Source organism: Staurois parvus, unplaced genomic scaffold, assembly GCF_062004578.1.
Source record: "Staurois parvus isolate SC_StPar_1 unplaced genomic scaffold, SC_StPar_1.0 ptg000194l, whole genome shotgun sequence".
NCBI classification, from domain to species: Eukaryota; Metazoa; Chordata; class Amphibia; order Anura; family Ranidae; genus Staurois; species Staurois parvus.
The window spans coordinates 59914-204092 of record NW_028317990.1 but is presented as its reverse complement, the minus strand read 5'-3'; the positions used below and the strand labels follow the sequence as shown (position 1 = coordinate 204092).

Below are 144179 nucleotides of genomic sequence, written 5' to 3'. Positions count from 1 at the left end.
CATATACACTGATTGACCCCCCAACAGACTGCCCCCATATACACTGATCCCCGCCCCCCACAGACTGCCCCCATATACACTGATCCCCCACAGACTGCCCCCATATACGCTGATTCCCCCCACAGACTGCCCCCATATACACTGATCCCTCCACAGACTGCCCTCATATACACCAATCCCTCTTCATAGACTGCCCCCCTATACACTGATCCCTGCCCCCCACAGACTGACCCCATATACACTGATTCCCCCACAGACTGACCCCATATACACTGATCCCCCCACAGACTGACCCCATATACACTGATCTCCCCACAGACTGCCCCCATAAACACTAATCCCTCCTCACAGACTGACCCCATAAACAATGCCCCCCCCAACAGACTGCCCCCATATACACTGATCCCTCATAGACTGCCCCCATATACACTGATCCCCCACAGACTGACCCCATATATTTTATTTATTTTAGGTACTTACGTATATAGCGCTGTCAATTTACGCAGTGCTTTACACATATATATATTGAACATTCACATCAGTCCCTAACCCTCAAGGGGTGTACAATGTAAGGTCCCTAACTTACATTCATACATACACATATTAGGGCCAATTTAGACAGGATCCAATTAGCCTACCAGCATGTCTTTGGAGTGTGGGAGGAAACCGGAGCACCCGGAGGAAACCCACGCAAGCACAGGGAGAACATGCAAACTCCAGGCAGGAGGCGCCATGATTGGGAATCGAACCCATGACCCATTTACTGCAAGGCAGATGTGCTAACCACTAAGCCATTGATTCCCCCCACAGACTGCCCCCATATACACTGATCCCCCCACAGACTGCCCTCATATACACCAATCCCTCCTCACAGACTGACCCCATATACACTGACCCCCCCAACAGACTGCCCCCATATACACGGATCCCTGCCCCCCACAGACTTCCCCCATATACACTGATTCCCCCCACAGACTTCCCCCATATACACTGATTCCCCCCACAGATTGCCCCCATATTCACTGATTCCCCCCACAGGCTGCCCCCATATACACTGATTCCCCCCACAGACTACCCCCATATACACTGATCCCCCACAGACTGACCTCATATACACTGATCCCCCACAGACTGACCCCATATACACTGATTCCCCCCACAGACTGCCCCCATATACACTGATCCCCCCACAGACTGCCCCCATATATACTGATCCCCCACAGACTGACCCCATATACACTTATTCCCCCCACAGACCTCCCCCATATACACTAATCCCTCCTCACAGACTGACCCCATATACACTGACCCCCCCCAACACAGACTGCCCCCATATACACTAATCCCCGCCCCCCACAGACTGCCTCCATATACACTGATCCCCCACAGACTGACCCCATATACACTGATTCCCCCCACAGACTGCCCCCATATACACTGATCCCCCACAGACTGACCCCATATACACTGATCCCCCACAGACTGACCCCATATACACTTATTCCCCCCACAGACTGCCCCCATATACACTGACCCCTCCCAACACAGACTGCCCCCATATACACTGATCCCTGCCCCCCACAGACTGCCTCCATATACACTGATCCCCCACAGACTGCCTCCATATACACTGATCCCCCACAGACTGCCCCATATACACTGATCCCTGCCCCCACACAGACTGCTCCCATATACACTGATCCCCCACAGACTGCCCCCATATACACTGATCCCCCACAGACTGCCCCCATATACATTGATTCCCCCCCACAGACTGCTCCCATATACACTGATCCCCCCACAGACTGCCCCCATATACACTAATCCCTCCTCACAGACTGACCCCATATACACTGACCCCCCCCAACAGGCTGCCCACATATACACTGATTCCCCACCAAACACAGACTACCCCCATATACACTGATTCCCCCCTCCCCTTGTCCCCATATACACCAACATACAATGACACACACACAAACACCCTGATTGTTCCTGGCACCTCTAAATTCCGGCTGATAGGAACACCAACAAGACAGAGTATGACAGTGATCATCGTACATTTCCATCCTTGTCTGTGTTTAGTTTCTCCGAATTCCTCACCTCCTGACCTACCACCACTCCAGCAACCGCAGGACTGTACGCTGGATTTCCTTCTTCCTCCTTCTTTTCCTGGGCAGCAGCTGGGACACTGGGGAAGCTCACCGCACCTGACATCTCCCCATCCTCACCTCACCTGCCGACTTCCCATTGCTCCAGCAGCCGCGCCATGTCCGTAGGACTATATCCTGGATGCCCTTCTTCCTCCTTCTTCTCCTCAGCGGCGGCAGCCGGTACACTGGGAAGGCTCAGCGCACTGACACACTGAGCCCAACATGTCCGCATCTTCACGTGTGTCCCTTCTTCCAGGGGGCGGCGCCGCCCCTGAAAAAATGCCGCCCTAGGCAAACACCTTGTTTGCCTTGCGGTAAATACGTGCCTGGCTGTTTCTCTTCTAAAAAGGTACAGGCCGGCTTTGACGCATTAAGGGGCCAATGGATGAGGCCATGTATTGTAAAATGAGAACCTTCTTCCTTCAGCCAGAACACTGAAGAGTTGTGGATGGGTCTTCCAGCATGACAAAGACCCAAAACATACCACCAAGGCAACAAAGGAGTGGCTCAAGAAGAAGCACATTAAAGGTCATGGAGTGGCCTAGCCAGTCTCCAGACCTTAATCCTATAGAAAATGTATGGAGGGAGCTGAAACTTCGAGTTTCCAAACGAGAGACAAGAAACCTTAAGGATTTAGAGAAGATCTGTAAAGAGGAGTGGACCAAAATCCATCCTGAGATGTGTGCAAACCTGGTAACCAGCTACAAGAAAAGTCTTACCTTTGTGCTTTCCAACAAGGGTTTCTCCACCAAGTACTAAGTCATTCTATTGTAAAGCGCTGAGCAAACTGTTGGCGCTATATACTGTAAATCCTGTATAATAATAATGTTTTGCTTGGGGATCAAATACTTATTTTTACTTACTTGAACTGCAACTCAATTTATAACATTTGTATCCTGTGTTTTTTTTCTGGAGTTTTGGTTGATATTCTGTCCCTATCATGTAAGATACAACTATGATAGAACATTCATTTCTTTGTAAGTGGACAAACTTACAAAATCTGCAGGGGTTCAAATAATTATTTCCACCACCCCCCCCCCCCCGTATACCCTAAACCCATTATTTCTGTAGCCTACTCTTTTGAACAAGTCCAATATAGAGGTGTTACTAAGAACTGTGTCTCTTGCATTTATAGCACTACCCCATCAGGGGCTGCTGAGCAATTTTCAGTTTCCCTCTGGCCAGAAGAATCCTTTGGCTGAAGCCATAAAATAGAATCACACACAGTTTAGAGTGAACTGATATGGTTGTATTGAGATCAAATGTAAGCACAGTAAAGCAGCAGGAAAATATGTACAGAAAATAATGGCTATCACTCTTACTAACTCAAGTATGGGTCACAACACAGCACAATCTCAATTAGTTCTAGATGTCCTGCTATTCAGAATTTAAACAGTAGCCCCAGTCCTGAGAGGTTTCTTCCCCAGTGGTATTCTTTTTTACTCAAACAGAGGGGCTAACTCACTTTGGGCTTTCAGTGGCTTGTTGCTGGGTTTGATTCTAAAGAAAGAATAGCTCTTCAATTAAATAGGCCAATGTCCCTTTAACTGCAGTAACTGATCTTCTGCGCACTCGCTGGGGCCCTAGTTGATTCTCATAAGGATCCAAATCTTCCTTGAGGCAAAGGTAGAAGTTTCTTAATAGCAGGGTGACACAAAGGAAGGGAGCTGCCCCTTTAAATGATATTGCATTTGAATGGTACCCCTTTAACACACACACACACACGGTAAGATGTAACATTAGGCAGATATTAAAAAATGGCCAAACATTTCTGTAGGGATTAGCTCTTCTTTGGACCACAGTAGCAAAGTGCAGCTATGAAGGCCCTTCTTGGCAAATGGAGCAGACTGTAATGGAAGCAATAATACCGTTTGACCTGCAGAGGGCAGATTTTGCAGTAGACTCTTGTGATTGAAAATGCTTAACGTCTAATAACTACTAGGCCGACTAGTAGGCTGAACAACCTGGGCCTTATCAAGTGTAACTTGAGAAACAATGCCAGCCAAACTGGGTAGAAAGTAACTGAATTTGGTAATGTCTTTTGTAACCCAGATGGCCTGAGTATGGAACTCTCACCCAATCTGTGGCCTTGGTCCGGTAGCGGATGGTATCTCTGTAGACAGGGGTCTCCCGATTCTCATGGTTTCTGCTCCAGAGATCACTGCAGAGAACAGCCTTCTCCTCACACGTGTTCTTCGACTCTCTCTGTCCATTTCCTGTCTTTGGGTTCCAAGGCTTCTGTATTTATTTTCCTCTGCCAGCTCTTCTGGGAAATGTAGTTTGGCAGCTCACTCTCAGACAATGACGTCCTGTAATCAACCTATAAATCCCACACAGCTTTTCAACAGAGTCTGTATAACTGGGCTGTAGGTCACGGTCATGCTGTGTCCATTTAACATCCTTTAACCAGTATTATGGCAGGGTGTTACACATTATTATTCTATACTATTGAAATATGTCTGAACCCAGAATGTCAGAGGTGTCGGGAGACTTGCAAGGTCAGGGCAACCACTGGGGACAAGAATTATCAAGTGGGGGGGGAACGCTACATATGCAAAGCTAAGTATCTGGTCTCGTGACATTGGTCATTCCATACAGCAATGTCCACCTAGAGGTGAGTAATAGCAGATGTATGGTTATTGGTCACTAGATTCTATACATCTAATAAATATATGGTATATCCAGAGGGATTTTCTCCTTCTAGGTTGATATACCTTGTAGTTGACATCATTGATTTTTTCTCTTATCTTATACATGCACCCTCTAAAGAAGGCACCAAAAACAAGACTTCTGATTTTAGCAGACTGTTATAAACTCTGGCCTTTATCTCTTGGACTTTCTGCATATGTTCCCAAACTATTGACATGACTGCAGATATCCAATCCTGTACCTGTGCCATGGGTTTACTTACACTTTTGCAGGGAGTGGTCTTTTGATCCCGTGTTTCCTGGGCTATATCCAGAAGTTCGTAGGGATGTCAATCACACAAAAGTTAAAATGGGGAAAACCTGTGGAGAATTGCAGTACTCCCCTTATTTCAAACACTGAGCATGGCAAAGTCCCAGTCTTTTCAATCCACACCAACCATGCCTTTCAAGGCTCTATTGAACCTTGGCCTGAATTGACAGTGTCTTTGAAGTATTTACAGAGAATAGGAGAATGCAACTTTTTAAAAAAGAAAAACAATGCATTTTGCAGAACAACCTCCATTTAATCAGTGGATTGAAACACCAGTCTCTGATACAGTAAATAAAGGGGAATCTCTCCAACAAGTAGGGTACATGAGTGTTGGAAAAAAAAACCTGGCAGATGTGTGACCTGCTGTTTTACTTTAAATAAATTAACAAATCTATTTTGAGATTTTGCTCACATCTAGCAATTGAATACATTTTCTTTTGAACCACAAGCATACTTACCCACATGTAGATGGGCAGCACTGTGAATAAGATTTTGGCTTTTAGCATCAGCCTATTTGTTAGGTCTATACAAAGCAATTGGATGGTAATTTTGTCTGAGATTACATTTTTTCATGAAAGAAGTTCAACTGGACTTTTTTTTTTAATATTGGATAGTCCAAAATGCAGTAACCTATGACAGTGGTTAGTTTACCTATTACAGTAACCAGCAGATTGCTTGGCATTGGTTACTGTATTTTACTCATAATCATTCCATTTTGTACTTCCGAGTAAGCTTGTCTGTATATGTTTGACACCATAATTAGCTGGAAAAAGAGAGAGCGGGGTTAAGGCATCCAAGTGTTTCTATTAAGAACAAAGAAGTAAACCCATGTCACCATTAATGTAAAACAGGACAGTATGACTAGGTCTCACCCTTGCACAATGTTTTGGATTAAAAAGTCCAGTAACCTTATGTTTTAAACTACAGATTTTTTCTATGGGTCTCATAAACCTATGTCCTATCTTGCTAAGATTATAACTTGATATTGTAAGACAAGGATGACAGTTATTTATTTAATTTTTTGCCTATGCTTTGCCAGGTATATGAACTGTACAGTAAGATCCAGGGACAATTAGAATTTCTGCCTCATTATCGTGGTAATCGTATCAGCGGGATAATGAGGTATTAATGGAGATTTAATGTGCATCTCAAAGCAGAATCCCTTGGAGAAAACACATGAGAAAATTGCTGTAAATTCAGTTAATGATGGAAAGGTCCCGAAATGAGATATTTCCACTGAATGAAAAATGCACCATGTAAATGAGATAGAATCAAGGTCATAGGCTCAGCAGGGACCATGCAGAGACAAGGATTTAAGGAAAAGGGTATAAGACATAACAGCCAATAGGACACGCTAATCTGCTGGTTCTAGTCACCGAGCCATAATTTCAATGAACCTGTATGCATATCTATAATGTTTGTTTTTATAATCTGTTGAAAGCTAAAATGGTTGCCTTCTAAACTTACTAAAACTTCAGTGACATATACTACAGTTTACTTGCGAAGATGAGATTAATCCAATTAAAAACACCAAATGGATAGGCTGAATGGTAACCCACAACTTCACGGTAGTGTTTTTTTAAACTGCATTCCATGAAAATTATGTGGGTTCTCATTTGCCATCTGCCTACAATCTGATGTAATTGGTGGCAGTGGGCAGCACTGAGCTGGTGGGTGCTATGGTACCTCCATCCACAAACCCTTCCAGGACAAAAAGTATTATGCAGCTATCAAGTTACATGAAGTCACCATGTTTGTGGTCCACAGTACTTAAGCTAGCCATACATGGATCAAAATTCCACCGGTTCAGTAGGGACCCTACTGAACTGGCCAAATTTTGATCCATGTATGGGCAGGCGGATTGTACCCAAGTCAATCCAATCAATCAACTTGGGTACAACCAGCCTGTTGGAATTTTCAGTCAGCAGAGATATCCAATAGCAGTAATCACTGTATCCTGCCAACTGGGCATGCTACCCGTGCCTTCCCCCTATTGACAGAATACAATAGCGCTGCAGGAAGCATTCCCCCCATCAACGCTGACTGTGTTTATGGGGTAATCAAGTGATTTTCTTTCCTTCCACCCATGGTGGAAGGAAAGAAAATTGAACAATCTCTGACTTGCATTAGATCCAATGCACTAGGGAGACTGACATATTATACATTCAAAATCTGTGTTTAGCTATAGCCTTTTTTGGAAGACATATGGTTAAACCAAAGGGTGTGGAGTAAATTCCAAAAAGATGTTAGCTTTTATTGGTATACATTAAGGGAATTCCTAGACCACAGTAATTAAAAAGGCATGAACTGATGTGCTCAGGGTTTAGCAAGACCAAACTGAGATGAAGGTCCTGCCAGATGGCGCAATCTCTGGCTCTTCAGTGCCTGCATAGTTCTTAACAGAGCAAGTGGTGGAAGACTAGAAGAATTTAGTCTCTAACAGGGCCGGATCTAACCCTTCTGATCCGGGGGTGCAGTGAAAACAAGTAAAGAGAATTGCTTTCTGAACTAAAAAATTATACTTAACCACCTTCCCCCGCCCTATAGTACAATGATGGGCGCAAGGTGGTTCTCTCGTTCTGATAGGACGTCCTACCATTCTCACTGCGCATGCGCGGTTCAGGGAGCGTGCAGCGATCACCGGTGCGCTGTGTCCCTCAGACACAGCGGATCAAGGAAAGAGCTGAAGATGTTGGCTCGGTCATGTGATCAGCTGTGTCCAATCACAGCTGATCACATGTAAACACGGAAATGCCGGTTATCGGCATTTCTCTCCTCTCGAGCTGTCACGCTGACAGCTTGAGAGGAGAGGAGAGCCGGTAATCGGCTTTCTGCGGAGGGGTCATGTACACTGATCATCAGGGCACTGATCATCAGTGTGCCCTGATGATCAGTGTGGCCCCAGAAGTGCCACCTGTCAGTGCTCATCAGTGCCATGTGTCAGTGCCCATCAGTGCCACATATCAGTGCATACCAGTGCACATCAATGCCACATATCAGTGCCCATCTGAGCTGCATTTCAATGTCACCCATCAGTGCCAGTCAGTGCCAACTATCAATGCCAATCAGTGCCACCTATCAGTGCTGCCAATCAGTGCCACCTATCAGTGCCAGTCAGTGTTGCCTATCAGTGTGCATCAGTGCCAGTCAGTGCCGCCTATCAGTGCCAGTCAGTGCTGCCTATCAGTGCCATATATCAGTGCTGCCTTTCAGTGCCCATCAGTGATGCCTGTCAATGCCCATCAGTGCAACCTACCAGTGCCTCCTCATCAGTGCCCATCAGTGCCACCTATCAGTGCCCATCACTGCAGCCTCATTAGCGCACATCAGTGAAGGAGAAAAATCACTTATTTACAAAATTGTATAACAAAAACTAAGAAAAAACGTTTTTTTTTCAAAATTTTCAGTGGTTTTTGATTTGTTTAAGAAAAAATAAAAATCCCATAGGTGATTAAATACCACATTAGTCCTTACTCCTATAATATATGCTTTAATGTATATGCCCCTGGGAGTTTCACAGACACATTTAAACCTCAGCACAATCATTTTTAAAAACTAAAATTCTTCCATTGTATATGCTTTTCTGCACACAGAACATAGACAGAGAACTAGTACCTTGTCTAAGCCTACCTTTAAGAACTTCACTAAAATAGTTGGAGACTGTTTAGCAACCAGCAACTGTTGAGACAATGTACACTTTGGTCAGCAATATGTACAGTAATTACAATATAGCATATAAAGTTTAGGGGTCAGGGGTATATAATGTACAGAATGCAGATGTCAGGGGTATGTAATGTGCAGACAAGAGTACATTGTGCAACAGCCATGAGTATACAAATACAGCAATAAAATGTATGTATGTACTACAAAACCCAGCATACAAAATTTGGTCAAGAGCATGTAATGTGTGCTGTACATTACATAATTCCACTACAATCTGTATGCTGTTTGTACATTGCATTCTTCTAATGACTATCCTGTATGCAGGGCCGGTGCTTCCACTAGGCAAATTAGGCAGCCGCCTAGGGCGCACTGCCATCTAGAAGTGCCTGGACACAGCACAGGCCGGCACTCTTTCTGCGAAATGGCGCAATGTCATGAATGATCCTTCAGCTGAGGGAAGGTCAGCAGAGGGGAGGAAGAAAGGACAGAGGAAGATGCTGGGTGTCTGGGGCCAGTGTAGTAGCTGAGCTGCCGCTCCTTCCAGAATTCCTCTCAGACTCAGTCCTTTACTGCAAGCCGGCTGGCGGATGCTGATCACTGTGGAGTTCCAGCCCTTCTCTTCCCATTCATCAGTGGAGGCAGAGCTGTGCCTGCAGAGGAAGGTAATGTCTGACTCTGATGTCTCGTGTCTGTGTGAGTGTGATCCAGCCAGCCATCCATCACATGTGCAATGTGTCAATGAGTGACATCATCACGATCCCACAGCCTGCTGATCTGTGTCCTTGTCGGTGGTGGTGTGTTGTGTCAGATCTGTCACTGTGTGGGATCGCTCAGTTCAGGTGTTCTCAGTTCAGAAATTCCAGCCTCGGATCTGTCAGTGTGGATCCATCATCCTCCACTCACTGCAACTGTCACCCTGCCACTGCCAGCCACAGATACTGTCCATCTGTGACACTGCTTTTATCTTTAATATTGATGCTGGTGGCATCTTATGGCACCTAATTATCAAAATTAAAAGAAATGTAGCAGTTTCATGCTTTGTTGATTTAATATTTTTCTACTGGTTTTTAATTTAATTTTTTTTTTCTTTGGGGGGCCCAAGTCTTGCCTATGGCGCAAAATAATCTAGCACCAGCCCTGCCTGTATGCTGCGTTATACGTTGCACCTCTGCATCTATGTTCACAATTCACCTCTGCTTTCCCAACCACAGCCCACAGTTCACCTCTACACCTCCCATCCACAGTTCACCTTTGCACCCCCTGTCCAAAAGTCCTCTCTGCAGTTATTCCACATACTCCTAACCATTGCACTCTGTGAACTGTGCTATACATTACATACTTCTCACTGCAGAGCTCTGTATACCAAAGTGCACTTTATGCACACAATGTTACACTTCAAGCATACAGAGCGGTGAGGATTATGTAACAGATTATATACAATGCAGAAAATGCTGGTGCAATTTTACAGATGCCAGATTTGTTTGCATGATGGATTTATATACATGATACTTTTTAGAACATTATTCTTTATGTTATTGTGCCTCCTCTGCAACTCACTATCTTACCCAGGGTTTATCCTCTGGGATGCACTTGTGAATTTTTATTTACTTACCATCCTCTTCGGGTGAAATCCATCCTTGTGCACTTTTCTAGGTACAGTGAAGGAAAAAAAGTATTTGATCTCCTGCTGATTTTGAATGTTTGCCCACTCACAAATAAATGATCAGTCTAAAAATCGAATGGTAGGTGTATTGTAACACCGAGAGACAGAATAGCAACAAAAAATTTAAATGAAATGTATGTCTAACAAATGATGCACTGATTTGCATGTTCAAGAGGGAAAGTATTTGATCCCCTTCACAAAACATGACTTAGTACTTGGTGGAAAATCCCTTGTTGTCAATCACAGAGGTCAGGCTATTCCTGTAGTTGGCCACCAGGTTTGCACACATCTCAGGAGGGATTATGGCCCACTGCTCTTGGCAGATCCTCTCCAAGTCATTAAGGTTTGGTGGCTGATGTTTAGCAACTCGAACTTTCAGCCACCTCCACAGATTTTCAATCGGATTAAGGCCTGAAGACTGGCTAGGCCACTCCAGGACCTTAATGTGCTTCTTCTTGAGCCACTCCTTTGTTGCCTTGGCCATGTGTTTTGGGTCATTGTCATCCTGGAACACCCATCCACCCATTTTCAATGTCCTGGCTTAGGGAAGAAGGTTCTCACCCAAGATTTGACGGTACATTGCCCCGTCCATCGTCCCTTTGATGCGCTGCAGTTGTCCTGTCCCCTTAGCAGAAAAACACCCCCAAAGCAGAATGTTTCCACCACCATGTTTGACAGTTGGGATGGTGTTCTTGGGGTCATAGGCAGTATTCCTCCACCTCCAAACACAGCGAGTTGAGTTGATGCCAAAGAGCTCGATTTTGGTCTCATCTGACCACAACACTTTCAACCAGTCCTCCTCTGCATCATTCAGATGTTCAGTGGCAAATGTCAGACGGGCCTGGACATGTGCTTTCTTGAGCAGAGGGACCTAGCGGGCACTGCAGGATTTCAATCCTTGTCGGTGTAGTGTGTTACTAATTGTTTTCTTGGTGATTGTGGTCCCAGCTGCCTGGAGATAATTGACAAAATCCTCACGTGTAGTTCTGGGATAATTCCTCACCGTTCTCATGATCATTGACACTCCACGAGGTGAGATCTTTCATGGTGCACCAGACATAGGGAGACTGACAGTTGTTTTGTGTTTCTTCCATTTGCGAATGATTTCATCAATTGTTGTCACCTTCTCACCAAGCTGCTTGATGATAGTTTGGTAGCCCAGCCTTGTGTAGGTCTACAATCTTGTCCCTGACATCCTTGGACAGCTCTCTGCTCTTTGCCATGGTGGAGAGTTTGGAATCTGATTGTTTGATTGCTCCTGTAGACAGGTGTCTTTTATACAGGTAACAAAATGAGATTAGCAGTACTCCCTTTAAGAGACTCAGCTTGTTACCTGTATGAAAGACACCTGGTAGCCAGAAATCCTGCTGAATGATAGGGGATCAAATACTTATTTCCCTCATGAACATGCAAATCAGTGCATAATATGTTAGACATGCATTTCTTTTGCATTTTTTGTTGCTATTCTGTCTCTCAGTGTTACAATAGACCTACCATTCGATTTTTAGACTGATCGTTTCTTTGTGAGTGGGCAAATATTCAAAATCAGCAGGGGATCAAATACTTATTTCTTTCACTGTAGGAGTGGCTACTCATTTATGGTGAGAATGTACCTGCAGTCTAGTCTCAAGAAATGGAGTATATAAGTGTGCTTCTGAGTCTTATTTATTTTTCTTTAATATAATAAAATTTCCTGATGAAGCCAAACCAGGTAAAACATGTAGAAAAGAATACCTGAGGTGATGTAGCTCAAGTGATTGATCCTTTAATTTACCTTATGTATTACATTTTTTCAGCTGAAATATGCTTTTTATGTACAATCACCGGCCACTTTATTAGGTAGACCTGTTCAATTTCTTTTTCCCATCCCCTACATCTCTTCCAACATTCTGCTAAATCTTTGTTTCAATACTGCTTAGACCTGAAGAAGGGGACATTCCCTAAAAGCTTGTCCTCAAAATTGTATGTTAGTGCAAATAAAAAAAGTATCACGGACAGTACTTAATTGTTCCTGTTTGGTAACACAAAATGCTAAACAGCCAATCACATAGCAGCAACGCAATGCATTTAAGCATGTAGATGTGGTGAAGATGACTTGCTGAAGTTCAAACCAAGCATCAGAATGGGGAAGAGAGGGGATTTAAGCGACTTTGAACGTGACATGGTGGTTGGTGCCAGTCTGAGTATTTCCAAAACTGCTGATCTGCTGGGATTTTCATGCACAACCATCTCTAGGCTTTACAGAGAAAGGTCTGAAAAAGAGAAAATATCCAGAGAGCGGCAGTTTTGTGGACGAAAATACCTTGTTAAGGTCAGAGGAGAATGGGCAGACTGGTTGCTGCAACATTCAGATGATAATGACAGAATTTGGTGTAAACAACATCGATCCATCCTGCCTTGTATCAACAGTTCAGGCTGGTGATGGTGGTGTAATGGTGTGGGGGATATATTCTTGGCACTAGCAAGGTGTACCTAATAAAGCGGCGGGTGAGTGTGTGATGTTTTTACTGTAAATCACAATAAAATGCTGTAATTGTAACAGTTATATACATTTGGTTTATTGCTGGCACCATTACAGTCCCTTAAACAGTACTTGTCCCTAGGAGTCCTGTGAAAATGTTGGGAGGTGGATGGCCTCAGCCGTCACTCTGGCCACACCCAGGGGGCTTGACGTTTGTGACCAAGCCCCCTATGGGTGTGGTGAAACATCAGAGGGCATGGCCAGTGCGACGGCTGAGGCCATCCACATCACAGCATCTTCACAGGACTTCTTGGGACTGGTATGAATGGCGTCCATCCTCTCTTCCTGCACACTGCTTAGTTTCTGGTAAAACTTGGGACACTGCTCCCCTCTTCCTTCCTGGCGGGGAGATTGTGTCTTGTCCAGCTTTGAGTGATGCCATATGCTTGCTACATGGTTCTTTTATTGTTTACAAACGATTTTATTTTTCAAAGAGTAGACTGAAAAATAACAGTACAGCTTCAAACAATGTGTACAGTATTAACAAGGCACAATTGAATTGTACAATTCAGAAAGGCACAATCATGTAGAAAGGGTAAAAAAGAAAAGAAAGGAAAAGAGAATAGATCTTAAGTACATGAGGAATATAAATGAAAAAGTAGGCTGAATGATATATCTGTCAACAGGACACATCAATCAACCTTCAAATGGAATGCCACTATTCATGTAGTAAATGTCTATGAACCTTCCATGATTCCCATTTTCTATCAAACAAGTGCACCTTGTCCAGTAAGGTATAATGAATTCGCTCCATGAGCATCACAGCATCAACTCTATGTAAAACAGAGGCCAATGGTATAGTGATAGATTTCCAATGTAGGGCGATAGCCCACAAAGTAGAAATACAAATAGTATGTATCAATCTCATAACATTATCAGGAACCCCCGGGATACGAGCTCCCAATAGGCAAGAATGTTGACGGTCAGGTGTACCGGAACACCCACCAGTGAAGTCACCAACTCAGATATCCTGCCCCACACCAAGGATAAAGTTGGGCAAGCCCAAAACGTATGTACCAAAGTACCGGTGAGGCCTGCAGCCCTGGAAACATAGGGGGGACGTTTGCGGGTACAAAACGTGTAGCCTTGACAGAGTATAATACCATCTGGTTAATACCTTGAGGGCAGTTTCACGGACAGAAAGAGATCGAGAGCTCTTACATATGTTATCCAACATGGAATCCCAATCCTCATCCGAAAAAGTAATACCACTATCCGCTTCCCATTTTTGTCTATATAAAGGAGGTGTGGGAGAGAGACTGACCAGGAATTGGTGACACAGATCAGAGATAAGACCTTTGCCCCTGGGAGAGTCAAGGCTAATACGTTCAAAGAACGAAATCGGAGATGAAGGTATAAGACCAAAATGTGAGTTAAAAAAATGTCTAATCTGTCGATAACGATGAAATTCACGAAGTGGAACATCAAAAAGTACACGTATCATATCAAAGGTAATATAAGATCCTCTTCTTTGAAAGTCAGACAACCTAATAAAGGATCTATCGTACCACCAACGAAACACCTGAGGAGAAGAACATGCTGTACTAAAGTTAGGGTCACCAAAAAACGATACACCTGGGGAAACAGAAGAGACCAGATTTAATTTAAGTTTATATCAAGACCAAAGTGTCAATGAATGGGCCACAATAGAGTTATAAAAAGTCAACGATCGAGGGGGGATTTTGGACCATAAAATACCAGGTAAATAAAATGGGCGTATAGATTGAGATTCAAATCTAACCCACGGGATCTGGGAATTAACAGTCGCCCATTGTGATAATTGTGCAAAACGCTCTGAGAGGTAATAGAGCCAAAAATTGGGAAGACCCAGGCCCCCCGTCCGTGGTACAAAACCGATGAGGTAAAACGTGGACGTTTATTACGCCAAATAAAATTATTAATCAGCCGCTGAAAGCGATCCAGATACATTTTCAAGACCGGGACTGGGAGTGCTCTAAATAGATAAAGTAGTTTAGGCAAAATATTCATTTTGACTGCCGTGACTCTGCCCAGGAGCTACATGGTTCTTAACCATTACAGTCCTGTTTCATTTGGTGTTATGAGTGTTTAGTAAATAAGATGTAGTGCCCTCTGATCTTCCTGCTACTCAGCTTTTCTATGTCCTAACATTATGCCGCATATTTACCATCCACGGCTCACCTCTGCATCCCTCTTCCACAACTCACCTCTATGCCCCCTGCCCACACCTCATCTCCCCACTGCAAATAATCTGTGCACCATCTGTACACAGTTCATCTCTGCATCGCCATCCACATCTGTCCTCTGCATCTGTATCCGCAGCTCACCTTCACACCCCCGTCCACATCTCATCTCTGCACCCCTGTCCACAGCTTTCCTCTGAATCCCCTATCCACATCTCATCTCTGGACCCCCTATCCACAACTCACCTATGGGCCCCCTATCCACAACGCAACTCTGCATCCCCCCTCTACATCTCATCTCTGCCCCCACCACATCTCACTTCAGCACCCCTGTTCACAGATCTCACCTTTGCACCCCACTCCATCCACAGGTCTGACCTCAACAATCAGCATCCAACCATCCACAGCTCTCACTTCGCAGCCCCCCCCCCCCATGCACAGCTTTCACCTCTGCATCTAGTCCCCCCTTCAACCACAGCTTTCACCTCTTCACCTAGGCACCTAGTCCCCACCTTCCCATTTCATCTACAGATCTCTCCTCTGCACCTATCCACAGGTCTCACCTCTGCACTCAGTGGCTCTTTGCTTGCACTTGTCTGGCCGTCTAGGCACTTTTCCCTCACTGACACCAACAATATGACACTTTTCCTTCCACTGACACCAACAATGGAGAACTATTCTTCCGGTGACTCAAACAATGGGGAATATTTTCTCCCACTGATATAAATGAGGGAGTACTATTCCTCTCACTGACATCAGAGATTGGGGCGCTATTTCTCCCACTGACACCAACAATTGGGCACTATTCCTCTCACTGACATCAGAGATTGGGGCGCTATTTCTTCCACTGACATCAACAATTGGGCACTATTTCTCCCACTAATACCAACAATGGGGTACTATTCCTATCACTAATACCAATGACTGACTCCTACTGCTGATGTAATTTTATAATGCCATTTTGTTGATGCAATTTTTTTTACTCCCACTGTCCACCAAGTCTGAGGCATTTTCTACTCCCACTGGCCTCAGTCCAGCCACAATATAGGACAGTAGGATAGTAAACAGGTCCTTGTTTAGAAAGTTTGGAGACCCCTGACTTCATGTAGACTAAGACAACATAGTTTTTTGTATATATTCTGCAAATAAGCATATGTTATTAAAGAGTTTTATTTTTTACAACTGTAATGCCTATGAAATGGGCTGGCCTTGGACCTTTTGTTTCTTTGGGGATTTTTATAATAAAGCATCATTGCCCATATGCCAGAAGCACAGGGAATGACACTGATGTCATTCCTTATTCCTTAAGGCTAAAGGAAAAAAAATTACAGTCACAAGACATTAGACTGCTTAAAGTAGATAATACTTGTTTGTGAGTGGAACTTGTTTGCGCATTTAGAAATCTTTGAGTTAAGAAAAGATAATAAGTTGTTTGTGTAGTTAGAAATCTTTACTGGTTTGTGACATTAGGATTGGGGGTATAAGATAAGAAGTTGTTTGTCCAGTAAAGTGACTGGGTGCGACTCTTTCCTCATAGGACCTTTTGGTGTTTTCGAGTAAGCGCTTCCTGGAGTGTGCCAGGCGCCTGCCCATTTTAGGATTGTTGCCAGATTACACTGAACCAGGGAATTTAAGAGAGGCCTGGACACGATGAGATTAGGAAGCCCTCCCATGCGAAAGGGGACACTCTAACAATGAGACTTTTTTGCCAAAGCTGCATGGACTCGGCTGCCGATCATGCTCCGGGCTTCTCCACAGTCTCCTGTACACTATGGTTTCGATGAGGTCTTTTCCTTCCCATAGCTTTGGTAATGTATTAATTCTATGCTGTGACGTTGTCAGAAGATGTGTTTATTTCATGCTGTAAAACTTGCATTACTATTGATATGTGTCATTATGCAGATTGTGATGACTACAAGATAAATCCTGTGTTGTGTGATAATAAAAGTGGAGATTAGGACAGTGCAAGAACACTGCAGTTGGATTCTGTTATTCCTTGGGGTGCTGAGTGAATGCTGCTTGATGTGCCAGGACAGCTTTACACTTGGTAGTGTTTCATATGCTTAGAAACAAGGTAATGTAAGTGCTGATCGTACTTGTGTGGTGTATGTGACTTACTTTTGGTTTTGTGTCCAACCTTGCATTACAACAACTTGCCATTTTCCTGAGGTTTATGCATGTCTGAGAGGCCCCTGCTTGTGGCATAGTAATTAAGGCTTATATTTTGGGTACCATGTCTGAGGCATTGGTGTGCATTGTATACCCCTCAGGGTAGGCTCAGGTTCTACGAGCATGCCTTTTTAAGCCACACCCACTGCAATGCAATGCAGCCAAATGCTTAATTCAAGGGCACCCAAGGGTGCCCCAGCTCTTTCATACTTGCAGTGTATTCATACAATATTAATAAAGTTGTATGACCTTTTCAAATATGGATCAGGCACAAATGTTTTAAATGAAATGGGTCAATAGCTTGAGCACCATCCAGCGTTTGTGACCATTTCAATTTGCCAGTGGAAATTCTATTGAGACGCAGAGGTAAAGTGCTTGGTTCACAATCATCAAAAGAAAGAAAGGGAAAATATTTGCTGTGGTGCATGACACCAGTTTGTTCAGCCTCTGGAAGCATCATATGATCAGGAGAATAGAAAGGAAGTACAATAAAATAGTCATATGATAACAAAATATGTAAATATGTGAGAATTAGAAAAAAAATTAAAAGATGTGTGTTTAAGTTTAATTTTCCAAAAGATGAGATTTTACTGTATTTTCTTTTTTCTTTTTTTTTTTTTTATTGAGGAGCTTTACATTGAAGTAGCTCTTTAGCTTGTAATACCAATTAATGAACCAAGACCTCAGCTTGTGAGTTACCTACATCAATCAAGTGTTTATTTAATGGACTAGTTCTGGGGATTTGTTCCATGGCTCATTGGCTTCATGTCAAGGTTTCAGCACTTTTTATACAGTTTTCCTTCAGGAAACACAAACTGTAGACCTATGATCCCTTTGCAATTTTCCCTTCAGCCCCATAAGCTTACCTCTGTAAACTTAAAACTTCAATGCTGCAAAATAAAGGAGATTTTTGTAAGCCAACAAAGTTGAAGATTTTTTTCATATCTAAGCTCGTTACTGTCATACATGCACTAGGGCAAAATTTGCCCTTTGTAGGTCATCAACATTTTCACCTAGAACTTATACACAACGGCATAAGAAGGGAACATTTGGCACTTGTTGTAGAGGTGCTTAAGCATCGTTCATTCTTCCGTTTGAGGGCATCTGCAAATGCTAACAGCTTGGCCATATTTAGCAGTGTTTGAAATAGGGAACATTGTGATAAACCATAATAATCTATTTCTTTATTCTCTATCCAATCATGTTGTTTGGATAGAGAATAAATCAATGCTGTTTTTTTTTTTTGGGGGGGGGGCGTTTCTTGCATGACTGGCATTTTTTGCAAAGTGAAATTTTACCACATTCACCAAGTGTTAGGCACCATTTTCCTGCAAAGTGCAATTTCCCTTTCAAAGTGAACAGCCTAGTTGCCTTAAGTAAATCAACCCCAGTGTATCTCCCTGTAATGCAGAAACTTTCTTCTTAGGCATGCACCCTTGTTGTCTTCCTGCTCAAATAGAAAAAGTACAGTCTAGGCACATTTTAGCATTTCTATGACAGTGTCAGCGCCCAATCAAATGGTTCCAGTGAAATGGTCTTTGTAAGCTTTGGTACAAAGCCTGATTGTTACCCAGGTATAAAACTTAGCCAGGCTCTTGTTCTTTTTTATGCATCTGCAGTACCCCAACTCCCCTTGTCTAGCTTGTAGGGCCCCTTAGGAGAAGATTCCATCCCAGTTATCACTCAGCATTCCTGGATTGGGCATATAAGGAAGACAAGTATAGAAAGAAAGGGCACCAGCCTAAGACATTACTGTGAGACTCTTTAACCAATAAAACAAATGTCAATCTACTCCCAAATAATCACAGTCAATTACCTGTAACATTTACCAAAAAGCCACCGGAATCATGTACATCTACCATGGCACAGCTTACGTGTTTCAAGAAGAGGGAATCGCCCTTGAAACATGTAAGTTGTGCCCTCGTGGATGGACGTGCTTCCGGTGGCTTGTTGGGAAATGTTACATGCAATTGACTATGATTATTTGGGAGTAGATTGACATTTATTTCATCCATTAAATCCATACCACAATCAGAGTGTGAAACAGTCCTCCCACCCATGTTCCATGGGAATGCAGTACTCAGACTACTCCATGGTGACCTTTAAACTAGTAGAAAAGCATGCCTGACTATGTGGCACATGGTCATATTGACCCTCAGGGGTTTATTTACTAAAGCTGGAGAGCCCAAAATCAGACTCCCTTCTGCATAGAAACCAATCAGCTTCTAACCTCAGCTTGTTCAATGAAGCTTTGGCAATGAAACCTGGAAGCTGATTGGTTTCTATGCAGAAGGGAGTCTGATTTTGCACTCTCCAGCTTTAGTAAATAAACCCCTCTGTGTCATCATGATACAGATATCCTTGTTTTGATTCCTGATGATGTGGTGCACCCATAGGACCACATGCATCATCAGCAATAAAAGAAAGACTCACCTATTGTACAATTACTTAGGGACTTAAAAGGGAGTGAGGCCTAAAGAACCTCTTTACCAATGGACTATATGCTGCTAATCAGCCACTTGAATTCCAAAGCTGATCACTAGTTTTGCTTTGCCAGATTTACAGTAAAGCAAATTTAAATAGTACTCAGTCATCATTACCATCACTCTTCATTTTTTCAGAAATTTTCTGTAGTTTGAATCATATATCTATAGGTTTAAAATGTAAACCACTCCCAGGCAGGAGGCCTGGCAGTGTGACAGACCATACCATAAATATGAGAAAGCCTGGCCAACAAAGGGGTTGGGTGGCAAATAGAGTGCTGAGAGGTGCTGCTGTGTAGCCGGGAAGGGGTCCCTGGAGAAGGCGGGTCTTGCTTCCAGGCTAGAGGAGGAAAGTTGAAAGAGGGAGCTCCACTGCCCTGCAGGACAGCCTGTAAAGCTTGCGAACCAGCCCAGTTACAAAGGCTTAAATGCAGTTCTATCCACAGCTGCAGGAGAAGAGACGAGAGGAAGGAAGGAAGAGAGAAGTCTGCTGGATGCAAGTTCTGACAAGTCTTCAGGGGACAGTTCATCGCTTACCCAATCCCTTTTCCTGGGATCAGATACCATAGCCAGGTGAGCTGGTATTTTGTACACTTAATGGATTTAGAGCTCCTACAAGTTGGGACTTTGCTAAAATTCCAGTCAAGGGGACTCAGTCTCTTTAGCAAAGCACTGTGACTTGCAGGAGCTCTGCAGGGTTTCCAGCTGGACCACAGTCATTCATCTGACATTTTTGTAGCATTTTATAGAAAAGGAAGTTGTCCTCAGATTGGTATTGTACAAACAAGTTGAGCACCCCATAACCCCTATTCCCTATCCAAGTTGAAATCCATAATAAAACAAAAAAACAAAAAAAAACAAGCCCATGGTTTCATGTGTGTCTGGATACAAGTAGAAAATGCATGTTGCCTGGTTGTACAGGGGGATCAAAAACCAACAGCTCTCAAGAGGGTAGTGCTCGTTTATTATATACTGTAGGTGTTTTTCTGCAAAAGGAGGCATGGTTTACTAAAAGTGGGAAAAGCTTAATAGGGCTTTACTAATCAGCAGTAATCCGTGGTTCACATATATGCAGCCGTGCGGGCCGCATTTTGTGCGGGCACGAGAGCCCATTCATTTGAATGGACTCCCGTGCCACTCAGGGAAGAAGTCCCTGCACTGCTTCTGAAAATGCAGCCCGCACGGGAACCTCAGTTCCCAGTACGGTTGTATTTTCCAATGCAAGCAGCGTGCCATTAGAACTAATGGCACCCGCCAGCGGGTCCACATTCCTCTGTTCTGTGATGCGGCTGCATGAATTTTCGTGTGAAATCGCAGCCGCACCACCCGCACATATGTGAACCAATCCTAAATGATTCCCCACAATCAGAGGTATACCGCTCCCAGCAGAATATGTATGCCTATCCCATAAGTGAAACACCATTTATCTTTTTGTGGTTAGGTCCTTCAGATCCGCTCCAGCTGTGGAGCTTCATTACATAGGCAGGGAAGATAAGTGGCAGAAAGTTATTTTAACACCCAATTGTGCCACTGGAAAAGTAAAAATATGTGTTATATGGACAGGCATGTAGCCCAAAGATTTTTTTAAACATACATTTTGCTCTATAGTTCATGTTGCAATGTGTGATGTGATTTTTGAATATGTATCTTAGTGTATATCAGAAAACATAGCATGTCAGACTTAGATTTTTGTGCAACTGTTGGAGTTACCGAGTGAAAAATGTGCTAGTACATTACTGTAGCTAAGAGATCTAAACAGCAGATCCAATGGTCATCCCGGTGCTACCACATGGACCCACCAAATGAAAACTAGCTCCATAAAAGGATAAGTTCACCTTTCATAACATGTTATGCCAATATTAATGGTGTAGCATGTAACATGGTGTGAAAGCACAGGCCGCCGATCTCCCGCTTTGACAGCTAACGGAGATCCTCTCCCCCCTACCTCCCCATTACCTGTCAAATTTTTAAAATGTGGCTATGTGGGGCTCCGTTCACATCACTCCTCTGGGAATGAGAAAGTACAAGTTCCAACAGCCTTAGCAGCTGTCGGCCTGTAGTTCTCAATGAACTACCATGGCGCTGTGGAGCGCCCTGGTAGTTTTGAATCTGAATGTCAGTATATCTGCTTGCTCGTATATCCTGTAGTGTACAGGCAAGCAGATATACTGACAGATCTGCAGGAGACCTGCATGGCACCAGCGATCTGCCGATCGCTGGTGCCATAGTTTCCAAGCTCCTTTTTTTAAAATGTGCATTTAATATTTTTTTTTAGCAAAAAGGTACACTTATCTTTTAAGGTCCCATTCTCATCTATAACATTTCACCCAGGAAAAGTCATTTAAACTACTTCCCATATTAAGGAATGCAGCTGCTCTTACTTTAGCTTTGTTGAGTGGTTTGTTTGGTGGAGGTATGCTTCATGCAGTAATCTGGGTGTGTTCCGCATACAATGTAGCCATAGGTGTCTTCCATGGGTCTTGTAATTTTCAAGCACAAAAGTGCAAACGAGCCTTAGATGGAGAGAACCTATTCTCTAACCCAGCCTCGCTCAACCTTTTCAACACAGAGAAATCCTGGAAATAACTTTCTGGTCTCAAGGAACCACTGCTAAAAATGATTCTATCTACAACTCATGATACATTAGAGAGATGGTGAGTGGGAAGAATGCGCCTTACAATTGTGGTCATTGGGAAGAATTACCCCCTTACAGAGAACTAAAAAGCAATGGTGTCAGAAGAAACTAGAGAGAGGCATACATTGGTCATTGCTCAAGGAACGCCTAGCAACTTCTGAGGGAACCCTGGCTGAGAAACCCTGCTCTAACCTGTCAACTTCTAACCTGAGGTTGGTGTCCCCTCTTCCCTTCTTCTCTGACTATACAGAAATGTAGCAGCATGTATTGTAGCAGAAAGCTTCTTGACTCACCATCCTCAGATGCAGATGTTTAACTCTCTCACAATTCATTTGGTTCCTACAATCTCTTGGGCTTCTGCAAGGAATGTAAGGGACGTGTCCAAGGCATAAAAGGTTACCCGTTTCCCATTCACTGCTGCTCAGAATGATCACACTTGATGAGACAGAGGTGGCTGGGCATGTGATCTATACATTTATAGTGATCTGCCACAAGGTGTTTGGTCCTCCATAATTAGTCCTGGTATGTGGGCAGCCAGGCAGGAGCCCAATAGCTTAGAGCTACCATGGGGGATCCAACCACTGCAAAAAAGGATGGCGCTAATTGTTACCAGAGTACTTTGCTTAAATTGGTTGGCTCTGCATCTCCAGCTGTCCGCCTGTGACACCAGCCCTGGAAATCCTTCAGCCGTTTGTCTGTGGTACCAATTCAGAGATCCCTAAAGCTGTTCTCCTGAGTACCCAAACCTACCCTGAACTTCAGTGTGAGAGACACAGTAGCAGAAACTAATCATAAGTAGCTGTTTGTGTACTCTAATGTTTAATGAGGTATGTGTCGTTTTCTAGTATCTGTGGCTACAGAGTCTTATAAAGACTGTTCTGTACTGCAACCTGTGTCCTTACGGAGTCACAGAAAAGTTGTTCTTATTACACCCATTTTGCATTGTTTTTCTTATTCTGCACATGTTTATTAAAGTTCAAGTTAAAGCTACCCTCTTTCTTACAATTTGACCAACTCCTCTCACGTGTTATAGTACTGACTATGACCTAGTCTTCTGCAGCCTGGCTGGAAGAATTTGCATTCCAGCATAGGAGTTTGGCAATTCCAGGTAGCTGTAGGCTGAGGTAGTTGCTTTAGTGGATCATACCCTACCAGTTACATCTTCTCTGCGTTATTACACAAACCCCTGAATGATACTGGACCTCACCGTTAAGTCTCGTGCTCACTGGATTCATGTGGCAGTGAGAGCATTGTTTCTTCATGTAAGAGCCTAGAGCAGAAACTCCTGTCTTAAAGCAGACCTTCGCCCTCCCATTTATGTTGTGCCCCCCTCCGCTCACAAAAATTAGATTTTTTTTTCTTGGGGGGGAGAAATACCTTCCCCAGGAACCTTCCTATCTCTTCCTGGTTTCTTGCCTAGGAGAGAATTAAATTTACAATACCAGCAGCCTCCTTCGGTATCTAAATTACAGATCTCAGGAGGCCTTGAGGTATTCTACAGCATGTGCCACTTCATCAGGGGGGTTGTCAGCTATCTCCTTTCAGTTTTTGCAGCCCTTCCCCCAATGATGCAGTGTGCCACATATAAGTCATCATGGGGCCATTGCACAACCCAGAAGAGGCACCTGCCCCACCCCACCACCCATTGATGTCAGAAAAACATGGTGCTGTAGGACTGGGTATGCTGCACTGCATTCCTAGAGGATACTGCTGGATTACCAGGTGTGCGAGAATTCCAGGTGTGTGGGGAGGGTGAAAAATTATCGAAGGGGAGGGGGAGTGGTAAAATTCCACTTTAAAAAATGTTCATAAACCAGATATCTAACTATCTATATATATCCTATATCTATATACACACACACGTACATACACACACAAGCACTGAAAGTTGACTTTCAGTTGTCAGGTATCATTACAACTTACCATGAACACTATTTCAAAGACAGATGAATAAAGTGCAGCGCTAAAGCATATCAAAAAAGTTCGTTCTTAGAAGTTCGTTGTCAAAAAGTTCATAAGATATCTTGATCAATACTATGGTGTACACAGCTAGAAGGATCCAGTGGAAATGACAGAAATGCGCACTCACCGACCGCGCATAGGAAATGCGCATTTGTGTGTTAAAAACACAAGTGTCGAACTCCCTCAGGACAAGGTATCATCAGGCGGTGATCTGCTAGGCTCACAGGACCTCCTTAAGATCAGGATTAAAGACGGCCAGGTGAGGGCTCCCTCCTCCAGATATAGCTGTGTCTGCCAGTCTGATAACCCCTCAATAAGGGGTAAAAAACGGGAGAATGCCCATAGTGTAGTATATCAAAAGTTTATTAAGTAACATATATAACAGGACAGGTCAGTATTCAAACTGGCAAACAGCCAGAAAGTGTATAGTAAAAATACTGGTACTGACCTAGAGTAAAATGGCCGCCAGACCTCCTCGTGGTCTGGGCGGCGATGAGGCGTCACAAGCTGTCAGTTCCTCCTGAGGCCTTTCGTGCTAGAGCACATCTTCAGAGGAGAGGCTGACAGCTTTGTGACGGACGCCAGATTCTAAAATACCAAGGCGCGGGAGTCGCGCATGCGCACTAACTCACCGCCATTTTCGAGTGGACCGGGCAACTGCGCATGCGCGCGCGTCTAGACGCCATTTTGCCGTGGATACAAGAACTGTCAGCAGAGATGCAATGCATACAGCTGTCAGGGCACACTGAAAGGTGCTTTTGAGCCGAGAGTGATGGCTCATGATCCCAGGGGGTAAGCAAAAATGATCAGTCCGATATTACAGCGGAAAGATATAGCGCCAGAACCCCTTGGCAAGTAATTATATCACCTAGAATGGTGATTCATAGGGAAGATAATGCAAACTTATCCACGGCATATGGAGGTGCTCCGGATACATCAATCCACATTTAAACATATATACATAATGTGAAATATAGAATGAAATGTGGTCAAAGGTTAATAATGGTGTGTTCTAAAAAATAGAGGAAAATCCTTATATATAATTGCATCAATGACCGATCTGGAGTTGGAAGTCTAATTAATTAATAATAATAATTCTAACCACCAATATTTTTGGCAAATATGGTGTTTTGAAATATAAAGATTTTTTGGACTATCTGGTCTCTCAGATTATGGCAGTGGTTTCACACATATATGTGACTTCCAACTCCAGATCGGTCATTGATGCAATTATATATAAGGATTTTCCTCTATTTTTTAGAACACACCATTATTAACCTTTGACCACATTTCATTCTATATTTCACATTATGTATATATGTTTAAATGTGGATTGATGTATCCGGAGCACCTCCATATGCCGTGGATAAGTTTGCATTATCTTCCCTATGAATCACCATTCTAGGTGATATAATTACTTGCCAAGGGGTTCTGGCGCTATATCTTTCCGCTGTAATATCGGACTGATCATTTTTGCTTACCCCCTGGGATCATGAGCCATCACTCTCGGCTCAAAAGCACCTTTCAGTGTGCCCTGACAGCTGTATGCATTGCATCTCTGCTGACAGTTCTTGTATCCACGGCAAAATGGCGTCTAGACGCGCGCGCATGCGCAGTTGCCCGGTCCACTCGAAAATGGCGGTGAGTTAGTGCGCATGCGCGACTCCCGCGCCTTGGTATTTTAGAATCTGGCGTCCGTCACAAAGCTGTCAGCCTCTCCTCTGAAGATGTGCTCTAGCACAAAAGGCCTCAGGAGGAACTGACAGCTTGTGACGCCTCATCGCCGCCCAGACCACGAGGAGGTCTGGCGGCCATTTTACTCTAGGTCAGTACCAGTATTTTTACTATACACTTTCTGGCTGTTTGCCAGTTTGAATACTGACCTGTCCTGTTATATATGTTACTTAATAAACTTTTGATATACTACACTATGGGCATTCTCCCGTTTTTTACCCCTTATTGAGGGGTTATCAGACTGGCAGACACAGCTATATCTGGAGGAGGGAGCCCTCACCTGGCCGTCTTTAATCCTGATCTTAAGGAGGTCCTGTGAGCCTAGCAGATCACCGCCTGATGATACCTTGTCCTGAGGGAGTTCGACACTTGTGTTTTTAACACACAAATGCGCATTTCCTATGTGCGGTCGGTGAGTGCGCATTTCTGTCATTTCCACTGGATCCTTCTAGCTGTGTACACCATAGTATTGATCAAGATATCTTATGAACTTTTTGACAACGAACTTCTAAGAACGAACTTTTTTGATATGCTTTAGCGCTGCACTTTATTCATCTATTTATACAATCAGAGGAGGTTGTGATCCCCTCTTGTGCCATTAGCTGCTTACTTTTTCATTGATATTTTATTTAATGAACGCTCAATTCATTTTATATTTTATGACTATTTCAAAGACAGGCAGCATATATAATGACTCCTATCAATTCAGCTTCTTCAAGGTTTACTTAGCAGATAGAGCCTCATTAGTGAGTGATAAGACAGACATAGCGGGTTTAATTATGGGTTGTTAGGTTTAATGTACCTGTTCAGTGTAGCCACTAGGGCAGCTGCTGGCAGAGATGATGATGATGGTATTTCCAAAGATGCAGCTGTGAAGAACACCCAGCAACTTTCCATATCTATACTGTAGCTCTTTCATATTCATTCCCATTTATCTTCTGTTCACTTCCAGTGTGCTGCCCTTGGCTGTGTGGATACCCTGCAGTGTCATCATAATCACCTGTCAGCCTTTCATCTGTTCACTTTAAGACCGGTGGATTTGTTAACCCCTCTATCTAGACCTCCTAGGCTTACTGCAGCTGGAAAGAAGGAACATTTTGTTCTATAGGAAACATGTGCCTTAAATAATAGGGAATGTGACTTCTAGCAGCCATGTTCAGCATTATACAGTATTCTGAATGATAAAGAAATGGCCATCCATTGGGTCATATTTGTTCTACAGAATTATCATCAATGCTGCAGTGGCTGGATGCACAGTTATGCCCCATACATAAAGCTAGTCATAACAGTCATGAAGCTAATCTTTATGCAATCTTTATGAAGATATAAAAGACAGAAAGTAATGCAGGTCTGTATTAATTACTATGCTGTTAAATAAATTTTTATATGCAAGCATTTTGAGCACCTAAATCTGATCTGGTATGAGAGTCTTGTAATCTACGTTAGAGAAGGGCACTGACTAATAGAGGAAGAAGCCAATTAGCTATGGTAAAGTTCTCGTGCTAACAAGAAGCATGCTGACAGGCTGAGAGAGTAGAGTGACAGAGAAAATCTCATCAGTCTACTGCTTCTCCTTTACTCTTCAGTCACAGGTTGGAAGAAGTAAAAGACCTGTAGGTGCTACTCCTTGCCAGGTAGGGCTTTACTTAAAGTGGTTGTAAAGGCTCAAGGTTTTTTACCTTCGTGCATTCTATGCATGAAGGTAAAAAACCTTTACTGTGCAGCAGTGCCCCCAAACCACCCACCTCCCTAATACTCACCTAAGCCCTTCTCGATCCAGCGATGTTCACAGGAGTCTCGGCTATCCTGGGGCTCCCTCTTCTCATTGGCTGAGACATTGGCTCCCACTGCTGTCAATCACAGCCAGTGAGCCAATGAGAAGAGAGGGGGTGGGGCTGAGCTGCAGCTCCCTGTGTGAAGCAGCGGGTGCCCCCATAGCAAGCTGCAGGGAGAGAGGGGACAGGATAGCCTGCGGGGCACCCGAGAAGAGGAGGAGCCGGGCTGCTCTGTGCAAAACCACTGCACACAGCAGGTAAGTATGACAAGTTTGGTATTATTTCTTAAAAAAAAATAAGCATTTAGAATCACTTTAAAGTGTAGTTCCAGTCAAATACTAAGCCTAAACCTTCTCCCACCCCCATTTTAAGCCTATTCTATCTATCCTGTAAAGAAAAGAAGTCTATACTTACTTATGCTGAGGGCGCTCCAGGCCAGCCACATGATCTTTCTAGTGGGCATCTTCAGAGAGATAGCTGACATACAGTGGTGTATTTTGGTTTTGTGCTGCCCTAGGCAAAGCTAAAATTGGGCGCCCCCACCCCACCATCTAAATTTGTCCCACCCCTTCCTGTTTAAGATCCACACCTTCCTCTAAACTCCACCCCTTCCTCTTTAGCTCCACCTGTAGTTCCAGATAACACCAGACCCCATATACCTGCTGTATACCTAGATAACACCAAACCCCTCTATACCCCCCACTCCTAGATAACACCAGACCCCTCTATACCCCCCTGTACTCCTAGGGCACAAAGCGGTAATTTACAGCCTCTTCATCTTTAAGGCTTTGCAGATTGTATATGGAAAAGACACCAGCTTTCTCTGTATATTGCATTTGCAGTTATTGGGGGAAGCTTAGCAAAATGTGGGGCCTTTTATAGACAGAATTATGAGAGCTATTTTTTGCTTTGTTTTTTTTTTCTTTTAAAGATATAGGTTCCAGGGCAGTCATTCTTATTCAATACACTGAGTCATTGACCCAAAACAGTTAAGATTTCTTCACATGAGCCCACATGCTAAAAGCAAGCCATTCTAGCACCTGGGCTAGTGTCAGTTATGTAGTGGCAGTGCCCTATGCAGGCTGTTAGGCATGGTTCACGTTTTCTTTTCTTCTTTTAAACCTCCTTGAAATGTAAAAAAAATGACATTTCATTCATCTCTATGCACTGCAGCATAGATGCATGGCAGTGAGATGTGCTGACATGAACGTGAGCTGTGGTGTGAACAAATTAATATTACAGTTCATGGTATGACGTAGCCTACAGCTAGGTCATACTGGCACCAGAGTTTCACTCCAGCAAATAGCAAACTCTTCATAGGATCATCTGCAGTCTGGTGTCCACTGTGATTCTCCAGTAAGTAGACATGGCCAACTTGTCTTCAACAAGCACAGGTACACTATATTGCTAAAAGTATTGGGACACCCCTCCAAATCATTGGATTCAGGGGTTCCAATTACCTCCATGGCCACAGCTGTATAAAATCAAGCACCTAGGCATGCAGACTGCTTCTACAAACATTTGTGAAAGAATGGGTCGCTCTTAGGAGCTCAGTGAATTCAAGGGTGGTGTCGTGATAGCTTGCCACACGTGCATCCGTGAAATTTCCTTGCTACTTTCAGCTGTTAGTGGTATTATAACAAAGTGGAAGCAACTGGGAACAACAGCAACTCAGCCACTAAGTGGTAGGCCACGTAAAATGACAGAGCGGGGTCAGCGTGTGCAGAAGTTGCCAATTGTCTGCAGAGTCTATAGCTAAAGACCTCCAAACTTCGTGTGACCTTCAGATTAGGGCATATGATGTAGGGTTGTTTTTCAGGGGTTGGGCTTGTTGGCCCTTTTGTTCCAGTGAAGGGAACTCTTAGGAGTCAGCATACCAAGATATTTTGGACAATTTCATGCTCCCACCTTTGTGGGAACAGTTTGGGGATGGCCCCTTCCTGTTCCAACATGACTGCTCACCAGTACGCAAAGCAAGGTCCATAAAGACATGGATGAGCGAGTTTGGAGTGGAGGAACTTGACTGGCCTGCACAGAGCCCTGACCTCAACCCGATAGAAAACATTTGGGATGAATTACAGCGGAGACTGTGAGCCAGGCCTTCTCGTCCGACATCAGTGCCTGACCTCACAAATGCACTTCTGGAAGAATGGTCAAACATTCCCATAGACACACTCCTAAACCTTGTGGACAGCCTTCCCAGAAGAGTTGAAGTTGTTATAGCTGCAAAGGGTGGACCAACCCTACAGACTAAGACTGGGATGCCATTAAAGTTGTTGATGTGCGTGTAAAGGCAGGCATCCCATTACTTTTGGCAATATAGTGTACATCGCAGCTCTGCCGTGTTCACACTCGCCAGAAGACACCTCCAGGCACCCTGCTTCTGCGGCCATTCCAAGGGGGTCTTACTGCTCAGTAGATATGAATCCTCTGTCACTCTGAGGCACATGCATGGGGGGACTGGCTCTGGTCTGATCTCCTTTCCGGTGCTCAGTTTGACTGTGTTCCTATCCTCTGTACCTGCCCCGGTGGCCGACTGTGTCTCTCCTCTATGCTCAAATCCATGATCCCCCTCCAACCTTGTTTTGCCTCTGCTAGCTGTATGGGCCCTTCTGCCTGTGGTTGGTGCTGCTCCCCATAAAAAATACAGCCCAAGGCAAACACCTTGTTTGCCTCACAGTAGATACGCCCCTGTTGACATCAATTTCCGAGCCTGGCCAATGATTTTACCCATAGGCTTAATAAGGGGCAACCGTTGTCAGCTGCCCCTCCTCTACAATGAAGCTGGAGCTGGGACCTGATCATGTGACCATACCAGGGGGGCCTCAGCATAGGCAAGTATAGACTTCTTTCTTTTACAAGGTAGATAGAATAGGCTATGAATGGGGGTGGGTGTAGATTTAGGCTTCGTTGGTATTTGACTGGAATTACACTTTAAAGTGCATGTTATCCTAAATATACACATATGTGTATTTTGTAAATCATAGGGGGTTGATTTACTAAAACTGGAGAGTGCAGGATCTGGTGCAAATCTGCATAGAAACCAATCAGCTTCCAGGTTTTATTGCCAAATCTTAATTGAACAAGCTGAAGATAGAGCTGATTGGCTACCATGTATAGCTGCATCAGATTCTTAATGCACCAGTTTTAGTAAATTTACCCCATTGTCGTTATCATTTTCATGTACGTCTTCCATCTGAAGTACCTGGTTAACCCTGCCAGTCACCTTTCACAAAAACACAGAAGCTGTGTTAGCATCGTTTGGCTGAGGTACAAGACACTGCAGACACATGGCATGCCTGTATTGGGTTTGTTCAGCCACCACACCCCAGATCGATCTTGGTCACACACCCTCCCAATCACAGCCTATCTTTTAACCACTTGCCAACCACGCTATAGCCGAATGATGGCTATAGCGTGGTTGTCCAGTTCTGGGAGGGCAATACTCCGATAACCGGCAAGTACTGCCGATAACCGGCAATTGTCAGAGGATGGATCTGCACCGATCATCAGTGCCCTGATGATCAGTACCCAGCAGTGTCACCCACTAGTGCCGCCCACCTGTGCCCAGCAGTGCGACCCACCTGTGCCCTTCAGTGCCAAGTAGTGCCGCCCAGTGTCGCCTATCATTGTTGCATATCAGTGCAGCATCATCAGTGCCACCTATCAGTGCAGCCTCATCAATGCACATCAGTGAAGGAGAAAAAAATTACCTGTTTGCAAAATTTTATAATAGAAAAAACTTTTTTTTTCAAATTTTTTGCATTTTTTGTTTATAGCGCAAAAAATAAAATACCCAGCGGCGATTAAATACTACCAAAAGTAAGCTCTATTTGTGTGAAAAAAATGATAAAAATTTCATATGGGTACAGTGTTGCATGACTGAGCAATTGTCATTCAAATTGCAAGAGCACTGAAAGCTGAAAATTGGCCTGGGCAGGAAGGGGGTATAAGTGCCCGGTAGGCAAGTGGTTAAACAAACCCCCTGCTCAAGCACAGTCTGCCTCTTGCCTCAGGCTGAACAGACTATGGAATACAGGCACATTGTGCGTATGCACAATATCCTGTAATGCCACACCCCACCATCAGGAAGTAGAGATGCATGATATAACTTCTTAACCCTGTAAAGAATATAAGAAAGAATTTCTGAAACTATGCAAGAACAGTTATGATGCCTGCATAGCTATATGTCTATAGTGTATGTTCACAACTGCTTTAAATCTCATAATTGCATTGACAGAAACATCAATCCTTTGGTGGGTACAACAGCTCACATATGTGTGTTATCAGTGTATTAGCCGTTTTCCCCAGAGTTGAGCTTCACATTTCTTACAGATTTTATATTTATATACTTATAAAGACAAAGTTCCTCCTTTCATAAGATCCCCCTTACATCGAGGTCCCCGTCTGAATCCTCCTTTTAATGGTATCCCATCAGAGTCCCCATCAAAGTCCTTTCTCCCATCAGGGTCCCCTTCAGGGTGTTCTCTAACATCAGGGTCCCCATCAGTGGTTTGCCTTCACCTTGCTTATAGCATGGCTGTAGTCAGTGTATTAGCAGGGTAAGAGCCCTGCCAAACAAGTATGGATGGAGGAAATTCCATCCTCCTGCTAGGGCAAGAACACCAGTCTCAGCAATCAAATAACGCAGTGGGTAGAACCTGACACTAGCTGCAGGCTGGATGTGATCCTGTAATGGGCCAGATTTGGCCCACATACTATAGCTTGGAGACACCTGCTTTAGATAATAAGCGTACCAAACAGTTCTGAAAATTTTCTGTATAAACATGCATGTTGACATTTGATGAAACTGTATGTCAAGGAGGAAGGAGGGGGCCCTGGCTTATCTCAAGGCCAATCCTACTCACCACATCAGAATGGCCATTTGTCAAATTTCTCCTATCCATAGAATCAGATTCACTTCCCTCTTATGGTCTTCAGTAGGGTTGAACTTGGCTCCAACCTGGATGTTAGCTGTCATTGTTGGACTAATGAGCTGCAGATGACAGTTCTGACTTGCAGTTGCATGTATGCAAAGGAGCCAGCAAGCTTGTGCCAATATTGACCTAATATGGCATTAAAGGTATGGTCTATGTCAGTGGTTCTTAACCTTTTTGGAGGTACTGAACCCCACCAGTTTCATATGCGCATTCACCGAACCCTTCTTAATTGGAAAAATAAAATATGATTTTTAAAATTCAAAACATAGGTATATATTTATACATAGGTGCACAAAATGAACAAAACCATTAAGAACAAAGAACAAAACCATTAAAACATGATTTTCACACAAAAACAAAATAATGAATATTTACCGCAAATCAGTGTGACTTCTGCTGTTGTCTTTCAGAGGCCAGTTCAGAAATGCGCGGCATTACCTTGGCAAGTGCCACTCTCATGTCATTTTCGCAACAAAGTCTGTTCCTTTTCTTCGTCTTTATGTCCAGCATCCTCGAAAAGGATTGCTCGCAAAGATATGTTGTAACAAACGGTATGAAAATTCATCCCCCATAGTAATTCATCCCCCATATAGTAATTCATCCCCCATAGTAATTCATCCCCCATATAGCAATTCATCCCCCATAGTAATTCATCCCCCATATAGTAATTCATCCCCCATAGTAATACATCCCCCATATAGTAATTCATCCCCCATATAGTAATTCATCCCCCATATAATAATTCATCCCCCATATAGTAATTCATCCCCATATAGTAATTCATCCCCCCTATAGTAATTCATTCCCCATATTAATTCATCCCCCATATTAAGTCCCCAAGTCCCCCCTGTGTCAATTCACTTACCTTTGCTCCGCGCGTTCCTCTCGCCGTATTCCCGCGCCGTTCCGGTCTTCAGGGCGGACTATGAGAGGAGCCTAGCTCCTCTCACGTTCGTCACGCTGCCCCGCCTACACACATCCTGACAGCCAATCACTGGCTATCAGGATGTGAGTGGCAGCGAGACTGGCCAATCATTGCATTTGAGCACGCTGCCCTGGATGTTTTTTTTTTTTGGATCACGCTGCAGAGTCCCTGCCGCCCGAGAGGCTTGCCGACCACTGGGCTAAGCGATGTTGCGTGACCACCTGCAGCCAATGATGGACAAGCGGGGCATGTCATCACAAATCATATGAGTCGGATGTGGGTCACCTCCGCCGAACCCACGAGACTGACTCACCGAACCCCTGGGGTTCGATCGAACCCAGGTTAAGAACCACTGGTCTATGTGATCTAAAAGTGACATTTGAAAGAGGAATTTGACAAGGAAGAGTGAAATGGTGCTGAGGCATTATGGATGCTATTACACTGGACTTTTTTCTCAGATAAGTAATGCTAAATAGTTGGTGTGGTCAAACCTCAGAACTGTGGTCATCACAAAGAGAGATCCAGAGCATTGGAGGCTACAAGGTATCCAGGAGGGTTCATCTGGTGACGTGGCTATCTCTTGGTATATGTGGATATTCCACAAAGCAAGTTGGCCCTTGTGGTCATATTAAGGAGGTGAGGAGGCACTTTGGCCACTTACGGATATCACATCACAGTGTGTGGCACCTATGGTCTTTGGTTATATTCACATTTGTGTGTTTGAATCCCTGCACATTTTGGAATCAATTATATGGACTGCTATTTAGCATGATGTATTGAATTGGGACACTTTTCACTTGTGTTATCCATTGTGTTCCCCTACGAGGAATCACTTACCTCACTATCCATTGGTCCCCCAGATTGGGGATTATATATGTGAGGGGTCACCTGTTTAGTTTGTGACTGTATACGTGTTTATGCTCACGCATGAGTTTGAATTCCTATATGTTTTATATCTGTCTATTTAGCGCTACACCATTACTGTGTATTATATTTACTTACTTTGTGGTTAAAGATTAGGGGTTAGCTGCTTAGGGTAAGGTCTATCCATTTCTAGCGCAGGAGGCTTCCTTTTCTGTATTTCTGCTATAGGGCGGTCAGGAAGCAGTTACATAAGCGGTTTGTATTACGGTGCTGCGCTATTTTAACTGATAATTGCACAGTCATGCAATGCTGCTCCAAAATGAAATTTACATCTTGTTTCCCCCCCACAAATTGAGCTTTCTTACGGTGTTATTTGATCGCCTGTGCGTTTTTTATTTTTTGCGCTATAAAAAAAAAGACAATTTTGAGAAAAAAAAATATTTTAGACTTTTTGCTATAAAACATGTCCAGTAAAAAAATTTAAAAATCAAATTTTGTCATAAATTTCAGCCAAAATGTGTTCTGCGACATGTCTTTGCTAAAAAAAAATTCCAATACGTGTAAATTAATTGGTTTACATGAAAGTTATAGCGTTTACAAATGGTGGAATTTAAATTTTTTTTATACTAATAATGGTGCCGATCAGCGACTTATGGCGGCGTTCAGTAACTTATGGCGGGACTGCGGCGAACACTCTGACATGGGGGGGAACTGACTTGGGGTCACTGACATCCCCAGTGACACCAATACAGTGATCAGTGCAAAAAAAAAAAACACTGACACTGTGCTAATGGCACTGGGGAGGAAGGAGTTAACTTTTTTAGGCAATCAAAGGGTTAACCGTGTGAGGGGAGTGTTTTACTAGTGGGCAGGCGGTGTGTACGTCACTGTTGCAAGCTGTCCCGGAAAGCTAAGCTCTGCTCTCCGGAACAGTGTGCTGGAAACTGACAGGGAGCAGAGCTGCATTGAAAACACTGTTTGCCGGAATTCGCCAGGACCCGGTGAGTAATGACCGGCCGGGACCCGGTGATTGACACCCATGTCCACGATCGGTGGCGCGGGTAGGGCAGTCGCGTGCACCCCTTACCCGATATGCAAAATCACGTATATAAACCTGATTGTAAGCATACCTGTAGATACAAGTGCAAAAAAGAATTAACTACCACTTAAATGCATAGATCAACTTTTTTTAGAAAAACAAGTTAACAAATGAAGCAAAGTCCTACCTGTTCCTGTTCTGAATAAAAAGCTGCGTGTTCCACTTTGTCTTTGCAAAACTGATTTCTGAATAGGAAGGTCAGCTCTCATCATAACCACCTGGTGCATTAACTGTTCTAATGAGGTCACCTGCAGAGTCTGCATCCCTTTAGAAGTGATTAAACCTTAGTCCCCGGTCACAGTTGATGCGCATTGGCATATGATTTGCATGCCATGCTACTTCCAAATCGCATGCCAAGGCACACCCTATTGTCCACATTTAGAGCGGTCATATCAGTGTGGTTCCGACTTGGTCGGAGCCGCACCGATTTCTAAAGTAGTACATGCACTACTTTTGGTGCGATTTGCATAGACATCTGTGTCAGATGTCTTGCAAATCGCACCTTAAATTGGCATGTCATCCGACTTTGAAATCATGCGACTTCACTGTAAGTCGGGTTTGGTGTTATGGCCGTGTTAGAGAATATAATCACTAAAACTGGAATTTCTTATGCAGAGGATGCCTAAAATTTTACTAGTATCTTAGTGCAGATATATGAAAAATAATCAGTGAGCCAATCACACAAGAAGTAAATGAACACCTCCAGGTTGCCATAAGGCAATTACTTTTTTGACAGTTTTAGAAAATTACAGAGGCTGAAATGGTAGAAACATTTTTAATAACATTAAAGGGCAATTCCACTTTGAAGGAAAAAATATCAAATAAAAATATTATAGCAGATACAATTGCAACACAAACCATATTGTAATTGTATATAATTAAAAAATAACATTTCCTTTTAAATCTTCAGCATTATAATTTTCTCTAAAATTCAATGCAATATGGCAACCTGGAGGAGTTCTGTACACCACTGGATTCATACTCTGAATGGTCTTATGAGTTATGAGTGGTGTACCCCAGGGTTCAGTGTTGGGACCTTTACTTTTTAATATATATTTAAATTATATAGGGTCTGGGATTAAAAGTACAATTTCAGTCTTTCAAGATGACACCAAGCTGTGCAGTGGAATAACATCCTTACAGGATATCTTCAATTTACAAGCCGACCTCAATGCACTGTTTACCCACTTGCCTACCGGGCACTTATACCCTCTTCCTGCCCAAGCCAATTTTCAGCTTTCAGTGCTGTTACACTTTGAATGACAATTGCGCGGTTATGCAACAATGTACCCATATGAAATTGTTCTAATTTTTTTCACACAAATAGAGCTTTCTTTTGGTGGTATTTACGCGCTGCTGGATGTTTTATTTTGTGCACTATAAACAAAGCGCAAAAAAATTTAAAAAAAAAAAACGGTTTTCTTTTTTTCTATTATAAAATTCTGCAAACAGGTAATTTTTCTCCTTCACTGATGTGCATTGATGAGGCTGCACTGATGGGCACTGATAGGCAGCACTGATGGGATGCACTGATGAGGTGGCATGGGTAGGCAGCACTGATAGGCAGCACTGCTGATGCTGCACTGATATGCAACAATGATGGGCACTGATAGGCAGCACTGATGGGTGGCACTGCTGGGTGGCACTACTAGACACTGCTGGGCACTGATCATCAGTGCCGATCCATCCTCTGACACTTGCTGGTTATCGGCAGTACTTTCCTCACGCTATGACAGTGTGAGGAAAGTGCAGCCGATAACCGGCAACTACATTTACCTATGATCTGCTGTGTCATTGGAAAAATGACATGGTAAAAGGCCGCTGCGATTGGCCTTTTACCACATCACGTGATCAGCTGTGTCCGTAGGACACAGTGATCATGAAGATCGCCGGGGGGGCACGTGGGAGGGCGCATTCTGGGAGATTGTCATATGACTCCCTCCCAGGACTGGACCACTGCGCTGTAGCCGTCATTGAGCGTGGTTGGCAAGTGGTTAATTGGGGGACCATGTGGCAAATGAGGTTTAATGTTGATAAATATAGTATTCTGCATTTGGGCTAAAACAAGCATGTATCATACACATTAAGAGAACAGCTGGGGGAATCAATGGTGGAGAAGGATCTGTGTGTTCTGGTAGATCATAGACATAACAATACAATGCAATGCCAAGCTGCGGGTCCCTAAAGCAAGCAAAATCATTTCTTGTAATAAAAGAGGTATGGACTGTGAAGAGAGAAAGAGAGATATAAATTATCATTGGTACCCCTGTACAAATCATTTGTAAGACCTCATTTGGAATACATAGTTCAATTTTGGGCGCAAAAAAGGATATTGGGGAACAGGAGAAAGTGCAAAGAAGGGCAACCAAAGTGATAAGAGTCATGGGAAGCTCAGATACGAGGGAACTGAATAAATTCTCTTTTAAGAAAAGGAGATTATTGGGGGATATGATCACCATGTATAAACATGTGAGCGGTTCATGTAGCTAAGTTGGTGTAGAGTCATTCACTTTCAGGTCATTACAGAGGACAAGGGGGCATTCTTTATGTCTGGAGGAAAATAGATTTTGGAAAAGATATTTAACATCCACATACGGAAAGGCTTCTTCACAGTAAGAGCTATGAAAATGTGGAATAGACTCCCTCAAGAACTAGTTCTGGCTGGCTCACAAATACACATAATAATAAATAGATGTTAACCATGTCAAGTCCGGACACTTTCACCCCCTTCCAGTTTAGGCCAATTTTCAGCTTTCAGTGCTATCACACTTTGAATGACAATTGTTGCAGTCATGCAACACTGTACCCATATGAATTTTTTAGCATTTTTTTAAGACAGATAAAACGTTATTTTGGTGGTATTTATTCACCACTGGGATTTGTATTTTTGCTATAAAAAAGTCCTAAAATTTTGAAAACAAGTGTTTTCTTATAAAATTTTTCAAATAAATAATATTTCTTCATAAATCTTGGTCAAAATGTATTCATCTATCTTTTTAGTAAGAAAAATAACCCAAATTAGTTTATAACCAAAAATTATAATTTTTCAAAAAAGTTTTTTACATTTTTATTTAATTTTTTTATATTATTGTTTATGTTTTGTTTTTTTTAACATACTGCCACCCTAGCAGTACAGTGTCACCATAGTGACACAGTACTACTTGTGGAGGGTGATGAAGATTTTTTTTTTCCTTTTTTACACCTATAAAGGCTGGAAAAGCAATCATTTCTCCTTGTCTCTGGCTGCACTCCTGCAGCCATTGAGAAATACTGTGAGAGCTGTGATTGGTCACAGCTTGTCACATGGTACAGGGCTCTTGTGAATAGCCTTGTACCATGTGACCTCTGTGATCATTCACGGATTTCACTAGTAGTAAACAATGATGTCAGGAAGTGACATCTTGCTTACTACTATTCATGTGATCACTGATTGTTCAATCAGTGATCACATGAATCGGGACCTTCCACAGAGGTCCCGTACAGTGATCTGTGTTCAGACACAGCGGGCACCGATCACTCCCAGGGAGCGCGCACAGGCAATGGATGCGGGTGGATGTTTAGAAACGTCTACGCGCATTGGCAGAGCTCCCGTCCGGCTGTTTATCTACATGGGTCGGATGGAAAGTGGTTAACATTTATAGGTAAGAACACCTGATTGTCTCCTGAGGGATCAGATAGGAATTTACTTTCCTCACTGGAAGAAATTGGACCATACTTTATTGGGGGATTTTTTGCCTTCCTCTTGATCATCTGTGGGTATAGGATTGTGTATATGGTTTTATATTTATATTTTCTATTGGATAGACTAAGTGGACCTGTGTCTTTTTTCAACCTAATTAAGTAACTATGGAACAAGACATAAGCTTGAATCACATTACCATTGCTGGTCTCTGATTGCCACAAAGTTTGTTATCTAGCCATGTACCTTAAAGTTTCTCAGTCTCCTAGAATGCCAGCAATCCATGGTAAAACATAGTATCCCACCTGTGTTCCCCCAGGAAAGGAGAACCCTGATTATCAGTCACTTGGCTGATCTTTATGTCTCTAATCAGCTTAAAATGTATTTCCACCTTTGCAGTCACAGATGAGAAACCCCCACTATAATGGCAGGAATACACAGTAAGAAAATCGACCGATCGGTCATCCAACAACCGATCAATGTTCGTTCTTTGAAATCGTGGCCCTCATTAACCAATCGAAAAAAATCATTAGTTGAGCAATACATAGTGTTGACCTCTTCCATACAAGTGGAAGTGATGCAGTGTGTGTGTGACCTTGTAGCCATGCCCTGCCACCCAGAACAAGCGATTAGACATAAATCCTTGGAATTAATTGGATTAAATTGGATTTATGGATCCTTGCACATAAACATCCAGGTCATCTTCTGTTTCCACTCATGCGTGATAACGCTTGATAGATTTTTTTCGGACGACCGTCATGCCACCGCATAGAAAATCGATCGTTCACATGCGAAACGACAACATTTTTCACGGTTGTTCAACCGGATTTTTTCATTCACAATATCGTTATCGGTTATAACATCCTGATCATCAATGAAGAGAAAATCGGTCAATCATTTGAGCAACAAAATTTTTTGCACACTTTTTTACTGTGTATTCCTGTCTTAAGTTTGTTGTGTGTTATTCAGTCAGCATACCCCAAAATAATGCATAAAAAATATCTGTTACCTTTCTGGTTGTATCTTTGGAGCAAGATTATGCATTGGACACTGTGGGCAGATTCTACTGCTTAAAATAGATTTCAGTGTGAAGATAAAGCCGGCCATACATGGGCCAAATTCCGAAAGAATTTTCTTTAAAAAATCTTTTCTAAGACTTTTCGCTTGAATTTCGCACCGTTAGTTGGCCACAGCAACAGTTGCATTTCAAGCGAACATTTGAGTGATTGGGCATGTTGGAATTTTTTTTTTAAAAACAAAATAATTCAAACCAATGATGGGAGAATCGTATGAGAAATGTAACTGAAAAAGAAACGAGCATGAGCTGTGACCTGGAAAGAAAAGAAAATTCTTGGCCACGAAAATTCTTTTCTGTTGCAACACGAGGTGAAATTAAAGGCTTGGTTGGTCAAATTTCAAAATTGATGGTGGCACCCTCGGATTACAAGACGCACAAAATTTCGGATTTTCTAAAGAAAATGAATTTGGAATTCAATCCATGTATGGCCTGCATAAAGGACAAAGTGGGGGAGTCTTTTAATTGCATAAACATACCATGTACCATCTTAAGCCGGCCAGACATGGGTCGAAATCCAAAATAATTTTCTTTCAAAAATCTTTTCTAAGAATTTTCCTTTGAATTTTGCACCATTAGTGGGCCATATCTACAGTCGAATTTCGAGTGACCATTGAATTTGAGTGATAGGGAACGTTGGAAATGTTTTTGAAAAATTAACTAATTTCTAATCAATGATGGGAGAATTGTGCGAGAAATGTAATTAAAAAAGAAATGAGCATGAGCTGTGACTTGGAAATAAAAGAAAATTCTTGGCCACAAAAATTATTTTCTATAGCATATGGAATTGAAGGCTTGGTTGGTCGCATTTTGAAATCAATGGTGGCACAATCAGATTAAAAAACACACACAATTTCTGCTTTTGTAAAGAAAATGTGTTCGGAATTCAACCCATGTATGACCTACATAAGTCTTGAGATTTGTAATCCTTTGTTAGGACAGACAGTCCTACACATATAGTTTACAAATGGTAATGGTGATTTGCAAGGGCAGTACAGACAGGGTTAATGATGGCAAACATTTTTCCAGTTACATAATATCTTTTTATGGCAGCTCCTATATTTCTGCCCTTTAAAAGTCTTTTTACTGTAAATATGAATAACAGGTATCAGCTTTTTGTCCTGCAGTTTACACTTTGAACACTAGATGTCAGCCTACTTGCACAATTAGGAGTTTGTGTTTTTCAAAGCATACATGCATGGAAGTCAGCACTGTTATCATCTAATCTGGCCACTGTAGGTGTACAAATCAGGGAAACGTCTAATTTCCTCTCCTTAATATTTTAAGGCCTTTATGAATTCAACCCCTGGCTTGTGATACGCTGCTGCCTCCATTTTTTCTAATCCCCAGGAGTCCAGCATTAACACAAATCAGCTGTCTACATACACTGTATTGCCAAAAGTATTGGGCCAGCCCTCCAAATCATTGGATTCAGGTGTTCCAATCACCTCCATGGCCAAAGGTGTATAAAATCAAGCCCCTAGTCATGCAGACTGCTTCTACAACCATTTGTGAATGAATTCAAGCTTGGTACCGTGATAGGGTGCCACCTGTGCAATGAGTCCATCCGTGACATTTCCTTGCTACTAAATATTCCACAGTCAACTGTTAGTGGGATTATAACAAACTAGGAACAACAGCAACTCAGCCACCAAGTGGTAGGCCACGTAAAATGACAGAGCAGGGTCAGCGCATGCTGAAGCGCACAGTGAGCAGAAGTCATCAACTGTCTGCAGAGTCAACAGCTAAAGACCTCCAAACTTTGTGTGGCCTTCAGATTAGCAGAACAACAGTGAGTAGAGAACTTCATGGAATGGGTTTCCATGGCCGAGCAGCTGCATCCAAGCCTTACATCACCAAGTGCAATGCAAAGCGTCAGATGCAGTGGTGTAAAGCACGCCGCCACTGGACTCTAGATCAGTGGAGACATGTTCTCTGGAGTGACCCCTCTGGTGAGGGGGCAATATGTCGCCTCCTCACCACCTGTTTTAACCCCCTAAATTCTGCATCACCCCCACAACCACTTGCATTGGTTGTGGGTAAGTTGCAGCACAGACCATTTAATTTGAATGGGTTGTGTTTGGTGAGTGGTAGTGCCCGTCAAATGCAACTGGGGATATATTTCTTGCAGCAGTCACGAAGCATTGTGATTGCAGCATGTGTACACCTCCAGCTGCTGCCTTGTCCACTAAGTACTCTTCACATGGGCGGACCAATCAGATCTGCCAGTCTGTTTTTCAATTGGACCCAAACAGACCATCCATTGCCCTTTAGGGCTCTTTCACATGGACATTCCGGTTGGGTCCACCTGCCCGTTTTTCATGCGAACCCCAATCGGAACCTCCATTCTCCTCTATGGACATGTGTCCATTTACACCTGCCGACATCCGATACAATACAATCCGCCAAAAAGGGATGAATGGGGATCCAAGTCCCCTTGCATCCATCGGATTGGGTTGGATGAAAATGGACAGTCCGTTTTCTTCCGACCACCCATTGAGGAGAGCGAGCTGCTCTGTGTCCGTTCTGCAGCAGCGGAGCAGATACGAAGCTGCCATCCACTTGCTCAGCAGGGATCAGCGGACAGATCCCCTGCTGAGCAAGTGAATCTGCTAAACGGGTCCACACCGTGTGAAAGGACCCTTACACTCCAGTCACACCGATCCAACTTTGAAATTGTGCGACTTCCAGTGAAGTCGCACGATTTCAAAGTCGGATGTCATTCCAACTTGAGGTGCGACTTGCAAGACATCTGCGGCTTGCAAGACAAAGATGTCTATGCAAGTCGCACCTGAAGTAGTGCATGCAGTTCTTTAGAAATGGGTGCAGCTCTGACCAAGTTGGAATCGCACTGATGTGACCGCTTTAATTAAGGACAATAGGGTGTGACTTGCCATGCGATTTGCAGCTCGCATGGCAAATTGCATGGCAAGTCGCACCAGGTTGACTGGGGTGTTATGGAGCCACAGATATAAACAAATTTGTGTCCGTTAACACCCCCCTGCATCTGATCCACTAAAAATAGATGGATGTGGTATCCAATAGGCTTTTAGAGCCTATTCACACTTGTGCAACTTGTCATGCGACTTTGGGGTCCATGTTTCCAAAGGAGTACCATTCATAGCTGTGTGACTTCAAGTCGCAGTTCCTGCATTCATTTGGTCCGACTTGAGGACCAAAGACTTCAATGCAGCCCCTTTAAAGTCACATGAAAGTCACACCTGAATGATATGCATGCAACTTGTGTGTGACTTTGTACAGAAGAAACAATCATCTTTGGCCAAAGCCAAAGTTGCACTCATCCACAGTCGCACAAAGTTGTACTGTAAAATCGCAATGAAAATTGCACGATTTTGAAGTCGTACAAGTGTGAATGGAGCCTTAGGGGCCCCGTGCATTACTTTGAAACTTTTAAAGCGAAGTTCCACATGTTTTTGTGTTTATTAAAAGTCAGCAGCTACATTTTTTGTAGTTGCTGACTTTTAATAAACACACACTTACTTGTCCCAGGGTCCAGCGATGTGCTCACCCACGCCGTCCCTTCCCTCCCTCTCCTCTCTCTGGTGCCATCATCTCAACTGTGGGCACCAGGCTGTGATAGCTTGTGGCTTCACAGATGGGTGCTCACTGTGCATGCACGAGTCGTGCTGTGCATCCTGATTGGTCCGGCAGTCTTCTGAGACCTGTGAAGGTTCTCAGGAGACTGCAGGAGGAAAGAGGGGGGCCAAACTTCCATCTCACTTCACAGCTGCAAACTGAGTCAGAAGTGGGAGCGGGTACCTGTCAAAAGTGCCAAATATGGCAGTGGAGGGGGGGAGGAGGCAAACAAGCAGAGCTTCCACTTTTGGGTGGAACTGCCACACACACTGCATCCCCCTGGCGAGATCAGCGGGCTGCTGGTTCTCCTCCCCCCAGCTCTCTTTGCAGCGGAGAACAGAGGGACTGTGGTCACCTATAAAAAAAAAAAAAGGAGAAAGGGCATGTATAATGTTTTTTATATCTAAAGTATACACAAATGTTTTGCCTTTCATTTCTTTTTCAAACTGAATCGGTTGTTTTACATAGTGAGGGTTTGCAACCACTTTACTGTCAAGAGAAATATGGGGCTAGGTTTAGGAGTGTGTCTATGGGAAGGTTTGACCATTCTTCCAGAAGCACATTTGTGAGGTCAGGCACTGATGTCAGATGAGAAGGTCTAGCTCGCAGTCTCCGCTCTAATTCATCCCAAAGGTGTTCTATCGGGATGAGGTCAGGACTCTGTGCAGGCCAGTCAGGTTCCTCCACCCCAAACTCACTCATCCATGCATTTATGGACTTCGCTTTGTGCACTGGTGCGCAGTCCTGTTGGAACAGGAAGGGGCCATTCCCAAACTGTTCCCACAAAGTTGGGAGCATGAAATTGTCCAAAATGTCTAGGTAGGCTGACGCCTTAACAGTTCCCTTCACCGGAACTAAGGGACCAAGCTCAACCCCTGAAAAACAAACCCACACCATAATCCCCCCTCCACCAAACTTTACACTTGGCACAATGCAGTCAGGCAAGTACTGTTCTCCTGGTAAGTGCCAAACCCAGACATGTCCAACGGATTGCCAGACAGATAAGCATGATTGTCACTCCAGAGTCCAGAGAACATGTCTCCACTGCTCTAGAGTCTAGTGGCGGCGTGCTTTACACCACTGCATCCAATGCTTTGCATTGCACTTGGTGATGTAAGGCTTGGATGCAGCTGCTTGGCCATGGAAACCCATTCCATGAAGCTCTCTACGGACTGTTGTTGTGATAATTTGAAGGCCACAAGAAGTTTGGAGGTCTTTAGCTATTGACTCTGTTAATTTACTCAGTAAATTAACACTCAAGTTAGCCTTATTCACAGATGATATCTTAATTTTCATCTAATCCTATAAGAGATATGCCCATGCTACAAGATATCATTCCCTTTAAGGGATGTACCGGGTTTAAAATTGATTATTCTAAGAGCAAAATATTGCAAATATATTTTATTAGAATAAAAAACGTGGACCTCATTCTCTCCATTTAAAATAGCCACTCAATGTTTTACCTATCTAGAAATTAAAATAGGATGGGAACCTTCTTCACTATATTTTTTTAACTATCTACCGCTTATAACCAAAATTGTGTCGGAGTTGGAAGCGTGGATGAGTCTTCCAATCTCACTGTTTGGGAGATGCCATCTTTTCAAAATTATGTCTTTTGCAACACTTTTATACCCTCTGCAGACTATACCACTTTTACTTAGACAAAGCGATATCAAAACAATAAACAAAGATTTAACATCATTCCTGTTGTGTTCCAAGAAACCACGTATATCTATTTCTAAGCTGTATCTCCCAAAAAGTGAAGGAGGATTAGTTCTCCTAATATTATAATTTATCATTTAGCCTGTCTTCTGAGATTTGGCATAGATTGGTTGTTAGAAAACTTGAATTACTCTACTAAGGCTATGTTCACACCAGCGTTGTGTGCAGACGGCAGAGAGGCGTTTGGGAAGCGTTTTTACCGCTTCCCAAACGCCTCTGCCAATTCTGCACATTACAGCACATGGTGCTTTTCTAATGGGAGCGTTTGCGCCGTGTTGCGGCAAAACGGATGCCTCTGGTCGAGTCAGGAGGCGTTGAAGCCTCCTATTCTAGTCTATGGTGCCGCTCCGCAAATGCCCAGCCAGCGTTTGCGGTGCAGTTGTGATGCGGTTGTGGGGCATTTGCGGAGCGGTAACACCATTCAAACTGCATTATAGGTATTTGTGGGGCGTTTTTAACGCTCAGCAAACGCCTAGCAACCGTCTCAAACCGCGCATGCGGCGTTTGCGGAGCGTTAAAAAACACTCCGCAAACACCGGACCAACGCTTGCCAAACACTATAGGGGCGTTTGGCAAGCATTGGTAAAACAGTCAAGTGTGAACGAGCCCTAAGACATTAGAGGAAGAAATGGTATCTGCTTGGAACTTAAATGCTATCCTACATTGAAATTCCAATATCCTACCTACAGAGATTCAAAACAATCTGCTTCTCAGTGATACTCTTGTCACATGGTAACTTTAGAGATCTCCTAATTGTATACCATCAATGATCTCTAAATACCTCCCTTTTACATGGCAACCCAAAAGTGAAAAGTGCAATTAACGCAGAAATTTTAGAGATATGGAGAGCAAAAGGTATACAAACAGTGATATCTATTAAACATCAAGGATCCACACATTTTAAATCATTTAGAGAACTTTCATCTAAGTTCCAACTACCAGAAGAACATAGACACTACTACAACCACCTAACGAAATATATCAGATCCTGCTATAACTCTAAGAAAGATCTTTTTCACCAATCCTTAATAGATCACGCAATAAAAGACAAAAGATATTCAATATCTGATCTCTACTCTCCACTAAACTATCAATTAACTACACCACAGAGACAAATCTTATTAAAAGGATGGACTAAGGAATTTCAAACTCAGGCACTACAAGAAAAACTCCTTGGAGGCTATTGAAAAATTTGCAATTTAATTGTAAGTGAAAATTGGAGAGAAACTCAAAATTAAGACATTGTGCCTATATGCCTTTTCTAATCGATAAGTCGGATCCCTCAGCCTCAATGTGCCCTTGGTGCGGTACATTTCGCCCCACTCTACTACATAGGTTGTGGAGCTGGACTCGGATATCTGTCTTTTGGGATCAGATCCTCAATTACATACATGCTATATCTAGGATACAAATTGAAAAAAAATCAAATATGGCTATTTGGACACTTTGAACCAATATGTCAATATGTCTACTGACAGAACGATCCTAAAATCTTGGACATCACCAAATGCTCCCAAACTAACCCTGGTAAAGAGAGCCAAAATCTCTAATGTATATAGAAAAAATGGACACGATAACACAAGTCCTCAACTCGACTAAGCACTTCTTTAATCGAAGGCAAATCTTCATGAAACACTCATTGTCAAGGTCAGAAATATACCAAATGATGACACCTTTCCTATATACAGAATGGTATATGAAAGAAACCCAAAATAATTCATTAGGCAGACTGCAAATAACCTAAATAATAATTGGTGTCATATATAATATGTATTATTGGCATGTATTTCTTAAGGTTTTTTTCAAGAATATAAACCATGATATTTTATAGCAGCTAGATAAAAGTTATTTTATCTATTTTTCTCTCTATTCACGCATTCTCTTTATTTTTATTTGTCCTTTTTTTAGTTTATCTTTTGCAATGTATCTTTTTATTTTTTTCCTATGTTTTTCTCTCTTGTCCACAAGTATATAGGCAAAGTGTTAATTACTCATCCATGCTTCCAATTTATATAGAAATTTAGTTTATTTATATTGAGGTATGCAAATTTGTACCTCTTGGTTAAAATGCTGTATTATTATTGTATGTTATGGGACTGAAACCAAGACTTATGGTACTATTTCTATACTGTTTATTCTTATTTATTTTTTGATTGACTGTCTTACTTTTTACTGTCTCCTTTCTATTTGCTGAAAATTTCCAATAAAAATTATTTGAAAAAAAAAAACAAAACAAAAAACATTGTATCTGTTTGAGCGGGTATACTAAAACTAGTACACCTCCTCCATCTAGTGGTTACAAACAAAAAGTGCAATTTACATACACTGTAAGATGAAAATATCTATCCAGTTCTATCAATATCCTTGTCTATGTTAATTCCCTTCATTGTAATGCTTTATTATTTATTAATTATTCATAATATATAACGACAATGGTCTTGAATTTGGTTGGTATCAGGCCCTTGTAATACCCTACACAGCTGCCTTCAGACAGGGGGAAGAAAGGGCAGAACGGGAGCCAATCAGGTATTTTGTATACAAATGTGCTGACAAGGAGCATGCTGATAGGAGAAGAGAGCACAAGGATGACCTAATCAGTCTGGTACTGCTGTTCCACTGTCCAGACTGCAGGCTGGGCGTCGAGGGAGGACACCAATATATCCCTTCTACTGTCTACAACTGGAAGGGCTCATTTACACTTGCAGTTGAAGAGCAGTAAAAACAGGCAGTTGAGACAAATTTTTACTGCCCCCCTTAAAGTGGAACTTCACTCTCTCTATCAACATGGACTATTTCTAATCCTTATGCTGCTAGCATTAGTAAATAGATAGGAAAATATATAATATTTACTTGTTTAAAACTTTTTTTTCAGGTAATTCTTGGTTTTCAGGCCCTGGAAAATGAGGTCATATATCCCAGGAGGGGAGGGAGGGTTCTCAGCACATCCTATACCTGAGCTAGGGGCAGATGGATTCCAGGAAATAAATGCTAAATTAATATCATCTACCCTTACCCTTGTGAAAAAATGATGCAGCAGGCTAGTCCATTTTGCTGAAATTTCATTGCAGCAACTCAGAATGGTACTCAGTAGTTTGTATGGCCTCCATGTGCTTGTATGCATGCCTGACAACGTCGGGGCATGCTCCTAATGAGACGACGGATGGTGTGCTGAGGTATTTCTTCCCAGATCTGGACCAGGGCATCACTGAGCTCCTGGAGAGTCTGAACGCGTGCTTATATGCATGCCTGACAACATTGGGGCATGCTCCTAATGAGATGACAGATGGTGTCCTGGGGTATTTCCTCCCAGAACAGGACCAGTGAGCTCCTGGACAGTCTGAGGTGCAACCTGGTGGATTTGGATGAACTGAAACATAATATCCCAGAGGTGTTCTAATGGAATTAGGTCAGACGAGAGTGGGGACCATTCAATAGTATCAATCCCTTCATCTTCCATGAACTGCCTGCATACTCTCGCCACATGAGGTCGGGCCGTATCTTGCATCAGGAGGAACCCAGGACCCACTGCACCAGCATAGGGTCTGACAATGGGTCCAAGGATTTAATCCAGATATCTAATGGCAGTCAGAGTGCCATTGTCTAGCCTGTCTGTGCGTCCCTCCATGGATATGCCTCCCAAGACCATCACTGACCCACCACCAAAACAGTCATGCTCAACGATGTTACAGGCATCATAACAGTCTTCAGAGCTTCTCCACGTCTTTCACGTCTGTCAGGGAGACAGAGCAATCCTTCTGGCAATGGCACGTATTGATGTGCCATCCTGGAGGAGTTGGACTGCCTGTGCAACCTCTGTAGGGTCCAGGTATCACCTCATGCTACCAGTAGTGACACTGACCCTAGCCAAATGCAAAACTAGTGAAAAACAGTAAAAAAAATTAGTAGGGAAAAAAATGTCAGTGGCCTCCACCTGTAAAACTATTCCTATTTTGGGGGTCGTCTCATTGTTGCCCATCTAGTGCACCTGTTAATTTCACCAAAGCAGCTGAAACTGATTAACAACCCCCTCTGCTACTTAGCTGACCAGATCAATATCCCAGGAGTTTAATTGACTTGATGTTATACTCTGACTAAAAAGTGTTCCTTTTATTTTTTGGAGCAGTGTAATAAGGGTGGGAGTAACATCGACAAACTGTGAAATAAATTTTAAAAAATACTTTTATTATGTTCTTATGTGTTATACTCTGGAAAATATTTGTTGTGCTTCGCTGTCTTAAGCTATCATTTTAATGATTTTTACATGGACTGAATAAATGAATTACATTGTACAGCCCTGTCCAAATGTTTGGTGCAATGACACAATTATTAATTTATCTGTAAGGGGAACACAGGTAGTCACCATTGCTTTGCACAAAAAGGGATTCACAGGCAAGGATAATGCTGCTACTAAGATTTCACCTAAATCAACCATTTATTGGATCATCAAGAACTTCAAGGAGAGAGGTTGAATTGTTGTGATGAAGGCTTCAGGGTGCCCAAGAAAGTCCAGCAAGTACCAGCACCATCTCCTAAAGTTGATTCGGGGCACCACCAGTGAAGAGCTTGCTAAGGATTGGCAGCAGGCAGTTGTTAGAGCATCTGCACACACAGTGAGGCGAAGACTGTTGGAAGATGGCCTGGTGTCAAGAAGGGCAGCAAAGAAGACACTTCTCTCCAGGAAAAACATCAGGGACAGACTGATATTCTGCAAAAGGTACAGGGACTGGATTGCTGAGGACTGGGGCAAAGTCATTTTCATTGATGAATCCCCTTTGATTGTTTGGGGCATCTGGAAAAAACCTTGTTCAGAGAAGAAAAGGTGAGAGTTACCATCAGTCCTGTGTCATGCCAACAGTAAAGCATCCTGAAACCATTCATGTGTGGGGTTGCTTCTCAGCCAAGGGAGTGGGCTCATTCACATTTTTGCACAAAGAAAAAGAACACAGCCATGAATAAAGAATGGTACAAAAACATCCTCCAAGAGCAACTTCTCCCAACCATCCAGGAACAGTTTGGTGACTAACAATGCCTTTTCCAGCATGATGGAGCACCTTGCCATAAGGCAAAAGTGATAACTAAGTGGCTTGAGGAACAAAACATTGAAATTTTGGGTCCATGGCCAGGAAACTCCCCAGACCTGAATCCCATTGAGAACTTCAATCCTCAAGAGGTGGGTGAAGAAAAAAAACCCACACAGATTCTGACAAACTCAAAAACATTGGTTATGCAAGAATGGGCTGCCAGCAGTCAGGATGTGGCCCAGAAGTTGACTGACAGCATGCCAGGGTGAACTGCAGAGGCCTTGAAAAAGAATGGTCAACACTGCAAATATTGACTCTTTGCATAAACAATGTAATTGTCAATAAAAACCTTTGACACTTATGAAATGCTTGTAATTATACTTCAGTATACCATAGTAACATCTGACAAAAACATCTAAAAACACTGAAGCAGCAGACTTTGTGAAAAGTAATATTTGTGTCATTCTTAAAACTTTTGGCTAGAGCTGTAACAGTGTTATGTGTGCATCACATTATTTAGCACTTTTAAAGTCCCATATCTGGTAATGTTTGTTGTTATTTGTGGTTTCAGGGATGGTGGTGCCTATCCTGAAAACTCTGGCAATATATATTTAGATAGGTGGTGATAGCTGATGTGTTAGAATAGGAGGTCCTGCTCCAGTGTGTTAAAATGATCCAAGAGTGGATTTCCAATGACTACAAGACTCCCACTGCTGATGCTACTGACTAAAATTTGGCCAATAAGCAAAAATTTGGTACCTGCCACCAATACCACTCATGTGATCACTGATTGGCCAATCAGTGATCACATGATCAGGACCTCGCAGAGAGGTCCCATACGACGATCGGTGTTCGTCTGTGTCCGGAGGTGCTGTGCGCTCCCAGGGAGCGTGCACAAGCAGGGGGTGGGGAGGCCGTTTCTAAACGGCCACCCGACCCTGCACTGCCACCGTCCGGCCATTTATATACAACAGCCAGGTGGGAGGTGGTTGAAAGAAAGCTACATTTTTGGTTCTATAGACTTCAATGGAGACGCTGCAGAAAAGCATGTCGTGTTTTTGACACATTTTGTGTTTTATTCTGCCCAGCAACAAGTTGAAAAAAAAAAAAAAAAACAACGCATAAAAAATGCAAAACGTACCGCAAAAAGATCAAACACAAACTGCATGGGTGTGAACCTAGCCTTAAGTCCACTTTTGTTGAAAAAAAAAAAAACATTCCCCTTTGGGTGATCAATGTACATTGCTGGGATTTCAACAAACTTTGTTGCAGGTTCCTACCCGTTTCTGCTCTGAAGTAATAGCTCTTTGTTAAACAGTGTCCTGTGCACAATGATTCTGAATGGGAGCGACTAAATCATTTTAATTAACTGATGCAATCAGTGTTCTAATGAGAAAACTGCAGTGTCTGCATCCCTTTAGAAGTCATTAACCCTTAGGGAGTATCTCACCAAAAATTACATTTTTGTTGCAGAGGATACATCTGACTTATCTTAGTACAGAGTTCTCCAGACAAGCAGGAAATTACATTTTCATCTGTGTACAGAACGCCTCCAGGCTGCCATATTGCATTGAATTTTGCAGAACATTTACAGCACTGCAGTTTAAAAGGAGAGGTATATTTTAATAACATTACAGATGCAGTCCAGTGCGTTTTTTGTCTGCATCAAAAATGCATGCACAATGTTTTCCAATGGCCCTAGTTCAGTTTCCAGTGCAGAAAAAATAAAATAAAACATGCATTTTTTCTGCCCAGAACTGTACTGGAAGATAGAAAACTGCACCGGAACTGTGTGTGGTATGAACTGTAATCAAAAAACGTATCTGGAATGCATATGGAGTGCATTTTTGTGGTGTGAACTGGCCTTAAAGGGTAACTCCACTTTTGTGGGAAAATAAATAGCAAATAAAAAATTTAATATAGCATATACAATTTCTACACAAGTCATTTTGCAACTTTAAATCTGCAGTACTCTAATTTTCTGTAAAATGCAATGCAATATGGCAACCTGGAGGAGTTCAGTACAGATGGTGTACAGAACACGCCCCTTAGAAATGTAATTTCCTGCTTGTGTGATTGGCTCACTGATTTTATCAGAAGTCTGCACTGAGATACTAAGTCAGATTTTAGGCATCTCCTGCAATAGAAATAGCATTTTTGTGAGATGCTCCCAAACAGAAATCACAACCAAAGAGATGCAGACCTTGTTACTTTCCTGATTAGCGGATAAAATCACTCCCATTAGATTCACTTTGCACATGGACACAGACAAACAAGCAGCTCTTTCTTCAGAATAACAAAATGTAGGAAATTGCAGCAAAGTTTGTTAAAATCCTTGCAATATACATAGATCATCCAGAGGGGAAGGTTTTTTTTCTCAACAGAAGTGGAGTTACTCTTTAACCGCTTCCCGTCCACCTTATAGCAGAAATACTGCTACAGGGCAGCACGGGTGTGCAAAATCACGTATATGTACATGTGACTATGTATTTCCGGGTAGGGGGCACACGTGAGGCGTGCCCCCTACCTGCGCCGCCGTTCGTGGCTGAGGCTATCAATCACCGGTTCCCGGCCGGTGATTACTCACCTGCACCTGGTTATTGCCGAGGATCTCTGATGAGGAGGAGAACTGTTTGTAAACAAAACAGTTCTCTTCCCTGTCAGCTCAAGCACATTGCTTTGGATGGCTGTGCAGAGCACAGCCATCCAAAGTAGTGTACTTACAGTGAAGCCCCCTAGTGAAACACACAGTTAACCCTTTGATCTCCCCTCATGTTAACCCCTTCCTGCGCAGTGCCATTAGTACAGTGTCAGTGGGTTTTTTTTAGCACTGATCACAGTATTGGTGTCACTGGGGATGTCAGTGACACCAAGTCAGTTCCCCCCAGTGTCAGAATGCCAGGCGCAGTCCCGCTATAAGTCACTGATCGCCGCCATTACTATTAAAAAATAAATAAATCCAGTATATATACCGCCATTTGTAAACGCTATAACATTCACGTAAACCAATTAATTTACACGTATTTGGATTTTTTTTTTAGCACAGATATGTAGCAGAATACATTTTTGTGTAAATTTATGACGAAATTCGATTTTTTTACATTTTTTTACTGGACATGTTTAATAGCAAAAAGTCAAAAACATTGTTTTTTTTTCAAAATTATCGGTTTTTATTTTTATAGTGCAAAAAATAAAAACCGCACAGGCTATCAAATACCACAAAAAGAAAGCTCAATTAGTGGGAATAAAGGGCGTAAATTTCTTCTGGGTGCAGCATTGCATGACCGCGCAATTATCAGTTAAAGTAACACAGCACTGTAATACAAAAAATGGCCTGGTAAGGAAGGGGCGTAAATCCTCAGTAGGGCAAGTGGTTAAATTACAACATGGCTTGTGTAGCCATTGTATATGCTTTAACATTTTTTTTTATTTGCTATAGTTTTTTTCCACAAAAGTGAAGTTACTCTTTAACCCTTTCACTGACAGAACTATTTCTTGCTATCTTTTGCACATTTAAAAATAATGTTAGGCCTGAAGATTAGTTAAACCCCCAAACAAAGCAGACACCTTGTAAAATAAAATGTTGGTAATTTTTATGTCATGCAATATTTGGTTTTTAAAGTGTAACATTTCAGTAAAAAGAACACTAAAGTTGATTTTAGGGCACACACATGCAATATATTACCTCATTTTTAGTAAAATATAAAAGACGAGGTTGCACTGAGTAAATATACCCAATATGTCAAGCTTTATTTTTGCGCACATCTGCAAAATGAAAATAATCTTTCGTACCCTATATTTTCCATAGTCAACACATTAAACCCCCAACAGGTCGTCCGCATAGAATTAACTGTGAATATTGGCCCTAGAATTATTGCTTTCATTCTGGCGTTCACAGTAGTATGCAACGTTTATTGCAAGCAATGTTTTCATACTTAGGCACCTCCTGATGGGTTCATTTACGTTTGTGTGTGGTGAGGGGGTGGGGTGGGCAAATAGTTTTTTGAAGGGGCTTAAGTGCTTGGGTGCAGCCTTATTTTTTGTACTTTTTTTCTTCACTTTACCAAAACTTTATCTAGAACACACAAGGAACAAAAAGTTTCCTATGTGATGTAAAATCTTCAATGAGACATCCGGGTTTAGACCCTGGATGTCTCACCTGCCCTCCATTGAAGCTAATGGAGCAAGGGCCATGGAAAGTGACCCCAGAAACAGGAAGTGACAGGGGTGGGGGTATCTAAACATCCTCGGGTTAGGGTGGCACAAATTACTTGCCTTGTCCTGAGCTCTGACAACCCATGCTACACCACCGGATCAACAAACTTATGTTCACTGGTCCACTTTCCTCCACCCAGTCACACCCACCATGTGCAACGGCAGATCGCTTTCATTAGAGAACCAACAGTCAGATTGTAGGATGTACACAAGCTCCCGCTGATAGCCGTTGGGAGTGTATGTAAACCCCCCACTGCCACCGCTGTAAGCCTTACAGCAGTGACAGTAAAAGGGTTAAGATTTGCTGCCTATACAGGTGCTCTAGTTCTAGCCTGCCAATCAAATTTTTTGTGACTTTTGTCTCTCAGATAATACACTTTAATTAGAATTTCAAGATAAAACCTCTCATGTCTCCCTCTTAAGTTGCGACCTAACCAAGCTGCCTGCGTACTATCCAGCCACTATAAAATATTTTTGGCAATTATCTCTCAGATAATAACATTCTATTTTGTATTTCAAAATAAAATCTGCCTCGTCTCTCCCTCTCAAACTGCAGCCTAACCAAGCTGCTTTCATAGTGTCCTGCCACTCATGGTTAATGTCTCACACATAACCCATTCCATTGTTTATTTCAAGATAAAACATGCCTCATCTCTGCCTCTTAAAATGCATTTCCACTTTTGCATCCACATTGGGATAACACCTACAGTACTTTATATGTGTTATATATCACCATTCACATAGCATAACTTAGAAAAAAATAAATAAAAATTGCAGCTTACCTTTTTTAGATGCTCTGTTCTTGACCCCCCCAGCAAGGAAACATACCAAATAGTTCTTTGTTTACGAGGGGGTTGGGCAGCTGTGTTTACCATAATTCACCCTGACTGTACTGTGCAGGCAAATTTTCATTATCAATTGTAACTAGATATTAACACTATCTGTCCTTACATACAGAGGTTGTGCTTCTTGCATTGTCGGTTAATGAAGACAGACTTGGGACGGGCTCAGTCTAACATTGTACACGTTTTTTTGCAGTTAACTATGGCATCTCCTCCTAAGAAAAAAGTTAAAGAATTTGACGTAATTTTGTTAAGAGGATTTCTATGGCTTTTAGGTACTGTATATTGTGGCTACTACTTACACCAGTCAATTTAGGCCTAATACTGTTAGGTAGTTTTTGTCATTTTAGCTGCTTTTTTTATCTACTATTGGCCTGAAAAGTTCTCAAAATTTAACAAGATCTGCTCCCCGTAGACCTCAGTAGGATTTGCTGCTAAGTTTTGAATTACTAGTTTTGGAATACACAGCGGTGTGTTCACAAATGTGTATGGTGCACAATTACAATGAATGAATATAACACAAAAAAAGCCAGGAGGTCACTTGCTAAAGCCATGTGACTGGCCTACCTTCCAATTGCACAGTTTCCTGATGCGTTAAGCAGAGAGAACCTCATGGTTTAGCGCAGATGCTGCAGCCTGCATTTTATAAATGGGCCATAAAATGTAGGACACAGTATGCAGTAACTTTGAAGTTTATAAGGGCTAACAATATTCCTTTTTCTGAATAGTTCTGACCCATACAAGAGGTGATTATTAACACAGATGGTCTAAAACCCATTATGTCAGGACCTGGATCTGAACCCATGATCTTTGTTGTATCTGGCAGTAACACTTCTTACTGAGCCACCCGAGATGCTGGATAGCTCCCTTCTGATCCTTTAGACAATTTTGTCTTGTACCTTGCGTTACATGAACCTTGTACTCTTTGCGCCTCCCATGAACTTCCTGATTTAAGCCATGTATCTGAACCTTCTGTTTGCCAGGTGACTGTACTCCCTAATATCTTGCTTTTGTCACTGCTGCTGCCCTCTATCTTTGCTACCACTCGCTACCAACCGTTGGCATGTTCCTTGACTACGCTTCTCCTTGATTCCAACCTGCAACCACTTGTTACTGACCTTTGGCTTATTTACTGACTACACTTCTACTTATCCTACCTGCTATATCAGCTACTTGACCCCAGCTTGCTCACCTCCTGGTGGGGTGATCCTGCGAACCATGACCTGCTACCAGGGGCGGACTGACCATTTGGAAACTCGGGCACTGCCCGAGGGCCCAGGGTCAGTAGGGGGCCACATGAGATGCCCCTGGTACCTTTTTCATAGGCTTTTTTAAATTTGGGCAAGGACACAGGGTCCCCATGATCCCCTCCCCTATTGCCTGGGGGCCCCATGAGTTGTCAGTCCACCCCTGCCTGGTACTAACATGCAGCAAAGCCTGTCTCCACCAGCAGGAACTCTGGTGAATACCAGTTAGTGCTTAGACTCAGGTGAACCCACGCCATCCACCAGGGAAACCTTCTTGCATACCTCTCCTGCTGCTCAGTAGGAGCCTCTCTACTGCTATAGCTACTGGACTCTGAGCCTGATCCCCGACCATGACACACTCAAGTATGGGTATTGGAAAATGGTGGAAACCCACTAAAGAAAGAAATAAAAGCTTTTTCATGCAGAGCAGTCAGGGGGGATTTATTTTGGCAAAAAGAAATCCATGATCAAGCTTCTAGTACATGATTCAAACCCAGAGCTCGGCTAATATGTGTTCACGGTTCTTCCATTAAGTGGCTGGACTGGTCTAAAGTTGTCCTCCATTTTCTCAGCTGGGGTTTCATCAATTGCAGTAGAGTAAAGTGAACTGGTGATTGCAGCATACTGTGGGAATAAAGCATAAAATGCCAGTGTATGAATTTTTAATATTAGAACAAAGCGAAGTCAAAGCATACGTAGCAATATTACTACCCCTTACACTGCTGTAGAAGCAATACACCACAAGTAATTGGTCAAAAAAAGAACTAAGGTTTATTATTTAACTTTCTTGACATGCCGCTTTGGAGTGGACACATCTTTAACCATCATCATTCAACAAGAAAGTCACCCATTTTTTCACCAAGATATTATTTTCTACTGTTTAGTATAGTGGCTTTGCTCATTTTCAAACAGGATTTGCCCAACATCTGTTCTTCAATTGGAAAGAGCTTACTGTACTGTACTAACAATGATATAAATGTAGATTTGTTCTGAAATGTACTCAACATTTACCCATTTTCCATCTTGCACAATATTTAAACTATTTCCTGGTTTGAAGTGGGGAATGTATATTTTAAAATATTTATGGAAAGTGCTGAACATGTATTTGTCTAATACAGGTTCAGCACTTCCATGGTTATTTTTTTTACTGAAAAAAATCAATTAAAAAACACAGCTTGGTCTCTCCTTGTACCAACCACACGCCAGGCATTCAGGCTGTATATCCTTAGCAAAGGAGTGGCAAGCGTGCAGGCCTCCTGCTATGCTGATACCAGTCCAAATGCATTGGGAGGGGGGGGGGGGGGGGGAAGTACAGTAAATGCACAGTGTTTATTATGTCATTACATGCATTTATATAGGGTCTTTTTATAAAAAAAAAAATTACCATATGAATGTCTTAAAGTGATTTTAAAGGCAGAAGGTTTTGTGCATTCTCTGCATTAAGATAAGAACCCTTCTGCATACAGCTTCCCCTGCAGCCCTCCTTATACTTATCGAAGCCCGATCTCGATCCAGTGATGTATACGAGAGCAGTGCCTCTTTCGCCTTTCTCCCTCCTCATTGCCTCTCAGAGAGAAGTGGGATCTCCACTACCGTCAATCACAGCCAATGAGGAGGGAGCACGGGATGGGCTGAGCCTCGCTCTGTGTGTCAATGGACATACACAGGTGGCCTGGGAACATGCATGCACAAATTAACTCAGAGCAAGCGGCTGGCTTGCTCTGGGGGCACTCGGTGGGGGAGAGGAGCCAGGAGCGACTGCAGGAGAACCGAGAAGAAGAGAATCAGGGCTGCTCTTTGCAAAACAGTGCACAGAGCAGGTAAAAATAACGTGTTTGGTATTTAAAAAGGAATAAAAATGATCATTCACAATCACTTTAAGCATATGCACATTCGTCACCTATAATTACTGTATTGAGCTTAGCATGTTTAATTTCTATGGTTGTCTGCTCCATCTAATGGCCATACTGCAGTATTTTCCTGTTTGAGGTATTTCAGGAAAATACGGTGTTATGGCCACTAGTGGAGCTGACAATCAGAAGGAATAAATATTATATGCAATACAGTGATTACAAACCAACACACTTTTTGACTGTGCCACAGTATTTAACCAATGAACACACCCAAATAAATATTTGAATCCCAATGCTATATCAAAAAATGCATATCAATCTATTTTTCAAATGAATCTATTTGTCTCCTCAACCAATAGCCACACTACCACTTTCCAGCTGGAACTAGCCAGCTCTAATCAGATTAAATATATAACGCTCCACTGTGTGATATACCTTATCTATTAAACTGCTGTTAGTGCCTAATATAACATACTATAATAATTTGACGACAACATGATGCAATAAATATTTCATGTGCTCTGTAATACCTCAGCAATGAATTAAATCAATAAGAACTGTGTCTTCCATGGGCGACACCAATGACGAAATGCGTAAAGTGGGGTTTGGATGTGACGTCACCACACACACTGAAGCTCCAGAGTCGCGAGCACTAGGTTTAGTCGGAGGGAGCCAATTTTATGATAATATGCTGTTTGTTCTTGTGTCAGTGGTGACACACTATCATGTGAGTGTATTGATTTTATGAATAAAGGAAGCATGTTTTAAAAGTTTTTATGCTATGCAAGCCTCTCTCTCCTTTTCCTGGGATAAAAAAAAAAAAACTTTTTTGTGATCGAGAGAGTACTTTGCTCTCAGAGGGAGAATGTGCTGTCAGCTGGTTTATAACTTTACCAGCATCTATCTCCGGTGAGTCCATCTAGTAACCTTTGGTGGTGGTTTGCACAGTTTAATGCTTCTTTCTTCCACGAAAAACACCAAAGAGTAAAGAAAAAAAGGATTTTGGAATTAAAGTGTTACAACAGTAAAATCATTCTGTATATGCAGTAAAGCATACTTGTTATACACACTAACCTAAGGGGTAATCCTCTACATTGTGTAAAAAGACAGTTTGATCCTTTCTTCTCTGCTCCTCCTCTTGTTCAAATGTCCACGTTTTATCTCTTGATAAGACAGAATGAACTGTAGCCATTCTGCACATGCTCAGTTTAGTGTGTATTGCTAGAGAGGTTTTTTTTTTCTTAGGAGAGTGCATGTGATCAGCACAGGGGCGATCAGCACTGTCCAGACAGAGGTCAGGGGTATTGCATCCTCCTAGAGCAGAAAGAAAACTCCTCCTACAAGCTTTAACTCGTGCCCTGCTGGATACTGATATAAGTCACAAGACTGCTATATACTGCTGATGAGAAAAGGTATTTAGCAGTTTATATTTACTAAAATAATTGCACTTCTATGTTCTGTGTACTGTGGGAGACCAGATATAGTAAATGCAGTGCCTGGGGTTCAGTAACACTTTATGTCACCATAGTGCAGGGGTGGGCAACCTGCGGCTCTCAAACTGTTGCAGGACTACAAGTTCCATCATGCTTCTGCAAGTCATAGCTGTAACTGTCAGTTTTGCAATGCCTCATAGGAAATGTAGTTCCACAACAGCTGGAGAGCCGCAGGTTGCCCACTCCTGCCATAGTGGGACTGTTCTTATATTCATGAACTTGCACAGATTGGTTATATATTTATTGATTGATTTATTTATCATATAACGGTCACATTCTGAATTGTTTTCACATATATGAATTTTTACAGGAATTTTTTGATTGTTTAATTTTGTAATCATATATTAATTTTGTTTTTATTGCAGAATTAATTTTGCACAGGCTATTTTGATTGTGCTATTTTTTGTTAGGTAGTTTTACACAGTCCTTAGTGATAGAGCACTTGAAATATTTATTGCATCCTGTTGTCAAATGATTATAGTATGTAATAATAGGCACTAAGAGCACTTTAATAGATAAGGTATATCACACAGTGGAGCGCGGCACGATACAGTGATTATTTATGATGGCTATGTGAATGTTTAAGGCAAATGTTTTATAATAGGCACCTCAGTATTTAAAAATGCACGCCTCTGTGAACCTAGGACTGAGCATGACAGGTCACATCAGAGAAATATTGTTGAATCACTGAAAATTATCTGCCATTTGACAAGTAATTTTAAAATCCATTGATGCCAATGTATGTGACATGAACCTGTTATAAATTTGGTAGATGTTACTGAGGACTATTTTCTCATTAAAGTGGTTATAAAGCCAAGAAATTTTTTTTTTACCTTAATGCATTCCCTGCATTAAGGCAAAAACTGTCCCAATATTTGTATTGCCCCCTCAGCCCCCTAAACACAAGTCCTCACTTTATCCAGTGCTGTGCCTGTCTGCAGCAGCACTCTCCCCTCTCCCTACTCTCACAGACTTTGCTGAGGCAGAGGGAGCCATCGGCTCCTGCTGCTGTCAGTCAAATCTTGTGAGCGTAGAGCAGGGACGAGCTTGAGCCATGCTGTGTGTGTCTATGGATGCACACAGGCTGGCTCAGAAGCAAGCCACATGTGTGACCACATAGCAAGAAGTGGAGGAGTGTAGAGTGCCGGCAGGGGTCCCCAGAAGAGGTTCACCACCGCTCTGAGCACAGAGCAGGAAAGTATAACGTTTGTTATTTTAAAAAATATTCGTATATACACGTCTTTAAATCATATTAAGCCCAGGTTCACTCTGATGCGGTGCAGCACATCGCATGTGATTTGCACAGGAACCACACCACATTCCTGAGCAAATCACATGCAATTTCTGTGCGGTGCAATTTGAGCCATACATTTTGTATGGCTCAGATCGCAACGTATCTGCACCAAAAAAGTGCAGGACCCTTTTTTGTCCGCATTAGAATCGTATCACATGGGTGTTTACACCCATGCAATTAGATTCTGCACATCGCACTGCATTTTACGAACTGATTTTGGGGTGTCGTTAACTTAAAATACACATCCTCAGCGGTTTGTATGAACTGGGTGCGATTACGATGCGGTAAGGAAATGACACAGAAACCGGTGCGAATTCTGCACCGCATCAGTGTGAATCCAGGCTAAAGGATGATAAAAAAAAGATGTTGGAGAAAGGATGATGAATTTATCTAAATGTGGACAAATCTGGGTTGCCAATGCATGTTTGGTGCCAAAATTGTGACAAAGCATTAGCCAATGGAAGATTTGCCACTTTATAAATATTTTTTCGTATTTAAAAAAAGTAAGCCTTTTAGTATTATCTTTTTTATCATAACGTTTAAAATTTGAGTGTATCCTACAGAGCAGTGCATTGTTTTGTTGGTTAGGTTACCTGTTCATGGTTTAGCTGCTGAGCCTGTGTTAGGACATGCCAAGTCACAATTTCGGAGCAAGGTGGAGTTGTGAGAGATCCTTGGTATGTATAATAACCGAATGATTGGTAAGGCAGAATTTTGGCAAGGTTAAAGCTAATTGATGTGGACTCTCCTGGAAAATGAATGTAAAAAAAAAAAGTACATAAATAAACACAGTATTACACAGATTGCTCTTTAAATTTAAAATAGTGCAGACCAGGGCTGCTTTTATACTTTTTTCTCTCTCTGTTCATCTCGTCTTCCCCACATTTTTCACATCCAGTTTACTACCACAAAATAAAAGACTGCTAAGTTATAGGGCCACTGTCATGAGCAATATTTCATTCTAATAAATGCATTGTTACATGTAATGGTAGAATTCAGTACATTCTTTCCCTTTTTAATTTCACAAGCCATTTATTTTAATTTCCAAAATACGTGCAGACCAATCTGTATAGTGAAAGTGCGACAGGGGTTAAGACATACAATACTATGCTTCAGCAACAGCAATACAACAGTTAATGAAAGGTGACCACTGTAATCATTCCACACAGTGCAAGGACTCGTTCACATTAGTAGTTGGGCGCTGGTAAAAACTCTGCAGATGAGCTGTACTTTTAACTCCCCCCAACCCCTTCAGCAATTAATTTTTGCTAAATCTTTTGATTGGTTTCTGAGACGCTGAGAACCTTGAAGATCTAGTTTACACTAGAGTTCACTCACTGAACAGTGATACAGGATGCTTTACGTTACCTCCTCGCCACTTGTTTTAACCCCTTAAAAACAGTACCACCAAGCACAGTTGCAGGGCAGTTACAGCATACCCCCATTTAGTTGAATGCATCCCATCCATGCAGCAGGCATGCAAAGCATTGATATACAGCATTATGGTCACACCATGTGTACACCCAATTCGTTGCCTTTGCAGCTTAAAGTGAAGCTCCAGGCTCTCCCTCAAAAATTAAAAGTCATCAGCTAAAAATACAGTAGCTGCTGACTTTTAATATAAGGACACTTATCTGTCCAGGGATCCAGTGATGTCCTTACCCCAGCCGATTCTTCAATCGGCTTCGGGTGCAGGTGCCGGCATCTTAAGTAAGGGAAACAGTCAGTGAAGCCTTGCTACTTCACAACCGGTTTCCTACTGCGCATTGCAAAGTGTGCTGCGCTTTGTGAATGGGTCACAGTTTTCTTGGACCTGTGAAGTTTCCCAGAAGACTGCAGAGGTTAGGAGGGGGGGCAATACTTCTGGCTCAGATCACCACGGCGACTCAGAAGTGAGATCAGGTACCTGTCAAAACCAGGTACCCCGCTCCCCCCCAAAAAGTGACAAATGTGGCAGTGGAGGAGGGAGGATGCAGAAAACTGGATCTTCCCCTTTTGGGTGAAGTTCAGCTTTAAAGTGGTTGTGAAGGCTCAATCAATAGTGCTGTCAGTCACAACCAGTCAGCCAATGAGGAGAGAGAGGGGGCGGGGCCAAGCCATGGCTTCGTGTGTGTGTGAATGGACACATGGAGCAGCTGGTGCCCCCATAGCATGCTGCTTGCTGTAGGGGCACCCGAAAGACAGCGGCGGGGGACACAAGAAAAGGAGCATCCAGCCTGTTCTGTGCAAAACAACTTCGCACAGCAGGTAAGTATAGACATGTTTGTTTTTTTACAAAAAAAAGTTTAGTATCACTTTAAGGGGGAGCAGTTGGGGTGGTAAAAACATGACTTAACTCCATGTTTTTACTGCCTCAGAACCACAAGTGTAAACAAGGCATTATTTATAACTTCCTATGTGTTTCTGTCTCAAATATAAATATCATGCTTCTTTTTCAGCTCCATATTAGGACAACCATGTCCATGCTGTATCCTTCTTCATTGTGGCCATTTCAATAAAAGTGAATACAGGCTTGGCAAAGGCTTCAGTTCACCTATATCTATGCATAAGTGAGCAGATGCCTATAGGCTTTTGAAGACCTTGTTTAGATACCGAATTACTTGCACATTCAGTCTAAAATTGCCTACACTGCCTCACAATTGGCCAGTTTGTGGTTTGGACATGGGTGCTTCTTAATCCTGGTACACACGTTACGTTTTTGTTTCCGTTCAACCCAGCAGGCTGAACAAAAAAAACACTGAGGAGGTTGCTGTACTAACTATGGGATGATAGTACAGCAAGAGGGACTGCTCCCATTACAGAACGGACCGGTCAGCGCTCGCAGCCATTGGCTACAAGCACTGATTTGATGTCGATCAGCTGCTGGCTTTCCAGAATGCTTATTCTACAGTAGCTGGTCATGATGTCAGAATCTGTCGGACAAGCAGCTGTACACACGGGTCAAAAGTCAACCAGTTTCCACTGTACTGTTTCAGCTGATTTTGGCCGATATTCATCCGTTGTGTATAGGGCATCACAATGTCTTGTTTTACTTTGATTGTTGTTAGTCTCTTGGAATATTGGGAATTTGGGATAGTAATAGGGAGCTGCAGGTAGGCTGTCAGAATATTGAGAAACTAAATAAAAACTATTCTGATCTATTATTTTCCTAATTCGTCGGTTTTACTACACTGGCTAAGAATATAGAATACTCATTAAACCATGGCCACGTTCAGACAGCCACAGAATGCCATTTACAAAACCTATTACCTACTACCTACCTACTTGGATTCAAGTACCCCATTCCAACATTGTTGTTGTTCATTGTGTAACAAGCCATGGTGGAGGTGTGCAGATAAGACTTCAGAGCCTGGGCACAATGGTGTAGGAGGGCAACAGGAGTATAGATGCCGATTCAACACATATTACATACAATATGTACAGTGAGGTCAACATTCTTCTCTTCAAATACCTACTGCTAAATATAAATACCGTTCTTTAAAAAATCCAATAAAAATACATATCTGAGTAAAAAGATAAAACAAAGACATTTGATATCAGTATATATTTTATGGTATACCAATAGTTTCCAGTGTTAGAGCAGCTTACCTCTGTAGGCCACTGAAGAGAGAGCGCCAATAAAAGGGATAAGAGCTTCATTTTTTGATCCAAGCTTTAATAAAAAAAAAAATATTTTATGATGCTCTGAATACAAGATACCAGAAGTGTGTTAGTATACAAAATTGATCAGCAGGCAGAGAGAAGGTATAGGCAATGTGCAGTGGGCAAGATGTGGAGCAGCCATTCTTAACCAAGGTTACGTGGTACCCTAGGTTTCCTACAAAGATTGCTAGAGGTTCCTTGAGGTGTGGCTAACTTACCTCCCATCTGAGGGTGCCAGCATAGTTCCAGGGTCAATGCCACTTGGCAAAGTCAATGGCATGATCTTTTTAGCTTTCTTTTAGGACTACATTCTGATCACAACTGTAAGGGGGCATTCTTCTCAGTGACCACCAATCTAAGATGCATTTTTCCCAATGACCTCCAGGAACTTGGTTTTAGCAGGAGCTTCTCAAGATCAAAAATTATTTCAAGGGTTCCTCTAAGACAGGGTTCTTAACCTGGTGTCCATGGACCACTTAGGGGTTTTAGAGGGTCTGTGATGATCAGATAAAAATAACATTTCTATTAGTTATATATCCCTCCCCCCTTTTCCAAACCAATGGATTGCCATTGAAAGAAATTTGAAGAAAACCTGCCACTGCTTAAAGTGCCAACCGCTAAGCACCTCTTAATTTGTTGTTGGCCCATGTTTACCATTTAAATTTGTATCATTGTTCTCTGCCCATCCGCCATCTTGTGCCACTCCATAATAGCAAGCACTAAATTAGTAGTAGTAGTAGTAGTAATGAACACTGAATGTGAAATACACCCCTCACAGTGGCGAAGTAGGCTATAAACATCCACAAAATGTGCAAAATATAAAAATCATTAGGTGAAAAAAGTCTAGTTGGTTTTCCATGTATTGTGTTATATCCATTTAGCATGGAGGCTTTTGCATATCAGTAGTTTTGAGCAGAATTAAAATAATTTTGTTTAATTTGCACAAGATGAATGTATATATTTTTGTAATGAGTGGCCATTACTTTTTGCATGAAAAGAGTACGTTTTTTGTTAAGATTGTTTGTTCACTTTTTTCAAATGTTGTACATGTCATATATATATTAGGCAATCAAATTTCAATAAAATTAAGTACATATATTCATGCATGCAAAGTTGTGTTGATGTGGGGTCTATATGTTTCCCACGATTCTTGAAGGGGTTTGTGATGCAAAAAAGGTTAACCACTGGAATTGAAAAATGCTGGAGTAGAGGATGGGCTTTGAGTATGGTTTAGAGAAATTAAAAAGTCCCATCTTCATCAGCATGAAAGGTTTGAGGCATCCATCCTACAAATCTTCAAACAAAACTGTCTCACATTTCCTGCTTTAGAGAAATCACAACTTACTGCAAAAAGTACACCAACTACTGACAGGCCATCTGGGTTTTGTTTGGCTGTTGTTATATCTGCATACTTTGTATTGTAAAACACGAAATGCATCTAAAATTACAAAAAAAGTTAAAGTTACTTAACAGCAAGCAAGAATAGACATTTAGGTATATACACACCAACGTGTTAACAGAAAAAAAAATAGATGACTATTTTCCCCATCTCTTCCATTCTTTTACTTAAGGGTCTATGTGTAAAACAGTTTGTTTGGCAAATGTCACAACATTTGCTCAAGTGTCAGAAATAAAAACCTGTAATATTTGTAATATGTTTGAAATATCAGCTTGTATTTGTTGCCTTTGAGAGGGAGAACGTACATCCTTTAGAAATTCTGAAGGACCCTCTGCACACTGGTATATACCCTTTCAAGCAAACTATGCAATAAATAGGGATATTTAGTTCACACATATTGCAATACATGCTTAAGCTGGCCAACTGCGTCAAAGTAATCCCTCTATGGCCAGTCCTACTCTGCCCTGCCTACGCAAGTGCTACTGTGGACACAATGCTAGCATAGGGGAAAAGACACAATGGGGAGAGCTACAAGGTTCATGCTAGCATTGTGTCCACAGTAGCACTTGCGTAGGCAGGGCAGAGTAGGACTGGCCATAGAGGGATTACTTTGATGCAGTTGGCCAGCTTAAGCATGTATTGCAATATGTGTGAACTAAATATCCCTATTTATTGCATAGTTTGCTTGAAAGGGTATATACCAGTGTGCAGAGGGTCCTTCAGAATTTCTAGAGTTAATGTGGTTACACCCCTTTAGCACCTGATGGATAAATGCATGCACTAGCTGTATGGATTTGAGCACAGGGATCTCTTGTTTGTCGTACATCCTTTAGGCCCCCACATTTTGTATAGTGGAAATGCGTGTTGCCGCTCTCGATTATTTTTTTTTTGAGGGATTCACACACACGTTTCCTCATGTAGCGCACAGTGCACCCTATTCACTTGATTGAACTACCCTATGCACGGTTGTCGTGGCAAAGAAGCTCAAGGACCAAATTTTGGCCCTCAGCCAGATACAGTATGTTTTTATACACATGTTTTGCTGTGATTCTTGCGCAATCCCTCAGGTAATGATTACCTAAGAAGTGCATCATTTTTGAGGTGTCGTTAGAGTTGAATGGCACTCATATTTGATTGTAGTACAATTTGGAAGTGTGAATGGTGCCTAATATTCAATCCTATGCGAAAAAAAGCCTCAAGATCGCACAACCATATGAGTTAAAGTACATTCTACCAGTAGAACAAATAGCCCCACACTATAGGCTAACAACACTCAACCAAAAGAATAGTGTAAGGTAGTGGCGGTCAACTTACTTGATATAGGGCACGGGTGTCAAACTGGCGGCCCTCTAGCTGTTGCCAAACTACAAGTCCCATGAGGCATTGCAAGATTAATAGTTATAAGCATGGCTCCCAAAGGCAAAGGCATGATGGGACTTGTAGTTTCGCAACAGCTGGAGGGCCACCAGTTTGACACCCCTGATATAGGGGGTTTCTAGTCTGGCCTGAAGCCAAGAGGACTGTATCCCCTCAAGTAAGTGAAGTATTGCAAGAGCTACAGCGGGTGCCAGCTATATTCATTCATTCAACCTCTAGTGTGGCCCCTGACATAATATTTAGTAAACATAATGGTACAGCAAACTGTCAGAGCATGCGGATATGTAACATAGGATAACCATAGACTGAACATGCTATAAGGGTCCATTCACACCAGCCACTGTATTACAGCATAGCAGCTGATGTGCATTGCGGTGCAGGCAGCACATAGTGACATTTCATAAAGTTCTATAGGCCATGTACTGTAAGTGCGCTGCATGCAGTACTGTTTTTCAGTGCACATTGCCTGCACACTACCACAACACAGTGGTGTGAACTGGCCACACCGAAGACAAGTGCACTTTGTTCTGCACTTCTGCGACCCAAATTCAGCTGACAGTGGGCTAAAGCATGCTGGCGGCTGATGTCACAGAGCTGGTCCAGATTTCTGACCGGGATCTGCCCAGATCCCTGACTGGCAGCTGGCTCAGCATGCTGCTGGGTGAATGAGCCAGCTGTTCCCGCTCCCTCTACAGCCCAGCACTCAAATGAGCTCTGGAGAGGCAGAGCAGAAAGCCAGTGACTCTCTCCTCATGGAAGAATGGGAACCGAGCGATCAGTGGACTATGAACGCACGGTTCTTGGTCTTAGAGGCAGCAGGGGACGATGCTGCATCCACCTAGGTGAGTATGTATGTTTGTAGTTTGTAAACCTGCACTACCTTAAGGACGATCGACCAAAAACCTTTTCTAACACCAAAGCATGCACAAAATGTAGATGTCAATATCATATACTGTAATTGTAAAAAAACAAATAAATTAAACCGTTAAATTATCAGTTCCAAATCAGAATATACATGTTTAACCTTTATATCTCTGTTTGCCTCAACACTATAAAAAAACAGGTACTTACCTCCATTGGGAAAGATTGACCATTGATCAGATGTTCTGAACCTTGATTAGTGGAATACTCATTTCCAAAGTGAATGTGAAACGTAGCAAGTTTGTAGGGGTAATCAAGTCCTGCCCTTGACAGATAATGCTCTGAACTCAATGATGCTTCAACTGCAGAGATACAAAACATTGGGACAAGTTGCAAGTATACACTGCTCAAAAAAATTAAAGGAACACTTTGAAAACACATCAGATCTCAATGGGGAAAAATCTCATTCTGGATATCTATACTGATATGGACTGGGCAATGTGTTAGGAACGTAAGGATGTCCCATCGTTTGATGGAAATGAAAATTATCAACCTACAGATGACTGAATGGATATGCCTCCCCAGACCATCACTGACCCACAACATTGCTGAACAATGTTGAAGGCAGCATAGCGTTCTTCACGGCTTTCACGTGTGCTCAGGGTGAACCTGCTCTCATCTGTAAAAAGCACAGGGCACCAGTGTTGGACCTGCCAATTTTGATGTTCAATGGCAATGACATATTGGGTGATGATCTCAAAAAGTATCCTTAGCCATTGCTATTTGAGGCTTTTGTGGGTGTAAATAGTGATAGAACAGGTGGTAAAATCTCAGATTAGGTGTTTTACAGACAGAAGCCCAGTTCTGATATTTTAACAGGTCTTCAACATCTAGATCAAGTAAGAATGAAAGTGTGCACCTCTCTAATCAATAACTTACCCAAGCCATTATTTAAAATATCCAACTCACCCTTAAAATATAACTTTTTTTTTTTTTTTTTACAATTTGGATACAGTGAGGTAAGGTTATAAGAGATTACCCTTCACTTCCTGTCTCATAGTCAAAACAGAAAGTGAGAGGAAATCCCTCCAAAGTGAGTGAATCCTAGGGTGTCACTGAAACTGGTGTCCTCATTTGAAGACTTCCCTTCACTGTTCCTGGTACAACCCAAAATTTGTCATTTTTTTTTCACTTTTGATGATAAATGATAGACAAGACAGATATAGAGGGTGAATCTCCCTAACAGGGACAATGGCAACAATAAAAACCAGACAGGTGTTTTAATCTCTCTCCACTAAAAAAAAAAAAAAAAGAAGTTTTGACTTTTGTTATATTTTTAAATTTAGGGTTCATATACACTGCAGCTGATAAACGGACGTTCAGGAGCTGTTCAGCGGTTTTTTCAGCAGCCCCTGAACAGCTCCCTAATGTTTTCCTATGTGTTCATGTACACTGTTGTTTACAAGCAGATGAGTTTACAGTAGTTTTTTTGAACGCACCAAACTTGCGCTCAGGAGTAGATTTTATCAGCGTTTCAAACACCAAATGCTTGTAAATGCATGTAAATGCACGTAAACGCGGCTAACCGCGTTTATAATCGTTTGCTTTTAGAAGCGTTTTTTAACTGTTCCATTTCCAAATGCTGTCCAGAGCCTTTTTTCATCATCAGAAATGCATGCAAAGCGTTTTCCATGTATTCAAATGGACCTAGCACACCAGCGCAGTCCGTTCCAGATTTTGCATAAAGGAAAAAATGGTAGAACGTGCCGCATTATGCTAATAATGGGATCCAGGTCATCTGAACACATACTGCTCTCTCTACTTATGCGCTCTCTATTCCTCTCAAAATGTCTGAAATAGTTAATTGTTTACTGTTTTTAGTGCATTCTGGTCATTTTGGAAGGTCTCCATCCTTGCAAAGTCCACTTATGTCACAGCCCCACACCCTTGCAAAGTCCACTTATGCTGCAGCCCCCCACCCTTGCAAAGTCCACTTATGCTGCAGCCCCCCACCCTTGCAAAGTCCACTTATGCTGCAGCCCCTTACCTTTTAAAAGTCCACTTATGTCACAGCCCCACACCCTTGCAAGATCTACTTACAGTATGTTGCAACCTTTCACCCTTGCAAAGTCCACTTATGTTGCAGCCCCCCACCCTTGCAGAGTTCACTTATGTTGCAGCCCCCCACCCTTGCAAAGTATACTTACAGTATGTTGCAACCTCTCACCCTTGCAAATTCCACTTATGTTGCAGCCCCAACCCTTGTAAAGTCCACTTATGTTGCAGCCCCCCACCCTTGCAGAGTTCACTTATGTTGCAGCCCCCCACCCTTGCAAAGTATACTTACAGTATGTTGCAACCTCTCACCCTTGCAAATTCCACTTATGTTGCAGCCCCAACCCTTGTAAAGTCCATTTATGTTGCAGCCCCCCACCCTTGCAAGGTCTACTTATGTTGCAGCCCCCACCCTTGCAAAGTCCACTTATGTTGCAGCCCCCACCCTTGCAAAGTCCACTTAAGTTGCAGCCCCCACCCTTGCAAAGTCCACTTATGTTGCAGTCCCCCTCACCCTGGAATAAAATAAACTCTCAGTGAAAGCTTTAAAAAATATACAACAAAAACGGTAGAAATACTTTCCTTACAGCCTCGCTTCCATTTTAATGCATGGTCAACTTTACTTACTGTAGAATTACTTGATTTGCAAAATTTCTAGTTAAAGAGTACATCTTCATAGAAATTTCAGTGGATCGTGGACAACCACAGTGATTTTCATAATTGTAGAATGGGAGTTTTGGAAAAATGTATTACTGGTGGCATTTTCCTTAAAATAAACGTTTCATAAGAAATGTAGCTAAAAATTACACACTTACCTGTGTGTCCATTATTAGTGATTACAGCTGAAGAAGATCCTGTTATACCAAAAACTTGTAGAGGGCCCAGACTAGAAAGGGTGCGGGTCTTGGATGTTATGATATTAATAGGTGACTGTGAGTTCTGTCCACAGACTGGGTAATGTGAGCTCCAGGTTGCAGGGTCTAATAAGTAAATGGCATATATACAATGAGAAAATGCATTTAACAAACCCCTGGTGTATTCTTTATGTACATAATAAAATATAGGATTTTATGGAACTTATTAGATTTTTCTGCAGATCTTTAAGAAGCTGAGAATGAGTGCCATGATTGCAAGTCACTGCACTCCTGGAATCCCTTTAGGTATGCATGTGTCACCAAAAATGAAACTTCAAGTTCTGTTAACCTACAGGTGATGCCAATGATGTCATGATACACGAAAATTCATGTAATTGCACTGTGCATACCTTCAGGGAGGTAATCAGCTAATTACAAAGAGGGGCCCATGTACAAACCCATGGCAGTTATAAAAAAATTAAATCTGCTTGCAGACTGCTGTTGAAGGATAATACAAATGGCCTATGCAGCCATACATCATTTTAAAATGAAATTTGAAATGTTGTGTTTAATTAAAAAATAAGCATATTACAGCCTCTACCTTTTTTAATTATTTTTATGGAGGTCCACAGTGTGCCTTACAGCCTCTATTGCTAACATTATCTCTGGGCTAAAGGCTGTTTTCTTAGTGAATCCATTATGGTAACAAGAATCATCCTAGTACATCTGTAATTACAGATTATGTTGAAAATGCTGAATGCAGCCATTGTTAAAGTGCCTTTTATACACTCATCAGTGTGAATGTCATCACTGCCTCTTAGATTGCTTTTCCCAGCCAGTGGACTGGGGCTTGTATGCAGCACTAACATTATGGTCCCAGCTATGTGTGCACCTTTCATGCTGCAGACATGGCAAATTAGTTCATTCATTATTGGTGTTCATTGGTCATAAAAATCACATATTGTTATCCCCTCTCAGTCCTCAGATCCCCTCTCAAATGCTAAGAGGGTATAGGAGCACACTCCACCCCCACCCTGACTTCTGGGAGCTTTAATATAGCTCCATATTGCTGCCATAATACACATTGTGTGTCTTTTACATGCTAGGATTTTGGGACTACCAAGGCAAGCTAAAACACCTGTATGTACCTAATTGAAATTTAGGTGGGAAATGTAATACTGGCCAAAAAACAACTCAATGTTTTACTTCCCCGTAATACTTCCTCATTTTTTTTGCTTCCCCCATATTACTTCTCCAATTTTACTTCCCCATGTGCTATTACAGATTACATGACCGGGTCCTTCTTGGCTTCCCTACGTGCTGAAGATGATTTTAGCTGTATTAGTGTACTTGTAACAAAAACAATTGAGTTTTCAGGGTGTATCCCTTTTTCAATGTCCAAGCAGTACTGCTTGTCCTTGAATAAGGGGGCACAACTTTGTCTGAAAAATGTGGATGTTAGTGCACATAAAAAAAATATCATGGACAGTACTCAATTGTTTTTGGCTACCCTACAAAATAAATAGTAAACAAGTTTTGGGAGAAACAAAGCGATCCAAGCTGACCAACTCTCCTGTTTGGGTGGTGTGCCCTTAACCAAAACTCAGGTCTACGTCCAACTACTATGTCCAAATAAAATGGTCATATACATATAGGCTACATATTGGGACATCCATGGACTAGCTAATAATTATTTTCATGCTATCAAAATATCCAAGAGCTTTTTTCATTTTTTTTCATCATTCCCAAGACACCTGCCATATTGATGATCTAATGAGAGTAAAATCCCCTATAAGGAATGGATGTGGTTCTTGGTCTTTAGCAGGGATAGGCCATTGAGGCAATGTGAGTGGTATAGATGAAATGGAGATTTTTCTTGACCATGTTGTCATTTTTAAAATGGTGGAGGGTTGTGCATTTTTTTTTCATTGCCTTCTTGGCTACCCCCTTTTAAGCCAAGTGGCGGCTATGTTACTATGCAATTCAAGGACACTTACAGATGGGATTATAATTAAGCCTTTTCCCCTAGTGCCCAGTACTGGGTCAGCTATATCACTTCCAGTCAGTAGAGTGGATCCAATTCTACTACATCAGAGGATCTTGGGACCTGTAGTCATATGGACAATGCCCCCTCCCCCTTTAGTGACTGCAGTGACTGTTATTCTCCCGGTGCCTCCTGGGATATGAACCAGGGGCCCTGATTTCATTCTACTAGGAGAGGAGGGAGGATGGGGGTTGGCCAAAGCCTATTCAATAAAGAAAAAAAATAAGTAAACTAAAAAAGTGGATATTTGTGTAGAACGTGGGGGAGGGACAGAGAGGAGGAAACTTATATACTCATATTCAGTGGCTAAATGGTTAGCACTTCCACCTGGCAGTACTAGGGTTGCTGGTTCAAATCCCAATCATGGCACCACCTGCCTGCAGTTTGCATGTTCTCCGTGTGCCTGCGTGGGTTTCCTCCGGGTACTCCCGTTTCCTTCCACAAAAACATGCTGGTAGGTTAATTGGATCCTGTCTTAATTGGCCCTAGTGTGTGTATGTATGAATGTAAGTTAGGGATCTTAGATTGTACACCCCTTTAGGGTTAGGGACTGATGTGAATGTAAAATACATGTATATGTAAAGTGCTGCGTAAAATGAAGGCGCTATATAAGCACCTGAAATAAATAAATAAATGTTCAGTTCCTTTGAGCCAGTGTTGACTGACCTATAGATTGTTTAATCCCGGTGAATATTTCACCACTGTATCATCTTTTATCTCTGCAATCTATTACAGTGCTTGCTTTTAAAATTTCTTGTGGTAAATAAATACATTATAAACAAACAAAAATACTTACAGCATAGTGGGTCTTCATAGCACCAGTCATCTAAAATACAGAATTAAATAGAAGAGCATTCAAAATGTGAATCATTAAATATCATCACTGATAGAATGTGTAGGTCACTTAGGTATGGATCATTTTAACTTTGTGCTAAACACCTTGTACAAAACATAAGTTATCAACTCTAATAAACTGACACATTTGAGCTCATTTACTAAAAGGGAAATAGGGTGATCACTTTGCAAGGGAAATTTCCCCAGAGTTTAGTGAATGTTGTGAAATGTTCCTTTTGCAGATAACACCCAATCATGTGCAAGGAAAATAAATAAAACAGTATTTGCAGCTTGCACATGATTGAGTGATGGAAGTCATTTACTAAGCTCTGGGAAAAATGCCAATACATCTTCCCTTGTAAAGTGAACAGCCTTTTTGCATTTACATAGCCATCAGAATTTCAATACTGGATTTAGTGCATGAGATTTTTGGAACGCTGATCCTACTGATACCACTGTTACTGTAAAATGTATTGACTGATGTGCTGACTTTTGTCTGAAGTGTACGGTTAAGCTGGCCATAGAGGGATCAAAATTTTATCAGGGATGAAATTTGATCCATCTATGACCACTGGCCACAAGGTAATCTAACAATTGACATATCTAAAGGTGTGGCAGTTCCCCTTTAAACTTTAACATTTCTAACAGTATTTGCTTGCAAAGCAAGGTTTTCAGCTCTCTTTCCCCCTCCCTTATTTCCTGTAAAGTAATGTGTACCAGCCTGTAGCTAGCACCCTTATCTGTAGCTGGAATTCAAGGCTATATTCTGCACAGTTTAGAAAGTCTTTTGAATGTGTAGAAAGTGAAAGAGTTAAAATATGCATTGTGATGTGATCATTGGTATATACGCTTGCAAGAAGTGATTACTACTTTTGACCATTGGCTTTGCAGGCATGAGCCCGGCTGGGTCAAACAGCGCTGTTTTTAATAAATCACTTGTTTTCCTCAAGGTCCATGTCTGGAGTTTCCTGGTTTTCCAAAATTGCTACTACAACAGGACTTTTGGAAAAGTTTTATTCGATCAGCACCTGCAGCGCTGATCAGTGTATTCTGGCACCGGAGGAGTCCCCACTGTCAGAATATAATAGCTCAGTAGGGATGATTCCTCCATTCACCTGTGGCTGATCAAAGAAAAAAACTAATCATCTATGGATATCATACAGTAAGCTTAGGTGAAAGGGTTAAAGTGTTTCTAACCCCAAGACCCTGCATTCGCTATACAGTATCTGGTCTCCCACAGTACATACAACATGGAAATGCAATTATTTTAGTAAATATAAACTACTAAATACCTTTTCTCATCAGCAGTTAGGGCAGTCTTGTAACTTCTATATCAGTGCCCAGCTGAGCACTGGTTAAAGCTTGTAGGAGGAGTTTACTTTCTCCCCTGATTGTCCTATGAGGCTGCATAACCCCTGACCCTCTGTCTAGACAGCACTGGTTATCTGCTGATCATATGCACTGTCCCAAGTGAGAATAAAAAAAAACCTTCTTTGGCAATACACACCAAACTGAGCATGTGCAGCTTGCCCCCAAAGTTCGGTTCTCTCAGCAGATGGATTGAGGAAAAAAAAGGGGAGGATCAGAGAAGACAGGATCAAACAGCTTATTTACATGGTGTGGAAGATAAACCCCCTTAGGTTCTACCATGAGTAGAACAAGCATGCTTTACTGCATATACAGACTGATTTTACCTTTTTGGCTTTAGTAACACTTTAGGATGAGATGAAAGATTTGGTTTACGGGCTAAAGCAATCCAAAGAGGCTGTAAACAATCCGCAGTGTAAACCAAAAATTGTGAAATAAACCATAAATAATGTTCTCCCAAAGTCCAAAATATATAAAAGTATTGGTTCTGTAAAAAATATGCTGTGATCAGTCATCTGTGCAAACCAGTAAAGTGCTTTTCCAAATGTCTGTGCTTCCTGTTCTTTATTTTCTCCACGCGAGTGACTCACAACAACCAGAAAGTGCCTGTGCTTATTCACCACTCCCCTTGTGAGTAGCACTCGCCAAATAATGATGACTCCTTATGCTGAATAAGAAGGTCAGTAGCTCTTTACATAAGCTTTCCATCCACCAGACATCCTCTTCATATTCTTCTGGGGTTCAAGAGATCAAAGACATAGTGTCATTGAAGTTCCTAAAGTGTTACTAAACCCACAACAGACAAATCAGTCTGTATATGCAGTAAAGCATGCTTGTTATACTCATGGTGGTACCTAAGGAGTTAATCCTCTGCATTGCGTAAAAACACTGTTCGATCCTGACTTCTCTGATCATCCCCTTCTTATCTCCTGAAAAGACATGTCATGTGGAGTCACTCTGCACATGCTCAGTTTGGTGTGTATTGCTAGAGAGGTTTTTTTTTGGGGGAGAGTGCATGTGATCAGTAGAGGACCAATCAGCACTGTCCAGACAGAGGTCAGGGGTTCTGTATCCTCCTAGAGCAGAAAGGAAACTCCTCTTGCAAGCTTTACGCAGTGCTTGGCCGGATACTGATAGAAGTCACAAGACTGTTATATACTGCTGATGCGAAAAGGTATTTAGCAGTTTATATTTTCGAAAATAATTGCATTTCAATGTTGTGTGTACTGTGGGAGATCAGATATAGTGAGTGCAGGATCCGGGGTTTAGCATCACTTTAAGCTTTGACAATAAAACCTGGAAGCTGGTCGGTTTCTATTCAGAGCTGCACCAGATTTTGCACTCTCAAGTTTTAAAAAAATCAACCCCTAAGTGTGCTTGCAGCTTGCATTACTTACATTATTGTTCTTGATTTGCAAACATTTCATTTATATGTCAGTAAAAATGGATACGCTTCTTCGAATTTGAGAATGTAAGCTATAACTATTGATAAGACAAAAAGTTATCTGCAGTAAGACTGCATTCACAACTAGTATTTAATAGTGTTTTTTTGCGCATTTTTTTTCAACTGAATGGGCTGCCTGCACTTCAAACATGTCAAAGAAGCCTCAGCACCTTTTTCAGGCATAAAGTTAAGCGCATTTTTACTGGTGGGGTGCCATTAACAATTAATGGCACCACAAGTGCAACATATGTTTTGTGAGCGCTCCTTAGGCGAGCGCCTTCACAGAAGCTGTGAATGGAGCCTAAAGGTGAGAGTATTATTTTTTTCTGGGTTTAATGACAGTGATCAAAGAATTCTCAGCCTCAAAAAGGAGATACAGGCGTACCTCAGTTTACGAATTTAATGCGTTCTGCGGGACTTTTCGTATTGCGGTTCGTACGGTTTCCCATAGGAATGCATTGAAAACCAATTAATCCCATCCGGAGGTCAGAAAAAAAGTTAAAAAAAAAAAAAAAAAAAAAAGTATTTCATCTGTTCAAAACTCTTAATAAAAAGTGCACTTTAAAGGCATAAATACTGTACAGGGACATGATTAAAAATTCGTTTGTAAATGCATTGAAAACCAATTAATACGTTCGTATTGCGAAACAAATTCCACTTAATCCGTTCTGGAGGTCAGAAAAAAAGTAAAAAAAAATATTTTCTGTTCAAACCTCTTTATAAAGTGCACTTTAAGGGCACAGTACTGTACAGGGACACAATAAAATAAATTTGTAAATGCATTGAAAACCCATTAATCCGTTCTTATTGAGAAAAAAAAATTTGTAAACCAAGGCATTATTTTTAATGAATTTTCAGTCGTTAACCGAGGCATTCGTAAACAGAGGTACGCCTGTAATCCTTTATAGAATAAGGAGTCATTTGTGTTCCTTCACCTCCAAGTACTTAAAAAATCAGCTATAAACAAATCTGCTAGTCATCCATCCAAACTATCTGCTAAAAAAAATCATAACCTTATAAACACCCAAAATGTTCTACCTGAAGCCTGGCAGCAGAGAGCAAGGGAAAAAATGCCGATCAGTAGGAGCATCTTCAGTCTTCCTCACACTGGAATTGAATAATGGTAGTATAAATGTTAGCTTTGAATATACAATTTAGGATTTGTTCATATGTGGGCTAGGTAGACACACATTCAGGACTCCTGGTAAAATGCTTGTTTAAATGTCATTGTCACACTTGCAGAGCAGGAAAATGGACTCTGCAGTGCTAATGGAGACGAATGGCCAACACAAAGCTGTCACATGAAAAACCTACCTTGGGGGTCCACTAAGATTTGGCCATTCTGCATAGACAGCTTCAAACTGTTGAGTTGGTGTTGGAGATTAGTTTGACCAAAAAAAAAAAGTTTCAGCAGCTCTAAATAGACTGGAGGTTTTGGATCTGTGGCTTTATATTATTGGATTCTAACTAAAGACCTGTTGGAGGCCCATGAAAGACTTTCAAACACTGGTTGAGAGAATTCTTGTCTGATGGAAAAGCTGGATATTTTAAGAAGAATTGCTGCACCTAAAAATATTTACCGATAATTCAAATTTTGATTTACTTTCATATGCAGTGCAGGACAGTACACTGTCAAAAATGTTGCATCTTTGCCCACTCCTTACTCTACATCATTCTCATTGGCAAGTATACATAAAATACCAGGAGGTGACCAATCACATACATGTTCATTCCACTAAGACAGTTCAATCAAAGTCTAAAGGTGTAGCCTAGTGCTTCGAGAGCTCAGGGATGCCCCCTTCATCAGGGCTTATTTTATTGGTGGAAGCCAAAAAGTGGTGGTTGGGAGGAAACTGGTCTGGTTCAAGGATATTTGTCTACATAGGAGAAGGGCATTTTGCTGCCACCCACCATACTCCCAACACCTCCCCTGCAGGCCTGTGTAGAGAATGGAGGGTTTATTCGCTCCCCACATCCCCTCACTGTCTACAGCCATGTTCTTTCACATTGTGCCCATAAGGTGCCAGGATGCAACAGAAAAGGACATCACATAGCATAAAAAATTTGACCTTTGACCAGACCTTCAACCCTTACACTAACAGTGGCAGTGACCTAGATCAAACCTGGATCTAGCAATATTTTTTTTTTTTTTTTTTTACACACTTTATTGATATCTCTCCCCTTTAGTCTGTAGGAAAGTTAAAGAGTCCACAAACCAATATCTGACATTCGATCAATCCTGATGTACTGATGGGCCATCTCATTTGAGGACTGAAAACGCCGGGATAGTACAAAAACCCCCCAAATGACCAATTTTTGGAAAATAGACAGCCCAAGGTTTTTAGTAAGAGGCATGGCAAGTTTTTTTAAATTGTAATTTTTTGTCACAATTTTTTGGAAAAAGAAGAAGAAATTAAACAAAAATATTAACTTTTTTTTTTAACATGTTGTCACCAGTCCAGTACAGCGTTCGCATATAACTGGTGTGGCGGTGATCATGGACACTGACTGGCGAGTATGTAAAAAAAAATAAAAAATTATATATTATATATATATATATATATATATATATATATATAGTGGGGGTAGCTCAGGTGGTGGATCTCCTTCCCTGGGAAAAAGGTAGGCCACACAGCAGGCTTTCTTAAAAATCTGACTGGTTGTCAGTTTATTTAAAAGGTTTGTAAGATATCAAAATAAACAAAACATCAAAATAAACCCTTGCCATCCAGGCACTAACTAAACATAGAACTTTTTCCTCTCTCACTGGTGAAGGGCTTCTCCATATCACCAACCCAAAACAAAATCATAAGCAAACCTTTTTCTCTTGCTTGTATAACAATCACTTTCATGCACAGCTCTCTCAGAATGGCTCTCTGAGTCCCAGGCCACAAGCAACTCCTTGCTCCAGCCCTGTCTTATTTATACCACCTGTGGTGGTCATCAGTGGAGCACAAAATCTGGTCCAGAACCACCCCTGCCATTGTGGCCTCAAAAATCCGGAGTGGACTCCACCTAAACTTCAAAGTATGAGCGAATGCGAGGTAACACATAGCGTCCATCTATCACCTCGCTGTTCATACTGTCACATATTCCCCCCCCCTCTGCTCAAGCCCCTGCGGCTGAGCAACTGTCCCAACCAGGCAATGGACCCGGGAAAGGGCATCGACATTACTCTGCAGTTTCCCCGCTCTGTGTTCCACTGTAAATTTGAATGCTTGTAGCGTAAGAAACCACCTTGTCACTATTTTTCTCCTGGTTATCGCACATCCATTTGAGCGGGGCATGATCAGTAACCAACTTGAACTGTCTCCCTAACAGGTAATATTTCAGGGCCTCCAAGGCCCATTTGATGGCCAAACATTCCTTCTCAACAATTGCATAATTTCTCTCATGTTTGTTGAGCTTTCTACTTAGGAAGACAACGGGGTGCTCCTCTCCTTCTCTGATTTGGGACAGTACAGCACCTAGTCCCACATCAGAGGCATCAGTCTGTACCACAAAGTCTGTTGTGAAATCTGGGGTCACCAGCACAGGTTGGGCACAGAGAGCTTGTTTCAACCTTTGAAACGCGGTCTCCGCCTCAGGATTCCACTTAATCATGACCGACCCCTACCTTTTGTCAGATCTGTCAGTGGGGCTGCAATGGTGGCAAAATTGGGAATAAACCGCCTGTAGTATCCTGTGATCCCAAGAAAGGCCCGGACTTGTTTCTTATTTACCGGTTGGGGACACTTTTGAATTGCCTCAATTTTATTTATCTGAGGCCTAATGAGACCTCGACCAATAAAGTAGCCAAGATATTTGGCCTCCTCCAAGCCTATGGCACACTTTTTGTGGTTGGCGGTAAGACCTGCTTTCCTAAGCGAATCTACTACTGATTGCAAGCGGGACAAATGAGATTACCAGTCTGGACTGTGGATGACGACATTGTCCAAATAGGCAGCTGCATATTAGCAATGTGGTCTTAGCGCTTTGTCCATCATTCTTTGGAATGAGGCAGGAGCACCATGCAAACCAAACGGCATCCGCTTATACTGAAAGGACCCCTCGGGGGTAGAGAATACCGTCTTTTCTTTTGCAGATTCCGTTAAAGGAATCTGCCAATAGCCTTTCGTCAAATCTAAGGTGGTTATGTACCGAGCCGTTCCCAAACTGTCAATGAGCTCATCCACCCGAGGCATCGGGTACGCATCGAATTTAGACACACTGTTCAGTTTCCTGAAATCATTACAGAATCGAATGGTTCCATCTGGTTTTGAGACCAACACTATGGGACTTGACCACTCACTGTGAGATTCCGCGATCACTCCCAACTCTAACATGTCCTTTATTTCCTTTGCAACCGCTTCCCGCCTGGCCTTGGGTATTCTATAGGGCTTTACATTTACGCGGACCCCTGGCTGGGTAACTATGTCATGCTGTATGACCGTGGTCAGTCCAGGTAGGCGAGAGAAGAAATCTCCATTCTTTCTCACAAACTCCTTAATGTCATTCTGTTGGAGTACTGACAAGGTGTCCGTTATAGGTACCTGAGGGGCCATGGGGAACCCACCCTTTTAGGGGCTTGGTACTGCCAACAAACTTTCCCTGTCTTTCCAAGGTTTTAAGAGATTAACATGATAGATTTGCTCAGGTTTCCTTTTCCCTGGCTGGTAAACTTTATAATTTACTTCCCCCACTTTCTCTCTGATTTCAAAGGGACCTTGCCACTTTGCGAGAAATTTACTTTCCATGGTGGGAACTAGCACCAGCACTATCCCCAGGGTTGAAGGTACGGATCCTGGCACCCCGGTTATAAACCCTTCTCTGGACCTCCTGGGCTTGCTCCATGTGTTCCCGTACAAGTGGCATGACAGCTGCGATTCTATCCTGCATCTGTGAAATGTGCTCGATGACACTTCTATAGGGCGTGGACTCTCCCTCCCAGGTTTCTTTTGCAACATCTAGCAATCCCCTGGGATGTCTACCATACAGTAGTTCAAAAGGTGAATACCCCGTAGATGCCTGAGGTACTTCTCGTATGGCAAACATGAGGTATGGCAACAAAAAAAATCCCAATTTCTCCCATCTTTGTCAACCACCTTTAACATTCTTAAGGGTCTTGTTAAACCTCTCCACAAGCCCATCGGTTTGGGGGTGGTAGACCGAGGTACGGAGATGAGAGATTTTGAACAATTTGCATAGATCTTTCATAACTCTAGACATAAATGGCGTGCCCTGATCCGTTAACATCTCCTTTGGAATACCTACATGACTAAACACCCGGACAAGCTCTTTGGCGATAGTTTTAGCGGAGGTATTACGCAAGGGAATGGCTTCTGGATACCGGGTGGCATAGTCAAGAATCACCAGTATGGGCTGATGTCCCCGGGCAGACTTTACTACTGGACCCACTAGGTCCATGCCCACTCTTTCAAACGGTACTTCAATTATGGGTAGAGGTGCTAGCGGACTGCGAAAATGGGGTGAGGGCGCAGAATATTGACATTCCGGGCATGACTCACAATACGCTTTGACATCTCCATGTAAGCCTGGCCAAAAGAATCTCTGGGTGTTTTCTCTACACCCAAGTGCCCACCCATTTATGCCCATGGGCTAAATCTAGTACCATCCGGCGAAAGGGTTTGGGGATCACTAACTGTTCTACCACCTCCTCCCCTTGCTTTACCACTTGGTATAGCAACTTATTTTTGAGAGCCATGTAGGGAAAAGACACCCCTACATCATTTTCAGCTGGTTCCCCATCAACCATTTTAATGTTTTCTCTGGCTCTATTAAGGGTGGAATCTTTCAGCTGTTCCGAACAAAAATCCTCCTTTCTGAGCTCCAGGTCAGGCACCACATTCTGTCCACTCTCATTAGATCCAGAGATAATCTTGTTCAGCATCGCCAAGGTCTGGGTTGGGATCCAACTCCTCCTGCTTTCCAGCCATTACAGAGAAAGGGAAAAGGTCTTCACGTTCCTCGGACACCCCAACAGTTTCCCCTTCCACCTTGCCGTCAAAGGGGTCAGGAGTGAGTTCAGGAGTTTCAGGTGTTTCCCCAGCAGGGGGAGCTCGGTCCTCCTGAATCCTCTCCTTATCCCATAACCTCCAGAAATGGGGAAAATCCCTTCCCACTATGGCTTCATGAAGCAGTGAGGGTACGACTCCTACTGAATGTGTCTCCAGGCCCCAGGGAGTATCCATCCCTACCATAGCAGTCTGATAATTACGTGTATCACCATGAATACAAATAACCCCAATAGTGCTAGGGTGGAACCTTGCAGGGTTTACCAAATCACTTCTGACTAAGGTCACAACACTACCCGAGTCTAGCAGAGCAGTTACTGGCTTTTTATCAACTCAATCACACACATTTGCTTTTCCATGCGTTCCTGACATACTGCAGTACATACCACCTGTGCAAAAAGGGACATGCGTTTTCCTAAATAAGCATTTTCACATTGCATAAGTTCATCATGTAAAGGACAGTTTGCAGCAATATGACCTAACGCATGACAACGATAACATTTTCTATGTTCAGTACCTAGACCTCTAAACAGCCTCAGGGACCTTCCTGACCTATTTGGCCAGTCTCTAGGTCCTCAGCCTACAGTCTCATTATCTGGCACAATAGTCTTATCACTTTTCCCTGAGCCTTTGACCCATGGAACAGTCTTACCGGATCCTCCGGGTAGTTTTCCACCCCTAGCGACCTTGGGGTATGGCCCAGATGAATACAAGTCCTCAGCGGCTGTATATCTCTCCACCAGGTTCACCAGCTCATTTGCCAACTTAGGGTCCCCATGGCCAACCCACTTCCTCAAAGTGGCAGGGAGCGCATGTAGATAACGGTCCATGACCACACGCTCCACAACCTGAGGGGCTGACAATACCTCTGGCTGGAGCCACTTCCTTAAGGAGCTCTCGGTCTGCTTGTTGGGCTTCCGCAAACTGGCAATTCATTTCCTGTTGTGCTCGTTGGGCCTCCACCAACTGGTGATTCGCCTCTTGTGTTCATTGAGCCTCCGCAAACTGGCGATTTGCCTCTGCAAACTGGCGATTGGTTTCCTGCTGGGTTGCAGTGGCCTGCAGCAAGGCTTTTATTACATCCTCCATCTTCCCACTTGCTCAGAAAGTTGCCCGCCAAATCCACCATATGTGGAGGTAGCTCAGGTGGGGGATCTCCTTCCCTGGGAAAAAGGTAGACCGCACAGCAGGCTTTCTTAAAAAACTGACTGGTTGTCAGTTTTTATTTAAAAGGTTTGCAAGATATCAAAATAAACAAAACATCAAAATAAACCCTTGCCATCCAGGCACTAACTTAACATAGAACTTTTTCCTCTCTCACCGGTGAAGGGCTTCTCCTTATCACCAACCCAAAACAAAATCATAAGCAAACCTTTTTCTCTTGCTTGTATAACAATCACTTTCATGCACAGCTCTCTCAGAATGGCTCTCAGAGTCCCAGGCCACAAGCATCTCCTTGCTCCAGCCCTGTCTTATTTATACTACCTGTGGTGGTCATCAGTGGAGCACAAAATCTGGTCCGGAACCACCCCTGCCATTATGGCCCTAAAAATCCGGAGTGGACTCCACCTAAACTTCAAAGTACGAGCGAATGCGAGGTAACACATAGCGTCCATCTATCACCTCGCCGTTCATACTGTCACAATATATATATATATATATAAAATATACAGTATATAGATTTTTTTTCAATTTGTTCTATTATTTTTATTTTTTACAATTTTTTTTCAACACACTGTAACTAGAGCAATATCATGTTACTATAGTAAATTGTACTATTCAGAGCAAGTGATCAGTATTTGTTTTTAGTTATGATTGCTAATACCAATGTATTTCATCACATGGTACAGATTGCCTGTGATTGGCCCTGTCTGTACCATGTGACCACTGTAACTAATCACAGCTAACAACACAATTGTATACAATGGATGGCATGAAATGAAGCCATCTATTGTATACAATTGTCATGTGATTAGTCACAGCAGTCACATGACACTGGCAGTGAGCTGGTGTAGTGATCTTTCATCGGCTGTGTCTCGTGGACGTTTTGTGACTTTGGCTTAAAAAAATCCATTGAAGTCGCAGCCAGAGTTGCAAAGATAAGACAAAGATGCAACTACCTTGCAACTTTTGTGATTTTAGGGGCCTTTTTGTTGAAAAAAAACATTCCGCTCTGGGTAATCTCGCCCCTTTCACACAGATGTTCCGACTGGGTCCACTTGACCATTTTTAAGGACCCGATCAGAACTTCTATTCCCCTCTATGGCTGACATCTAATCTGATCCGATCCACCAAAAAGAGATGGATTGTGATCCATTCCCCGTCCATCCGTTAGATAGGATGGCAGTTGGCTGGAAAAGGACAGGAGGTCCGTTCCCATCCACCCCCATAGAGTACAGCAGGCTGTGTCTGTGCCCGCTGTTCAGCAGCAGAGTGGACATGAACCTGTCATCTGTTGCTCAGTGGAGAGATCCCCCACTGAGCAAGTGGATCTACTGACAGGTCAACCCCGTGTGAAAGGGGCCTCAATGTACATTGCAGGGATTTCAACAAACTTTGTTGCAGATTCCTATCTTTTGTTATTCTGAGGAAATAGCTGTTTGTCTATGTGAAAGTGAGGAGTGATTATATAATTATCTATCAGCTGATGCACTAGCAGGGTTCTAATGAGGAAAGTGGCTGCATCCTTTTAGACATGATTTCTCCTTGGGAGCATCTCACCAAAAATGGCAGTTCTGTTGCAGGTGATGCCCAAAATCTGACTTTTATCTTAATTATTTTATTAAATATAACCAATGCTCTAATCTGAGGGATGAAAAGTTTGCTGCGATAATAACTTTGACAGTTAAATAGTATATTTACTGAAATAGATCTCTACACCAGAGCTAAAAGAGGGGCATTGGGGAGGAATGGGGGGGAGAGGGATTTGGTTTCAGAGGATGAAAATTCTTTCCAAATTAGGGCTGGTTCACATGCATATGGTGAATCTTTGGCACGCCACGTGTTACACGCGGTTTTAGGTGTACTACCATAGAATTGTATAGTGCCCGGTCACACCGTTACAATTTCAGGTGCACTTTGCGAATTGAAATTGCATCTAAAGCATGTATATGTCACTGTCTTAACATGTGCAATTTGCTGCAGCGCAATTTCTAAAGTAGTTCTTGCATTACTTTTTCTGCAGTTTTGTTTCACCAACATAGACTGCAATGGAAACCGCACTGCAAATTGCAAGAAATCGTTGAAAATCTTCAGAAGTAGCAATAAAATCTTCAGAAATCGCACACACATCACAAAAGTTTAAATTGTAGCAGTGTGGCCGGTGACTTAGGGGCAGTTGAGGAGGTAAGAAATATTAAAAGATAATAATAATTCAAATAAAAAACACTGATTTTCAGAAACAAATATTCAAATAACCCAGCACCATCTGAAATCCTGGGACAGCCAACTTTGCACATTTGCTGTAAGGTTCACATTTTGAAAGTCTTTACACAACAGATTGTGTGCATTGATATGCATTCACATTCTGAATTGCATTATAAAATGCACTGCAATTCTTTTTTTTAAATTTCTTTAAAGCCACTACCTGAAAGATTAAAAACTATCCCTTGCAGTGGGGCTGTGCTTGAACTGCAAGGGTTTGCTGCTCATTTTGTCTAGAGGAGAGGAGAAACGCTTTTACTTACCTGATCCTCCCCAGAAGATTCCCGCACAGTCCAGGGGCAGGCTGTTCATCTCTGTCATCCTGTCCAATGCAGGGCTATAAACCCTGCATTGGTCTTGATGATGTCAGGACCCTAGACAGCTGGAGCATGGGAGAAAGAACGCTGCAGGGAATGGTCTAGCCATAAAGAGGAGCAGTGGATCTGGTAGGTAAATCTACTTTTCTGTGTTCCCTAGATCGGAACGAGTAATTACATCTTGCAGTGCGAGCAGTTTCATCATTTTCTGGAGTTGGGCTTTAAACTTCACTAAGCTTTATTTGTAAAGGAAAACGACTGACTGTTCTGACTCTTGTGTTTAAGCATGTTGCCATGCACCTATGCCATATGGAAGAAAAATATATTTGAAATATATTTTTAAATATTCTTACCAAATATATTGACATATATTTGAAATACTACAATTTTGGCCATATTCAATATATTTAAAAAATAAAAAATGTATATATATATTTTTATATATATATATATATATATATATGAAAAATATTTGTAAAAATATATATTTTTTAAAATATATTCTTCAGATATTTTTAACATATAAAATAGTCATTTTAACATATAAATTTTACATATATTTGTAAATACATTCCAAAAATGTAGATTTGTATTCTTAAAGACATACAGTATATCTGAAATGTATTTTTTTAAATATTTTTCATATGTTTTGTAATAAAAAAGTATTTCAACATACCATCTATATCTCTATATATCTCTATATATATATCTGTGTGTATATATATATATATATATATATATATATATATATATATATATATATATATATATTTTTTTTTTTTTTTTTTTTTTTTTTTTTTTTAATTTACTGAACTATATTTTGAAATATATTGAATATGGCCAAATATGTAGCATTTCAAATATATGTCAATAGATTTGGGAAGAGTATTTTTAAAATATATTTCAAAATATACTTTTTGTACTGTACATGCATTTACACAAAAAAAAGAAATAATGAAATACATTGCTTTGACAATGTATGTGCATGGGCATGTGTTGATCAGCGCAATATAGCGCATATGTTGTGAATGGACCCTTACAGCAACTGTTTTCTGTTATTCCAAAAGCAGCAAACCATGCATACTGTATATTTTTAATCTTATCATTATTAAATAATATATATATATATACACACACACACACACACACTATATACATATGGTATTATGTATTATTATGAATAGTGTGCTGGATTGGTGTGCTCCTGCTATTACATCCTCTGATCTGTCCTCTTTGTTGTACATAATTACATCACTGCACCTATTGTATGACCTGTAGGGGGGGGGGGGGGTCACAGAGAGGACAGGAAGTGACATTCCAGGGACTGTCAGCTCCAATTCTGCACAGACTGATGGAGAGATTTCAGCAGAAGTGCCAGGAATTTGGGTAGATGAAATAATTGCATAATTTTATAATGTTACATTAAGCCGGGGTTCACACTGATGTGGTGCGGAATTCCGCACCGCATCACAATCGCACTTCATTCATGCGAACCTCTGCAGGTGTGTATGTTAACAACACCCTGAAATCAGTTCGCAAAACGGTGCGATGTGCACAGATTGCATGGGTATGAATACGCCTGGGCGATCTGATTCCAGTGTGGACCAAAAAAAGGGTCCTGCACCTTTTTTGGTGTGGATGCGGTGCGATTTGAGCCATACATAATGTATGGCTCAAATCCCACTGCACAGAATTCGCATGTGATTTGCACAGGAATGCAGTGCGGTTCCTGTGCGATTCACATGCGCAGAAGTGTGAACCCAGGCTAAGATTGATTGATTGGCAGATTGACTGCATGTATTATATATAAATCATTCTAGGAAATACAGAAGGTAATTATATATTTTATATTAGTAGTCTTATTTTAAAATCTTGTCCTGTATGTTTTCCCAGCTTTGAAGGCTCATTCGAACCAGAAATTGTGCATTTTTCTCAGCATTTCCACATGTGCATTTACCTGTGTTTTACATGTGTTTACATGCACTTGCAGTGCAGTCTAAGTTTTTGAGCTTATTCCCACCAGATGCAGTGGGATGTGTTCATGAACACATTGCCACTGCATCAGGGGCATATTTACCATACAGCAAACAAGGCATTTGCCTTTGGTAGCATTTTTCGGTGATAGAAGGGACACAGGGGAGAATGGAACCAGACCCAGTGAGGCACTGCATGAGCTCCACTCCGCCACATGGGATCCGAAAGAGGCTGCAGACTGTTGTTCCTGGGGATATCCGGATAACTGGATGAGCTCACCTGGGCTTTCCTGATCATGGCTCCGGTAATCTCCGGCTGTCTGATTGGGGGGGCACAGTTTTTGTGTTGCCTAGGGCAGCACAAAACCTACACCATATTGCCAAACGTATTGGGCCAGCCCTCCAAATCATTGGATTCAGGTGTTCCAATCACCTACATGCCCACAGGTGTATAAAATCAAGCACCTAGGCATGCAGACTGCTTCTACAAACATTTGTGAAAGAATGGAGCTCAGGGAATTCAAGCGTGGTACCGTGATAGGTTGCAACCTGTCCAATAAGTCTATCCATGAAATTTCCTTGCTACTAAATATTCCACAGTCAACTCTTAGTGGTATTATAACAAAGTGGAAGCAATTGGGAAGAACAGCAACTCAGCCATGAAGTGGTAGGCCACAAAAAATGACCGAGCGGGGTCAGTTCATTCTGAAGCGAACAGTGCGCAGAAGTTGCCAACTTTCTGCAAAGGTAATAGCTAAAGCTTCCAAACTTGGTGTGGCCTTCAGATTAGCACAAGAGTGCGTAGAGAGCTTCATGGAATGGGTTTCCATGGCTGAGCAGCTGCATCCAAGCCTTGCATCACCAACTGCAATGCAATGCGGCCGATGCAGTGGTGTAAAGGACGCCGCCACTGGACTCTAGAGCAGTGTAAACGTGTTCTCTGGAGGGACGAATCACACTTCTCTGTCTGGCAATCCAATGGACGTTCCTGGGTTTGACGGTTGCCAGGAGAACAGTACTTGCCTGACTGCACTGTGCCAAGTGTAAGGTTTGGTGGAGGAGGATTATGGTGTGGGGTTGTTTTTCAGGGGTTGGGTTTGGCCCCTTAGCTCCAGTAAAGGGAATGCTTAAGGTATCAGCATGCCAAGACATTTTGGACAATTTCATGCTCCCAACTTTGTGGGAGCAGTTTGGACATGATATGTTCCAACATGACCTCAACCCCATAGAACACCTTTGGGATGAATTAGAGTGGAGACTGCAAGCCAGGCCTTCTTGTCTGACATCAGTGCCTGACCTCACAAATGCACTTCTGGAAGAATGGTTAAACGTTCCCATAGACACATTCCTAAACCTTGTGGACAGCCTTCCAAGAAGAATTGAAGCTGTTATAGCTGCAAAGGGTGGGCTAACTCAATATTGAACCCTACTGACTAAGACTGGGATGTCATTAAAGTTCATGTGCATGTAAAGGCAGGTGGCCCAATACTTTTGGCAATATAGTGTATGTAGGACTGTCAGAAATTGAAGACCTAAGGCTCTGTTCACACTGGCATTGAAAGCAGGGGTTTTAACGCTCCTCAAACTCCTATGTAATTGTTAATATGGACAGCACACAGTGCTGTTCACATTATCAAAACATGGAGTGTTAGTGTCGCTTCAAACTTGAAGCTTCATGTTGAGTTTGAAGGAGTTGAAACATTTCAACTCCTTCCATTCAAGTCTATGGTAACACACCGCAAATACATCGACATGCATTTGTTGTGTGGTGGCGGCACGTATATAACATTACAGTTTACTTTTTAAAAAATATGCATTTGTGGTGCTATTAACGCTGTCGAATGCGCAAAAAATGCACATAGGGTGCCTGGGGAGTATTTGTAACTACGTTAAGCGCAAATTAAACAAACCTATTAAAGTGCATTAACGCTATATGTGCATTTGTTAACTGTTAGCATTTTGAGTCAAGAGTGAATAAACCCTACAAGAGGAAATGAGGATCAGAGAGTATGCTACAATTTTTGCTGGGGATATGCTGCAGAAGACAATCAGACACTAAGAAATGTTACATGAGGCTAGCAGAGATCAATGCTATTACCCTAATCAATGTTCCTGCTGAAAACTGAGGTCCGAGGGATGCACATCATATACCTAAATGGCCGCATGCCACCCTTGGGCCACAGGTTGGGCACCAGGGGCATACACAGTCCAAAATCAATGCTAGCTAATTAGCACATATCACAGCACTGTGTTTCAATTCATTCCTAAACAGTACAGCAAGCTGCATTTTTTTGCAACGCAAACACACATAAATGTATGTATGTGTTACATAATGCACATAAAAACAACTCTGTGATGACCTGTCCTTCATCATGCCAAAAATGCTTAGCAAAAAAGACAAACTTCAAACACATGCTAAACATATGCACCTGTGGGAATGTATGTAGCCAAACTTGTTTTAGGTTTCCAGAGTTTCCTTTACATATGTTGCATTTACGCACATTTATGCGCATTTACATTGTGAAAAATATGCAGTTTGCTCTACTTTTTTTTTTAACTGCACTGTACTGCAAAGGCAACACATTGGTATGAATTGTACTCATTAGCTAACATTGACTTTGGACTGTCTATGCCAGCCTTTTCCAACCTTCTTGTCCTAGAGGAACCTTCAAAATAAATTTCAGGTCAAAGGAAACAACTGCTAAAACCCATTGGTAGTCAGTTTGAAGAATGTCCCTTACATTGTGGTCTGTGGGAAGAATGTTCCTTACATTGGTGGTCAGTGGGAAGAATGTCCCTTACATTCGTAGTCAGTGGGAAGAATCTTACCTACACTGCTGGTCATTGGGGAGAATTCTCCTTATATTGGTGGTCAATAGGAAGAATGCTCCTTACATTGGTGGTCAATGTGAAGAATGTGTTTACATTGGTATTTAGTGGAAGAATGTCCCTTTCATTGGTGGTCAGTGGAAGAATGTCCCTTACATTGGTGGTCAATGGGAAGAATGTTACTTACAATGTGGGTTAGTGGGAAGAATGTGCCTTACATTGTGGTCAGTGGTAATAATGTTATTTACATTGGTGGTCAGTGTGAAGAATGATAATAAAATAATATCTGTTAGTGTTACTTTAACCTCTTGTCCTACGGACACAGCTGATCACGTGATGTGGTAAAAGGCCAATCACAGCGGCCTTTTACCACCTGATCAGCGGTGTCCAATGACATGCTGATCAGAGGGAAATGGAAGTGCCGGTTCTCGGCTGCACTTTCCTCACACTGTCAGATCGTGAGGAAAGTACTGCCGAGAACCGGCAGTTGTCAGAGCGGGGATCGGCACCGATCATCAGGGCACTGATGATCAGTGCCCTGATGATCGGTGCCCAGCAGTGCCACCCGCAAGTTCCGCCCAGCAGTGCGCCCACTAGCTCCGCCCACCCGTGCCCAGCAGTGCACCCACCTGTGCCCAGCAGTGCACCCACCTGTGCCCAGCAGTGCACCCACCTGTGCCACTCTGCAGTGCCACCTACCTGTGCCCAGAAGTGCCACCTACATGTGCCCAGCAGTGCCACCTACCTGTGCCCACCCACCTGTGCCCACCAGTGCCACCCACCAGTGCAGCCCAGCAGTGCTGCCAGTCAGTGCCCAGGGGTTGTGCCAGTCAGTACCCATCATCAGTGTCACCTATCAGTGCCGCCTATCAGTGCTGCATATTAGTGCCGCTTATCCGTGACACCTCATTAGTGCTGTCTATCAGTGCCGCCTATCCGTGACACCTCATTAGTACTGCCTATCAGTGCCCATCAGTGCCGCCTATCAGTGCCCATCAGTGCTGCCTCATCAACGCACATCAGTGAAGGAGAAAAAATGCCTGTTTGAAAAATTTTATAATAGAAACAAAGAAACTTTTTTTTTCCAAATTTTTTGCACTTTTTTATTTATAGCGCAAAAAGTAAAGCGCCCAGCGGGGAGTAAATACCACCAAAAGAAAGCTCTATTTGTGAGGAAAAAATGATCAAAATTTCATATGGGTACAATGTTGCATGACTGCGCAATTGTCAATCAAAGTGTGGCAGCGCTGAAAGCTGAAAATTGGCCTGGTAAGGAAGGGGGTATAAGTGCCCGGTAGGCAAGTGGTTAAAGGCCAACATTTTTACTTAACCACTTGTCTACCAGAGTAATTTTTTCCATTTTTGCACGTGTTAAAATGCTCATTTTAGGCCTGAAGATTTGTTAACCCTTCCCCCCTCCAAAAAAAAAAGTATACATTTTGAGAGCAGAGTCCCTGGAGAATAAAATGATGGTAGTTTCAGTTTTTGTATGTCACATGACATTGCAGCACGTTTATCAAATGCAAATTTTAGTGCACACAACCAAATAAATTTGGTAAAATATAAAAGGGGGAGGGTGCACATGCACGGAGCCGACCAAGCAAGACATCCTTGCCTAGTGCTCCGTTTCTCCTGAGGACACACAGCTATGAAACAGCATTGTTTGGTATCGAAGGTACAGTTGCAAGAAAAAGTATGTGAACCCCTTGGAATTACGTGGAGTTTTGTATGAATTGGGCATAAACTGTGCTCTGAACGTCATCTAAGTCACAACAATAGAAGAACACAGTCTGCTGAACATAATACTACACAAACATTAGATGTTGCCATGGTTTAATTGCACATAACATGTAAACATTCACAGTGCAGGGAGGAAAAAGTATGTGAACCTTTGGACTTAATAACTGGTTGACCCTCCTTTGGCAGCAATAACCTCAACCAAACGTTTCCTGTAGTTGCAAATCAGACCTGCACAACGATCTGGAGTAATTTTGGACCACTCCTCTTCACAAAACTGTTTCAGTGTAGCAATATTCTTGGGATGTCTGGTGTGAATCGCTCTCTTAAGGTCATGCCACAGCATTTCAATCGGGTTGAGCTCAGGACTCTGACTGGGCCACTCCAGAAGGCGTATTTTGTGCTGTTGCAGCCATTGTTTTGTTGAATTACTTGTATGCTTTGGGTCATTGTCCTGTTGCATCACCCATCCTCTGCGGAGCTTCAGTTGGCGGACAGATGGTTGTATGTTTTCCTGCAAAATGTCTTGATAAACTCTGGAATTCATTTTCCCATCAATGACAGCAATCCGTCCAGGCCCTGAGGCAGCAAAGCAGCCCCAAACCATGATGCTCCCTCCGCCATGTTTTACAGTGGGGATGAGGTTTTGATGTTGGTGTGCTGTGCCTTTTTTTCTCCACACATAGTGTTGTGTGTTCTTCCCAAACAACTCAATCTTGGTTTCATCTGTCCACAGTATATTTTTGCCAGTAGTGCTGTGGAACATCCACGTGCTCTTTTGCAAACTTCAAACGTGCTGCAATATTCTTTTTGGACAGCAATGGCTTCCTCCGTGGTGTCCTCCCATGTACTCCATTCTTGTTTAATGTTTTCCTTATTGTAGATGTGGCAACAAAAATGTTAGCATGTGCCAAAGATTTCTGTAGGTCTTTAGCTGACACTCTGGGATTCTTCTTTACCTCATGCAGCATTCTGCACTGTGCTCTTGCAGTCATTTTTACAGGACGACCACGCCTAGGGAGAGTAGCAACAGTGCTAAACTTTCTCCATTTGTAGACAGTCTGTCTTACCGTGGACACATGAACATCAAGGCTTTTGGAGATACTTTTGTAACCCTTTCCAGCTTCATGCAAGTCAACAATTCTTGATCGTAGGTCTTCTGAGAGCTCTTTTCTGCGAGGCATGGTTCACATCAGACAGTGCTTCTTGAAACCAGTAAACCCAAAACAGGTGTGTGTTTTTTAAGGGCAGGACAGCTGTCAGCAACACATCCAATATCATCACACTGATTGGAGTCAAGGTTGGCTCACTCCTGGCTCCAATTAGCTCTTTGTAAAAGTCATTAAGCTAGGGCCTCACATACTTTTTCCTCCCTGCACTGTGAATGTTTACATGTTATGTGCAATTAAACCATGGCAACATCTAATGTTTGTGTAGTATTGTCAGGAATGGACTGGCCAGCAATAGTGGGACTCAGCTGCCTTATGAGCTGCAGTACCAGGGCTGGCCAGCGGGTGCTCCCAGCAATCAGAGACTCAACCTTGCAGCCAGTCAAACACCTGGAACTAATTATACTGGTGTATTTAAGGGACATTCAGACCTGCAGACTCTGCCGTGGTGTTGTGTTTCTCTTGGGCCCTGTATCCTGTTCCTGCTCTCTGTTCCTGTCTGATTCTCTGCTGACCCTGCTCTGATCCCTGGCTTGTCTGACCATTCTCCTCTGCCTGACCCTCTGTGCCACGCTGCCCGCTACCTGCTGAACCTGGCCTGTGACCCCGACCATTCTCCGCTTGCTCCCCCTGTACCTACCTGCCCGACTGATATTGACCCGGCCTGCCTGACGATGCTTGCATTTTATGTACTGTTATCTGTGGGTGGTTGGTTGGTTTGTTTGCACTGTGTTATGTTTTAGTATTGCACTGCGTTTATGTTTGTATGGTTAGTGTTAATAAATTACATTGTTTATAACATATCTGAAGTCTGCGTTTCCCTGCGTCAGTCACACACCTCTGGTCATACCCGGGAGCCCTGACATTACACCAAGGCCAATCCTGACCAGAAGTGGCTGCACAGGGAAGCCATCTTGGCTTGTTGATGGGAAGGATGGATCTGGATGAGGTTGCGTATTTATATCTGCTAGTGTTTGATGACAGGGAGTATGCTTATCAAACTCTGAAGGAGTGTACCCGGGATGAACTGCTAGAATGTATACGGATCGCTCATGTTCTAGTAGATCAGGGCACAGAATTCTCTGAGATGCAGCCTTTGATTGAGGTTTGTGCTGAGTTGGTTTCATCTGGTACCCCCGAATGCAGGGATGAATTTTTGCCACCATTTAGTGCCGACCAGGTAGAGTCCCTGGTGTGGTTATTAGAGGATGATGTGGGTTACTTTCTGGAGCGTTATTCCACATGTTCACCACAGGTATTAAGGGATTGTATAAACGCAGTGCAGTCATTGACCAGACAGGCTTTGTGTAAGCTCAGCTTTGTTCAACCCCTACTGCAGACATGGACAGACTTGTTGCACCCAGCCTCAGTCAGCTTACAAAAACCCAGTCCTGCTTCTAATCTATTTCCTCAAAACTCTATTCCTGCATTCCCAACAACTCCTCCTGCCCTGCTATCTACCGCATGTCAGTACCCTGTTCCCACTCGCTGCACCTATCCTGCCTTTAACCCTGTAAAAAAGCCCTCTGTAGCAACTGCTCCCTTGCCTGTTCCATCCTCCAGTTCTTCTCTGTCTCCAGCTGCTCCATTCGTTTGCAGACCTGCGTTTACTTGCAGTGCTCCAGTAGTTAAAACCAGAAAAAAAAGAAAATTCTTTCCAACCAATACCATCCTGCCAGTATCCAAACCGGTGAACCTGCCTTCCGTGGTTCAGCCTGAAGCCTCTACTCAGCCTGAATCCTCTACTCAGCCTGATGCCTGTACTCGGCCTGATGCCTGTACGCAGCCTGATGCCTCTCTTCAGCCTGAAGCCTCTACTGGGCCTGAAGCCTCTACTCGGCCTGATGCCTCTACTCGGCCTGAAGCCTCTACTCGGCCTGATGCCTCTACTCGGCCTGATGCCTCTACTCTGCCCGATGTGCCTCTGCCCGGAGTCCAGCCCTATGTGCCTCTGCCCGGAGTCCTGCCCGATGTGCCTCTGCCCGGAGTCCTGCCCGATGTGCCTCTGCCCGAAGTCCAGCCCGATGTGCCTCTGCCCGGAGTCCAGCCCGATGTGCCTCTGCCCGGAGTCCAGCCCGATGTGCCTCTGCCCGGAGTCCAGCCCGATGTGCCTCTGCCCGGAGTCCAGCCCGATGTGCCTCTGCCCGGAGTCCAGCCCGATGTGCCTCTGCCCGGAGTCCAGCCCGATGTGCCTCTGCCCGGTGTGCCGCTGCCCGCAGTCCTGCCCGGTGTGCCAGTCTTTGATATCCCGCCAGTTACCAGACCCAGGCGGTGGAACATTTTGCCCAGCTAGGACTGTTTGGAGCGTCCTGAGGCCGCTCCTTGAGGGGGGGGGGTACTGTCAGGAATGGACTGGCCAGCAATAGTGGGACTCAGCTGCCTTATGAGCTGCAGTACCAGGGCTGGCCAGCGGGTGCTCCCAGCAATCAGAGACTCAACCTTGCAGCCAGTCAAACACCTGGAACTAATTATACTGGTGTATTTAAGGGACATTCAGACCTGCAGACTCTGCCTTGGTGTTGTGTTTCTCTTGGGCCCTGTATCCTGTTCCTGCTCTCTGTTCCTGTCTGATTCTCTGCTGACCCTGCTCTGATCCCTGGCTTGTCTGACCATTCTCCTCTGCCTGACCCTCTGTACCACGCTGCCCGCTACCTGCTGAACCTGGCCTGTGACCCCGACCATTCTCCGCTTGCTCCCCCTGTACCTACCTGCCCGACTGATATTGACCCGGCCTGCCTGACGACACTTGCATTGTATGTACTGTTATCTGTGGGTGGTTGGTTGGTTTGTTTGCACTGTGTTATGTTTTAGTATTGCACTGCGTTTATGTTTGTATGGTTAGTGTTAATAAATTACATTGTTTATAACATATCTGAAGTCTGCGTTTCCCTGCGTCAGTCACACACCTCTGGTCATACCCGGGAGCCCTGACAAGTATTATGTTCAGCAGACTGTGTTCTTCTATTGTTGTGACTTAGATGACGTTCAGAGCACATTTTATGCCCAGTTCATGCAAAACTCCACGTAATCCCAAGGGGTTCACATACTTTTTCTTGCAACTGTATATAGAGGCTTCAAACAAAAATGTAAGCCAAAATCAATCGTCTTGGTCAGGGCCTTCTCCAAGCTTTCAACCTCCCGGCCTGCGACACCGTGCACTCCCAAACAGACCCTGCCAGTGGCTACAACTGGCGATGAGTCAGATAAAGAATTTGGGGTGACCCCTCTAGCCCTGCAATTTGGTAATTCACAGCCTGCCCTGCTCCGCTAGTTCGAGCTGATGCTCAGGAAAGCCCTGAAGCATACCTCTGACACTGTCACTGAGAAACTGACCTGTGAAATCTGGGACCTAGGTCAGCCCTGTGTGAATAAAATCTTACTCTTCAGTCCCGCCTTGAGGATTTTGAAAACAGTGCCATGTGTTCTAACCTACGCATACTTGAGACAGTGAAAGACCTGCAATCCACCATTACTGCAAACTTGTAGGAACTGGCACCATCAATACCATTGAGCGCCTTGAGATGGACAAACTCTACAGAAGGAGAACGCCCCCAGCACAATACCCCCCCCCCCGGTATTGTAGTGACTTTCTCTGCACTAAAGAGCAATTGCTGATGGTGTCTCGCTTCAATGAGTAGTCGGTCTTCCAAGGTCACCGTTACCAGATCCTTCATGATTTTCCAAGGTCACCCTTGCTAAAAACGGAAAGCCTTAAAGCCTCACCTGCAGATACTACAACACCACCGCATTTCTTACCGCTGGGTTTCCCCTTCTCCATTCGCTTTTCCTACAAGGGATCCTCGTATCTTTGTAAGTCGGCTCAGGACCTCCAATCTATACTCTAGGATCTCCACCTGGCACCACAAGATGCAGCTGCTGAGGGCTCCTGTCACCGCTCTGCATCCTGCTCCAGAGGAAGCTCCAAGCCTCCCCTGGGGTGAAGGCTCCCTCAAGCACTCACAAACGAGGATGTTTTATCTCACAAGCACCAGGTCCTGAACACTTCATGGACTGAGTGCTTCCTTCCAGGTGTATGAGACACCTCACCATTCCCTACCCTCTTCCCTCTTACTCTCCTAGCGAGCCCACAGAGAACCTCCACGTCACCGTAAATATACCCAGTTGTTTCAGGCTTAATTGATGGACTCTGTTGTATTTGCTCTCTTTGCATTCATTGCACTACAATTTTGTTTGCTTAATTGTTCCCAACCCTCCCCTACCAATACCCACAAGCATATATAGCCTCTGCCTCCGCTAAAAAGAGAGATGTACTTATTGCCTTTCATCGATCAACGCCATTTACACTCCTTGCAGAGATCACTGTTTCTCACTGTTGGCTCCTCTCCACTCCTTCTAGCCTGGACCATCATACCCTTCTCTTGGACTGACCACAGCGCCGTCCTCATGTCGCTCTCATTTCTGATCCCTAGACCTATCCACACATTTTGGTATTTCAATGACAGTCTTTTGGCAGACTTGGACTCTTGGAAGTTGAAACTGCCCTTACAAACTACATTGCTAACAAGTCGTCTATGGACATTTCCCCTTTCACATTATGGGAAGCTCATAAACTGCTCATCAGGGGTGTCTGTATCAGCCAGGCCTCACACCAGCACAAAAAGAAAAGCCTCCAGAATAAATGCTTGGAGGAAGCCTTTTATAAGGCCTCAGCATCCTTTCAAATCCACCCTCTCCAGAAACTGAACAGGACTTTAAAAAAGCGAGCTTAGAGCTTGACCTTTTTCTGACAGAATCAGCAGAAAAAACCCTCTGCAAGCCGCAAAACACACTTTATATGAAATCAAGCAAGCCTGATACATTCCTGGCTCTGGTGCGCCGCAGGGCTGAACAACCCCCAAACCCATTAGACTGAAGCTGTTACAGATACTTATACTAGCAACCCAATGAAAATCATACAGGAATGCCATAGATGCCTTGTAGACCTTTATCAAGACTTTAAAGCTTTTGACCATGTCCGCACGGATACCCTCCTCTCCACCCATCAACTTCCTACCCTCTCCTCCTCTCATTGGGAGAATCTGGAACGACCCATTACAGCCAAAAAAATATGCATAGCAATCAAAGCTCTGAAACAACGTAAACAACCGGGTCCTGATGGCCTCTTGGTGACCTACTACAAGAAGTTGATTGATCTTCTCATTCCCCTACTTGTCAAAGCCTATAATTCACTCCATTCTTTAATGGCAGCTATTTCCATGATTCCCAGGCCACATGCAGACGATTCCACCTGGTCTAACTTTAGGTCAGTATCGATCCTCAATCTTGATGTCAAAATCCTCTCGAAAATCCTGTCCACCCATCTCAACCCTTTTATCAGCTCTTTAGTACACAAAGACTAAGTCGGGGTTTATCCCGTTTCATCAAGCGGGCGACAATGTCTGACGCATAACACTTCTGGCCTATGCTGCTCATACACGTCACTTTCCTTTGTGCTTTATCTTTTTAGATATACATAAAGCATTTGACACGCTTTCATGTCCTTATTTGAATTTTATTCTGCGTCACTGGGGGGTTTGAATTCCATTTTCTATATGGACCTCTGCGCTATACGCTAATCCCACAGCCTTTGTGTCATGCGCTGGCTATGATACCTTCCCTATAGAACGCGGCACCCATCAAGGATGCCCTCTCTCCCCTCTCCTTTTTGCCTTAGAGATTGAGCCCCTAGCCCTATTAATGCGCTTGAACCCTAATATTCATGGGTGGTCATCACCACAAGCTCTGTCTCTTTGCAGATGCCATCCTTGTCTTTATGACCTCCCATTTAATTTGTGCCCCAAAATTATTAGAAACTTTTTCCAGTTTTAGACGCATTTCCAGTCTTATAGTTAATCCCCAATCAACAGCTCTTAACATTTCCCCACCGTCTAGCTTTGCCAGATCCTCCTCTTTCCTTGGGCCAGCAGGCGCATTCCTTTCCTGGGTATTAAATTCACAGAAAACCCATCAGATCTCCATACAGCAGACTCCCAATACTTTTCCACCTCACAACTCTAATGTCTATTCAGGCCTCTTGGCCTTTGGCTTGGATGGACAAGATCACAGTTGGTAAAATGTCTATCCTCCTTAAAATTCTTTACCTCTACTCCCAATCCCGGTTCCATCCCATTATCTACGAATCTTGCAACAACAAGCATCTCTATTTATCTGGGGCAATCTTAGGCCTTATTCCAAAAAATACCACTCCTAATATTGGTGATAATTAGCGGCGCATTATATATAAGTGTCACATTAATTCCTTTTGATGGTCTCTATGTGCAAACTCATTTACACAAATATTAAGTGGTATATATTATATGTGACATAAAAATATATATGACAAAAAATAAACAAATTATATATGATATAATAGGGATCCCTATGATTAAGTTAGGTATGATGAAACATGTCAGGGTGTAACGGTGCAGCGGACAGGTAGTGACGCAGATACGCAACCAGAAGTGATGAGACAGCGTTCTGTCCGGCAGATCCAGAGGTGGTGAGAGCACCTGCGATATCTGTTTCACTGAAAGACTATTTTAAATAAGGCTCAACTAATTTTGGAATGTTGTAAGTGCAATATTTTGGCCTATTAAAGTTGTTTACCTTTGGTAATACACGACTGGAGCGAATTTCTTTCTCTATGTAACTATGGAGAGGAATATATATTATGATCCTGGCTACCATTCTTATCATGGGTGATTATTGGAGGAACCTTCCGCCCGGTCTTAACAATTTGGAGTCTGTATAAAGTGGAAAAATGGCTGTGTTCTGATGATCCTGATTTCTGGAATTTATGCAATAAGGCTCATTAAAGGCTATGTTCTTGTGAGTGCATGTACAACATTTGAGCCAAATGGGAAATTCTGTAGTATATTTACTTGTTTGCATCCTTGTAGAAATAGGCAACTCTTTTTAAAATACTTTTTTTTAATCATTATTAGCGCTCCCCAGTGGATGACATCAATACTGATAAAGGCAGCCAGAATGAGTGATGACAAGCTACGACGGAAAAAAGCATACAGAATGCTGCAGAAACTCCTGGTGAGTACATGATTTTGGAAAAATAGTAGTATCCTCAAATTTACTAGTAACCACAGTCATTGTGACAAACTGTAAGCAGAATTGGCGCTCTGATCTGGTCACATGATCTCTCCAGTGGCAGCAGTGAAGAGCAGAGATTGCCCACAATGGCTGCAGAGCCTGGGAGATGATGTCACCCATGGACTTACTATGGGGCATCTGTTGTCGGCTGTCCCTCCTCTCCCCATTAAGCTGCCACCACCTCCTTTACAGTTTAGATAGAATGGGGGTCAGAGCAGGATTAAGCATAGTTGGGATTTGACTTGATTTCCACTTTAAAATGTTTCTAAAGACTGAAGGTTTTTTTTCACTTTAATGTATTCTATGTGTGTGCAGCTCCCCCCCCCAGCCCCCTCTAATACTTACCTGAGCCCAATCTGAATCCAGCAATGTGCATAAGAGCATCGGCTCTCCTGTGTCTCTTCCTCCTCAGTGGCTCAGACACAACAGCAGCCATTGGCCCCACTGCTGTCAATCATAACCAACGAGCAGGACTGAGCCGCACTCTGTGTGTTTTATGGACACACAGAGCAGGGCTTAAGAGCAAGCACCCACGATTGCCCCCATAGCAATTGACTTGCTATGAAGGCACAGCAAGGGGGAGGAGACAGGAGCGCCGGCAGGAATTCGAGAAGAGGGGGATCTGGGCTGCTCTCATAGAGAGCTGGTATGACATGTTTGTTATTTAATTTTTTTACTTTTTACCTTTACAAACACTTTAATGCATTCTCTGCATTAAGGTAAAAAAACATTCCATGATCAGCTCCCCCCAGCCCCCCTTAAATATTTACCTCTTTTGATCCAGGGATGTGCAAATCTGCAGCAGCCCATTTCTTCTCTTTCACAGGTACAGAGACAGCAGTGGGAGCCATTGGTTCCTGCTGCTGTTAATCAAATTCTGTGAGGAGGGAGCAGGGGGCGGGGCCGAGCTGTGCTGTGTGACACACAGCCTGGCTTGCTCGGGAGAGAGCCCGCATTAGTGTCCCCATAGCAAATGCTTTCCTATGGGGGCACTCAGAGAAGAAGAGGAGCAGACAACATTGGCAGAGAACGCCAGAAGAGGAGGTTGAGGACCGCTCTGTGCAATACTATTTTTTAGATTTTTTATTACTTACATTTTGGGGGAAAAAAAAAAATATTTTTCCTGTTCTGTTCTAAAACATATTCAATAAAAAAATCTAAATTCTTCATTAATTTAAAATATATTCTGCTACGTCTTTGGTAAGAAACAAAAATCCCCTGATGATCAGTGCCCCGCAGTGCCACCCACCAGTGCCTAGCAGTGCCACCCACCTGTGCCCAGCAGTGCCACCCACCTGTGCCCAGCAGTGCCACCCATCAGTGTCGCCAGTCAGTGCCACCCGTCAGTGCTGCCCATCAGTGCAGCATTATCAGTGCTGCTTTATCAGTGCCACCAATCAGTTACCATCAGTGGTGCCTATCAGTGCCACCTCATCGGTGCCGCCTATCAGTGCAGCCTCATCAATGCACATCAGTGAAGGAGAAAAATTACTTGTTTGCAAAATTTTATAATAGAGACAAAAAACATTTTTTTTTGTTTATAGCACAAAAAATAAAACACCCAGTGGCGATTAAATACCACCAAAAGAAAGCTCTGTGTGAAAAAAGTATATAAATTTAATATGGGTACAATGTTGCATGACCACGCAATTGTCATTCAAAGTGCAACAGCACTGAAAGCTGAAAATTGGCCTGGGCAGGAAGGTGGTAAAAGTGCCCGGTAGGAAAGTGGTTAAACTGTATCTATATATATATATATATATATAATTATATATATATATATATATATATATATATATATATATATATATATTTATTAAGGTGGGTGGCATATTTATCAAAACTCAACATTTACCTACATTCATTGCAAATTCATAGGCAGCATTTACAATATTTATACCATGGTAAATGGGACATCAGTGAATGTCTGGTGAATGTTTAATGTTCACTATGATTATTTCGTGTAAATGTTTTAAAACCAGCAGAGACAGTATTTTGTGCTGCAATTATAGGATATATGGGTGACACCAGGTGTGCCAATTGGCCAATTTTTTTGCACTCCAATACCTTTAAAACAATGCAGATTCACCTTTTGACAATGGTGAATGTAAAACAGGCTTTCTGTGAATGTGTGTTGAATGTTAATTGATTGCCAGTAGATATTCCTGGTGAATATGTTTTATAAATAATTTGAATGTTTAGTAAATGCCACATTCACTGCTTTATAAATAATTGCCAAATAAAATTTCATAGTTTTTTTTAAATAAAAATGATTGTTTTAGAATATTTTCCTCCATATCCCATACATCTTTCGTACTAGTTACTATTTTGTTAAGTACATCAAAGATCAATATTATTTTTATAGGGGACCCAGAGTCATAGATTAACATTCTGTTCTGTCTTGCTACAGATTAGTAAGAGAAATGTATACCATGTTGGCCATTGATAGAAGCAAGGAAATGTAGTGCTGGACATACAGTATCTCACAGAAGTGAGTACACCCCTCACATTTTTGTATATATTTTATTATATCTTTTCATGTGACAACAATGAAGAAATTACACTTTGCTACAATGTAAAGAGTAGTGAGTGTACAGCTTGTATAACAGTGTAAATTTGCTGTCCCCTCAAAATAACAACACACAGCCATTAATGTCTATACCAAATTCAAATTCAAATTGGCCAAAGTGTCAATATTTTGTGTTGCCACCATTATTCTCCAGCACTGCCTTAACCCTCTTGGGCATGGAGTTCACCAGAGCTTCACAGGTTGCCACTGGAGTCCTCTTCCACTCCTCCATGACAACATCACGTAGCTGGTGGATGTTAGAGACCTTGCGCTCCTCCACCTTCCATTTAAGGATGCTGCACAGATGCTCAATAGGGTTTAGGTCTGAAGACATGCTTGGCCAGTCCATCACCTTTACCCTCAGCTTCTTTAGAAAGGCAGTGGGTGTCTTGGAGGTGTGTTTCGGGTCATGTTGGAATACTGCCCTGCGGCCCAGTCTCTGAAGGGAGGGGATCTTGCTCTGCTTCAGTATGTCACAGTACATGTTGGCATTCATGGTTCCCTCAATGAACTGTAGCTCCCCAGTGCCGGCAGCACTCATGCAGCCCCAGACCATGACAATCCCACCACCATGCTTGACTGTAGGCAAGACACACTTGTCTTTGTACTTCTCACCTGGTTGCCGCCACACACGTCTTGACACCATCTGAACCAAATAAGTTTATCTTGGTCTCATCAGACCACAGGACATGCTTCCAGTAATCCATGTCCTTAGTCTCTTTGTCTTCAGCAAACTGTTTGCGGGCTTTCTTTAGAAGAGGCTTCCTTCTGGGATGACAGCCATACAGACCAATTTGATGCAGTGTGCAGCGTATAATCTGAGCACTGACAGGCTGACCCCCCACCCCTTTAACCTCTGCTGCAATGCTGGCAGCACTCATACGTCTATTTCCTAAAGACAACCTCTGGATATGACGCTGAGCACGTGCACTTCTCTGGTCAACCATGGCAAGGCCTGTGGAACCTGTCCTGTTAAACCCTTGTATGTTCTTGGCCACCGTGTTGCAGCTCAGTTTCAGGATCTATGCAATCTTCTTACAGCCTAGGCCATCTTTATGTAGAGCAACAGTTCTGTTTTTCAGATCCTCAGAGTGTTCTTTGCCATGAGGTGCCATGTTGAACTTGCAGTGACCAGTATGAGAGCGTGAGAGCGATAAAAGCAAATTTAACACACCTGAGACCTTGTAACACTATTGAGTCACATGACACCGGGGAGGGAAAATGGGTAATTGGGCCCAATTTGGACATTTTCACTTAGGGGTGTACTCACGTTTGCTGCCAGCAGTTTAGACATAATGGTTGTGTGTTGAGTTATTTTGATGGGACAGCAAATTTACAATGTTATACAAGCTGAACACTCACTACTTTACATTTGTAGCAAAGTGTAATTTCTTCAGTGTTGCCACATGAAAAGATATAATAAAATATGTACAAAAATGTGAATGGTGTACTCACTTCTGGGAGATACTGTACATCTTTTACTGGTTAATTTAAAAATACTTGGCTTTTGATGTCTTGGTATAGTGTGGGGTTTACTTTCCATTTTAACCAACTCTTTTAACCAGTTAAATCTAACTTCTTTATAATTGAAAAATAACAGCTGTGAAGAAAAAATAATATAGAAATAAATAAATAGATTAAAACTAGATGAAAGCATAATGTATTGTTCAGGGTTTGGGTTATGTTCCTATCCTTAACATTAAAAACCCCCAAAACATTTCTATGAAAATGCTTGAGTAAGCAGACATCCCAGGCGCTGGTTGTGTCTTGGTGGAATCAACAGTGATTAGCCCAGCAAATTTTCTATTTCAAAAATGTTTATTGGTTTTAACAAGTAATGGTCTGCCCACGCAGGGGCTAGCAATGACATTCATAACAGTAAGAGGCACACATAAAGGCAAAGATGGCAAAACAGGCATTGTAAAGCAGTCAGGAACTGACACAGCGGCAGTAATGCAACACAAATCATAAGGTTCAAGGGGTAGAGTACCTGGTTGAACCTCCCCATGGCAGCAGGGAGTTCCCCAGGGCTGTCAACATCCATGCAGAGTCACTGTCCGCAGCTCATGCATCTACGGGGTAAGGGTGATGAACACAAACATAAAAGAAACAAGACTAGAGGATAAAGCAGCAGATAAGGAGCGCACACCTGTAGGGAGAGGGCCAGAAAGCAGGAGGGAGGAGAGGGACAAGGTCTCGGGAACAATGAGACTGCCCATCAGAGGAAGCCCAAACTGGCTCTGGGAAGAGTGGGAAGGGCATAAATCGCCTCGGTTCCCAGACTTTGAGGAACTTAGCTTGAAAGTCATTGCGAATACTAGACATCTGTTCATTGAGCATCAGGGTAGTCTCTCACCCCTTGAAAGGAGACAGATTTTTTTTTCCAGGCCTGGGCTATCGTTTTGACAAGAAAAGGTAGGAAGCAAGCCTCCGCTGATGAGCATACAAAGCCAGTATGGGGCAAGGTAGTAGAGCACACTTGGCCTCTCTACGTATGAATAAGTGGAATAAAGTAAAGAGGAGGCCAAATACACAGGACCAGAACCCAACTAATTTAGGGCAAGTATGCAAAACATCCCCTCGCTGGCCACAACCCCGAAAGCAGCAGTTACTGTAGGATGGGTTTGCATGGGCAATACGGCTGGAAACCAGCTCCAACGGAGCAGCACGTTAGATGCTTTCTCCAAGGTAGCCGTGTTAAATGAGCATTTAGCCACAGAAGACCAGACCATGCTCCAGTCCTCTAGATCTATCTCAACTGCCAGATCTCGTTCCCATTGGGTGACATAGGAAAAGGCAGTATGGGAGAAGCGACTATTCAGAGAAGAATAAAGGGCTGAGATAAGCTCTGGAGAGCCAGGGTCATGTTGGCAGTTATGCTCAAATTCAGTTTTCTGGAACGGATAAGTGGAAGTGCTGCACAATGAGATTACCCAATGCTGGAGTTGGAGATAGCAAAAGAATTCTGATTGAGTGATATCATGGGTCTCCTGAAGAGAGGCCCATGTGGGAAAGGACCTAAAGGTCATAAAATGTAGGACGTGAGAAAACCCATTGGTGTTGTTTATAATGGGGAACAAAGGCAGGAAAGGTGACATGAGAGTACCAGAATACTGCACAAACTTGTAGACTATGATGCATAAGCGGACTCAGTGCTGCTGGGTGATGTTAGAAGGCAGCCAGAGAAGCATCCCAGCAAATTTTCAAGCAACCCCAAGTAACTGCCATGAAATAACAGTGACTGTTGGTGCATGTAGAGATTATGGTTGTTGCCACTGGCAAAGTGGTCTGGATTGTGTTGATTACAGTACTTAAAAATCAATCAATCAATTAATCAATCAGTCTTACCTGTTTCTTATACAAAATTGTACCATGATGGCCTTTTAACGCAGAAGTAAGCCATTAAGCAAAATTTCTAATTTTGGGCCTCCAGGAGCTTTTTGCCATAATGTAAAAGTTTGCACAGCATATCTGCACATTAGGGCAGACTTACTGAGGAAAACTATCCCTTCCAGTGGTGAAATGGCTGCAGTGTGCCCTCTGTCACAAATTATTCTATCTTTGCCTGGTCGTTATCTGGGTTCAGAGTTTTTGGCCATCTTGACTTGCCAGGCAGCGATAGCATAACTCCCAGATGGCAGTTGCTTTGTCCTGGCACTCATTTGTGCTTAGATTTACGCATGGGTAAATGTACACAAACAAATAAAATTATGATAGGCAGGTAGAAGCATCTCTGACAAAGGAGACGTACATACTGTAGTCTCTCTTGCCTGAAAGAGCTTAATTATCAGCTCTCTTTATTGATGCAACTTTACTTCCACTTTAAGGTGGCCACACGTTACAATCTGAATGTACAATCTGTGAATGGTACAAAAATGTACGTAAAGTGTATTTAACGAATAATATTCACCCTGTATAAATACCTCAAACATTATTTGCTCCCTTCATGCCTTGCTACCAAACATACCTATTTTACTACTCCCATTATCACCTTCTCATCCAATCCTCATAAATTCTAGAGACTAATATAGATCAATCAAATACCACATCCATAAATGTTATATGTATATCACAGAAACACACAAAATACTGGCATTGAAGGGGAACCCACACATTGTATTGTGTAGAAATACAAATTGTATTCATAACATCAGAACAACTTTAAAAATTGTCTATGATAAAATTGCTCAATATCAATACCAATGCTTCCTACTGCTGACTTACTCTGCCACAAAAATAGCATACATATGTCAAAACATTAATATTATGTTATATATAATAAAGTGCAGTGCTAAACATTAAATGTCATCATTAAGTGCAAAGTTGACAATATACACACATGAACAAAGTTGACAATAAAGTGTGTAAACAGTAATAAAGTGATACATATATGTCCATCCAATAATAAAGTGCAAAAACACTAATGAAGGAAGTGTCCATGGTACTACAAGGCACAGCAATACCAGTGTTGGATTTCCAAAAAAAGTGCTCTTAATCCAGTGAGGAAATCCACCACCTCTAATGGCTATGCACTCACCAGAAAGCTACTGGTAAAGTAGCATTTATGCTGATCACATTGGTGAAAATCTCAAGGATCCATGTGTGCAGACCGGACTTCTCCAATAAGTACTAGTATAAGTTCAGATCAAAAGAGGGGCAATCCTCCTGATGCTTTTCAAGAGTAATCCTGTGGCAGTCAATGGCACCTAGTTATTGAAAAATTTCCTTCCTTTGGTGCTTCAAAATTGTGTTTTCTTTTCATAAAAGGCTATCCCGCCTCCTCAATCTAAACGTTGCCAGCTTGATCTCTATAACTGATCCAGTTATGTTGAGATAACTATAACTCAGCATCATTAGCAGTCATTGACTTGAAAACACAATTTTGAAGCACCAAAGGATGGAAATTTATTACATAGCAATAGTATATATATATATATGGCTTGGTTAGAGCTATAGTTCTCTGGGGCATTGCCCTGGTATATGTGTGGTTTCCCCTTTTGTTTGTAGCGGGCACTTGTCTTTCACGAACGGCTTTGCTGTGCTGTGCTGGACAGAGTCCATTATGATGCCTCCCTTGGTGTACTTTGGGCCTGGTTCTGCCGATTCCACAACTTGGATGCCAAGTTTGGCTTCGCCCCAGTGGAGAGTTGCCTGGGCAACGCGTCTGCGCATGCCCAGTCGTTTTAGCCGTGCAGATGGATGACGTCATCGGCTGGCACCAACGTGTGGCCATAGGGCGGGAGTCCATCGTTGGGTGCACATATAAGATGGGACTGCCCTGGCTAGCATCCAGGGAGTTCCAGTGAGGCCAACAGTAATAAAATAGAAGGGGCAAGAGGCACCATAAAATCAACGTATTGCTGAATGTATATTATCTGCCAAGTAACCAAAGACCAAACATCAAAAAAAGGGGGAGGGTGAAAAGAGATTCACAAAAAAGCGGTTACATTATGAACAGAAACCGATACTCAAAAATTCCTCAAAAAATATGCTTTATTACAAAAATTGCATATGTAGACATTTAGGTAAATACCTCAGCTAGCCATCACCACAAGATGAGACCATACAACAAAGTATGACCTAAAACCAAAAGGTTATAAAACAGACATAATGACTATAAAGTGCTGTAAATGTAATGACACTAGGTCTAATACATAAGTAGCACTAACACACAGGTTACACCACCATGTAGGGGATGCGTTCAAAAAATTGTAAAATAAGGCAAAACATCAGAAATGCAATGCTGCAAATGACAAGTACATTAGTACCAATAATGGATGGATTCAGGAACCCAATACTAAACCTAAACATTCAGTACAGGAAAATAATCAGAGAGAGATTAAAGCAATATAAATGCAATTCTCCTGACTGTGTGACACACAGAATTAAGTAATAATCCAAAATAGGCACCGTAGAACAAGATGAGTGGTAGGATCTTAAGTAAAGACAGTCATGTCCAGAGTGATGGAATAGAATAAACTTTGTGACCATAGTAATATCACCATATAGCATCCGCCATCTATAGTTGAAGTGGCAGGGCCCTGCCAATGAAATATAGGGATTCTTCACCGCCAGCGTGCGGGCTATATGACTCCCTTATTATGAATCTGTGGTGTAGAATGTAGGGATATCCATGCCGTATAATAAAAGTAGGGTGCTGTACCCCTTTCAGGAGATGTAGCATGATGTCCCCATCCTGTAGTGAATAAGTGACACAAAGAGAGTCAATATGGTTGTCACTCAGGATATCAAGACAGTAACGGCAATGCGCCGTGCTGCCCTCTTATATTTGCGATGTTCCACTCACCACCCGTGCCAAAGATGGATAACCTTGCAAAGTCTCTCTCATGTGTGGGTTCACGCCCATAGTCCCAGAGACAGCCGCCACGATCGGGACTAGAGACAGGTGGGCTCCGCTTTTATCCTGGTAGACGTGCAGCCTGATGGACGCCTAACACAGGCGTGTGTATCTGCTTCCCCTGCAGGACTACGTGTATGGTGCCAATGCGCCTGACCGGAAGTGACGTTACTGACGTGTTACAACGCGTTTTGCCGATGGGCGTATCTTACTCAGCTTCGTCAGGACCAATGAGATGCATAGCTCACATGCTCAGTTTATATTAGGCTAGTTCCTGCCTATACATGCAAATATACTACTGGCAAGGCATCTCATTTTTTTATGATGACCGTTCTCCTTATTTTTATTTCTTTACCCCAATGAGATGCCTTGCCAGTAGTATATCTGCATATATAGGCGGAAACTACCCTTATATAAACTGAGCATGTGAGCAATGCATCTATGCATTGGTCCTGACGAAGCTGAGTAAGATACGCCCATCGGCGAAACGCGTGGTGAGTGGAACATTGCAAATATAAGAGGACAACAGGGCACTTTGCCGTTATTGTCTTGATACCCTGAGTGACAACCATATTGACTTTCTTTGTGTCACTTATTCACTACAGGATGGGGACATCATGCTACATCTCCTGAAAGGGGTACAGCACCCTACTTTTATTATACGGCATGGATATCCCTACATTCTACTCCACAGATTCATAATAAGGGAGTCATATAGCCCGCACGCTGGCGGTGAAGAATCCCTATATTTCATTGGCAGGGCCCTGCCACTTCAACTATAGATGGCGGATGCTATATGGTGATATTACTATGGTCACAAAGTTTATTCTATTCCATCACTCTGGACATGACTGTCTTTACTTAAGATCTTACCACTCATCTTGTTCTACGGTGCCTATTTTGGATTATTACTTAATTCTGTGTGTCACACAGTCAGTAGAATTTCATTTATATTGCTTTAATCTCTCTCTGATTATTTTCCTGTACTGAATGTTTAGGTTTAGTATTGGGTTCCTGAATCCATCCATTATTGGTACTAATGTACTTGTCATACAGTTGCAAGAAAAAGTATGTGAACCCCTTGGGATTACGTGGAGTTTTGCATGAATTGGGCATAAAATGTGCTCTGAACGTCATCTAAGTCACAACAATAGAAGAACACAGTCTGCTGAACATAATACTACACAAACATTAGATGTTGCCATGGTTTAATTGCACATAACATGTAAACATTCACAGTGCAGGGAGGAAAAAGTATGTGAACCTTTGGACTTAATAACTGGTTGACCCTCCTTTGGCAGCAATAACCTCAACCAAACGTTTCCTGTAGTTGCAGATCAGACCTGCACAACGATCTGGAGTAATTTTGGACCACTCCTCTTCACAAAACTGTTTCAGTGTAGCAATATTCTTGGGATGTCTGGTGTGAATCGCTCTCTTAAGGTCATGCCACAGCATTTCAATCGGGTTGAGGTCAGGACTCTGACTGGGCCACTCCAGAAGGCGTATTCTGTGCTGTTGCAGCCATTGTTTTGTTGAATTACTTGTATGCTTTGGGTCATTGTCCTGTTGCATCACCCATCCTCTGCAGAGCTTCAGTTGGTGGACAGATGGTCGTACGTTTTCCTGCAAAATGTCTTGATAAACTCTAGAATTCATTTTCCCATCAATGACAACAATCCGTCCAGGCCCTGAGGCAGCAAAGCAGCCCCAAACCATGATGCTTTTGGAGATACTTTTGTAACCCTTTCCAGCTTCATGCAAGTCAACAATTCTTGATTGTAGGTCTTCTGAGAGCTCTTTTCTGCGAGGCATGGTTCACATCAGACAGTGCTTCTTGAAACCAGTAAACCCAAAACAGGTGTGTGTTTTTTAAGGGCAGGACAGCTGTTAGCAACACATCCAATATCATCACACTGATTGGAGTCAAGGTTGGCTCACTCCTGGCTCCAATTAGCTCTGGGAGAAGTCATTAAGCTAGGGCCTCACATACTTTTTCCTCCCTGCACTATGAATGTTTACATGTTATGTGCAATTAAACCATGGCAACATCTAATGTTTGTGTAGTATTATGTTCAGCAGACTGTGTTCTTCTATTGTTGTGACTTAGATGACGTTCAGAGCACATTTTATGCCCAGTTCATGCAAGACTCCACGTAATCCCAAGGGGTTCACATACTTTTTCTTGCAACTGTATGCAGCATTGCATTTCTGATGTTTTGCCTTATGGTACAATATATTTGAACACATCCCCTACATGGTGGTGTAACCTATGTGTCAGTGCTGCTTATGTACTAGACCTAGTGTCATTACATTTACAGCACCCTACATTCATGACCGGTTATGACGTCTGTTTTTAACCTTTTGGTTATAGGTCATACTTTGTTGTATGGTCTCACCTTGTGGTGATGGCTAACTGAGGTATTTACCTGAATGTCTACATATGCAATTTTTGTAATAAAGCATAATTTTTGAGGATTTTTTGAGTATCGCTTTCTGCTCATAACGTAACCGCTTTTTTGTGAATCTCTTTTCACACCCCCCCTTTTTTTGAAGTTCCAGTGAGGCACCATTGGTCCCAGCGTGGTAAGCAATGAAGATATTAGACAGCCGTTTGTTTTATTCCTACTGTGTTTGATATAGAAGCTGAGGAGTAGAAGCCTATATTGTTTACCTTGGTGACGTGCACATATACCGCTTTTGAAGGACAGTTTTTATGGTGTTTCTCGATGTAGTGGGGACTGGATGGATGGAGGGCCATTTGGTTCTGTCCCTTTTTCAGGATATCTTCAATCATTGGAAACTCATCTTGGTAGGTTGTTAGTAATTTCTAATCCCCAGATAACAATTGTTTTAGCCTATGTGGCCCTATATACAATACCCCTCACCAATCCTCTATATGTCTTCCTTTTTCAAGGGACTGTATTTTGTTCAATGGCAGTATAGACCCATATACCAACTAATATTTCCAGTAGGATATTTCCAACTATAAACAAGTAGATCTGACCATTAACTGTAAACTTTCAAGTACAATTGATGGTGTTGTTATACTGAATAGTCTAACTCATTATGTCTATTTGGCACGGTCATATGTATATATTTGTTATAGAGCAAGTTTCACTGCAGTTGACCAGTTGCCGATCACTATATGTGTTCTAGTGCCCACCCTAGGGGACTAACTACGTTGTGAACGCATGCTCAATGAAGGTGGAGTTATACCATGCATCCAGAAAGTATTCACAGCGCTTAACTTTTGCCACATTTTGTTATGTTACAGCCTTATTCCAAAATGGTTTAAATTCATTTTTTCCCTCAACATTCTACAAACAATACCCCATAATGACAACATAAAATAAGTTTGTTTTGAAATCTTTTCAATTTATTAAAAATAAAAAATTAAAAAAACCACATGTACATAAGTATTCACAGCCTTTGCTCAATACTTTGTTGAAGCACCTTTAGCACCAATTAAAGCCTCAAGTCATTTGGAGTATGATGCTACAAGCTTGGCACACCTATTTTGGGGCAATTTCTCCCATTCTTCTTTGCTGTACCTCTCAAGCTCCATCAGGTTGGATGGGGAGCGTCGGTGCACAGCCATTTTCAGATTTCTCAGAGATGTTCAATCGGGGTCAAGTCTGGGCTCTGGCTGGGTCACTCAAGGACATTCACAGAGTTGGCCCGTAGCCACTCCTTTGTTATGTGGGCTGGGTGCCTAGGGTCGTTGTCCTGTTGAAAGATGAACCGTCGCCTCAATCTAAGGTCCAGAGCGCTGTGGAACAGGTTTTCATTAAGGATGTCTCTGTAGATTGCTGCATTCATCTTTCCTTCGATCCTGACTAGTCTCCCAGTTCCTGCCACTGAAAAATATCCCCACAGCATGATGCTGCCATCACCATGTTTCACTGTAGGGATGGTACTGGCCAGGTGGTGAGCGGTGCCTGGTTTCCTCCAAACATGACGTTTGGCATTCAGGCCAAATAGTTCAATCTTCGTTTCATCAGACCAGAGAGTTTTGTTTCTCATGGTCTGAGAGTCCCTCAAGTGCCTTTTGGCAAACTCCAGGCGGGCTGCCATCTGCCTTTTACTGAGGAATTGCTTCCGACTGGCCACTCTACCATACAGGCCTGATTGGTGGAGTGCAGCAGAGATGGTTGTTCTGGAAGGTTCTCCTCTCTCCACAGAGAAACTCTGGAGCTCTTTCAGAGTGACCTTCGGGTGCTGGGTTACATCCTTGGCTAAGGCCCTTCTCCCTCGATCACTCCTTTTGGAATCTAGGATGATTCCTGGTGGTTCCAAACTTCTTCCATTTACGGATGATGGAGGCCACTGTGCTCATTGGGACCTTCAATGCTGCAGAAATTTTTCTGTACTCTTCCCCAGATCTGTGCCTTGATACAATCCTGTCTCAGAGGTGTACAGACAATTTCTTGGACTTCATGGTTTGGTTTGTGCTCTGACATGCACTGTTAACTGTGGGACCAATAACCATAACAAAATGTGGCATAGACAGGCCTTTCCTAATCATGTCCAATCAACTGAATTTCCCACAGGTGGACTCCAATCAAATAGTGGAAAGATCTCAAGGATGATCAGTGGGAACAGGATGCACCAGAGCTCAATTTTGAGTGTCATGGCAAAGGCTGTGAATACTTATGCACATGTGTTTTTTTTTTTTTTGTTTTGTTTTTTATTTTTAATAAATTGCAAAGATTTCAAAACAAACTTTTTTCAAGTTGTCATTATGGGGTATTGTTTGTAGAATGTTAAGGGAAAAAATTAATTTGATCTATCTTGGAATAAGGCTGTAACATAACAAAATGTGGCAAAAGTTAAGTACTGTGAATACTTTCTGGATGCACTGTAATTATAGAGATGTTTATTGTTTAATTTAATTGCTGTATGAGCAAAACTATATTCCAGTATATATTATATTGGTTGTTTATATCAAATCTCTCTTTGTGTTCTAATATACTAACCTCTGCTGTAGCCTCATGCATCCCGAGGAAGCATCGGAGAAACGCGTTGACTCTTGAGGACTCACCACGATGATTGCTCACCACCAAGATGAAGATGAAATTAAAATGGTTTGACATATGTATTCTATTTTTGTGGCAGAGTGAGTCAGCAGTAGGAAGCATTGGTATTAATATTGAGCAATTTTATTATAGACAATTTTTAAAGTTGTTCTGATGTTTTGAATAAAATTTGCATTTTTACACAATATAATGTGTGGGTTTCCCTTCAATGCCTCATCAATTCTTTTCAACCTTTAACTGTCTTTTTTGTCCCCCACAGCCTTCACTGACTTTTACTGCCAATGACTTAATAAACAAGGTGGATGCAATTTGAAACAAAATTTCCACTGTCTAGAAATCTTCCACACCTTACTCAACATGTCCACCACCACAATTAATACTTTCCTCTTTTGACCCTCTTATTAAACAGGTGGTTGCCAAACTCCTCTAAGATGTCTACTTCACCACCTACACTCTGGATCCCATTCCTTTACAACTATCTTGGTCACTTTCTTGCTGTATTCTATGCTCTCTAACATCTTCAGTTTCTCTCTACTGGCATCTTTCCCTCCCCTTTAAAACATTCATGGGTCACCCCCATACTTAAAAAGCCCTTGCTGCTTTCCAACAGTCTGAATGACTTAAGATCCATCTCTTTGCTCCCTTTTATGATCAATTATATAAATTATTTCTAATTTAGAATGCCTAGTCTAGAACCTTCTGAGCCACAACCTCATTCACACCAACCTTGATGATCTCCTACAGTGTCAGTTTCATCTGCAACACAACACACAAAAACTGCTATACTAAAACTCACTAGCTTCCAAAACCAATGGCCACTACTCCATTATCATACTCTTAGACCTTTCTGTTATCTTTGATATAATTGACCACCCATGCCTCTGCAAAAAAAACTCTTCTCTCTTGACCTCCAAGACTTTGCTCTTTCATGGTTCTCCTCCTACAAAGTGCTTTCAGTGTCACCTACAACTCTGTCTCCTGCATTCCTCTTTCTCTTTTCATAGGGTTTACCCAGGGCTTTGTTCTCAGAACCCATCTAATTTCTATTTACACCTCCTCCCTTGGTAACTTCTTCCAATACCACCCATATGTTGATGACACCCAAATCTCTCTACCCTGCACTTGCACTTCACCCCTTCAGTCTCCTCACCCATTATTAGTTTACGGAGTCTGACATATTAGTATGGATGTCACACCCCTTCTAAAACTAATTATTTCTAAAACTGAGCTCATAATATTTCCTCTCCCCTGACTTTCAATTAAGATCAAAAATACAATTATCAGTATATCCTCTCATGCCAGGGTGATAGGAATAATCTTGTCCTTTCAGCCCCAAATCCAATCATTGTCCAAATCTTTCTGCCTTCACCAACCTAACATTTCCAAAATATAACCTTTCTTAACCTCTTGCCGCCCGGCCAATGGCTGATTGGCGGCCGGCAAAATCCCTCAGCGTTCTGGGTGGACGACATATGGCGTCCTTTTGGGCATGCACAGCGGCGCGCTCTGTCACCGGCCGTGTACCTTGGACACGGCCGATGACAGATCTGAGTACCGGCCCCGTTGCCAGTACCATGTGACCTGCTGTGACCAATCACAGCAGGTCACATGACAGTTGTATACAATGGATGGCTTCATTCATGCCATCCAATGTATACTAGTGTGTCTAGCTGTGAATGGTCACAGCGATCACATGCACAAGCTGGGCCAATCACAGCCCAGCTGTGTCATGTGATTAGCCGTGGCCAAATCACAGCTAAGCACAAAAAAAAAAACCCCTGAATGAATCAATGTCATTCAAGTAAATGCTTGCTTATAGCAAAGTAATTCTTTGCTATAAGCAAGTTGTGTAAAAAAAAACCAAAAAAAAAAAAACTGATTACTTTGGTCATAGTGAAATATAAAAAAACAATCTTAAAAAAAAGAAATAAAATGGAATAAAAAATTAAAAAAAAAAATTATATATATATATATATATTTTCATACTGTCACCAGTCAATATCCCTGATCACCGCCATGCCAGTTATATGTTGACGCTGTACTACACTGGTGACAGTATGTAAAAAAAAAAAATAGTGAAAATAATTTTTTTAATTTTTTCATTTTCCGAAAAATTATGGCAAAAAATACAACTTCAAAAAACTCGCCATGCCTCTTATGAAGTAGGTTGGACTGTCTACTCTGCAAAAAGGGGTCATTGGGAAGATATCTGTACTGTTCTGACATTCTTGGACCGCTAGAAATTAGATTGGCTGTCAGTAATTCAGGATTGATCAATATTCATATCCCATAGTTTGTGAAATCTATAACTTTCCTACAAACTAAATAATACATCCTAATTTGGGTTATTTTCACCAAAGACATGTAGCAGAATACATCTTGGCCTAAATTTATGAAGAACAATTATTTATTTGCAAACTTTTATAACAGAAAAAGAAAAACATGTTTTTTTTTCAAAATTTTCGGTATTTTTTTGTTAATTTAGCAAAAAATAAAAATCCCAGTGGTGATTAAATACCACCAAAAGAAAGCTCTAGTTGTGTGAAGAAAATGATAAAATTTTAGTTTGGGTACAATGTTGTTTGACCGCGCAATTGTCATTCAAAGTGTGAGAGCGCTGAAACCTGAAAAATGGCCTGGGCAGGAAGGGGGTAAAAGTGCCCTGTATGGAAACGGTTAACCAAAGAAACAACCAAGGTATTCATGCACTCTCTTGATATCTCTTGTCTCAACTGTTTCATACCCTCCTTGATGACCTACCTCTACACAGGCTATGTTTCAGTTTATCATGAATGTTGCTGCCATACTCATCCATTTTACTAACACCTCAGTGTCCACCACCCCTCTCTGCCAAAGTCTCCACTGGCTTCCACTCGCCCAGCAAATACATTTTCAATACTAACAACAACGTACAAAGCCATCCACAAACTGTCCTTGTGTCATACATTTAAATATATATTGGAGTCAAATCCTGGAAGACTGTGTCCGTGTTTAAATGGGGTCACATGGGGGTCTTATTATGTCTTGAAATCTGTAACTGGAAACCACATACAGAGGTGATAGTTGGAAAAAATAGGAGATATGTTTTTAAAGACATATTACAATATTTTTATCATTGGAGGCATAGCGTTATAGTGGACAAAGAGAAGAGTTTAACTAGGAAAAAAGCAAAATAATAGTTACAATGGCAAAAAAAATCTAACAAATAAACAGCTAATACAATGAAAAATGTATATAAAATAAAAATATGCCAGACTACTTACAGCCTGTTGCTTTGAGTAACTACTAATCTGCTCCAGATCACAAGTGTTTATATTGATTTTTTGTTGGCTCATATAGAATATTTAGAGACCTCCTCCTTTGCACACAGTCACTATACATGGAAACTCTGTCACCTGTTTATGTTGTCTGTTATCTTTATCAGAACTTTTTCAGTGGTAGTCAAGGACGATTTGTGTTGCTTATGCAGTAATAACTGATGTCTAATGCTCATTGTTACATAAGAGAGGTGAAATTGTGTACAAGTGAGTAAATTTTTTTCTCTTTTGCAAGCCAACATTACTCATTTTTGCAATGTTACACCATAAAGTCAAAGAGCTATGCCGCCTTAATGGTTAGAATTGGTCTCTAACTTTGTTGGGCTTGCTATAAATGGAAGGCCATGTTCCCTAACTTTGTAATACTGCATAATTTAATGGACTTGTTGGCTCTTGCATTCTTCATTCTATAGTCCTCTATGTATTGGTAGATTAAGGTTGGAAGAGGGGAGTGAGTGGACCTGTAGATTGCCAAAAATTCATCAAAAGTAAGTGAAAATACCCCACAATTACTTTTTCTTAAATCAAGTGGAAACAAATTGGTCCCTTACTCACCACTGTTTCCACTTACTTTTCTTTCATACAAGTTTAACAAAATTAGATTAAAAACTGTTAAAAAAAGTTTTGCTTATACTGGTAGTTCTACTTTAAGCTTTTTCATTTTGGATAGAGTAAGGAAGGGTTATAACCTCTGTACTTTTCTTTTTTGCCATCTGTGCCCCGTTTGGGAGATTTCCCTTCGTTTCTTAGCCCATAGCCAACATAGGAAGTGATATGAAACCCTTCAAAGTGAAGGAATTCATTGGGGACCCCCAGGTCACCAGAACATTCCCCACTGGAAATTTTCCACTTTTTTACTATTCTGGGAACAACCCTAAAATTGGGATTTTATTTTACTTAATGGTACATAGGACAAAAAGAGAGGGTGAAATTCCCCAATGGGGACAGAGACAGCAATAAAAAATGACAGGTATGCTAATCTCTGTCCATATGCAGAACAAACAGAATGATGGACTTTACTGGCAATGAAAAGGGAACTCAGCAATAGTACATAAAAATTTAGTTTCTTTACAAACTTTTTAAAACAGCATATATATCAAGATGAAATATGTTTAAAAGCAATAATATAATTCTATTATAAATACAGCTGCTGACTCACTATCCCCACTATTTGTATAATCACATTTTAGTATTTCAACAAATAATAGCATTTGGTGGGATCCTGAGTCCTTATGAGTCAACGCATTTCTCTTTATTAGCTTCTTCAGGATATATGAGATTTCAGCAGCAGTCACTAAAATGTACAGAGAATAATATAAAAACACATATAAATCATATATATTATTATATATATTACTGGGTGCTAAAACATTTTTTTTTTAAAGCAGTTAGAGATTAATGAAGATTGGGGGGGTGGGTGGCTGGCCAGAACCAACTCTTGAGGGAGTCTATTCCACATTTTCACAGCTCTCACTGTGAAGAAACCTTTCCGTGTTTGGAGATTACATTTTTTTCCTCTAGACGTAAAGAGTGCCCTCTTGTTCTCTGTGTTGAACTCAGGGTGAATAGCTCTACACCGACTTCACTATATGAACCACTGATGTATTTATACATGTTGATTCTATCCCCCTTATCTATTATACATGTTGATCATATCCCCCCTTAATCTCCTCTTCTCAAAAGAGAATAAATTCAGTTCCTCCACTCTTTCTTCATAGCTGAGCTCCTCCATGCCACTTATCAGTTTGGTTGCTCTTCTCTGCACTTTCTCCAGTTCCCCAATGTTCTTTTTGTGAATTGGTGCCCAAAACTGAACTGCATATTCCAGAAGAGGTGTTACTAATGATTTGTACCGGGGTAATATGATATCTCTCTCTCTGGAGTCTATACCTCTTTTAATACAAGAGAGGATTTTGCTCGCTTTAGAAACCACAACTTGGCATTGCATGCCATTTTTAAGCTTGTGATCTACCAGAACTCCCAGATCCTTCTCCACCATTTATTCCCCCAGTTGTACTCCACCTAGTATGTGAGATGCTTTATATATTATATATAATGCTTTATGTATTATATATTCAGTCCTTTTACAATGACTGTCATGTTTTTTTTTTGTTTTTATTTTTATGCTGTTAACTAATAATTTGTTCTTTATTCTGTTAGAGGAAAACAGGAATAGGACAAGAATGTGCAAAATATCCAACCTATGTATATCCAGAGAATATTAAGGCTTTAATCAGATCTGTGTTTCCCAAACAAATATGTAACTATCCCGATCCTGATCATGAAAAGGTGAGTTTTATTTCTTTGCAAAATATTGTGGGTTAGGTACTATTATGCACGCCATATTAAAGCTATAAAGTGATACGGTGCCAGTGCTGCACCATACCGGCCACCTTCAGGTGCCTGCATATCAGTGCAGTAGGCGCTAGGGAACAACTGGTATGCAAAATTAATTAACTTCTGCCTCCAACCCATACTGCATCCTTCTCTTCCCCTCCCTTCTCTTTCCTTCCCTGCGTTTATGTCACTGGCTAATAATGACGTACAGAGCTGGGAGGGGCAGAGTTAGGCTCTTGACTGCAATAGTAGTATCAGATTTCAGGGTTCCATGGGCACATAAGAAAGTTAATGTGACATGCTGTTACTTTATTATCTATTACTTATTGAGTTAATGAGTCAAAAGAGTATGATGTTCTGCTGCATTCAAATATATACACATTGGGCTACTATAAAGTAGGTAGCCATTACCGACTGTCATTTCATTGTCTAAAACACTGTTTATGTTAAACAACTGCCATTTTGTTTCATCATTTGTCCCAGCTCAATGCTGCAACCTCTTTTATTTATTTATTTCAGGTAGTTATATAGCGCTGTCCATTTACGCAGCGCTTTACACATATATATATTGTACATTCACATCAGTCCCTAACCCTCAAGGGGCGTACAATCTAAGGTCCATAACTTACATTCATATATACACATACTAGGGACAATTTAGACAGGAGCCAATTAACCTACCAGCATGTCTTTGGAGTGTGGGAGGAAACTGGAGTACCCGAAGGAAACCCACGCAGGCACAGGGAGAACATGCAAACTCCAGGCAGGTGATGCCATGGCTGGGATTCGAACCAATGACCGTAGTACTGCCAGGCGGAAGTGCTAACCATTTAGCCACTTTTGCGCCTTATCCTGTCTACATGTACCCTAGTGATAGCTGCATGACATTTCTCATAGTGGGTTTAACCATCCGGTTGCTTACACACACCAAGGTAACTGCTGTTCCCTTCCCCCTTGTGCCACCTCATGGCAGCTGCTGCCAGGTCGAAGGAATTCCCCTGCCTGTTAATGACTTGGAAGCGACATGTGAAATGTCACTTCCACCATGTCCTGGTGCCACTTTCCCCACCCAGTATGCAGTCTGCACTCCATTTACATAATTTTTTACTAAAAAAAAAGTTTAGTTAAAAAAAAAGAAAAGTGGAAAATTTTTTTATTTTTTTCTACATACTTAACTGTAAAATCCATTTTTTGGAGTACATCACGGGACACAGAGCAGGCCATAATGACTGGGTATGTGGGTTATATGCCACTTATAGGTGAATGGACACTGGCCGACCAATCAAACAGGAAGTCATCCCCCATATAACCTTTCCTACACAGGAAGTACTCAGTTTTTGTAGCAAGCAATGAAAATCCAGAAAAAGGGGAAGAACCTCTGTGTCCCGTGATGTACGCTAAGCAATTGATTTTACAAATAAGCAAAAGAGCAGGCCATAATAATGGCTATTTGTGATGTCCCAAAGCAACAAAACCTTGAGGGGTGGGTGACATCACAATAACAACCGTCAACATCCCAAAAAGAGCTATTCAGCTGTTCGCAAAACACTGTGGTCAAAGGCAGAATCCTCCGTGGCTCTGACATCCACCTGGTAAAACCTTGTGAATGTATGAACTGAAGACCATGTAGCAGCCTTGCAAACCTGAGCAACTGACACCTGGTGGCGGATAGCCCAAGATGCCCCCACACTCCTGGCAGAGTGTGCTTTCACCCGAAAGGGTGGAATCTTGCTCTTCAAACCATAGGCTTGAATGATTAGCTGACAAATCCACTTAGAAATAGTTGATTTGGATGCTGCCTGTCCTCTCCTGGGTCCTTTCGGCAAAATAAACAAGGAATCAGCCTTTCTAATCTGCACCATCATTCTGAAAAAGACACTTATTGCCCGAACCACATCCAGGGCACGCAAAGATCTTTCTTTTGCCGACTGAGGCCTAGGAAAGAATAAAGGCAGAACAATGTTCTGATTGAGGTGAAAACTAGAAACCACCTTTGGCAAAGAGGACAGATGAGACCACAACACCACCTTATCCTGATGGAAAACCAAAAATGGTCCTCTTTAAGAAAGACCTGCCAACTCTGATGCCCTTCTTGCAGAGGTGCTTGCCACCAAAAACAAACGTTTCGCAGAGCAAACAGGACATGGGGGCTGTCTGACAAGAGGAACAGTACACATCACTCCCTGTAAAGAAGTACAAACTAAACACTGAGAAGTAATCGGTCTTTGGAAAAAAAAAAAAAAGCCAAGGCTGAAACCTGACCCTTAATAGTACCAACAGCCTACTTCTTTTCTACTCCTGATTGGAGAAAAGACAAAATTCCCCCAATGAAATATTTCTGGGGGTGCCAACTTCGAGCTTCACATCAGGAAATATATGCTATCCAAGTTCTATAATAAATGTTTCTAGAAACCAGCTTTCTAGCTTTGAACATTGTGTTGATAACCGAACCTGACACACCTATATCTTTTAGGATTTGGGTCTCAACAACCATGTCTTCAAATTCAGAAACCATAAAGCTGGGTGCAATATAGGCCCCTGGGACAGTAGATCTGGCCAACCTGGCAGAGGCCATGTATCGCCCACTGCTAGCCTGACAATGTCTGCATACCAAGACCTCTTGGGCCATGCTGGTGCCACTAATATCAATGGAATCACCTTGTCTCGAATCCTGTGTAATAGCCATGGGATTAGCTGATTCAGGGGAAAGGCATAGATTAGGGAAAACTGTTCCCACGGTATTACTAAAACATCCATCCCTATCGCAAGAGGGTCCCGCGTTCTGGACACAAACCTGTCCACCTTGCTTTTGAACCTGGATGCCAATAGATCTATGTCCAGGCACCCCCAACGCTGGCAGATTGCCGAGAACACTTCGGGATGCAGAGCCCATTCTCCCGGAAAGAACTGCCGATGAGTGAGGTAGTACGCCTGCCAATTCTCTATCCCTGGAATAAATACTGCTGACAGAACTGAAACATGCCCTTCTGCCCAAGCCAAAATGTGATTTACCTCCTTCTGAGCCCTCCAGTTCTTAGTACCACCTTGGTGATTGATGCATGCCACTGCTGTGGCATTGCCGGACTGGAACCTGACTGGCCAACCATCAAGCCTGATTGTCCAATATCTCAGGGCAAACCGCACCACTCGAGGCTCCAGGACATTACTGGGACTGTGGTCCCTTCCAGAACAGCCCTCCCCCACGAGAGGATGGCATTCAAATCACTGGTGGGCAAGATCTTCCATTTTCCAAATTCCGAGATTTCAACCACCAATTCAAGCTTTGCAGCACCTAGGAGGACAAAGAAATATGGCAATCCAGGGCTGGAATCTTTTTGTTCCATGCCAACAGAACATTGCTCTACAAAAGGCCTTGAGTGGAACTGTGCATAGAGCACTGCCTCAAATGGAGATACCATCTTCACCATTAAATTCATGCAGAAACGAATGGAAGGATACTCCCTGCTCTTCAAACTCCGAACCTGATCTTTCAGGTCGTGGCCTTTTCCTGGAGGTAGACACACCTTTGCCTGGACAGTGTCTAGGACCACCCCAACTACTCCAGACTCTATACCAGCTCCAGGGCAGACTTCTCAAAGTTAAGCACCCAGCCAAAGCATTCCAGAGTATGAATCGCAAGGGCCACATTTTTTCTCAGGCTTGGACCAGACTGACGTCCGAGCAGTAGATCGTCCAGATAACCCAAAATCGATACTGCAAGTTTCGAGCAGCCCCAGAACTGTACTTAGAATTTTTTTTACTAAAAGTTAGTGCCACAAACTGAAAATGGCGAGTTTTTATCGTAAACTGCAGAAACGTTTGATGAGCTGGAAATATTGGCACATGCAAGTATGCAGCCTTGATGTTCGTGGATGCTTTAAAATCTCCCTCTTGTAAAGATGCAATTACTGACTGGACTGACTCCATCCGAAATGAACAAATCTTTAGGAACCGGTTCAGCCCCTTTAAGTCTAGAAAGAGCTTTACAATCCCATGCGGTTTTGAAAAGGTTTGAATAAAATCCCTGGAACCTTTCGTCCTCTGGAACCTCCACAATCATGCCCTGGGACAACCGGTTGAGTGCCTGAAACAAAGATTTCCTTCTGAATTTGTGGATACATTGGACCTTAAGAAAGGGGAGGAGGAATTCCCTGAAACTCCAGTCTGTACCCCTGAGCAACTGTAGAAGTGACCCACTTGTCCTGAATCAGCTCTTTCCAGACCTCCAAAAAAAACAAAAGCCCCCCCCCACACACCAGTGGGGGGCACCCCTTCATAATGAAGCAGACTTAGAATCTGACTTGGTGGACTTCTGCACACAGGGTTTCCTCTGGGCCTGGCCCTGAAATTTTCCCCTGGACGCAGAGCCCTGTATATGGCAAAATGCTTGCCTAATGGAAAAAGCACCAACCATCGAAGTGCCTGGCCCCTTAAAGGTCAGCCGTTTGGACTTTCTCTTAAAGGGTAAAAGCGTACTTTTTCCCCCTGAGATCTTCTGGATATACTTGTCTAGGTCCTCCCCTAACAGATGTTCTCCACAAAAAAGGGAAAACCCACCAACAATCTTTTGCCTTGTAGTTCCACCACCAAACTTTTTAACTACAATACCCTGCGCATATGTACCGACAGAAGGGCCATGCAAGAGATCTGTTGAATCGAACCCTTAAGGGAATCAACTGCAAAACACAAGGCCTGTGGTAAATCTGCCAAATCCTCAGCTGTATTCTCCTCAAAAATAGATGGTCTTCTAACTACCCGTTTAACACTGTCATTCAGACTCTGACAGATCTATTGCTCTGAGAAAGGGAGTTTGACTCCCAAAACGCGTTAGCACTTTATCCGAGGACGCATGCTGTCCACGATTGGCACCTTTGACTTCTTGTCTCTGTTTTTATGACCTTTATGGTCTGTATGTTTTTGCATATTTTTAATAAATGTATGGTTTTTGCGTTAATGCACAAGGAGAGTGCGCCCTGTTTTGTTTTTTTCTGCTAGTATCAAGATTCCCCAATCTATCAAGGGCAGCACCTCAGCCAGTGCACTATTCCATTTTGAGTGCAGCAAGAGAGATTTGAGCGCCAGTTTCTGGTTACTGTGAAAGACTCTGACAGATACCGATAGCAGCAACCTCTGGTTGTGCGGCAGCCCCTGCCAGGGAAAAAGAAGCCTTGAGAAGCTATTCTAATTTTTTATTCACGGGATCATTAAACACCTGGGCATTATCCACAGGGCAAGTTACTGTAAATGCTTATTCAGGGAAGACACAGCTGCGTCCACCCCCAGCATGCCCCACTTTCTAACAAATTTCTCCTCCATAGGATACAGAAGGGAGAATCTTTTAGGCGGAACAAAAACTCTGGGTGAATCCATTTGCATACATAACTTACTCCAAAAGAGGGTGCACTGGAAACGCCTGAGTAATTTAAAGGCGGCTTTAATGAGTCCAAAGAGGAATAAGAGACCTCAGCTGTCTCCACTGGGGGTACTTTGAAACTTGACAGGGTCATATCAGTAAGAGTCTTAACCTCCCTGGCGGTATTCCCGAGTGTAGCTCGGGGTAAAGTTTCAGTATCACAAGCGGTAACCCCGCGATGTCCCTCCTGCAGTGTCCCCGGCAATGTAATCCGGCGGATGCCAGCATCTGTCATCTGGGATCCGTCCCCTGCAAGCGTACGGGGACAGAACGGCGGAAAATTTGAAAATGACAAAAAGTGACATTCACTAAAATCACTAAAACATTACTGTATCAAACCATTTCACATACATTTTGTCCCTAATGCTTTATCCTGTGCCCTGCCTGCATTTTGACTGTTCTTTCTGCCTGAAAACTGAGAAACGTCCATGGAGTCCAAAAAGCGTCCCTTTAGGTCAAAGCAGTTTTAGACCAGCTAGAGAACAGTGATAGTAAATCAGAACCACTTGCAGAATTGAGTGATGATTCGTGGGGAAATTCGTCATCAGACACTGAAAACGATTTTGTGACTTTGCTCTGTGATGTGCGAACTTGGCGCTATATTTCAAATTTCAGTGTTTTTGGTTTGATTATATTATTGAATTAAATTTATTATTATATTATTATTTTTTATGATTATTTATTCAATTATAATGTATGATTTAGTGTTTCAAGTTGTATCCTACCCGGGATGTTTACTAGACTCTTGTTCGGACAGATTTCAGTGAGTTATTCCTAAAAATTACAGGCCTACAATATAAACCGCCAAATTTCCATGCAAAATAATGGTACCGCTTTCAGCACCAAAAATCTGAAATAAAAATACCGCCAGGGAGGTTAACTAATAACCCCTGTGATTGAGAAGCAGAGACACCCTGCTTCCCATCAGGCTGTGACTCCTCCGACAGAGAATCAAATTGCCTGACCCTCTTCAAGATCCTCTACCACAACTTCATCCTCAGGTTCCACCCACTCTTGTTCAAGGACTGGTGGGTCTAAGGATGGGGATCTTTCCTGCTTCTTACCCCCTTGAGCCACAGATGCAACCATCCCAGCAATCTTGTCTTCTAGCCTTGCCATAGCTGATGCAAGATACTTCTTGGCTACGTACGCCGAAGCGGATGCACTGGTAGTAGCCACAATGCCGGACAAATGCAGTGGCTCATATTGACCTGTTGCCTCTGGTCTTTCAGGTGAAGATAACACAGTGGAACTTCGACTAGGCTCCACAGGACCTGGCGGTGGTGCATTTACACCCCTTCCTGCTGTGCCTCCCCTGCACCGCTTTCTGGATGACATTATGTCACAAGACCTGTGTAAGAATTAATCAAAACACAGCATTCACAATAGTCCTGCGTAAAGTGAAGCAACACACTTCAATGCAGTCCACTGAATCAAACAGTAGTATGTACACAACCTTCCTGCCTGACTGGCCGACACTCCCAGGGAAGTACTCATGTGCCCTTAGAATAACCTTGCCATCCCTCCAGGGTTCAGCTGCAGCAGCCCACATTTAAACAGGCAGCATCACATGTAACTAATATGGCCGACTTCCTCTTCCTGCTGCTACTGCGCATGCATCCCCGCCGTGCGTGTGCATGCATGCTCATGCGTCCACTCGGTCTATATGGGAACAGACTCCCTCCAGTGGATAAAAATAGGTAGGAGAGAGAGAAACACCAATCCCACCGCAGGCCCCTGAACTTTAGCCAGGGACCAACTTTCACCCATCACAGTGGGCTTTGTCATAAAGACCTTCAAGGACTCGGTCTCCCTTTCAAAATGGGGGCTACTCCCTTGGACCTGTATAGCACCCTGTTGGAAGCACCTTGGTAAGACCAAACTGCACAGGGTTCTGAAAACACAGGGTCCAGCGCAGGGGTGGACTGACAACTCATGGGGCCCCTGGGCAATAGGGGATCATGGGGCCCCTGTGTCCTCACCCACACTCAAACCACACCCAAAAAAGCCTATGAAAGGTACCAGGGACATCACATGGGGCCCCATACTGACCGCGGGCCCTCGGGCAGTGCCCAAGTTTCCCAATGGTCAGTCTGCCCCTGGTCCAGCGCCGTAAAGCCCCATTACAGGCAAAGCCCTGAGTATTCTTCTCCTTATCCAGCGACGCTCGATTACCATCCATTTTGGCTAACAGCTGTTCGAATGGATCTGATTGAGGCCCTCGAATCTTAGTAGAATCATTCCAGACCTCCCAGTATGCTTCACAGAGCACATGCAGCACATGTTCAGTCACCATCCATCTTACAGACACTGGTGAAAAAACTGAGTACTGAGTGTAGGAGGGGTTATATGGGGGAGTTCTTCCTGTTTGATTGGTCGGCCAGGGTCCATTAACCTATAGATGGCATATAACCTACATAGTCATTATTATGGCCTGCTCTGTGTCCATAATGTACGAGAAAGAAAATAAAAGTTACAGCTAAAATCCTTAAAAACACCTAAAACACTTAAAAGCGAGATCAATAATTCTAGGCCCATTGAATCATGGTTAACTGTAAACTGATGACCTGTAGGGGCGCATGCGCGGCCGGCATCAGTGACGGATACGCACTAGCTCCGCTCCGTCCTGCAGCCAGATCTCACACCGGCACACACAAACCCCGGGAGATACGAAGAGTACCAGTGTACTCATGAAGGGCACCCGATCCTCCAGCACGATGACCCGGCGCCGAAAAACCCCGGGAATACCGGGAAACTCACTCACTTCTTCCCTGCAGTGAATGCAGGGATCCAAGATGGCGCCGACGGCAGTACCTCAGCAGCAGACATAGAGGGACAGGAGACATCACAAGTATACAAGGATCCGAGGCTGCAGTATCCCTTATACCCAGGGGACCCTGGTGAGCAATCTCCCCCTCTATCACCCACAACCAGCAGCCCAGCAAAATCCAAGCCTAGGCTAGACTCAGGCCACCAATCTCCTAGTTCCCAGACCTATATACAAACTGGGGTCCTCATAAACCCTGATGTACCTGTGATAGAGGCCTTCCCGGCTACAGACCAACCGCTAACAGAGCTATGCATGAAGAGTATGCTAATGTCACTCCGCCAGACCCTTCATAATGATCTGGCATCCTCATTAGCGCAAATTTCCACTGCAATGCACCAGCAAGAAAATAGAATACAACATATTGAAACCAATATTAGTGATATCATTTCAGCCCATAATGATCTGATTGACGCTCATTCAGAACATTCCGCAGATATTGATCAAATTAAACTGAAACTCGCTGATCTAGAAGACCGCTCGAGGCGGAATAATATCAAATTTAGAGGTATTCCCGAAAACATCAGCAATGAGGAATTAATACCATATATACACCAATATATGAAAATCGCGATACCCACAATATCCGAAGGAGAATTGGCTATTGACAGAGCACACCGACTCCCTAAACCCTCCTTTCTACCTGCTTCTGTCCCACGAGACGTCCTAGCTCGAATCCATTTTTACCACGTTAAGGAGAAAGTCATGATGCAATCCAGAAACATGTCTAATCTCCCGCCATCTCATGCCAACCTTCGTCTATATGCAGATCTCTCCAAGCTTACACTGCTTAATCGCAAAAAATTGATCAATATAACCAAAGCCCTAAGAAACCATGGCATAGCGTATCAGTGGGGATTCCCCACAAAACTGACCATAAGACAACATGGCAAAATTCATACAATTAAAAATATGGAAGAAGGCCTAGAACTACTCAAAAGCTGGAAAATAATTCCCGAGGTTTCACAACAATACCAACCAACTCATGCTCAACCTATGGAACAAACATGAATCTCCAAAATACACCGCAAACACCAAAACACAACTCCAAACCAAAGTTGTGAATCTATAATCTGGCAATCGGCCACAGATGAGAAGATCGTTCCTACATACGTTCACCAGGTTTGGCCTATGTTCTGGTCTAAACCTGAATAAGTCCTCTAGTTCGGCAGTAGCCAGTCCGGCTACTCAGGTTCCTTGCAAGGCTATTTTTTACCTTTCCACCCCACGTCCTCTTTCCTCCTCCATGTCACCAGTCGACATACAACAACCTCCAAAGCACAAACAATCTCTGGCTGCTAATACAGCTTCAAGAATATATCCTGGATCTATCTCAAATACCTTTACAACTTTAAACATCACACCGATCAAGAATGACAAACCGACTGACCCACCACCATGATTAACATTACATCTCTAAATGCCCGCGGTCTGAACTCTCCATTCAAACGATCGATGCTCCAGAAAGAACTCAAAAAATTTGAACCAGATATCATCTTTGTTCAAGAATCCCACTTCGCTACAAATAAGGCCCCCAAGCTTCAACTTACTCACTTTCCACATATTTTTATGGCCACCAACCCAAAAAAAAAAACTGAGTAATTACGGCTATAAAAGACTCTATTCAATTTCGTTTTATTTCAGAATCTGTGGACCCCCTGGGCCGTTTCCACATACTTGTTTGCCAACTTAATGACCTTTACTACACCTTTGTGAATGTGTACGGTCCTAACAAACGCCAGATTAATTTCTTCAACAAAATAATAAAGAACATTAACTCTGTAAAGAAAGGAAGACTCATAATGGGAGGAGACTTCAATATAATTGGAAACCCTCAATTAGACTCATCATCTTCCAATAAATCTCTCAAACCATCCTTCAACCAATTTCTACACAACAATGACCTTTACGACATATGGCGGTGCCAACACAGCATGGAAAAGGACTACTCATACTACTCCCCAGCCCACCGATCATACTCTCGGATCGACTACTTCCTGACAGATAAATGGTCACTGCAGCATGCAACTTTCTCAAGTATTGGAACTATAACCTGGTCTGACCATGCTCCTGTCACTATATCATTGGACGACAATCAACGATCAATACTCCCACCCATATGGAGGCTGAACTCAATGATACTAAAGACCCCAGAACACCAAAAATTTTTATTAGATGCACACGAAGTATTTTTTGACACCAATATTACCCCAGATGTATCTGTGACCACCATTTGGCTAGCATACAAAGCTTATATGAGAGGTATTCTCATTCAATTAAATTCCCGAATCAAAAAGCAGAGATCACAACAAATCGACCAACTCCTCACATCCATCAAAAGAAATGAGGAGATAAACAAAAAAAACCCGACACCCTCCGTAACCGATAAGATAACATCAGACAGAGGTAAGCTTCGTACAATTTTACTCCACCACTACGACCTAAACCTACAACGATCAAAAGCCAAATTTTATGCATCTAGTAACAAAGCGAGCTCACTGTTATCTAAAACAATTAAACAAAAAAGACTCAAAAATAAGATCCCCACACTCCAGCACCCACATACACACACACTCCTTACAAACCCACGAGATATGGCTAACGCCTTTGCGTCATACTACCAATCCTTATATAACCTTAAAGACGACTCCAAGATTACACAACCCACAATAGAAACAATCCAACATTTTCTAGACTCTACTAATTTACCACGTCTAAGTGAAACTCAACTTAGTGCATTATCGATTCCAATTTGCCACACAGAAATAGAAAAGACCATTAAAACACTTCCGTTAAATAAATCACCAGGCTCGGACGGTTTCACTAATGAATTTTATAGAACATTTGCCACAAACCTTTCACCTCATCTATCTAACCTATACAACCAAGCTGCCTTAACAGGATCATTCCCTGATGAAATGTTACAATCAATTTTCACAACAATACCTAAACCACAAAAAGACACTCAGTTGGTCCAAAATTATAGACCAATCTCTCTATTAAACACAGACATTAAACTCTATGCTAAAATACTTGCCCAAAGACTATTACCATACCTCCCCATACTGATCAACCCTGATCAAGTAGGTTTTGTCCCAAATAGACAAGCTCCAGACGCAACTAGACGCTTAATATCCCTGCTTCATAATCTTGAGTCAGCTACACAGCCATCACTTCTAATTTCATTAGACGCAGAAAAAGCATTCAACCGTATTCATTGGTTATTTATGAAAATTGCCCTCCAAAAATTTGGGATCACAGGTTGGATATTATCTGCAACTCTTTCCTTATACTCCAACCCTTCTGCCAAAGTATTGACTAACGGTATATTATCTTCCCCCTTTTCAATATCTAACGGGACAAGGCAAGGATGCCCATTATCCCCCATTATCTTTATATTAACCATAGAACCCCTAGCATCTAAACTAAGAGATGACAAAAGGTTTACTGGGATCACCCATCTAAGTACAGAACACAAAATCAGCCTTTACGCAGATGATATCATACTGATGATCACTAACCCCCTTACATCACTTCAAACAATATATCACCACCTCAACAAATTTTCAAAAGTCTCTTACTATAAACTCAATGCAAACAAATCCTCCATTTTAAATCTTTATACTTCTCCACAGAACCAAAAAAAGATAACCGAACAATACCCTTTTATATGGGAAGACTACCACATCCCTTACCTAGGCATAAAACTCACATCTACCACCTCACACCTATTTGAAGCTAATTACACCCCATTATTGGAATCAATTCCTCAAGAACTAAAACACCTACGTACCTCTACCTTGTCAGCGCTAGGAAGAATAGCGTCGTTAAAAATGTGCATCCTACCTAAAATACTATACCTATTCTGGACTCTTCCCATCCCAATTCCTGATTCCTTCCTTTCTAAACTCGAATCCATATTCACAAAATTCACATGTAACTCCAAAAAACCAAGATGCACAACAACTCTTCTAATTAAACCCCCATCTAAAGGAGGAGCAGGCCTTCCACACCTAAAATCTTACTACCTGGCAACGCTTCTAGACCAAACTTTTTTCTGGTGGCATCCCACGAGCGAAAAAATATGGTCCAACATGGAAACTCTCACACACCCACCATACTCATTTAGCACGTTCCTTTTCTTACCTAATAAAATCCGACCACACACAGAATCTAACCACCCTTGCATTAAATCTTCTTTACAAGCCTGGTCTATTCTCCTATCCTACGAATACCCCAACAATGAAACTAACACAATATCTACACCTATCTCCATACTACAACTCTTCATCCCTGATTTAAACCTTAAAACATGGACAGACCAACACATCACACATATACACCAATTATATATGAACCTAACACTACACCACTTTTCCACTCTGCAAAGACAGTTCTCTCTCCCTGACAATGAAATATACACCTATATTAGAATTACACACCTACTGCGAAAGACAACACTCCCTCTGAAGATTAGACTACCAATCCCTATATACCTTTTTTACGATAAACAAGCCTACCCTAAAAAAGGAATCTCACTGTTCTATGAGGCCCTTACCAATTCACAGTTCACTCTGTCTACTTCCTCTCTACACAACTGGGAAAAATTTTTACAACAATCTACATCACAGTTTACATGGTTAAAAACGTTTGTTATTACATATAAAGCTTCCAAATGCAGCACCCATTGGGAGACATATTTAAAACTACTACATCAATGGTATTTCACGCCTACCAAATTAGCCCTCTACTACCCCCAAAGCTCTCCCTTATGCTGGAGACAATGCGGGGAACTTGGTACCACTTTTCATGTGTTGTGGTCATGCAAATCTCTCAGATCCTATTGGATCAAAGTTTTCAAACTTATATCCACAATAGCAATTTACTTGTTAAAACAATTGATTCACATAGAATGAGAATACCTCGTAAGATACCTTCATTAACTATATTTTCGACCGTTTTTTTTTTCTGGAATATACACACTTATTACCTTATAGAGGGGTGAATAGACATCTTATGACGGATGTAATAATCTGCCATCTCTCTATGTGAATGCTTATATATGTCTAAACAGTTTGTAATTGTCTTGAAAAATGTTTCAATAAAAATATTTGAACATAAACTGATGACCTGTAGGGGCTCGCTGTTTCATGGGCTTGGATATCTATTTACATGGCGCAACTTCATCTTTTTTATTTCACCAAAAAATTGGGGAATGTATTGTTTGTGTGCCCTAAAATTATCTAAAATGTATTTTTTTACTGAAACTTTGCATCTCATAAACCTTTATGCCAATAACTTATGGGAGTTTTATGTAATTTTCAGGTATAAAATGATTTTGTAAATGTGTGCCAAGGAGTCTCTGGTAGTGAAACAGTTAATGTTGTTGACAGCATTGTACAATGTCTGCATAATGTGTGTTCAAAGAGCCACATGTAGGCTCCATTGGAAGCCCATGTAACAAAACCAGAGGATAACTGATGACAGTGCATTGTCACCCTATAACAGAAGTTCCCGAACATTGACCAGCATAGCAAGATCGCTAGTAATTATTTTATTGAAATCGGCAGATATAAAGTGACACGTAGGCTAGTTCACATCTCCGTGTTTCTCTGGGCCGCATTTTGCACGGGCATGAGAGCCCATTCATATGAATGGACTCCCATTCCCCGGGACACGCAGGGAAGAAGTCCCTGCACTTCTTCAGAAAAGCAGCCCGCACGGGAACCTCGGTTGCGATTTCCAGTGCGGGTGGCGTGCCATTAGAATTAATGGCACCCGCCCGCGGGTCCGCATTCCTCTGTGAGGGTGGTGCAGCTGCATGGATTTTTGTGCTGATCTGCAGCAGCACCACCCGCACAAATGTGAACCAGGGGTAAAGCTTTGTTTTTCTTTTTCAATAAAATGTTATGGTATACTTACCTGCTTTGTGCAGTGTTTTGCACAGAGCAGCCCCGATCCTTTTCTTTCTCCTGGCTCCTCCTCCTCAAGCAGTGCCCCCAGGAAAAACTGCTTGCCCTGGGGGCATTGCTACGTGCTCATCCTCGAGCAGTTGCTCTGAGTCCATAAGACACATAGAGCCACAGCTTGCTCCCCCTACCCACTTTCTCCTCATTGGCTCACTGGCTGTGATTGATAGCAACAGGAGCCAATGCCAATGAGGAGGAAGAATACCAAGAAAGTGGAGGCTGTTGAGAATATCGCTGGATCAGAGGGGGCTCAGGTAAGGATGGGGTGGGGGGAGCTGCTTCTTCAATTTTGTTATACTGCAGCCTGATACTACAGATTGTCATTATGGGGTACTAAGTGTAGATTCTTGAAAAAACAAAGTGAAATGTACTCAAGTATTTGGACCCTTTGCTCAATACTTTGTTGAAGCAATTACAGCCTTGAGTCTTTTTGTGTATGATGCGACAACCTTTGCACACCTGGATTGGGGGATTTTCTGTGATTCTTCTTTGCAAATCCTTTACATCTCAGTCAGGTTGGATGTGGACCAGCAGTGGACTGCTGCGTGGTCATTCTCATGTTGGAAAGTGAATCTTCAGCCCAGACTGAGGTCCTGAGTGCTGTGGAACATGTTTTCATTGAGAATATCTCTGTACTTTGCACCATTCAGCTTTCCCTTAACCATGACCAGTCTCCCAGTCCCTGCTGCTGAAGAAGACCCCCACAGCATGATGCTGCCACCAACATGCTTCACTGTAAGGATGGTAATGGGCAGGTTATGAGCAGTGCCTGGTTTCCTCCAGACATCTCATTTAAAATTGAGGCCAAACAGTTCAGTCTTGGTTTCATCAGACCAGAGAATCTTATTCCTCACAGTCTGAGAATCTTTTGATTTTTTTTTGTAAACTGCTGGCTTTCAGGAATTTTGCACTGAGGAGAGGCTTCCGTTTAGTCACTCTGGCATAAAGACCAAATAGGTGGAGGGTTGCAGTGATTGTTGTCCTTCTGGAACTTTGTCCCATCTCCACTCCCCACAGAATCCCTGGAGCTCAGTCAGAGTGACCATCGGGTTCTTGGTCACCTCTCTAAGGCCCTTCTCCCCCGATTGTTCAGTTTGGCCGACTGACCAGCTCTTGAAAGAGTCCTGGTTGTGCCAAACATCTTCCATGTGAGAATTATGGAGGCCAATGTACTCTTGGGAGCCTTCAGTGCAGCAGAATTTTTTGTAGCCTTCCCCAGAACTGTGCCTTGCAATAATTCAGTCTCTGAGCTCTGCAGACAGTATTCATTGTCAGCTGTGAGGCCTTTTACAGAGAGGTGTTTGCCTTCCCAAATCATATCCAATCAATTTGATTTACCACAGCTGGACTTCAATCAAGGTGTAGAAACATCTCAGCAAAGGGTCTGAATATGTATGCCAATATGATATTTAAATTCTTCCTTTTTCATACATTTGCAAACATTTCTAAAATTCTGTTTTCACTTTATCGTTATGGGATCCCTATACCTACCTATTCTGAAGCCACTTCAGTCTGGACATGTGATTCTGTGTGCAGGAGAGAAAGCCGACAATGGATGGAAGTGCCTAGGAGATGACCTCACCCATAGGCCTACTATGGGGCATTCATTGTTGGCTGCCCCTCCTCTGCACTGAAGCTGCCACTGACAACTGATCCTGGAACCGGAGCGCTTCAGAAAAAGCAAGTATACAGATCTTTTCTTCACAGGATTCGATAGAATAGGCGAAGAATGGGGTTGGGAGTAGGTTTGGCCTTAGTTAGATTGTGAGTAGAATTCCATATTCAATTTTTGAAATTGCCATCACTTTCATTCCCAGTGACAAGGGTGATCAGTACAATTAGAAAGAGTGAATCTCCCTGATGGGGATACAGACAGCAGTAAAACCTGAGAGTGGTTCTATCCTTTCACCACTATCTGATAAAAAAAAAGATTTGCCTTTAAAGTCCAATTACATGTGATAAAGGCCATGAGAACATAAGAGAAGATACAATTCTGTAGCCACTGATGACTTTTCTTTTTCTATTAACATCCGTGTTCATTCAGGTCCTTCTTCAGCCTGAAACCACAACTTATAGTAAAAGCCCTGGCTAAAACTAACTAAGCTTAAAACTGCTCCCATCCCCCCCCCCCAACACTTATACTAACTACCATGTAGAAGAAAGATGCCTATACTTACCTATCCTCTGGTCACATGACCTCCCCCGTGGCTGGCTATAGGGTAGAGGAAGGACAGCAGGCAATGGATGCTCCATAATAAGCCTAAGGGTGACATCATCGCCCAGGCATTCCATCCATTGTCGGTGATCTCTTTCCTCTCCCCTGAAACTGGCCACTGAGGAGATCACGTGACCGGAGTGCTCTGAGAATAGGTAAGTATATGCATCTTCCTTCTACAGAGTAGTTAGCATAGGAGCTAGAAGGTGGGTGGGAGTAATTTTAACCACTTGGCCTCCAAAAGATTTACCCCGCTTCCTGACCAGGCCATTTTTTGTGATACGGTGCTGCGTTACTTTAACTTGACGATTGCGCGCTCATGCAACACTGTACATAAATTTGTCATTTTTTTTCCCCCACAAATACAGTTTTCTTTCGGTGGTATTTGACCACTGCGGTTTTAATTTTTTGAGCTATAAACAAAAAAAAAGACATTTTTGAAAAAGAAAAAAAAACAATATTTTTGACTTTTTGCTGTAAAACATATCCAATGAAAAACATTTTTATTTCTTCATAAGTTTAGGCCAAAATGTAGTCTGCTACACGTCTTTGCTAAAAAAAAAATCCCAATAAGCGTAATACGTGAAAGTTATAGCGTCCTAAAATGGCGGTTTATATACTGGAATTTTTATTTATTTATTTAACCACTTGCCCTTCAGAGGATTTACCCCCCTTTTTTTTTGCGATACAGCGCTGCGTTACTATAATTGTACGGCCATGTAACGGTCATAATTACGGTCATATAACTCTACACATGAATGAAATTTATGTCCTTTTTTCCCCCCACAAAAAGAGCTTTCTTTCGCTGGTATTTGATCACCTGTGCGTTTGCACTATAAACAAAAAAAATCAATTTTTGAAAAAGAAAAAACAATATTTTTTACTTTTTGCTATAAAACATATCCAATAAAATTGTTTAAAAAATTAAATTCTGCTACATGGCTTTGCTAAAAAAAAAAAATCCCAATAATTGTATATTAATTGGTTTATGTGAAAGTTCTAGCATCTACAAATGGCGGTATATACTGGAATTTCTATTTATTAATTACTAGTAATGGCAGCGATCAGCAACTTATAGCAGGACTGCAGGAGCCATTCTGACACTGGCTGGGAACAAACTGCCACTGACATCTCCAGTGACACTAATACAGTGATCAGTGCTAATAAAAAGCACGGACACTGTACTAATGGCACTGGGCAGGAAAGGATTAACATCTGGGGCAATCAAAGGGTTAACTGTGTGTTAGGGAGTGTTTTTATTGTGTACCATGAGCTGTTTTACTAAAGGGACCTACTGATTTCGTCAGATGTAAACAGACACATGTCCATTTAAATCTGCCTGGCTATAGATCAACATTGAGCTTCTGTTCATATCTGCCTGAAGAGCTGACAAGTGGATCTGATCGGAATGCTGGTCTCAAACGACCCTTAATATGTATGGCACAATTATATGTCCACATCTTCAGTCATGTTTTTCTTTATTTCCTTCTCTAGGTTGTCAGAGTGACAGTGGAAGATTTGTTCATGGTGCAGGCGTAATGATTTCCAAATGTGCAAGCAACAGAAATGTCTAAACGTTGGAGCAGACATACGACTGCATAATATGCATACAACAGTTTTGTGTTCACTTGGAAAAAGTTAACTAAAATCTTGTTTTTTGTGTGTTTTTCTAAGGCAAGGTTAAAATTTGTGTGTGTTGAGAATGCGTGCTTTCATGGCACGTAGAGAAGTGAGCTGCCAGTTAGCAGACATGATGCGATGCCAGCATTTGTTAATGGCACCCCTACACACCAGAAAATGTGGATTGGTGAAGTGCATTTTTGGGAAAAAGGGACTTATTTTCCCCTTTTCTTATGCATAGGGCAGCTCATTGAAATGAATGCGCTGCCCTACACATGACGCACGGGAATGCGAAGAAATGCGCCTGTGCTTGGTCACACCAGTAGGTGTGAACCAAAGTTATCTTCAATTTGACTTTCACGTTTTACATGTTTGAATGTTCATATTTTTGCTGTTGGGTTACATAAAGTGTTTTGTAGATTGGCCACTGTAGCCATTGTAATTCCTTTTACATGTACTGTACGTTATCCGCTAGATAAGCAATGCATTGTTTTCACTATTTCAGCCAATTCCTGGATTTGTATTGTGAGAAGGAGCAGTAAAGCACAATCACTGTGTTGCAGACACAGAAACAAAGTCTGTGTATGTAATCAGAAAATATAGCCGTACATGTTCGATTACAAACTACATTGAGAAAAAGGGTTTTTAAAATCTAATCACACATTGATAAAAGTATTTTTATCAAGCTAACTTGTTTATATATCAAAACCAGATGAAAAGGTTATACATTCAATTCAACCATACAATTACTATGCAACTATGTTTTAAAATTAAAATATTGGCTAAATACCTTTTGCTGGAAGTAGAAGTGCAATCATTCAAGCTGGCCATAGATGGATTAAAATTACCGTATGTTTTGCTTCATAAGACGCACCTAGGTTTTAGAGGAGGAAAACAAGAAAAAAAATATTCTGAACCAATGGACTGCAGACATAGTACAGGAAATGACCAGAGGCTGCGGACGTTCTACAGGAAATGACCAGAGACTGCGAACATACTACAGGAGATGAGCAGAGACTGCGGACATAGTACGGGAGATGACCAGAGACTGCGGACTTAGTACGGGAGATGACCAGAGACTGCGGACATAGTACGAGAGATGACCAGAGACTGCGGACATAGTACGAGAGATGACCAGAGACTGCGGACATAGTACGAGAGATGACCAGAGACTGCGGACATAGTACGAGAGATGACCAGAGACTGCGGACATAGTACGAGAGATGACCAGAGACTGCGGACATAGTACGGGAGATGACCAGAAACTGCGGACATAGTACGGGAGATGACCAGAGACTGCGGACATAGTACGGGAGATGACCAGAGACTGCGGACATAGTACGGGAAATGACCAGAGACAGTGGATGTATTGCAGGAGATGACCAGAGACTGCGGACACAGTACGGGAGATGACCAGAGACTGCGGGCACAGTACGGGAGATGACCAGAGACTGCGGAGACAGTACGGGAGATGACCAGAGACTGCGGAGACAGTACGGGAGATGACCAGAGACTGCGGACACAGTACGGGAGATGACCAGAGACTGCGGACACAGTACAGGGGATGACTAGAGACTGTGGACATAGTACAGGTGATGACCAGAGACTGCGGACACAGTACAGGTGATGACCAGAGACTGCGGACACAGTACGGGAGATGACTAGAGACTGCGGACACAGTACAGGAGATGACCAGAGACTGCGGACACAGTACAGGAGATGACCAGAGACTGCGGACATAGTACGGGAGATGACCAGAGACTGAGGACCTTTGGGGAGCAGGAGGGAGAGCAGGTACCCGAATTTGACAGGTACCCGCTCCCACTTCCGCTGCGATCACCTAGGCGATTGGAAGCGGAAGTTGTCCTCCCTCCCTGTAGTCTTCTGGTACACGTGACAGGTCCCAGAAAACTATGGGGCCATTCACAAAGCACAGCGCCTCTCGCACATGCGCAGTGGGCACCCGGCTGTAAAGCCACAAGCTGTCACAGCCGGGTGCCCACAATGAAGATCCTGGCGCCAGGGAGAGAAGACGACCGGTGAAACCAGCCATGTTAAGGACACCGCTGGACCGAGGAACAGGTAAGTGTCTGTATTTTAAAAGTCAGCAGCTACAATTTTTGTAGCTGCTGACTTTTTCTTTTTTTTTCTTTCAGCTGGAACTCCGCTTTAAGGGGCAGCTGCTTTGGGCCCTGTCTGGTGCTGTTGCACTGCTGATTCTGACTCCTCTCTTATGCCACAGAAGAGCCGAGCGGCTGTCCCAGTATTCTAACGCGGCGGCAGGGAGGGGAGTCCTGGTCAATATTCGCTCCATAAGATGCAGACATTTCCCCCCATTTTGTGGGGGGAAAAAAGGACATCTTTTGGAGCGAAAAATACGGTAATCCGGTTCAGCAGGGACCAGCCAAATTCTGATTGGGCTATAGTTGTTCAAACTTGACAGAAATTAATCTATCGATTGGCTTTTGCTGAAAAGGAATGGTGGAAAATTTTTAAATTTGATCAGCAGCTGCAGCGCTGATCGGTGTATTCTAAAAGGGGAGAAATCTCTGCTGTCAGAATACAATAGCACAGTGGGGAGGTTTCCTCCATCCACCACGATTGTGTATATGAAGAATCCCGCTTTAATTACAACAGTAGTTTGTGTTCTGTATGAATGCTTCAGAAGACTATGTGAAATGTAACCTAGTTTTAGTAAGATAAGGATACCTATGGAAAGACCAGAAGAACACAGTGTAATATGTGTTCTAATTATGGATTATCATACTGTGATAGAGTACTCTGATGTTTACACACAAATTCACACAAGCAAGGTCATTATATTACAGGACCAGTCTTTTCTGGATGGATGTGTTTGCTCACTCAGTGTACTTATTTGATAAAACAAACTAATTTAGAAAGTAACAAACAGGGTCAAAAGGTTTACTAACCCTCACTTTTACTGCAACATACTAATTTTCCATATACATATATACAGTATCTCACAGAAGTGAGTCCACCCCTCACATGCTGTAAATATTTTATTCTATCTTTTCATGTGACAATACTGAAGAAATGACACTTTGCTACAATGTGACGTAGTGAGTGTACAGCTTGTATAACATGTAAATTTGCGGTCCCCTCAAAATAACTCAACACACAGCCATTAATGTCTAAACCTCTGGCAAAAAAGTGAGTACACCGCTAAGTGACAATGGCCAAATTGGGCCCTATTAGCCATTTTCCCTTCCCGGTGTTATGTGACTTGTTAGTGTTACAAGGTCTCGGGTGTGAATAGGGAGCAGGTTTGTTAAATTTGGTGTTATCGCTTTCACTCTCTCATACTGATCACTGGAAGTTCAACATGGCACCTCATGGCAAAGAGATAATAAATATTGATGGTGTAGCACTATAAATAAATAAATATTAAACCATAAATTTATACATGAGTAAGTGATAAATCCTTCAAGGATCTATATATGTGATTCATCAAGTGATAATGTGCAAAACCTGGTCCCAAATATGGACCTATATTATAGTGTAAGGAAACACACACAATCCCAAATAGGGATAAAGTGATACAGTGAGTACCAAACGATAAAATCGCTGAAAGTGACTGGTGCTAATACTTCCCAATACATATATCAAAAAACTGATAAATACATATTAAAATAAATAACTAGCAATAAATTAATAAAGTCCAAAAAATGTGCAAAAAAATCAGTGCAACGGCATTCTTTTGCACTGTGTGTTCTGACACCTTTCTATCAGAACCAGCACTTTTTCAGCAATATGAGCTACAGTGGCTCTTCTATTGGATCAGACTACACTGGCCAGTCTTTGCTTGCTACATGCATCAATGAGCCTTGGCTGCCTATGACCCTGTTGCCAGTTCGCCATTTTTTCTTCCTTGAACAACTTTTTGCTAGGTCCTGACTGCTGCAGACTGGGAACATCCCACAAGAGCTGCGGTTTTGGAGTTGCTTTGACCCATTTGTTTGGCCATTACAATCTGGCCTTTGTCAAAGTCGCTCAAATCCCTACACTTGTCCATGTTTTCTTTTTTCAACACATCAACTTCAAAGACAACATGTTCACTTGCTGCCTAATATGCCTTAGTGTATGTGTGGTTGTAAGCTTGTGTATCTGGTTCTTCAATAGCCTGTTGTATCTTTCAATCAAACCAACTGCCTGTGGATGGTATGGGATGTGGCAAAACCAGTATGCTCCAGAATCTTTGGCCCATTGCTGTACTGTTGATCCAGTGAAGTGTAAGCCATTATCACTTTGGACTTGTTTGGGACAGCCATGAGCAATGACAAGTTTCTGAAGCAGTTGACTTGTAGTG

General features: G+C 42.4%; 2 protein-coding genes across 2 annotated transcripts; one reads left to right on the top strand and one right to left on the bottom strand.

Annotated features, from left to right (window-relative positions):
• Positions 1 to 57517: 57517 nt before the first annotated feature.
• Positions 57518 to 119484, bottom strand: LOC149461724 (carbonic anhydrase 12-like). The gene is made up of 9 exons (XM_089677873.1): positions 119418 to 119484; positions 78661 to 78729; positions 74773 to 74802; positions 71894 to 72058; positions 69234 to 69385; positions 66732 to 66824; positions 65333 to 65396; positions 62338 to 62492; positions 57518 to 57728 (listed from the first exon to the last, which is right to left on the bottom strand). Exons 2-9 carry the CDS (start codon positions 78710 to 78712, stop codon positions 57609 to 57611), a joined length of 831 nt encoding a protein of 276 aa, XP_089533999.1. The 5' UTR covers positions 78713 to 78729; positions 119418 to 119484; the 3' UTR covers positions 57518 to 57608.
• LOC149461723 (uncharacterized) lies at positions 85176 to 140206 on the top strand. The gene is made up of 4 exons (XM_089677872.1): positions 85176 to 85234; positions 102029 to 102128; positions 121632 to 121760; positions 139727 to 140206. The coding sequence occupies exons 1-4, from the start codon at positions 85176 to 85178 to the stop codon at positions 139769 to 139771; spliced, it is 333 nt and encodes a 110-aa protein (XP_089533998.1). The 3' UTR covers positions 139772 to 140206.
• The last annotated feature ends 3973 nt before the right edge of the window (positions 140207 to 144179 follow it).

What these genes read in the sequence shown, in the direction of transcription:
- LOC149461724 (XM_089677873.1), bottom strand. Translation starts at nt 78,712, where the DNA reads ATGCTCCTACTGATCGGCATTTTTTCCCTTGCTCTCTGCTGCCAGGCT. An exon ending in CACTAATAATGGACACACAG is followed by an intron (nt 69,386 to 71,893) that starts GTAAGTGTGTAA and finishes GTATCTCTGCAG; the next exon opens with TTGAAGCATCATTGAGTTCA. An exon ending in AGCAGCTAAACCATGAACAG is followed by an intron (nt 57,729 to 62,337) that starts GTAACCTAACCA and finishes TTATTCCCACAG; the next exon opens with TATGCTGCAATCACCAGTTC.
- LOC149461723 (XM_089677872.1), top strand. Translation starts at nt 85,176, where the DNA reads ATGGCCCTAAAAATCCGGAGTGGACTCCACCTAAACTTCAAAGTACGA. An exon ending in AAAGTACGAGCGAATGCGAG is followed by an intron (nt 85,235 to 102,028) that starts GTAACACATAGC and finishes AATCATTATTAG; the next exon opens with CGCTCCCCAGTGGATGACAT. An exon ending in GAATGCTGCAGAAACTCCTG is followed by an intron (nt 102,129 to 121,631) that starts GTGAGTACATGA and finishes TTATTCTGTTAG; the next exon opens with AGGAAAACAGGAATAGGACA.